Below are 121,896 nucleotides of genomic sequence, written 5' to 3'. Positions count from 1 at the left end.
TAAATCCACTATTTGAGCCAGACAATAGGTCTACAGACTCAAAGTTCCACTGATTTCATTTAACAAACTGGGCCATGCATCTGCTTTCTTCCATACACTGTATATAAGAGATGGAGGTGTTTCTGAACTCTTCATTTTTTAGCCTCCACCTTTACAGCTGGTGCCAACTTGTTATTTTGCACATAGAAGTGACCACATTTAAATTCAGTCCAATTTAATTAAAATTTATTTATATAGCACCAAATCACAGGAACAGTCATCTCAATCACAATCACACGAGTCCATGTGGCATCAACTTGCCTTTGGAGTCACCCTCATGTGGCCATTTGCGAGTCTTATTTTTCAGCCCTGAAAGTTTCTGCTTGTTTTAAGCATTTGATCAAACAAAACAGTGGTTAAAACAGTGAACAACATTTCTCCTCAGGGAATAATCCCACTGGCATCTGATGTCAAGCACTTGAAGTGCAACACCTTCAATCAAGCTTAACCAACAACACTCCAGACAGATGGTTAGGGCTGACTGCGAGAGGCCTCCCACCATGCCCGATAACAAGTTTCCCGGGCTATATAGGGCAACTGTGACTGTAAACACACCAGCCTCAAGTGGAGAGAACAGGTGGCCTGCCACACAGGACCGCTGGTCATGTTGAGAGTCCACAACAAAAGTTCAGTTATGTGGAAATGCCTGAGTGTCTTAATAGCGCGATACAGTGTGAATGGCTCAGATTTGATGATGGGGGATATAGCAGAGCTGTGATACTTCTGGGAAATCAAATCTGAACCAAAATGTTACTGCTGAGCAAAGGCGGCTCGAGGCATTAGCTTTAGTCTAGTGGGAGGAACATCCAAGCGAAAACAAAACCTAAAACCAGACCATCAGTGATGCGTTCCCTTGTCAAGAGGCCTCAAAATTGCCTCAAATGACACTCGATGTCTTTTTTTTATCAAGTTAATTTCCTCCTTTCTGCCTCACAATGATAGGACTGCTGGCCTAGTTTGGACCTCTGAAAAGAGTCTTTTCCACCCCAATCATTTCCTCCATGTATTAGTTTTCGGAAGCCGCATCCTCTGGAGGCGGGCAGATGATAATGTCACAGAGGAAGGAAAATGATGGTCTGCCTGCTGTTTGTACAAGACTTTGGCATTTGTTGTCACTGGGTTTGGCATCACTGGCAGGCACACTGCCATCGAACCCCCCCCACCCCAACTCGGTCAAGCCTTCATCCACCCTCCCCGCAATGACCCATATAGGTGCTTTGAATTGCTTGGCAGGCTTGAGAAGATTTATCTGGGCCCCCCTCCCAGAAAGACCACTGGGATTTAAGCATGTGGTGGTGGTTCGAGTGCATAAAAAACAGCTAAACATGTAAGCAGGTTGTCGATTTTTGATTCGTGTACGTTTGTGCGTCTGTGTCTGTGAATTGCTGCTGGAGTTTGTGACAGCTCTTTGGATGCAGTTGAAGGAGATATGCTGTTTAGTCTCCAGGTGTTCTTCTTCAGACACTCACTGAAGGAGTTTTGTGTTTTTTGATGTGTGAATCACTTTTGGGAAGGTACATTCTGTTCTCTTAATATCCTGGATGAGTAAATCGAAAGCTGTTTAATAGGATTAACTGCATGTAAGACCCCAAAAAGCTGATTTAAACAGGCCTCGTAAAGTTAGGCCATCATGAGAGTCTTCCATCAGGCAACGTAAAGAGAACAATAATTAAGTTAGAAGACCAAAGAAAGTTTCCTCCCCAACTGTGATGACTAATACTCTGCCTTCTCTCTTCCACCCTCCTTGCATAATCCCCCAGATTAATTAGCTGTGTGTTCGAGTCACTTCCTGTAGCGCGACCCTCAAATGGGCTCCCTTCTCTCAATCTGGCCTATCGACTTACAGGGCGCCAGAGCGTTTTCCCTTTGAAGACCGCTTGGGCTTCAGAGGCAACCAAACTCTCTGATCTGGCGGCTAAAGGAAAGGGCTCCTGCAGTGTGCCGTTACAGGCTGATAAAAACTTAGAAAGAAAAAAGAACAACATTTGGGTAACACACACACACTCAGAGGGGGGAAAAAATGACGAATAATTTGGTAGTGAAAACAAGAGGCAGCACGGAACAATGACAATCTGGCTCCTTTGGTAATTTCCTGTCGGCATTCATTCGTGTGATGTGGTCGTGACTGTTCTGCCGGGATCAATCAAACCTGCGAGCAGATGGCATCGCACTCCTCCAGCGGACTGGGGATTGTCTGTGAGGTTTTTTTTTCGTTGTTTTTTTTTCCTTCAGAGATGGTAATTGGCCCGCTATGTCACGGACCGGAGCATCCTAACAGCCGCTGCCATTGCCACCGTGCAGCAACAACACCTTTCGTTATGCTTAGCACGGCTCATAATGTCCTACCCATGCTGCAGGCTCCATTTCTTTTAAAACTCCAGCTTGTATTAAGCACGGCTGTAATTAATAAGGTGCGACTGCAATGAGCTTGGACGAGGGAAAAACACATTTCAGGATCAGCACTTTCATTTATCCAAGTTTGCCCCGCCCCCTGTATAAAATTTGGACAACTTTGGCTGCCTTACGACACGCACCCACGAGGCCTAGATAAGTCCAACATATCTCCTTCTGGATCGGAAACTCTGGGCTGCGTTTGCTAACAGGGCTTGCATTTAGGTGAAGAAAGCTTATGTAGATAAATGGAACCGTGTGTGGGAGCCTCAGCAAGCTGTATAAAAGAGAAACAAAGTAATTGCATGTGTACTGTATGAGTCTGTGTGTGTGTGCGTGTGTGTGTGGCTGAGACGCCGGGCACTTCAAAGCTTTGATGTTGGAGCTCCTAAATGAGGGCCACCAGAGGTCCAGACTAATGGGACATCATGGGGAGATTAGAGGCCAAGTGTAGCAGGCTGACAACACAGTATTATGTGTGTGTGTTTGTGTGTGGCAGAAATAGAGAGCAAGAACATAAGTTTGTGTGTGTTGCTCCTTGTGTGTACTGCTTTTGCAATTAAAAGTGAAAGTTTTGGCTCCAAGTCTGAGAGGGAGTTTGCAGGAAGTAATTGGACAGGAAGCATCCAGTTGTGGCCACGAGCTTTCCGGCGCTCGTGCCAAGAATTCGACAAAAAAATGTAAAAACGCGTCAGAGTTAAAGAAATCATCATCGGTTTATTCGTTATGGTATAAATCCTTTATTAAATAATCATAACAATAATTATAATAACAATCATAAAAAGAGCATTTCTGTACAAAGACCCCTTTAAAACAACAACAACAGCAGTCCTAGCAGTGCGAAGGGTTAGCGGTGTGTGTGTGTGTGTGTGTGTGTTTGTGTGTGTGTGTGTGGGGGGGGGGGGTCCTGTCCTTCTGTGTTTGTTTCGTTTGGTCCTCCCGGGTAGAAGGGGCGCTGTGACTGTCGCTGGCAGTCTCAACTTACTGTATCCGATACTGGCTCCAAAGGCAAGCTGGATCCCCGAGGCTCCAAGGCACTTTGAAAAGAGTCAGTGGGGGTCCAGAGATGTGGGCCTCAGAGGAGAGAGAGAAAGAGACAGCGAGCGTAGTAAGGGTGGATGGGATGTGATGCTGAGTGCGAGAGTGTGAGAAGCCATCGTTCCCTTTAATTTCTAGATTCTGCCATACTCTCGGTGTGCGCGCGCATGTCCAAAGTTTTTCAGAGAGGAAAGACGCGTATTTGTGTTCTGTATATACATCCGTATATACAAGGGAAGTGCGTGGATGTTTGTGTCCGTGGACGGGGAATTTTAAAGGCCTTTCACTCCCTTCTTCTCATGGCTTACAAGTCCAATCCAAGCATGTGCGACAAGACCTTTTTTTAAACTGTTTAAAAAAAACACGCTCGCCTTGCTGCAACAGTAAAAATTAACACACGCACAAAAAAATAAATCACAAAATAGGCCACAACTAGCCAGTAAGTTGAGGTGGGACGGGGGTTCTGGTGTTGTGTGTGTCGGTGGGGGAGGTGGGTGGCGGGAAAAAAGAGGGGATAGGTCCTTTAAATCATGGCTTTTGAGGTCCACGTGTAAAAGAGAGCCAGAGAGATCCTCCTCTCTGGTCTCGATTTCTCCTCAACGTTCCTTTTTTCAACATTTCCACCAACAGTTTGCTTTTAAGGCGTTGTTGTGTGTCCGGGCACACAGTCAGTCAGTCGATTGAGAAGAGCTGTGTCTGACTGCATTTGTTTTTGATCCCATTTACTTTTTTGTTTTGTTTTGTACTCGTGAAAGAGAGAACATCGCCCCTACGAGGGAGAGGCAGGGGATTTTTTTTTAGTGCTCTGTCAGTCATAGTTTCTTATAGCCTCTCTTTCTTTCTCTTTCTACAGTGCTTCAAACTCTTACCAGCAATCCATAGGTTGCACCAACCAAAGCTCCTTGACCTTTTACCATTAACCGCAATGTAAACGTGACCTTCTCTTTGACAGGAACCGGCAACAACAGTCTCCGACAACTAAATCTAACAAGAACGTCTCTGCCAGTAAAATAATGTGTTAAAAAGCCCCCCTCCCAACACACACAAACACACACACACGTACACACACACACACACACAAACACACACACACGCACACACACACACACACACACACACACACACACTTCCTTTGCTTCTTAAAACAAAACAAAACAAAACATATCTGCTGTCACAGACTGGGTAACAGGCCAGAACTAGAACATTAAAACAGAAAGTGATCGAGCAGTGAGACAAACTCGAGGGGCATCGGTGACTAAACAGACCACAGACTGTCAGGAACTAAGAGGATAACTGAGGCTGATAGGTAGCAGAGTTTACAACTGAACAAAGGAGCCAACGGTCCACACCAAGGAGCTAACTTCTAGGCCACTGTGTTCACACGTGATCCAAAAAACAAAAGAAAAAAAGACGCTTTCTAAGCACGTTCCTAACCTACCACCTTTCCAACACGATGTGTCTGCCTCTCTGTTTGTGTAGTTTACAGTATCCACTTTCAAAACTAGACCTCATACAAATCTATGATGCATCTATAAACGTTTCTCTGTTGGTGGACCAAGAATCTGTTCTTGATATGTGTAGATATTTACTTTTTAGGCCCAGAACGGAACAGTCCATCAGTCTTTTACTCAGTGGTTCATTTTCCATAAAACTACCAATACTGGACTGTGCAATGCTTTCCGAAACAGGAAAACGAGTTCTCGTTTGAGCTCGAAAGTGGCTTTCTCGTTGCCTGTGTGTCCTGGGATCTGCGCTGCTGAGGAATAAAGTGAACTGAAGCAAAATGAAGAAGATAGCAGGAGGTTTTCACAGCATGACTGTCATCCCTCTCTTTCTTTCCATCTTCCTTTTCCTTTTCGAATCGCCTTTTCTTTCTCACGCCTCGGTGCAGCAGCGCTGTTGGTTGAGTTTGACCTTGTGCTTGAGGCCGTCGTAGAGTTCGAAGTTGTAGTTCTCCAGGGTGGTGGAGGAGCGGGATGACAGGCCGCTGTAGGAGCAGGTGCAGTACAGCAGGAGGCCGGCGCACACCGCTCCAAGCAGGACGCCCAGAGAGCTCATGACGATGATTGTGACCAGTATGGGGTCAAGGGTGTACAGCCACGAGTTGTCCTTTTCTGAGACACGCGTGACTGGAGGCTCGGATGACGGTGACGGCGTGTTCCTCTCTGGGAACTGTAAACCTGTGACAAAACGGGAGGTTAGTATGACAGGCAAGGAGTGATTGTATAAACCTGTTATTGTTATTGAATTATTGTAGAGATTGCTACAGTTAATGATGATATACATGACATGGGGAGGTGGGTTGCAAAGTGGCTTGGAAAAATCAATTTTAACACGAGATTTTACAATTACAGGCAAACTGCTATTAATGAGATCAGGTGATCTGTCAGGAGTGCAGGTAAACTTGACTTCCTGACCCTACCTCATCTTATGTGATGTTTTTGACTTACTAAAGAGAAAAGATTGTATCAAACATCTCTAAAGTCATGAATTGTTGTGAGTAGAAGACAGAGAAAACCTCTAGAATTGGATGACCCCCTATGAGCAAGCACTTGGCAACAGTGGGAAGGAAAAACTCCCTTTTAACAGGAAGAAACCTCCAGCAGAACCAGGTATAGCCATCTGCCACAAGGGAGATACCTTACAGAAATGTTCTTTATAATTTATAAAAGTACTTTATAGAAATGACAAAAAGATGAAAATTAGAAGGTTCTGGTGTGAGCTCCATGTCTTACCTCCACCTAGCGGGCCACCGTAAATTCGTCCATCACCGCCGGGTCTCTTAACTATCAGACAGAAGCACAGGACACACTGACTTTAAACACCAATCCGATTTATGCATAATTCTAGCTATAATTACAACAAATAAATGAAAACATGGCTCGGCGTTTGCCTCCACAAGGTTTCCTTTAAATGCTCGCCAAGTGTCTAACTCGAGTTCAGTGTCTTTTTACACAATCACCAGAAATAACAGCAACCCTTTGCATACCGTTAACTGCTTCATATTTGCTGCTAGTTTTGATATTACACACTCATACTCATACACACACTTATAAATAGAAAAATATGACTTTATTAATAATAAAGATCATTCAGATACATTCCTGTCAAACACACAGTCATCACATGGTATATCGATGGTGTAAGACTGCTCATTCAGTGTGAATAACAATGCAAACATGTCATCAAACCATTAACAATTCCCGTCATTATCGCTGCTGAAATCATCATTACTGTTCGACCGGTGCATTAGATCATCAAAGAAAAGAAAAATAATGGAGACAAAATGTCAGCAGTTGCTCGTGCTTTGTGTGAAAGTAACAGATCTGCCAGGTGGTGTGAACTGAACATTGACGTGGATGTGAGTGTCTGAATTGTGGCAAGCCCTCCCTCCCAGCACTGTTCGAGCCCAATAGCCTGAGAGTACTTAAACTTTAGATGGGTTTTCTTTTAACTTTGTGCACATTTGTGTCCACGCGTGTGAGTGTGTGTTTGGGCTCTCTTGCTTTTGGCAAGCAGTCAGGAGTGGGAGTAGCTGCTTGGCAAGGCACACGTCTAGATCTGGTGGTCTCTGATGGCCACCGGCATTATTAATACTGTTTCCAGGGCAACTGGTAGTTGGCAGGGGATTGGGCGATCGAGGTGCGGTGGATGGGAGGGAAAAGTGCTTACCGCAGCCCTAATAAATGTTATCTGTCCATTAACTAATTATGACTATTAGAGGCTTGGAAGCATAATGGTGTTGAGATGGCTCGAGTAGGGTGTCCGGTCCCTCCTCCCCCCAAGTTGATTTAAAAGCACATGGGCACAGTGTGCCAAAAAAAAAAGTGGAGCTTCTAAATTGTGACAACAAATTGAGGTGCATTTCTGCTGAGCTGCGGGCTTGTAGGTGATGGATTTTTGCAGCAGTGACAAACCAGGGAAAGCACGCCCCGTTAAGCTACAGAGTGAAGACCTCAATTTCATTCAATCCAGGGTGTTAAATTGAGCTCGTGTCAAATCTCATCACCTCTGTACCAACTGATGAGAGAGAAATTGCCGCCAGTGTGTCGATCTCGGTGACAATTACACGATAAAAATGGGCTTTTAGATCCCATATGTGTTAAATATTAGCGAGGAGTGCATTAGCTGTGTCTTATTTTATGTCACCGGCCAATAATGGCATCTTATGGCACTAAAAAGGAAAAGAAGAAGGAAAAAAAAAGCCCAACCCTGAATGGCTGAAACTCTCTGCTCTGGTTTTTATAATATCTTGGATTCCTCTCAAGGATGAACACATACGGCAAAACCACTTCGCTTATGGCTTCCAGCTGGTCCGGTGGCATTGTGGGATTTGTAGGAGCGTAAATCAAGGACCGAAGCGGCGATGGCAGACAGATGTGCCTATTTACAACCCTAAAAACAACAAGCACATATTCACACTGGAAAACACGACAAGGCTCGGCTCAGGCACGGCTTTCATCTGGGCGGCTCAAAGACACGGAGAACAACTGGAGTGGGTGGTATGAAGCATGAATGGGAGTGGAACAACGTGCTTTATTACACAAGAGAATCAAGACGAAACACTGAAACACTGAAGACGGCCGCATCCATCACTGACTGATGCCTTTATCGAGAGAAAGATGAGACGTTCAATCAAACGGAGCTGGTTATCTCCGTTTGCGATGCAGGACTTTTTAAGTATGATGGATTTGCATTCCTTTGTTTTGTATTTTTGTGAGTTTTTTTTTTTGTAAATGTGCACATGCTTTGTTGAAAAGGACAATGGACCCCCCCCCCCCCTTCCACACATCCCGTTTCTGCTCTCTTACAAACACCCTCGCTATTGGCACAACTCATATTGCAACTATCCTGTGGTTGTGTTATTACAGAGATACCAAGAGCTTCATTTTCTGGGCCTTGCCAGATCATTTCCACAGCTAGCAGTTTTCTCCCCCCTCCCTCCCCCACGTCTCTGCCTCTCTCAGCACTGCAGGGTTCCTCGTGTCTCTGGGGTCTTGTTTTTGCCTCGTGGTTTGGCAGCTCTGGCTGGCTCCTTGCAGCAGAACCAGCTCAGAATCCCCTCCCCGTCCTCTTCCCCCTCACATGCCTGTGTGTATGTCCACGCTGGGGTCATTCCAGAAGGACCGTTGGGGTTATGAGGAGCCAGACGGTACTCAATGGTCCGAATCAAGCTGTTCAGACAAATAACTTACTCAGACTTCAGTCCTCTCATCAGGAGCAGCATAGTGTGAAATGTCAACAGCAAAACTCCTTAATGGAACAGGGAAGGAAAAACAGCAACCGAAGCTACATCCATTAGAGAGCGTGTGTGTGTGTGTGAGAGAGAGACCACAGTGTTTCCTTTGCCAAAAAAAAAAAAAAATATCACTCAGCAATTTAGGACAATGTCTTTGTCGTCATCATCACCGCTGGGGGCTGTAAACTAAAGCAAGTGAGGGTTCGTCGATCTTGCTGCGCCACGACTCTCACTGCCATCGACATCGCAGGTCGGCGTCGTCCTCTGACGAATACAGTGCAGCTTATAAGCGCTTCGCTTTTAGCAGAGGGTACGGTGTCGGTCCCGGCTGTCCAACCTCACCGTCAGGACCGGCTCCACCCCTGGGGTGGCCATACTGGAGGACCAGTTAGAGTACTGGAAGCACTGCGAAGAGCTGTGATAGGCCACAGACAGCTGGCTCTTCTTGGTGGCCAGGTGTTGTCGACAGCAACAGAGGGCTCTGACCAAGATGGCCGCTGCCAGGAGAAGGAGGGCGCCCCCGGCAGCCATAATGTAATACCAGTGGATGGGCAAGGGAGGCACAGGAACGCCTCCCCCTGGTGGAGAGATACAGAATAATTGGCCAGCGGGAAAAGAGAGGAGTGGCACTTGTTTTTCACTTTTTAACACTGAATTCGTCTGATTCTATCCCTAGTGGTCGTCACTGTTCGAGCAGCAGGCGTGCACCTCGTGTGAGCATGCACAAGCATGCCAGTTGCAAAAATAAAGAAAGAAAGAAATCTCCAAGGCCAGAAAAGAAAGAAAGAAATGCATCCATCTCTGTCACGTAGCTTGGGTTGCAGTTGGAGGACAAGTTTTCACACCAAGATCGTCAAGAGATTTGGTTTGAAATCGCTCCAATAGTTGGAACCAATCAAGTGCAATGCAAGCGATTTATTTCTTTTATTTATTTATTTATTTATTTTTTTAAACAAAGCTCCAGTGAGATTTCTTGGTGTGAAACGAAAGCCAAAATAATTAGTCATAAAAGCACTCACACACATTGACTTAAGGAGCTTCCTCTTCCTGTTTCACACTGGCACAGGAAGTCACAAACAGCTCCTTCATATCATCTCAGAACCATGCAAGGATCAGCGGGAACATCACACGGGAATCCAGCGTTCCAGAGCTCGCGCTCTCTCTCTCTCACTCTCTGAGCTCATATTGGACCGGGATTTGTTATTTAGCTGGCTCGAGTTGTCAGATTTTGTTTTGAGTACATAATTTATCCTGTTCTCTGTTCTTGGTTTTTCATTTTCCTTTTTTTTGTGTGTGTGATTTCAGTCATGCATCAGCATCCTGGCCAGTCCTCTCCTTCTCAAGCCAAAGAGCTGTCTCCTCGGAGACCATCTCCACAGATCCTCTACTCTTCTGCTGCTCCTGGATTGAGTTCCCCCTCCCCCACCCAATTCTCAAATTTTTGGTAAGAACCAGCTAACCGGCTTCCAAGAGGCCTCTACTCCTCTATCCAAGTCTACTAAAACAAACCCTCGAAGACAGAGTGGAAAAACTTAAAAAAAAGAAGAAGAAGCCCACATGTTCTTTCCAAAGCTGATGTGGAGAAGCTGTATGTAGGATGTCACACTGAACTAAGGGGAAAATGAAGCGGGGCTGAATACATCCTGATTTTTGGACCGTGTCACATAATTACAGAGGGAAATGGTGCGTGCTCCTGCTACTTCACACTGCACACACTCATTAGGCAGAGCTGACTTAGGGAGAGGAGACAGAGACACCCATGCTCGATGCTGCTCAGTCACTCTATCTGATTGCTTTCCACTGGGGATGCTGGTGTGTGTGTGTGATGATATTAATGTGTGTGTTTGTCAAGGGTTAGACACCGTGTGCTATATGTGTGCGCGTGTGAAGTCAGAGGAGTAGAAAAGCCGAAGAAATTCACACACATCACATTCGCACTGAAGCCTCCTAGCTCTTATCTTATTGGAAGACATTATGAGATGCCAAAACACTAACATCAATCTCATAGGGTCTCCTAGGACGCTCTAAATATTTTTCATGAGGCAGACAGTTATTTAAAACCCTTCAGGCTGTGCTAGAACAGAGAATATGTAGCCCTTTTCAAATATGACTCCTTATGGCGTGCCTGATTTGGCTTGCTTCGCACGTACAGTCTTTCCTTTTGAGACCAATCCTTTGTTTCTGCTAAAACTGACAAGGTAAAACAACGAGCTACTGAAGCGATCTATCCTGTAACTTCATTAAAATTTGATGAAAATTAATTTGGTGTTTGGTGAATATTTGCCATTAGTACTCATTTTGAGACGTCTACATGCTGCCGGTGACGTGGCGAATCAGCTTTAAAAAGTCTGGAATCACACAGCTGTGGCGGACTCTTCTTCTGTGCTGTCAGTGTAAAAGAGTGATTTAGACTAATTGGTTTTTCTTTTAGTGGTTCAGACCAAGCAAAAAAATAAACCCAGGCTAGTGCATACCAACGGGCAGGAAGCAAGACCACAGGAGAAGTGACTTCACACCAAAGTCAGACTCACCTGGATTTTCGGGAGGAAAAGCCGCGAAGGGTTCTGTGAGGATAGAGAGGCGGGCGGGAGACAGGAGCGGGGGGGGGGGGGAGAGTGAGACAGCTGTTAGATAACTTTAAATATAAGAGAAAAAGTCAGCCAAATGTCACACAAATGTCACAAGACTATCAAACTCCTCCTGAGGAAATTTTAAGTTAATTCCTCAGATAACGCACATGAATTATGGCATTTACAGTGATTCTTTGCTAGAACGCTGTTTCAAACAGAGTATATTGTGTTTGCCAGGAATTTGAGACAGGAGTGTATAGTGTATAGGCTATGTGTGTGTGTCTGCATTTGCAAAGTTCACGCATTTCAAGTAGTTTATCTGCAGCGTCCAGTAAAACTGGAGCGGGCTGTGAATGCACAGAGCAGAACCTTCACTTTGATTGCCTGGAATGCAAACACAGAGAAATGATGTGTGTGTGGTACATGGTGTGTGTGTGTGTGTGTGTGTGTGTGTGTGTGTGTGTGTGTGTGTGTGTGACTGGGGTGGGGGTGGGTGAGAAAGAGAGAATGGGAGTAAAGGAGCAGGGGGTCCGACTTGGGAACTGGCGCCTTTTGGCGGGAACGCCAATGTACTGTGAAAAACTCAACTGTGTTTGGTGATAAGCAGCATCCCAGCATGCTCTGGGAGTGGCAAAGGAGGAGAGGGAAGGGAGGAAGGAGGAAACACAGCAGCAGGGAAGCAGGAGGGGGGCTGGGCTATCATCTTTGCCTTCCAAGCTGCTGTGCTGCTTAGACTCTCTCAGGACTCGCATGACACACACGGAAATATAAAAATGACTCAACACAAACACACAGAAAAACACTGGCCATACACATGGACACACACACACACACTTTCCCTCTGTTACACTCTGCCACCCCACCCCCGTCCCCATGTTCCCACTGTGGTCCGGCTCCAAAGCACACTGGACGTCAGTCAGAAGTGATGGCGGCAGGTTTTTGGCTCTGAACCGCCGGCTTGGTCTCTGATCTGTTTAAGACCCTCTCCGAAGCCCCTGCTCAGGCTAGATTAGGGAGGCTACGCTGGAGCTCGGCTCGCGCGAGGCACCCAGAAACTTGCTTGGGAAACAGCCTGTCTAGTAATTCCCTTTGATGGCTCGGGAAAATCTCTGTTTACAAATACGACAGAGGAGGGAGCGCAGGAGAGATAGAGGGAGAAAGAGAAGAGAAATCTAATGAAACATAGATTAGCATCGCCGGGGCCCACGGGGCGTTTATGGCCTAGTTTTCCTATTCTTCGTTTCTTTTCTTTCTTTCTTTTTTCGTGGAGGAATAAACGCTGTCCCTCCCTCTTCTTCCTGCTTTCATCTCTGTGTTCGGTGGGCTCTTTGGAGGAGAGGTTGTCTCTGAAACTGGGATAGCGAGTGAAGGATTGGTGTGTGGTGGTGCTGGTGTTTCTCACTTCATGTGTGTCACTGCTCAAGGACCTTACGACTGAAAGTCGAGGAGGTAGTAGGGAGCGGTAGACTGATGGGAGGGTGAGATAATGTGTCATGAGTGTGTGTGTGTTTATCTTTAAAGATTTTTGGCAAGAAGAAGCAAAAAGAGAGAAAGAAAGCATGTGTGCGACTTACGTGTACACTCCGTCAGTGGGGTGCTCGAGCTGATGTGGATGTTATCTATCCAGATGTGCCCTCTGGTGCCGTGCACAAAGTAACCCTCCATCACAACCTACCACAGCCGAAAAAAAGGAAGGATGAAGAGGAAGAGGAGGAGGGAAAAGTTGAAGGAAAAAGAAGTGAGAGAGGAAGAGGAAGACGGATGACAGGATAGGGGGGTGGAGGCACATTGAAAATGGGGACAGCAGCAGGAGGAGGAGAAATAGGATAAAAACTTAATACGGTGCCTGCGATTTCAAAGTTGCACTCAACACTTGCAATCATCCTCCCCTGCTCTGCAACCATCTCCCACTTACTTTTTTATGAGAACATTAACTGCTTGTGATGTCTCTGACGAATGCACAGCAAACTTCCAAACAGTCCCACAGCCAGAGGGACACTACGACGTACTTTATTTCAAAGTGACACAGAGCTTAAAACTGATACTGTCATATGCTCTGCTACAAGTACAAGTGTGTACTTTAGCTCTAGAAGGGTCACATGGGCAGCTGAACTACAATAAGCAAGGGGAAGACACACAGTCATGGCCCTTTTATACATGGAGTGTTGTGCTACTGGCGTGTACACCTGTAGCTGAGAACAATACTGCAGCGGCTACCATGGCGAGCAGGAATAGAAGCAGCTGTGTGATAAAAAATAATACCAATGCATGATGTGGCCAACAGGCCGGGTATACTGGGAACTGAACCGTCCTCAAGACAGACTTAAAACTCTGGAATAGCTTTAGAGCTGTAACTAGAGTAGCAGATAAAAGTTGTGGATAAATGTTTGAACACTTAAGCTAAAAATCTTGGGTAAACAGCTGAAGCTGAAGTCTAAACATGGCTGTTACGCTGAATGAAATGGCTAAGAGCCTGCCTGAAAGTTTAAAATAAGTTCAAGTTAACAGATTTTGACATTTAGGCGGTGGTGAGTGCATATAAAGTAGCTTTGGGGGTATTTAAGATTGAAAATATTAACAGCCTACTCTAATAAAACTACAACAGAAATGTTTTCCCTTTCTGGGTAGCATATAATAAAAATGTCTAACTCAAGATTACAAAGCCTGATTCATATATAACTCAATAATACTGGTAAGAAGCTTGATTCTTTCATCTCCCGTTTGCCTTCTTTTTAAGTATTTATTTTATAAGCAAACAGAGTTTAACCACTACCTGGACGCTTTTAGGAGATCGAGGTAGTATGGTTCGACCCTCCTTCCAGACGGGGCCCTGATCATCTGTTAGCGTCCACAGGACTGTCTCTTCAAAGTGGGCATCCTGTACCAGGACCCTGAGGTGGCCCTGGGCCTCCCCCGATATCTGGTAAGAGAAGACTAGACACAGGGGCCCAGTGTCGGCGGTCAACACAGGGCTCAAGAGCCGAGCTCGCTGCTGCTCAGTCTTTAGGCTTGCGTCTATGTACAGATAGCTGTTGAGCTCTGAAAGGGAAAGAGAAATGAGAAAAGACAGAACATGAATTTCTCTAACCCGACCAAAATGCGATATAAAAGTTGCCACATGCACAATCCTGTTCTGTGAATAGACGTGTTGCATTTATCCCAAATCTGATACCGTCAGGAACAAAAATAAAAATTGTTGACTTTGGTGAATTTCACAGCAAAAATGTGAAACTGAGCCATTTCTGCATTCTCTCCACATTACCGAAAGTGAGCGGGGTTTTGTTTTAACCTTGAGTTCGCTGGTTACTGCAGTCAAATGAAAATGAAAAAAATAAATAAACAGAAGTCTGATTTAATGGATTTTCATTCAGGCCTCGAGGCAATAAAAAAATGAGAAAATGAATGGTTGTGTAGACTTTTGATATTCACTGTAAATGGATGCTGCTGCAGTTAGTCTGTGCGGCAAACACGGAGCGCGTACACGAAGGAATCGTGTGTGCGTACAGTGAGAGAATTATCGTCGTTAATCATGACTTAGACACATATATAGACACGCACACATGTACATAATGGCTTTTCACACGATTAGACATTTCCAACATGACCATTCAAAGAAAAAACGAGACACTAATCACCAGTTGCTAACAGGAATGGGATCACCACAGCACAATAGTCATACCAAACAATAAGGATGTGACAAATATAAACACAGAGAAGAATAGGTCCACTGAGAGCGTCGTTCATACACCGAGTGCTAGCAGAACTCCAGCCAAGACCCTTGAGGCGTTTTTTTCTTCATTCCCTTTCAGGTAAATGACTTAACCAACGGAAAAGTCCAACAGAAATGCATCCCCCTCCACTTGTTTACACCAGAGGATGTTTAGTTTGCAAATTGGAAAGCGACACGAATTCCATTGTGAGAGACCGCATGTATGAGTGACTGCCTGTGTGAACGAGAAGCACAGATTGCATTGTGCATGCCCGCGTACGTGTGAGAGAGCGACTCGGTGAGGTGTCTGCTGAGGAATTTCTTAAGTGGGCCCGGTGGGAAAGAGTCCAATATCAACAATCTGCAGATTAAATCACCTGCTTTATCAAGAACGACTGTGTGTGTTGGTGCCTGTGTGTGTTCCAGCAATTAAGCGCCTTTCTGTTTTACAGGTGAGAGAAAAACTACCACAAGAGTAAGAAAGCATACAGTTATTTCTGTCCGGTTTCAATCGCAGTAGCATCCACTGACACCGCACTCAGGTTTGCTGAGTGACTCGACTAAGTGAGTGAGCCCTTTTTTGCTCCGTGTGTCCAGCAGATCACACTGGAAGTATCTGGGGGGGATAAATCTTCCTCCTAGTTGACAGCTCCCCTCTGCCCGCCATACGCCCAGAGTCGCCTGTGTGTGACACTTCAGACAGCGTGTGACAGTGCGTCCCTTGGCCCTCTGCAGCTTTGAATGAATGTGTATGTGTCACTGTAGGAAATATATAAATATATATACACCTGGAGAGGATGTACAATCAGGTCTCCATGAGGCGTTTTATGACTTATTTCAATGTGCGCACCAAAGCTTCCTCCATCATCATCGCCTCGCATTGAAGCGGAGTCTGTTGCCCCCCCCCTCCATTGTTGTGCCTCTTGTTCAGCAGACGCCTCATAATCGAGGCTGCCACGCCGCACACAGCAAAAAGACAGCATTATTAATCTATTTCACAGTGGTCTGCTGTTGGCATGAGGAAAACAATGATTCAGTCTACAAAGCCCAGTTTATCACACTGGTACTAACATGATAAACTAGGAACTCTGATTTAGTATTAGAGTAGATGGTGGCTATTTCTAGGATTGTGTGTTATTACTGTACTGGTTTACTGGTGTCAGGTGCGAGGTCAAGAGGTGATGAGTTTGTGGTTTCTGGGAGAGGTGAGGAAATTCTGCAGAGGGTTACAACAGTGATTTGATAGGGGCGAAATAAAGATCCTGCAGGCTGGCTGGGATATCGTGACCTTTGACCCCTGTGGGAAAATCAAAGGCTCGCACGGCGTGTCAAAATGGCTGGAAATGATACTTCAGGCATGAAAGCCACCACGGCCTGTCTAATGAAAGAAGCCGCTTTGAAGCGCCCCCCCGTCATAGATTTTTTATGACCTGAAGAGGTCACGCTTCAAGAAAATTTCCTCCCTTTTGCCACGAGGTCTGCTGTCCTCCTGAACATGACCGAGGTGACATCACTAAAGCAGGTTGGGTGTGTGTGTGTAGGGGGAGGGAGACTGGACCGCTTGTTTAATTTTCTCCAGCTGCAGAAATGCTAAATCTTTCATGGAGACTTGCTGGAGACCAATGAATTTTAAAACAATCTTGGGATAACGATCCCTTACCCTGAAAAATTATAAATAGTGCAAAAAAAAAAGAAAAAAGAAACCCAGCAGGAAACCTCTTCTGTACCTTTTAACAACCTGCCAAACGCTGGACTTTTGATCTGTGGGTATGCGTAAGAGGAAAATGAATAATTATTTCTTCAAGGAATGCCTAAGTAAATGGAAGTCTACACAGCATCATGTGGGACGTGCCTGAGGTAATTGCGGGGCAGTAAAGGATGGCTGGGGATAACCGCTCGTCTTTGGAATCTCCTGCTCTGAACTTAATTGGAGCCGCTCGGTCTTAACCCCTTCCTGCCGAGACTTCACTCTGACACGCAGAGGTGAGCCGCTGCATGTCACATGCCAGGCTGTGTGCGCTTTCCGTGGAGGCTGTTTTCCCTCCGATTCCCTCAGTTCATTTTCATTCTCATTCACTTGGAAAGAGCGGCGTGGCTGGCACACGGCGTCGCTGACAAATTAGACTGGTTTCAATTTAAGGAATTATTTTAAAAAAGGGGGGACTCAATGAATGACTCCATTTAATTATCGAAAATGCAGTCTTGTCTAGACCCAAGGAAGTTGATGGAATAAACGGCATGCTTGTGCAATTTCTGCACCCAAACAGAAGTCTGCTTGCAGCTGCATACATAAAAGCTGATACCCCACAGTAAAAAAAAAAGGAAAAAAGAAAAGAAACTGGGGTTTCTGTAGTGAACCTGAGCTGCTAACTGCACTGTTCTGTAAATCCATCCGGACATAACTTCAGATCTATTAAACGCATGCTGTGCAGAGGAAAGACACTGAAGGAGTCGGACCAAATATTCACATTTCTGTTAAGGAGACTCACCGTTGCTGTGCAGGGACCAGAGCAGCGGGGCGTTGGGGTCGTGCGTCCACCCACACAGGCCGTGGTCGAACTCACACACGGTGTCTGATGGAGGAGAGGTGGCCGCTGTAGAGGTGGAGAGCAGCCAGGGAGAAAAAGGCAGCGTAAGAGCGAGAGCCAAAGGGCAGATAGGCGCGAGAAATCAAAGTCATTTCAGATACAGGAGCATTCGCAGCTGATCTACATAATGCCATGCAGCGCTTTCTCAGGCCTTTCATCTTTCTTATTACAGCTTCCTAATGATGCTATCAATCCAGCATTTCTTTGGCTCTTTCATGTTAAACACCTGTCTCACCTGTAGTCGTGACAGGGACCGTGGTGGTTTCGACGTCAGCTGGCAGCGTGGGTGTGGTGGTGTCTGCTGGGGTTGAGGTTTCTGCAGGAACAAACATAATGAAACTTGGGTCAAAGGTGGCCCCTTAAAGCCAACTTCAGACAATGTATTACTGTAAAGAGGGCAGCAAAATGAACTGCTGTTTGTTAAAGACATTATTTATGTGGTGATATGTCCTTTGGGAGCTGCACATTAGGGAGGGCCAGGAAATACAAACGGGAAAGAGGAAATGATAAACTCACAAAGGCAAAAAAACAACAAGACGGAAATGAAGTCTTTAATAATAGCTCTCCATTGTGCCTCTATAGATCATAGACTATACAAAAGATAAAGGTAGTCTCCGGGTGTAAAAAGTGAAAGCCATACAGGTCATGGATTCTTCTTGACACTCAGCAGGGAGTCAGAAAGGAGTGAGACATAGACGGCTATGGGAAAATGACCCCTCTTCTCACTTGATTTAATACAGCAGAGAGGAGTTTTTGCCCTCAGTCACTACTTTTATATCTTCTTCATTAGAACATCACGCTCATTTTGCAAATTATGGTCTTATTTAAGAGTAAAATACACAATAACGGAGAGGATCTTTCAGGGGGTAGCTATCAGAACCACCCCTTACATCATCACATATAATGATAGTAGCATATGTATGCATGATTCCTATCTCCTAGATGAGTGGAACAATCTTGATACAACTTTGCATCAACATTACCTAGGCCACTGAGAGTGCCGGCACCTATGTGGTTTATGTAAATATTTTATTCAAATCTCACAATTCAAAGTTCAATCGGGTACCGATCTTGCGACTGCAATCAATGTGCGCATGTTTGTTGACATTACGTGTGCCTATATTATTTTTATTTAGTTTGTGGATGTTCATTATGCTTTTTACTGTCAGCACAAATTTTAAAGTCTCGCCGGTGCAGCCGAGCGGCTGCTGATTAGCGATCGAGTTCTTGATATAAGCCGCTAGAAAAAGTCTAGAAAACGGCGCAGAAGAGCAGACAGCAAGAATGCGGGATAAGAAGACGTAGTTTGGGTCATCGCAGTAACTAAGAAAGTAAGTAACATTTCTTTTTTATTTTAGTGTGTTTCATAGCCAGTGTGACGAAAAAATTGTTCAAAGGCTTCAAAAATGGGCGATAGCAAAGTAAGCTAGCAACAGTTATTAGCACAAAGAACAGAAACAGTGAACTTGGCTCAGTAGCAGTGTTGGTCAAGTTACTTGAAAAAAGTAATCAGTTACTAATTACTGATTACTTCCCCCAAAAAGTAATCCCGTTACTTTACTGATTACTTATTTTCAAAAGTAATCAATTACTTAGTTACTTAGTTACTTAGTTACTTTTTAAAAACACGATTTACAACCTGAATAGGTGATAAAGCGATAGATCTTTCAGCCCAATTCTACTTTTTCTGCATAATTCATCATACAAAATGTAATCAAATGTAAAAGTCTCTTTTTAAAACTTGTTTTATTAGTTTTAATCTTTTAACTTTATGCATCAAGCAAAAATTAAATTATATGCAACATTCTCTGACTGGAAGAAATTTGTTTAACATTTAAACCTATTTTCTGCACATTCCAGCATATAAAATAAAATATTTTTTTGTGTTTACACTCACTCTTTCAAATAGATGCAAGTAAAACACAGCAGAAAATAAATAAAATCAAAGACTAGCGGTCCTGTTGCTCTATTTTCACCTGTAAAGCAGGACTGGGGTAGGCGGAGGAGGTTTACCCTGGTGCAGGTGTGCTGCAGCGGTCAGTGGAAGAATCCGCGAGTTTCTCTGTGAATTTCACATTACGTCGTAGCGCACTCGCTGCTTGCTTGGAAGTTTAGGGGTTTTTTCGCTGTAAAAAGTAGTTTTCTTCCCACGCACAACGGACACTAATGTTTTTGTCACTTTTTATGGAATCAAACTCAAAATAAGGTCAGTACTTCCACGCTTTAAACGCTGCATGCTACACTCTGTCCCGCACTCGATATATTATGATCTGCAGACAGCTGTTGTCACGAACGTCGCACTCGCTTACGTCACTGTCATGAGACGTTCTCGCAAAAAATCACGGTTTTAGTAACGCAGTAACGCAGCGTTCCTACGTGAAAGTAACGGTAATCTAATTACCGTTTTTGCAATAGTAATCCCTTACATTACTCGTTACTTGAAAAAAGTAATCAGATTACAGTAACGCGTTACAAGTAACGCGTTACTGCCCATCTCTGCTCAGTAGAAACATAAAATAACAAGTTTGTTTGATCCAAGCAAACAAAAAAGAGCCACTCAGAAGAAGCAGGAAAATTTGACTTTTTGTTTTATGAATGTTGATTTTTGTTACGCTAAAACAGCTAAGGTCTCCGTTAGCATGCACCTGTAACAGGACAATGCAGTTACGCTGCTGCTTGAGTTAATGACCTTATCATTATTTTATCATAACTCAGCACATAAAGAACGTGCCTACGAATCGTACGTGGCTGAATTTACGCACGTCGTACTGAAACCACCTCACTGTACTACTTCATGTCTCCAGTCAGAGGAAGGCACAGAAAACCCAAGAGAGCCCTTGTCATGTTGTGTCTGGGAGCTCAGGCGTCAGAATCTGTCTACCATACATACTGGCTCGGATATGCAGACGCACAAATGAACAGGCACACATGTCCACATGTTAATACACACACACAAAACAGGCTGGCGCTAAGGCTGATGGATGGCTCTGTCTAACAAACTCCCCTCGACCTCGGACGGGATGATCGCACTCTGGGACCACTCTCTCGCTGTCAAGAAGGGTCTAAAAGCGCACACACACACACACACAGACACACACACTCCATCACCCATTCTGCTGTCTGTGTGAACTGTTGTGCGTGTTTGTCTGTGTGCATTCGAGGGCCTTCTTCACTCCATAACTCATGCGCGCTTGGAAGGAGGGAGAACAAACACAAAGTGAAATGTATGATTTTCGGTCCTCCATTAACGTCAACTAAATCTCGCATATATCAAAAAGAAAGACAAACAACACACAGAGGCATAAATAATCCAGCAGTTTGCTCATTAAAAGATGTCACATGCACAAACACACACACACACACATGTTGAGCAGGCTGCAGCTGGAATGCGAAGTGGTAGGAAGAAAAAATAAAAGCGTAGTTATTAAGAGCAGATGGGTTGACCCGGGTGAGCTGTGGGAATTTACGTAGAAGTTTGGGTCAGCCAAAGATCCAGATGTATAATGAAAAAATAAAAAATGCAGGTGTTTTCCCACTTTTACATTTAGTCAGCCAACTTGTTTTTCTTTCTGTTTGTCTCTTTTCTTCAAATAGATTCAAACATATTGCAGACATTTGATGACGGTGACTCCTAAAAAAAGGCTAAGTGCACTCTCAAGCCCATTATATTTCATTTTCCTCTGCCTTTTTCTTACTTAGTCCATCTAAACAAGTCCAAGACTTGGATGCTTGATGATCGTGTGTGAGACGGGAGGTTGAACAGACACACACGAGTATCTAAAAAGGAAAAAAAGCGTGACATGGATTCGGCATGTCTAACGCCTGTTAGTGGCAGTACTAGAGGCCTCCTGCTGTTAAGGTTCCTCCTTCTGTGAGGCTACCATTATCATTTTAAGGCTGCGAAAAAAGCAACGAGGGCAACAAATGCACCGTGATACGCTATTGATCTGCTTAAAAGAACTTCCCGCGGAAACGAGTGCAACGGCGCCACAGCTGGAGAAATGGCAGAGATGAAAAGGCTGGCCACAGCTGGCGACTGCTTCTGACATTAACCCAGCGTTAATGTCACGTCCTTTATGCCAGCTATTAACTACCTAATTAGACTCTTATCGCTGCCGGTCCACTGGGAAGCAAAAGCATGGAAAGCAACGCTACCCTCGTACCTCTCCTCCACCAACCCGACTTTCAAATGGTCCACCACGTCTTGTTCAGCGTCTCCTCTTTATTCCTCCTCTTGTGTTCGCTCTTCTCGCCGTCTTTTGCTTTTTGTGTGTTTGCCTTTTTATTCCATTCTGACCTTTTGGGTTCTCTAGTTAAGTCTCAGGAGTGGGCGTTAAAATAAACCATCTACACATTACCTGAGCGCGCGCCGCAGCTAAACACACACACAAGCAGAGAGCGCGCAGTGGAGTCCATTAAGATTCTGCCCAGCTCCTGAGTACTCTATGCTTTCAAAGGTCAGGCCTTGTCACAGTGTAAATGTGCTGACCTTTCCAAGGTGTGACAGGAGTGTTTGGGGGGCGATGGGAATGGGACTGACTTGCGCGCTGTTTGCAGGGTGTGTATGTTTGTGCGAGGCGAGGGGGAGGTAATGTGTGTTAACGTATGTGACCTGCCTACCATGCCCCGAGCCCTGTCCTTGATGCGTGCGAGGACGGTGTCGCGAGAGCTGCAACTCGCGGGTTTGTTACACAGCAGAGAGGGAGCCTTGAAATGCAGGAACAGTCCCTCTGCAGCAGAGTGTTGTCTTACATAATGTGTCTGCTGCTGCAGGTGATGATGCAAGTCATCATCATGCGCGGGATGAGATACCAACACTTAGAACCGGGGGCCCTAGGCGGCTGGAAGGGGGTGGGGCAGTGCTGACATAGATAATCGAGATGCACGCTCTCATATGCGAACGCACATGCTCACAGACAAATTCTTCTGCGGGCTTGCTTTTCAGTGCACACGCAGTCGCCAAAAACACACACACACACACACACACACACACACACACACACACACACACACACGGTCGTGAGGGCCAACCCGCCCTGTAAAAAAAGACATTGCTCACTTCCAAAGAGTCTGACTCAGCAATATGTCAGAGAAGAGGAAAAAAATCTTCAATTATGTAGAAAGCTTTTCTGTAAATCTTTCCCTGGCAGTACTGAGTGCACACGCGCACACACACACACACACTCAAACACACACACAGTGATGGATGCATGCACGCAGATATACATACACCCCAAAAGAACACAATGGGATAGACAAGTAGCCATTATTTGATATTTTGCCGGGTGGGGTTAAGTGCTCAGATCAGGGTTCATCCTCACACACACAGACGCACACACCATCACTTCAAAGATTGCATTAATTTCCTGGAGAGTTGCCCTAATCGCTACTTGCGGGACTCTAATGCTAAATCAAGCCTTCACCTTAAAAATTTAATCATTTAAGTTAAGGGTTATTGCTTTTTTCTCCCCCAAACAGGAGGCAGGTTCCCTTATGACATGAATAATGCAACAGCACAAACAACAAAGAAGCCAAAATTCCAGAGGCTGGGATGCTGTGAAAACACTGGGATAATGGGCTTCCTCAAAAGGCGGAATGATATAGGACCGAACTGAGAAAAATGTTTCAGAGCGATCATCATTTGAAAGCTAGCTCTACTGTGTTTACTCGAATTATGGAGAGAGGACAGGCAGCTTGAGGTGTGTGTGCGTGAGCATGTGTGAGCTCTACTTTTCAGTGCTCCCAAGACTGAAATGAGCCTACCTGGATTTTTTTCCCCTCTAAAATTTCATCCCTGAGCTCATAAATTTTTCATTCTGGGAGTACGTACACTAAAAAAAAAAAATGCCACTGTAGAGGATCTGTGTGCAAGTCAATTGTGTGGCAACAGTGGGGGGGGAGGAGCAGGAAACTGAAGGAGTCAGGACCAACAGCAGCGAGCGTGGAAAAGAGGTGCGAGTGATGAGTAACAGAAGGGAGGAGACGAAAAGAGAGGAGGCATGGAAACAAAGAAAGAAAAAAAAGAACAAAAACATTTTTAGACCCACGCACTGGGCCTCGGGGTGGGAAACGAAACAACTGCAACCATGTGGAGGAATAAGGAGAGAGAGCTCTTATTGTGCTTTAGTGCGCTGGGGATGATTTGGGGATAAATTTCATCCTCTTACTTTAAATCACAATAAGGTGAAAAGTAAACCGAGAACATCGCTGAAGACTGGAGAGAACGACTCAAAAATCAGAGGGGACGGGGAAGTGAATGATTTACGGGATGTCAGCGGTAGTCCGTCATCCCTGCTGAGTTTTGGTGGTCTGTGAACAATGTGTGACCCTTAACAATAGTACTGTGTGTCACGTTTCCCCCGAACTCTCCACTCCATCTGCAGAAAGTCGACTCTGTCAAGCGGTAAACCCTAAAATACTTTTTCATTTTGTTCCCATTTTTTAAGTTGGTGTTTAGTGTTCATTGGTTTCTGTACTCTGCTTTCCACATGTCAATCATCAGGCAGCAGCTAATGTGAAACACATTGTTTCCTGTGCTCTGAAGGAGCTCCAGGGGAGGATAAAATGCCCAGGGACCAGGTGTTTAGAGCAGCAAGCCTTAAGCAGCAATCATAAACTGCATGGGACTTCCCTCTGTTCATTTTTTTAAACCGTACATAATGATGGATTGAAAATATTGGTGCTGCATCTTTGCACAACGAGGCACATGCAAACAGACCTGTGCACATTTACATTTATATTGTAGACTCTGTGGTTACTTTGTGTGTGTTAGCTCTCTGGACGTGCAGTAGAGGTGATAATGACAATTGCTCTTCAACTGTGCTCTTCATCAGGTCTTGTGGGAGCGCACAAACGCACATAAATCGCCCTAATGAAAGCGTAGCTTGACATGCTTGTGTAATAAAGTACGTGTGAATGCTAGGAGTCTAGGGAACATGCATGAACACTTTTCTCGTTTCCTGTGGCGCGTGGGGTAAACGTGTGTCAAAACATGCATATGTACTCATGTATAAGCGCTGTTGTAAATGTTGGGCTATACTGCCCGGTCGCAGAGGGAGTGGTAAACAGTGAAGGTCCATGTGTGCATGAGTGCTGGTGATAGTGCGTATGATCCGACAGCACTTTCACATCTGGATAACAGACCACGCTGGAGAGTGAACTGATAAATACTCTCTTACTCTCTCTCTCTGGGGATGCATTCATTTAAACCAAGCTCTGTCCACTCGCTGCTGCTCACGGTGCTTGTGGATACTTAAAGACAACCTAACACAAAGCCCGGTGTAATAATATCAGAAATAAATCAGAAATAATTACTTTTCAAGGGTGCTATCAGTTTCCCTTTCTCAGCTCACACAGGGTGTCTCTTTTCACCTCTGGCATTCTCTAATGACTCTCATGCATATCTAATGTGAGGCTCGCTTTTCTAGTGAGCCACCTTCCTCAAGGTCCATTCACTTCTGGTTAGAGTTCATTACAGCGCAGGGCAAATAATTCAGCCTGGAATACTGTAGGCAGCAAATTATCATATATGTATATAAAATGATCCTGTGTCAAACAGATCACCGCCGAGCGTCCTACCTGGAAGGTCACAGCCCAGAATCTCCACTCTCATCCCAATGCCTGCCGGAGACCACCGCTCTGGATAGAGCCGGACATACTGGGCCACCGTCTCCTCGAAATGCCGGAGCTCTGGGGTGTCATAGTGTGTGTTCCCCTCAAAGATCTGCACAAAAAACCCCCAACACTGCAATGGTTACTGAACTGGTAAAAAAAAAAACCCACACACGAGCACCCGCTCTTCATCTGCCCGCCTCCCCTGACCCACCTTTGGTAAGCTAGTCTTGCTGTCCATGATGAAATTCCAATCTTTCCCATTCAGGCTGTGTGCCACTTTGTACTTCCTGACAAATGCCCGGTTATCTGTGGCCGCTCCACTTCCTGCGTCTCCTCCCCTCGCTCCCTGGGTGATGACTCCGCGCACTGTCTTGGCTAAACCCAGGTCCACCTGTAGAGTTTAGACTTATAATTTAATTCAATTCAGTTCAGATTTATTCATATAGCACCAAATCACAACAACAGACACCTCAGTGCGTTTTATATCGTACGATAAAGACAGTTAAAGAGAGAAAACCCAGCAATTCCACTATGAGCAAGCACTTGGCAACAGTGGGAAGGAAAAACTCCCTTTTAACAGGAAGAAACTGGCAGCCATTTTTTGGGGGGGGGAAACTCATGCATAACAACAATGCTTATGTTTTTATGGCAGCTGTGTGTCTGCGTTTTAACTTAACTAGAAGGTAAAGGTGTATGCTAACATCATTGCTTTAAAGTAATGCACAATAAATGCAAAGTCTACCTGCAGCCACTCCTCTCCAGCCAGTGGCTGCGCAGGAGCAGGGAACCAGCCGGAGCGGCTGGCCACGAGACGGGTGCTTCCGGGATTCCACACCACGTCCCTGCTGGACGAGGTTGAAATCTGGGCATCGGGGAGCAGGCCGGACATCAGCCCCTGCAGGTCCGAACACGGAGCATCTGGAGGGGAAAGGCAGAGAGGGTTAGAGAGTTCTTTAGCCGTTTCCTTGGAAGAAGAGACCACCTAACGCTGTGCTGGTACACATTTTTCCACCGGGGAGCTGTTAGGCTTCGCCGCAGGATCACACTGCTGGCCACTGAGCATTAAGTGTTTAGACTGGAACAAACAGGAAAAGATGAGGTGAGAGACAAGAGAATGGAGGGAAGAGAAAAAAAAAGATGTGTAACACAGCACTACTGCTTCATGTTCAATATGCAATTAGGCTGCCATTAGTGAGATAAAAGCATATGTTAAGTCTGCTGCTGAATGGGCACACTTGTCTGCTTTGCATGCACGCTTCTCACATCTCACATCTAACAAAAAAAAATACCCTGAGTGCCATATAATGCTGTTCGGTGCATTGTTTCTTTATATTCTGTACAATAGCTTGTCTGCTCATTATGCGGCACACATTTTATGTACATTCGCCGACTGAGAGAAAGTTTTATCTACACGTCAAAGCGCTCGGAAATGAAACTCATTCAGATACGGATGGGCGAGTAGAAGTGAAAATAACTTGCTGAGGGAGTATGTGAGAGAGAGAAATGAGGATTAAGGGGATAAAAAAAAGGTATGACACAAGGAGCGGGGAGACAGAGAAGTAGAGAGTGGAAAGAAAGAGTGGTGAGGGGGGTGAAAATAAAAGCAGAGAAGGAGACTTGGAGCGGGAGATGACGGCTCGGGGAGGCTGGGAAAAGGAGAGAGAAACGCAGAGATGAGTCGCCTGCAGAGACAAACAGTGGGAGAGGGGGAAGGACGGAGGTAGGCGGAGTGAGAGACGAGCGGCGCTGGATGAGCGCGGAGGGCGTCGAGAGAGACGGAGGGGAAGAGATTGGGGGAGATGTTAGTTGTGCTGACGGTTTAAGAGAACACAGATCAAAGTTTCATGCTGTTATGTCACCGCAAATGCAGGAGACGTAAATAATGAATAAAAAGCGCAGGAGATGGAAAACATGTGACTGTGCGTACGTGTTCGCCGGTGGGAAGAGTCTGTGTACATTCCAAGAGGCGTGCATGCTTTTTTTTTAGGTCACGTGCTATATTTAGAAAGCGCCTGTGTGCTGAAGCACCTGTACTGTAAGAGCTAATAGTTATTCCAATAGCAGCTGTTGAGGCTGAGGCGAATCACAGTTTCTGATGTAAGAGCGAACGGGGAGCCATGAATGATTGATTGGTACTCGTTTCTCAATCTAGAGGAGCTCACAGAGCAAAGATGGCACATCAAAAAAAAAAAAGTCTCCAAAACCATGAGAGGAAAGATGGGATGTGGTGGTGGTGGGGGGGTGGCAGCGTTGAGGGAGTCGGAGACAGAAAAGCGAGCAGAGGGGAAGAAGAAGAAGTGGGAGAGCACTGAAAGAAGAAAATGACACTGGTGGTGCCTCTGGAAGAAAGAATAGAAGCAGAAGTTTCCTTTAATTAGCCCGAGGGTTGCCATGTTTAAAACACAGCAAGAGGGATTGTGGGTGCGAGTATAAATACACATTTATGTCTGAATGCATGTGTGTGCGCTTGCCAATGCCTGTGTGTGTTTGATCCGGCCCTTTAAGTTTTAGGAAGTTAAATGTCGTTAAAGCTGATGGTTTTTTTGTTTTTTTTTAGAACAAGTTAGATTTTAAAACAGTGCTTTGTGTTGAACCGAGAGGATAGAGCTGGTGCATGATAACTGATTTAAACCCACGAGTCAGGAAAGCGAACCCAAAGTTCTGTTCAAGCTATGAATGCAAAGCGGGATGATTCTGGCAACTTGACTGCTTTGTGACACGCACACACGCCCACGAACGCACCTGTAATCTGGCATCCGTAGAGCTCGAAACGGAGGGCGATGCCATTCTTCCAGGTCTGTGGTCGGATCCGAACGAACCGGGCCAAGACCGGCTGCGGGACGCGGTTGAGAACCACCTCGGCCGGATCTGTGTTAGCGTGGAAAATCTGGAAAGCAAAGGCAAGGTTGGTTACTATCAGGAGGAGATGTGCTGTAACTTAGCTGTGCTGTCTTATTTCTCTTTCTCAGTTAGACACACACACACTCTTGTTTGAACACCCACCCACAGTGCACAGTTTCGCTTGGCTTCACACACACACACACACACAGAGGCAGGCCGGACAAAGCAGAGACAACCCAAACACGGATCCAGTGTCACCAGCCCAGCTGTCGATGTGTTTTAGGGTCGAAGGTTCAGCACCGGGAGGCTGGGAAAGCCCATTGAAGGATGAGGTTTCCTCTCACACACACACACACACACACACCCTATCGACATCTATCGACTTCCACGCACCTCTGCGCTGGTGGTCATAGGAAGCTGTGGGAGAGTTGACCTGACATGACAGAACATGATTAGCCATCGAAGGCAGGAAGTCTGTCCAGGTGGGCAGGATGCGAGTGAAATTCACTTCCTGACGCTTCCACCCGACAGCATCAACATTCACTTCTCCCTGACCCGCTCATTTCCTCCCGTAAGGCGGGGTGGGGCAGCGAGGGGGGAGGGGTCAGAGGGCAAATGTAACCGCGGTGGTCAAGTTACTTCCTGTTGTGGGCAGAAAAGTGTGCAATCGCCTGTGATGCTCGAGGGAATCGGATGGGAACACTCAATTGTGACTTCCTCCTCTTTCCTTCCCCGCATCCTCTTCCCTCCACTCTCGAGCCCACATCTCTCTGAATCCCTTCATCTCAAAAACCTCCATTTTCTACATAAATCTCCTCGCGCAGACCGCACTGTTGATGTCTCCTCACACCTCCCGTATGCCTTTCTTCCTCTTGTCGGCGGCTACTCACTGAAACCGCACACCCAGACGCAGGAAACCACAGGAGCCCACACAAACACGGTCACATCCCACGCACCCAGATAAGCAGGGTGAGCGTCTTTTAACTGAGCGACTGTTAAGTGTCACTCACTCTCTGTTTGTGGTTGACCGTGCCAGCTGATAGGAACGCCGCATCACAGCTACTGCACACAATGGAGAGATGGGAAGACAACTGCTACAAGCGGCTGAATTAAAGATTAAAAGGCATCATGCCTAAAAAAAAAGGTCCCTACATGAGTTTTCTTTTACTCTAATTGAGATCAAACCTCAGCACTCTACCACAGCCTTAAAAATTTGATTTTTTGATATATATATTTTTTAAATTATAAAAGTCTGCTTTCTGTTTGACCCATTTACAAAATTCCCCTAACTCTAAAAAATGATATTCCAGAAATTCCATAACCGATGGGAATACGAGTGATATCATTTCAAAATCCTTCTCGGGGGGTTTTATTTGATTTTGGGCATGGCCTGATTAAATCAAGTGGAGCTCACACTGATAATACAAAGCGCTGTGAGTGTTTGAACAGATAAGCAGGCCTATCGCTGCTCTATCTGCTGCTGGATCGGGGATAGACAGCTGTTATGTTTACCTAAGAGGCAAAACAGTGGATGTGGTTATGGGGGTTATGTAAACACCAGTGCACGCTCACACAAAGGCGCGTCCACGATGGAGGGCAGGCCTTGCAATACAACCGCCCCATCATTCCCACTCCCAGATGCGGAGTATGTGAGACAAAGAGCAGCGGGTAAGGCAGTAAAACCGAAAATGACTGCGGGGGAAAGGAAGCGCGTCCTCAGAAGGATGGTTAATCAGAGAAAAAGCGAGGGTGTGCGGGAGAAGGGAGCGGCAGAAAGGTTGAATGGAGGGCAGAGGATATAAGGAATATGAAGGGAGTGGTGACGAGCAGGGAGGAAAAGAACAACGAGCAGATTGACTGTAACAGGAAATACTCCATCCAAGCATTTATCACATAATAAGCCAAAATGAGAAAATTCAGTGGAATTTCCTCATTTGGGAAGAAGCTGGCAATGCTTACTACATTAGAAGAAAAACAAAAACAAGCAAAAAAACACCAACGAGCACTATGTTTTGTGTAAAGTTCCAACTTTGGCACAAAGTTTAGTTTAATAAATGCCACGTAAATAAAACGCCAGTGCGTTTCGGTCAATAGAAGTGGGGAGACTGAGGAATGACTGTAAAATATCTGTGGGCTTCAGCTTCCCAGAAATGTTTCAAAATGCCCAACGTTGCTAAAAGGCCATCAGTCAATGCACTGCAACACTGCCAGCTGCTTTTCTTTCCTACTCATCTTTGGATAAAACCTGGGAATGTGGCCAACATTACTGACACAAAAAGAATAATTTTCTCAGTACGAATCATCTCCAGAGGCTCTTCTTTTTTCCTTTTAAAAAGCAAATTATTATGGATGTGAGTGGAGAGAGAGCAGACTTAGAAGAAAGACAGCACAGAAAGACAAGGGCAGTGAAGAGTTGCCGGTTTGGTCTTTAGCGTCCTTGGTTCTCACGATTTCCTCCACTCTATTGTCAGGATACCTGAGAGGTCTCCCACTCCTCACCCATTACTTCTAAGGTTAAAGGTCAACGGCCATGGGAAGCAGATGGTTGTTCATTGACTAACTCGTTGGTAACCTGGTTACTTTTTCACTAACTTGAAATAAAGGGAGTTGTAGCACAAGGAAGGGCGGTCAGTGGGGTTGGTGTCTGGCCACCTCTAATCTGCCTAACAACTGGAATTTTTGGGTTTTATTTTTTAATGTGTGTGTCTATATGGGCCCCTCCCCTCACGTGAGCGTGCTTTCGAGGTGGGCTGAATAATTGATGCTGTCATGTTGTGTCTCCAAGTGAGCCGAGAGTCATTAAAATATAACGAAGACCCCATTACGCGCTCGCATAGCAACATGTGACGGTCAGGCCTCTTTTTCGCGGACATCGGCAGAACCCAGGCACCACGGGTGTTTAACTATTGATGACTTTTGCAGAGAACCAGGTCACCGCGATGGGCGTGTTTGTATTATAGTAAACATCCTCCTGAAATTTCTAAGCAAACAGAGTACGGAAATGTAATATGCAATCTTAAAGCAGGCAAAGGTTCGCTGGGTCTCGTTAGAGCGCTTGTTTCTGGAAAGTGAGGTGCGGATGGATGTACACATCATAGCTTGATTCATTTACCATCCATTCTGTGCTTTTTTGGCACACATCTCCTTCCTCTGTCAGTGTTTTTCTGCAACATGATGGCACCAGGGGGAGATGTGGCAAGCTCTCTGCACAAGTCATTATTTGTTTTCCAGCCATTTTTTTTCTTTCTTCGCTCCCATGTTGTTCTCTTGATCCCAGTCTCTTTCTCTGTCCATTACACTTTTCATCCCCCCTGGCTCTCTTCCCCTGTTTCTCACTATGAAGATGTTGACAGTAGAAACTGGTTCCAGCTGGCCGCTCTCTACAACTAGCACTAAGAGAGGCTGAGGCGAGTGTGTGCGCGCGTGCAAAGGTTGCAGTCGTGACCCTAACACCACCTCCGGTCAAAGCCTCCTGCTTGGTGCCGATGTAACCGATTGTGTCTCGCTGTGTGTCGGCGCACGCACACGCTGTTTTTAATACGCATCAGCATGTAGAATAAGCGGAAAACAAAGCCTGTGTCTTTGTGCCTGAGCTAGTGCTGTGGGACACTACAAATGTGGGCATCGATCGCATACCAAGTGAATACAGGGCCAGTATTAGCGATACCACCTGATCGATCGATATGTCCACCTCTAGCCTGAGAGCTACATGTAGAATGGCAATAAAAAGCTATTCTATTCTATTCTACTCTACAGTGTGATGGAGGTGCAGGAAGAAATGCTGAAGGCTGACTTTTTCCCCCTCTCCTCCATGTTACTATGTGTGTGTCAGTGTTAGACTGACTTAGCACATACAGTGCCTTTCAGCAGCACAAAGCTTGCTTAGCACTGGGACGCCTGGGATTTTCTTCACAGACAGGTGACAGCGTGTGTTTTAAATGTTAATTAGTTTGGGCGCGGGAGCGTGCGCGTCTATTTAAAAAAAACAAAACAGAAAAAAAATGGTTGTGAAGCTCGCGTCTATGTGTAAGTGTGCGAAATATGCAATTCCTGAGTGTCTTCGCATCTCATCAAGTAATGAGGCGCATATGTGAGAAATGTGACTTAGAATTAACAAGTCACATGGGTGTTGAATTGAAAATGTGATGGCATGCAGAATATCTGGGAAAAAAAAATAATAAAAAATGACACAAAGGCCCACACCTGGTGGTGTGATTGAGGTGATTAATGTGCAGCGCTGGTGTGTTTTACATCTTTCTTCTTCACTCTAATTTCCCACATTGCTTTCCTTTTTCTTCTAAGGAGCATTCAGCCCTTCAGCCTTTGTTAACACATCGAAAAAGCTACACATCGTGTCAGAGAGCTGTCTTCCATTAACAAACACGGGGGGGTAAGAACCACCAAGCTGATGCACAGGCACACTCGTGCCTCAACCTTACACACACACACAATAATTACACGTCTACACGCTCCTGTCCAAAGCTGCACGAGCTTCGAGCTCACTGCTAAATGACAATTAGAAGAACCAAATCCCAGTCATTACAGGACCCCTGACGAGAACTGAGCTTCAACCACTTAAGGGCTCTTTGGGGGGCTTAGGACAGGCTAACCGGGAGTTTGTAAAACACCAGTGGTGGATTAGCAGTCACGGAAAGATTCAACCGCAGCCTTTGGAGACCAGAAGGGAACCTGTCTGACGAGGGTCGCGAAGAGTAAAGCGAATTCTTTGGCTTCACCATCACGAAGTCCGAGGTAAAAACCGTGGCTGCAAACTCTCCTAGACGGCTCTCTCTGTGGTCGGCAAATACACAAAGAGCAGGTTTTATGTAACGCAATCTGAGATGCCTCTTTATTATACATAAGAGGAGGGAGAGTGCGCAATAAATCCTTGTAGAGTTTGAATTTAGAGCCCTATCATGCATGCAGTAAATGCTGTAGCTGTCGTATTTCTTTATCATCAGAAGCAGATGGTATGCTTAATCAATTCTGCATTTTATGTAGATTAAGTAGTGTCCAATTAGTAAAAGCAGCAGGCATTATTCCCTGACTTTGCCTCCTCAGACTTTTTTTGTGGGGTTTTCACCATTTTCTTTAGCAAACGTACATTTTTCAGATTTTGTTCTATCTTTCACAGATCTTCCATCCTCCTACTGCCTTTACGGTTTTCTAAAAGCTAACAAAACGCTGTTTTCAAAGCAGCGTAGCGCCACCGATATCTCTCTCCCGAATGCAAAATGCATGCCGAAGCATCTGTCTGAATCCGTGTCTCAAAGTGTCCGAGCAGTTTTTGCTCAGACGGATTACCAGACTCAGATTACACGCCGCAGACAGACACACATCATATACGTATGCGCTCACACGCACGGATCTCCAGACAGGGAGATCAGCCAGAGGTTATTTAAAGGAAGGGAGGGGGTCCTCTCGATTGTGTGTGTGTGTGTTTTTCCGGGGGTTCTAATAAATTGCACAGATGTTGACTTTTGAGTCAAATCCACATTTTGTTTAATAATCTCTACATCAAATACCCCCCACTGGCCCCACCCAAACCAATCACTGGCACACACAGAAGGAGGAGGCAGGGGTGGGGAATCCCAGTCTGTGCGGATAGTGTGGATTAACCCCTCTTTACACACACACCCACTCTTGCCACTCTCTATTTTTTTGTTTGAAATCCACAGTGACCTTAAACCAGATGTGAGGGAGAAGGTTTAAATGCCCTGGAAACAGGCTGTCTGCAGGTCACGGCATGGCAACAACCTGCCATTGTGTGTATATAAGTAACAACGAGCAGGCAATCAAACGCAGATTTAACGAGGCTCTAATGGGAGCGATTTCGGAGAGTAATGCTGCGAATCTCTCAAGACGCAAATTTGCTCAGTCCACACCTGGCGGGCCTCCAGAGGGTTTCACAACCCCCAGGTGTGTGTGTTTATACGTGTGTGTGTGTGTGAGTTAGGCTGAGAAAGATGATAAATAGCAGTCCCAGATAAGGGCACACAGAGGACTCCATTGTTCTTGTTTGTCAGGTTCCCCTCCTCTCTCTATCTCTTCCTCCCTCCCGTTCCCTTTCTCTCCAACTCATGACTGAGGTCATGACTCGAGTTCATAAACAGTCTTAGAAGGGGAAAGACTCCTTCAGGAATTTAGCGTCCGCTGACGCCATTGATATGGCTCTCGAGCGAACACAACAACCTTAGTTGTTTGAGAACATCTCGGAGGTGTAAATACTGCGTTCAGCGTGGATGCTCGGCTTCACTTTAAAGCGAGCTTGCCCGTTGGACCATTTCAGGCCTCGTTTTTACTTATAAACACGTTTAATGCTCTACCTTGTGGTTCTTGCCGTGGCGGTACACCATCCAGTCCTCTCCATTGGTGCTGACCTCCAGCTTGAAGGTTGTGACGTAGTAGGACTTCTGCGTTTCCTTGGATATGGCACCCTGTGTGGCAATACCGGTCAAAACCTTGAGGAAATGAAGATCCACCTGGAAAAGGGGGGGAAAAATATATAAAACTTGTTTTATATGAACTGAAATGAAATGATTAGAGAATAGTGGCAGGACTGCAGGATTGATGTGATGATGCAGATAGCCGAGCAGCTGCAAGTCTATCGCTCACACAGCAGCAGCAGATTGTGGCCTTCTACTGAAGAAGCCTAGGTGGTATCTATGAGTGTGTGTGTGTGTGTCTGTACATTGTGATGTGTGTAAGGGGAGGAATGGCTGGAGGCAAAGATCAATGGCACAGTGTTCGGATGCATTCCTGAAGAGCACCTTCATCAATCACGGCCTTCTTGCCGCTCTCCTCCGCGCTCTGCCTATGCACGCGTTTGAGACAGGAAAGATTGAGAGTGTGGAAGCACTTCCTTATCATCGGTTCACAGTTCCTCCATTCCCTTTATGTGTGAGCACCTCTGTATGTCCCCCACTGTACGTGAGAGCCTTCTTCGCCGAGCCTTCTTCCGCAAGTATCACTGAGACAAATTTACTGTCACCAGCGGGTTAACGCGCTGCTGATTCAGATATCAGTGTCAACCCGCTCTAGACTTTGTGCCTTAAATCAAATATTCACCTTCAGATTTCTACCAGAGCAAAACAACTGCATTTAAAAGTTTCTTAAACACCCAGGCCCTCGAGACAGCTCAAATGCGCGGTTATTTATATTTGGTGGCACGGCTCTGTTCTGGGACCTCTCTGCCCCTTCCATGTACATTCATGGAAAGCCTAAGGCAAAGAAAGAAGCAGCAAGACTTCTTCCTGGGGTACGAAACAACTGCAGGTGGGCTAAAGCACCTTAAATAGTTGACATTTGCCGACTGAATGCATGAAAGGATACCAGCTGATCCGTCAGCTGCTGCGAGCTGCCGCTGACATCGACTGATCTCGACAGTGTAGGCCTGCTTGAACCAACTCCAAGGAAAGACGGTGTGTTATACGGGGGGAAACCTCGCGGAGTGATACCTGTATGTATTCCTTGTTGCTGTCCTCTGCTGGCGTCCAAGCGTTGTCATCGTTGTTGAGGCGAGCCTGGCGCGGCAGCCAGCGATTGTCGTAAAAGGACGTCGAGGCCGTGATTTGATCGTCGCTGATCTTCCCCGACTCCATGCCCAGTGCCATGCTGCAGTGAAATGCTGACGGGAGAAGAGGGAGCAACGTCAGCTATGTTTGCATTGAATATAACTGAATATAACGGTTTAGCAGACATGAAAGAGAAGGCATGAGGGGCACAGAGCTCGAAAAAACAAGAGGCGTGAAGTTAAACTCAGGCAGACACAAAGAGAAAGGACAATGAGAGAGGCAGAAAGCAGCCCAACAGGTGAGTGAAGCTAAATTGAGGTTGAGTTAATTTATATTCTAAAAGAAAATAGTATGAGCCCGCTTCTGAGAAATCATGCTCTCTTAGGAGAGCGCAAAATAGGCTGAGAGGGGCGAGGGAGCGCGCCGAGATTGAAATAGCATTAAAGCAGGCACGGCTGAAGAGATCGAGAGGGTAAGAGGAGAGGAGGAAAAAGAAAAGAGAAAAAAGATGGAAGAGAGAAAGACGAGTGTCAGCAGAGATGACAGAGACGAAAGCGGTGAAAGAGAGAAAATCGAGTTGGGAATAAAAGCAGGTAAGCAAACCTACACTCTGTACACACAAATGCACACACACGTGCGCTCTTAAAGTGATGGTGCACTCACAGTCGGAGACTTCTTTTTGTGTCATGTTGTAGCGGGCGGAGAAGCCGTCTTTGGCGACGGCCATGTCGGTGTGGAAGGAGAGGGACAGCAGGCCGGAGGACGATTGGATCTCTGGGGGTATCTTTGTCCCGCAGTACCGGCCAATCAGAGGAGCCACTGCACACACACGAAATTCATGTTTATACAGTCATAAAAACATTCATGCTGTTATTTTGAAAAACTCAACATTTACTGCTTTTTCTGTATGATGCTACATTCAAGAAAAGAAGAAAAAGCAGAAAAAGCACGCACATGTGATAATTCCTATAAGATTTTAAAAAAAAAAAAGGAAATCCAGCACTGCAAAGACAGGTTTCCAGTGGTCATGCTGCTTCGGTAAGTGTTGTCTAATGACTCACAGCATGCCTCTCCTCCATCTCCCCTTCCTCCATTCATTCCTCTCTCCCTTAACTCTCCTGTCCATCCCTCCATCTGCCATGTGTGTGTCTCAGCCAGAACCCAGCAGGAGAGGGAATGGAATCCCTTGCTTTAATGCAAGCTGCACTGGGATCAGCTGCAGACAAGCACTCACACACGCATAGACACACACATGCGCGCACGCACTCACAAACATTAAGGATTACAACGGTCTCCAGACACAAAAATTCTTCACCCTTCCGCCTCGTCTCCCGTCCCTCTTTCACGCCCGAGGAAACTCAGGCTCACTGGAACTGGGTTACACTTTAATTTGCTCCTAATTCTCAACTTTGAATGGTATAAATTGTTTTCAGCTATCAGAGCTCCTAAATTCAAGGCTATAATTGGAATTTTAAATCCACTTGGATCCCTTCTTAGCGACTGAAAATGGAATAATTAGAGCAAATCCTTGGTTCCCCCCCAACCCTGCTTCATATTTTCAAAAAGAAAAGGAAAAAAAGAGAGAAGAAAAGGAACTCGGCAAAGCGAGAGGTGAGAAATGAACCACTCACCACTACTAATGTGGCTTTCATCAGCTACAGAGCAACTAGCATTACCCTATGGCGGTCACTATCAAAGCCCCTTGATAACATCCTCAAATGTTTTTCTCCCCCAAACCTCCCCCCCCTTCCCACTTTCTGATCTCGGCTCTTTGCATACAAGCAGATACTCATCGTGGCCGTCACTCTCGCTCACCCTGGGGAGGAAGGAAGTGCTAGGTGATAAGGATGGAGGACAGGGAGGAAAGTAAGAGGGGGGGGGGGTTATTATGGAGAGTGAAGAGAACCATGGGAACAGACTGGTCCTCAGGGGTGTCCAGTCCCCCCCCCATGTAATGGGATGGACTGTACGGTAAGAGCGGCTTACATCAAAGAGAGGGATGCCTGCACAGGAAATTGAAGGCTGCTATGCAGATTTCAGTGCAGGAATGTGCATGTGGAAATGTGGCCATCCACGCACGTTAAAAGGTGAGGACAGCGTGTCTTTCCAGTGTGTCTACGCTCATGCTGAGATATTCTGACATCTGTTTGTGTGTGTCTGTGTGTGTCTGTGCGCTCACCTTGTGGCAAACCGTCCCACACGTCCAGCCAGTCGTACTTGCAGTCACCCTCTCCGACCAGCAGGGGGTCGTTCTCGAGGTCGAAGGTCAGGAAGGTGAGCGTGATGTCCATGTGGGGCGGGGCAATGATCATGTAGGAGCATTCCAGATTGTGAGGGTATTTATCTGGGAACCCCGGGGACTCGATCATGCCGGAAGGGCTGGTGAAATTGCGGAAGCAGAATTCCGAGCCTAAACAGACACACAAGGATAAGAAGATATTTAGAGTTGGGAGTGAAAAACAAAAAACCCCCAATAATGGTCGCATTACGAGCAGAAGCAATCGATCACGTGGCGGTATCTCATCTGACTTGCAGAAGGTGTTTCAGAAACTCATTTGTCACTGACAGCCCCGCTGGAATTTTACAGTAGCTGCGGTGGTGAAAGGACACGAACGACTCGTGGCTATAGATGGAGGAGGGAAAAAAGCCCAACACAGCGAGCAAATGCTCAACTGGGCATTTCTAATGTTGCATCATGCAACGCAAGTAGGTTAGAGCTCTTTTTTTGTGCACGATCCCCTTAAATTCATACCACCTCTGTGCTCTCAAACAATGACAGTGCACTCCAAAACCCAGCCTTTACTTGAGCCCTTAAAAAATTCTGCCTTTAAAGACTGACCCCTGCTTTAGAGCATAAATTTAAAATTTCACCCTTTTTTTGGGTCTCATTTGCACTCTGTGTGTGCGCATGTCTTTCACTTTCTCTCGCACACTCATGCATACCACAAAAGTTGTGTAATGGTTCTAAGTGGGCCCTTTGCGGCGGCTCCTCATTAGCTATGCAGATTTATGCGCCCTGGGCGGCTCACCTTGAGCGGCAGCAGCTGTGTGGCTCAGATCATCTACCCATCAGCCACTGCTCCGCGGCCCACTGGGGAGCCTGAGTCACGGCCGAGTGTTTATGGACCGGCACATCAATGAGGTGGGAGAGAGCTGACAATCCAGCACACACACACACACACACACACACACACACACACACGCACGCGCACGCACACGCACGCACGCGCGCGGGCGAAATAGACAGGTCTTCACACAAATGTCACACGCGCTGCCTCATTCATAAGCTGTGTTTATTCTCCGAGCCTGAGTTCGCTCACCCTTTAAACAGTTCTATCTTTACAATGCAGGCTCCGTTCAGTTGTACATCTTTATGCATTTCTATTTTCATGCTCACCGGACACACACGCATCCTCATGTGGCAACGCTGCTAAGATACGTGGGACAAATCGCAGCTCTTCCTCTCGGATTAAAGCGCACTTAAACTGGACATTGTGTGCTTTTTCTTTTTGCTACGTCTCTCCTGCTGAAATGACTCGTTGAAGGTAAACTCATTTAAAGACACGTTTCACTTCAGTTTCCTTTCCCAGACAAATGCGCCTGGCCAGTCACTACCAGCAAGGAAAAACAAGCCTAAGCTAGAAGCATTTTTCCCATCGTTGACTCCACTGGAAAGCAGACTGGGAGGTCAGGTTGAAGAGGCTCACGGGAGGAGGCATCTGGTGGATTTCAAACCTGGGAAAGCGGCGCCGCATCCAGGCAAGCACTGCACTGTCTCAGGGAGCTGCCAGGGCTATGTTTGATAACCAGATTCAGTCATAGAGGCGGCGTTTAGCAGCACAGACGCGTTAGTGGAACATTCCTTCGGCAGCATTCCTCGGAGGCACCGGTTCAGGCGGCCCTATGAAAAGCTGAGGGGTCGACTGTGCTGCTCTGACCCCACCTCCCCGTGTCTACACTTGGTAATGGCAGAGAACTGACCCTAATCAGCATAGAGACAGAGGGAGGAAAACCCAGGAGACGTATACCATATCTCTATTTGTATTCCCCATTTTGTGAGAGATTCTTTATATCCTGTTTTTCTCTCATTTCCTGCCAAAGCCTCACATAAAAAAAAGTGCTTACATACTGTATATAGCTGAATGCAATCATGCATATATCTTCCTATTGATTTACCTGGCACCAATACATTCATGTCACAGTTGACAGTTGAGATGTTGACAAAAAAAATGTATGAATCCTCCCCCCCACGCGTTAAAAGCAGGCATTCAACCCCTTGTGTTGACTCCCACACACACCGCAACATCAAAACACCCATGGATCAGTCGCCTGGCTGCCTATACGCACACACAAACACACACACAGAATAAGGGATGCTGAAATGTGAGGGTAATTTACAGCCAATATCTCCCCATCCCTTCAACCACTGACCTCAGCTCTGTGTGTTTAGTGTACAGTTATCATGTAGGAGTAAGCAGCATCAATCTGTATGTGTCTGTAATGCGATAATAACGACAGCAAATGAACTGCGCAGTACGCATGAGTCACATCTCCTGCGAATGCTCCTCTTTGCATGTACGTTTTTGCTCACACGTCCCGTTTCTTGCTGCCTGTTTTCCCTCAGTGTGTGCGTGCATGAAGGTGTGTGTGTGTGTGTCTGCATGTGTGAGACCCAGTAACACACTGGCCTTGTTTCTCACTGGGTCACAGTGCAAAGCAAGTCTGCGGAGTCCTGCTGGTGAAATCTTCAATCTGAGCGCAGCTTGACTCCATCGCCCATCCAAACACGCCGTGTCTGTTACTCGAGGAGCGGTCGCCCTCGCGCGACGTCACGTGCCGATGCTCCGCCGAGTGTGCGCGTATGCACCTTCTCTTTGCGTCACTGCTCATTAGCTCACAGTGTATGAACACGCCAAAAACAAGTCCCCCTCTTCTCCTCCTCCTCGCCCCTTTCTACCTCCCTCTGTCACCCCCTCGGCCCTCATGTCTTAAAAACACACACACATGCCTGCGCACACACACGTGCCTGGTTGGTGCTTGCATCGCACCATGAGCTGCCATTTGGCGAGAGCTGTCTTCTGGCAAGGAGCGGGAGGTCATAGTGTGAGTGAGTGAGAGTGTGTCTCAGTGTGATGCGGGGTGGGGTGGGAGTAAGAGGGCGAGTTGCTGGGTAGAAACCACTCGATTCTTGCAGATGAGCGCGTGATGTAGTAGCAGCAGCTCCACACGTTGTGTCAGGGCAACCCCTTTCCTCTCCTCCTCCACCCAGCGACGCGCCGGGCCTGTGTTCATTCACTCTTTCAACCCTCTGTCTCGCCTGGCGTCGACATACAACTCTAGCTGAGGGCTCACCTCTGCGTCTGCCGCACATCAAAACCTGCCTCACCCTCCTCTCTCTCACCTGCCTGTCTCCGCCTGACATACATCCCACTCCTTGTATACAGTCGCGAGCAGATCTCTCGTGTAACCTCCCCACGCTTGAGTTCGACTCACGGTTTCCATTGAAGAAAATCTCTCCCGAGGCATCCGGGGAAGGGCTGTGTACGTGCATGCCTGCGTAGATGTGTAGCGGAAGGGACACGCTACACAAGGGTGTGGGGGGAAGGGTGGAAAACCCACAACAACAAAAACAACAACAACAACAACACTGTGAACAACTGGAAGACCCAAGAAAAGGAGAAACAGCATTCTTGGCATGCTGTGGTTTGACACTTTTATATATCCGGAGAGACAATTCGAGAGGAATGTTTCTCCTTAGACTGATGCCTCTGTTATGTTGTTGTTAAATGAATTACCATTATCAATTGTTTTTCATCTTCAGCACACACACACATAGAAAAAAATGCAGATGCCAAAAAAAGCCCTCCTGCTGTTTGTGATCAAAGCCGTTCACGCGGTTGCTGATAATGTCTCGTTATTTCATTCCGGGTACGCGTTTTTCTTCATCGCTGATCAGTCTTAAGCGCTCTTGTTTTTTTGTGCTCGATTTATTTATTCATGACTTTAATTCACCTTTTGCCGGTTAATTACGTGAGCGTGATTTCGGCAGTGGGATGGGGCTGGTGGGTTTTTCAGGAATAAACACGTTGCAATCAGCCGTAACAGCCATCACTGACGCGTCCAATCAGCACGATAGCATCAGAGAGACACGCAAGGCCAGTGTGTTATGTCTGGCACTTGGGTGGGGGTCCCTGCCGTAGGCTGCGCCCTCTTCCCCCACCACCCGACCCCCCAGATGCCACAGAAGCGGTCAGCAGCGGTCATGGAGGAGACCCAATGCCCCAAGGTTCTCTATGCTCCCATCTTAACACTGGATTGGCTGCCACTGTTTTTCTGCCCCCACTGAGCTACTGGTGGGCTTTGGGGAAGGGTGAAATGGGGGCTTCCATCATAAGTCTTCCCCTTGTAGCCGTGGTAACAGCATCAGCAGCACGTGACTTTGTGTGGGGTGGTAGTCAGGGCTGTATAAAGGGTTAAGCACGCATGAGTAGGACCAAAGTAGGCCACAACAATAAGGGGGAAGGGAGGGGAGCTGTGCACATTCGCTGTACAGTAGGATTAAGGCGTTTCTGCACTGTATGTGTGCGTGCGTGCGTGTGCATGAGTGTAGTGGACTGAGGGATAGATGGAAGATCCTGGTTCTTCTTAGGAGGTGAACCGAAGGGTGAAGGGTTATTTGGGACGGATGTAGAGCCAAAGGTCGACTTGTGATCCTCAACGCTGCTCTAACTGTACTGTACCACGCCACTTACACACACATAAACCACACGCAAACACACACAGTGGCACAAACAGATTGCTTGTCCAATTCAAAAACCCCCTGGAGTAGCTACAGTCACTGCTTATGTAATAAGGTTGAATGAACAAAACAAAAACAAGCCACAGTATCATTAGTCCAATGCAGAGAAAGCAGGCCAGGATATCTCTCTCTCTCTCTCTCTCTCACACACACACACACACACACACACACACACACACACACACACACACACACACACAGTCGAAACCAGACCTGCACTGTCTGACTTCCAGACACAGTGTGGTGGGGTCAGCCTCAGCTGTCTGTTTAAGATGGGAAGGAAGCTGAAGACACGCACACAAACACACACGTCTCCCAGCTGTTTGCACAGATTTCTATCTGTCAGGACGCACCCTTTAAAAACACACACAGACCCATAAACACAACCTCCCAACCTCGACACTGCACACACAAACTGAGTTTCGTGCAGCTACATTAAAACAGACCGGACTAAAATTCATTTTCCCATCGCCTCCCAAAAATAAAAGCGTGCAAAAACGCACAGCGCCTCATTCCGTTAAGAAGGGTAAAAATAACGCTTGCACAATTGCCACTTCTCCTCTAGTAAGTAAACACATCTCAGCCTCGGATCTCTGTGTACCCGTCAGAAGTTGTAAGCTGTTTAGAGGGCCCGGGCCTGCCACGGTAAGACAAACAGCCATGATGAGAGAGCGTGCAGGCGCTGGGAACGCCGTAATTAACACATGGCCTCAATCACGCATCCTGAATTCATTTTCACTCTCTGACTCACTCCTTCTTTGTCAGTTTGTCTCCCTTAACCCCAATCATTTTCCCTCTCAGTTTGTCCCTCTCTCTCCACCTCTCTGTCTCACACACACACAAACATACGCGTCTCTCTTCCCGCCTCCACATACAAACATACATAGAGGCAGACAGAATCTCGCACAACAAGCTGAGTGGAACCACCCACACATGCAGCCAGCAGACACCTACATGTGCTCGCACAGTGACACCAGCTCTTACACCCCTGTATTTATACCAGGATCTTGTTAAAGGCACGGCATCCCCAGCCATCCACCAGCCTTCCATCCATCTATGTGTGAGACAGATGCAGTCTGTTATACCGCCAGGGTCTGAGCTCGGTGTCCTCGGTAACATCAAATGTGGGTCACACTCATTTGACACAAAGCCAGGGACATTTCTTCAAAGGTGGGAGGTGAATTAACGAATTCCCTCTGTTTTCGTGGTTTTAAATCAAAAAGCATTTCCAGACCTAAATCAGGAGTTACCTTTAACTGCTGCAGAGACAATACGCTGGCAACTCACTTGTACATAAATCTTGCTCCCCCGAGGCCACCTGACCAATTCACCTCGCCTCCTCCCACTACAACTCACACAAACACACAAGCGCCACTAAAACAAATATACTTCAACCTTGCCCGCAAAGCGCACTTCACCTCGTGCACTTTGACGACTTTTGAGAAAATTCCATTTTGCCACACGCTCGTCCCCATCAATCTCCTCGCCTCTGCCTCCGCTCATAAACCTCTGACCTTAAGTCAAACTCCCAAGTAGCCTCGGAGCTCTTTCCATTTTCCATCATCCCACAATAACCCTTCCCACACCTCAGTCTTCCTAACGGCCCCGGAGGAAGTGTATTCTTGCTTCATATAAGAACACATTCCTCACGTGCTTTGAGGCAACTTAAAAGTTGTTGTTTTTTCCTCGCTCTGTAAGTTTTGCATGCATGCCCGGTCCCCTCTACTGAAGTAAATTGCTGGGAAAGTGATGGGATGAGTGATTGCGGGCTTTGGGCCGCTCATATGAAGGCGAAGGAGGCGCATGATGACAAAAAACCATTAAGTTAACTGTTTTTGAGAAGGGGAGCCTTACGTTTGATGAAATATGTCCAACACATAAACTGTAAGAAAGTGATGCACACTGTTTTTTTTGTTGTTGCTTGTTTTGTTTTTCATCTAATATAAAATCTTGCTCGAATTGCCCAAAAAAGTCTGCAGAAAAACAAGAAAATGAAGAAAAAAAACGAGGAACTGTGCGGCGTTATTGACTAAATGTGGCACTAAACAGACCCAGCTTTAAGAACACAACCCGTTATTGCTTCCTTACCTGTTTTGAATATCTCGTAGCGCAAAGAGAAGCCGGCTCCCTGATGGGCGTAGTCGGAGACAAATCTGATTTGGAGGGATGGCCCAGATGAGATAATTGGCCCTGGGGCGATGTTGCTGCAATGCCGCCCCAAAACATCGGCCGTCTCTGAAGTTCCATCGCGGATCTCTATGAAGTCGTATCTGAAAAGAATAAGAGAAATGAATTAGATTCTTTCCTGTAATGTTAAAATGTTCTCTTAAAAGCATTCCTTAAAAAAACCCTAGCATTCAGCTTACTCAGAGTTTAATGCATCAGGAAGAAATTAAGAAAGGTAAAGAGATAAAAGGAGAAAAGTAGAGGGGAGATAAATGTAGATAGTTATGGGGTTAGGCTCAGCTAATAAAAACCAGACAGGTGTGGATCTATTTACCGTCAGAGTTCAGCCTCAGGACAGAATACACAGAGCGAAATAGTTAGGAACACAACACAACTTCAAGACACAAATAAACATCTCTGCCACACCTCATATGTGCTGCTTCCCCTCAGCTGTATTCAATAAATTTAGCTCTTATGACCCAGTTCTGCTTGAGACAACAAGCTCAGATCCCTCTGACATCAACTCAAGGTTAGCGCTCGCCATTTTACCAAATCTTGGATAACAGGAAAGAAAATGAAGAGAGGGCTGCGTTTGAGCAGAACATAATTGAACAAGTGGCTGCAATCTGAGGGTGAAGATTGGGGCAAATGGATGGATTTGTTAATAGAGGCGCAAAAATAGGCAGGAACTCATGAAATAGTAAAAAGGTGAAGGCTGGGGGGATGATGACATTAAGGTGAGGGAGCGGAGAGTAAAATCGGCCCAAAGAAATGCATAGGCACCTTGCTTATTAGCTTACACATGCTTGAGCTCTTGGCTCATTTTGACCTTTGACTAGCCAACTGACCCTGAACGATAAAAGCAAATTCTCAACTGGGAGACTACTATGCATGTGTGTGTGTGCGTGTGTGTGTGAAAAACACACACAAAGAGGCAGCCCATCCAGCTGATCCAAAATTAACCCCAAGTGTCACTTCTGTGACATTATTAGACATAAGCGGCGACACAGAGTCACAGAGTTCAGTCAGGATCACTCGACTCAAAAGAAGATTGTTATTTCCATCCGTCTGTCCTGGGAGCAACAAGACCCACCGCGATGATTATGTGGGGTACAGGATGAAAGAAGAAGCCGGCTTGGGGGTGGGTTGCAAAGTGGCTTGCAGATGCACCACAGCTGCAGGCTGATATTTAGTATTTGAGTTTCCCTTTAAAGAAAATACTACATGGATGGATTTTACAGCATAAAAGTTTTCCAAATTTCCACTTTTGCGCTTTTTTTCCACAAGGAGACAATATTAATGCAGATATGTAGTTTGTAAGAGATAACACACATAAAATATGGGTCTCAAGATTTTTCATTGATATTCATGTAGGCAAAAAAAAGTCTCTATGAATGGTAAACTAATTTGGTCTCCTTAGCTCCCTTAAAGACTAGCGAATACTACGCAGTGTATGAAAACACAGCCCTGCCTTGGACAGCCATCATTAAATTATATCATAGCTCTGCTGATATGATAAAGATGGAGCTAGTTCATGTTTTGGAGCTGAAAGTGAATCACCAGGTTTCAGGGTAGTAATTTTGGGTTGTGTCAATACTAGAAGGTGTGGAAATCTCCATGACTTTTGCTTGTTTCTAACTCAGTGCTGGATTACTGTTTTAAAGCAAGTTTCAATAAATTTCATCCAAACAGTATCTGAGAGGAATCTGCACTTTTCTATCTTTTATATTCTCTTAAGCATGAGCTTGTTTTGCTGCTGTATGAGTGCAAGATTACTGTTGTTATTGCACTGCAAGTTGTTGCAACTGTGAATAATTTCCTTGTAATTTTATAATCTATCATGATACTCAATCGTGTTTCTTTCTACAAGTGTCTTTACCACACACACACACACACACACACACACACACACACACACACACACACAACATTGAGGTTCCCAATGTAGCTGACTGCATTGCTGCAGGCGCCCTGCAGCTACACCCTTCAAACATACAGGCATGCAAAACGCACTTGCTTCAATTAGTTCGTGTAACAAAGCTGTCACAAAACAACAGGGCTGCTGTTGTCTCGCTAATTAGCGTGACGGGTTGTTTGATGTTAAAAAATCATCGCAGATGACTCCGGGTTTCGGCGCTGCGTTCAAACTCAGCATCTCGCCAATGTCCCGAACAGGTAAACGTTTTTCCCCCCGCGACTTCTCTACAATGAAAAGCGTTCAGAAGAGCTGAGACAAACCAATCAGCTCTAGGCTGTGTTTCTTTGTGGAATCTCAGCACTAAGACTGCTTTTGTGCTGCCTGCTTGGAATAAAACCTGGATTAAGTAGAGTCACTAAGCCTCTTTTTTGGCTATCGCATTCCTGCAGTGTATTGATTCCTATACAGAGCATTCAAGCTAAGACTGCTGATGGAGGGATAATCCCAACCATATTAATCTAGGTCAGAGTGGTACATGCACAGGTGAGGATCGAAGTGTGAAAATGCTGCAATGAGCCTGCAATATCGCCACATGAAAGCATCTGACCAACAAAAAGAACGTACAGGACGAGGCGAGTTAATTAAACCGAAAAAAAAAAGAGTACAAAGGACATGCACTTTGGGAAATAAAGGAATCTCAGGTTTGATTTTGCCTCGGGAAGATTTTCAGGTCATGGTTTCAGAGAACATTTTAAAGCCGAGATGAAGGTAAGAAGGTTTACATATGAGGCAAAGGAGGGTTTAACGAAAACAGTGCCAGAGTTGGATTAGGGGGGAACTGCAAGACACACAGTTTCTGAAGCCTGATCCGTTTACTCTGGTCGCAGCCAGTTGATGGGTTTGTGGACTTGCAGCTTTTTCATTCTGTTCATTTCAAGGCTAGTTGTTGGCTTCTGCAGAACTTCGCACACAGATATGTTACCTACGGGAAGGTCTTTAGCTAAAACTGTACTGACACACATGTTAGCTTGGTTGGATCGAGAAGGGATCACATTATTGCCACGAACAAACTGCTCTGGAGTTCATTCAGAACCCCACCAAGACCACCTCCTCCAAAGGGTCTCGGTTTTGGTGTGGACTCGAGGGGAATTACCGTGTCCAATTCTGCACAGGTGAACCAGAGTCTGATTTAAACCAACCAAACACGGCTGGTGTGAAAGCAGCCTTAGGCTAAATAGCATGATAGCATGATATTGCTACACCTCCTGAACCGGTTTCAAGAGTTTCATTCTCTCTGCCTCTCTCTTACCAATTTTTATAATTACTTTTTTAAAAATTCATGAATCTTAAACGCGTATCTTAAAGTTTCAAAGGTGCACTGCGACATGTTTCAGTCTTCCTGCACGCTCCTCCAGTCTAAGCTTGTGATGACGACTGGGGCTCAAGCCAATCTGCACAAAAGAAGGCCTGAAGAGCTCTCCTCCTAGTAAGTAAAGAAGCTGTTGTCCAATACTCTTATACGTGTCTTGGTTGTAATCCTGCATTACAGAGGCGATCGTAGAGGCTTTAGTGGCAGGCTCCAACTGTGAGTCTGCGAGAGCCGCGGCCATCCCTTAAGTACGCCTGCTTAGGGCTGTTACTGACACATGCTTTAGGGAAAACACACGCTCAAAACATGTGCCAACAAACACACAAAGACAGACGCGTACACAGACACACGCCGACATAGACAAGCACATGCGTGCGCGTACACACTCGATGCTGCATCACCAACGCCGAGGATAAAAGGCCCGCGAAAGAGCTGAGAGCCTAATTAGGTTTTAATTGATTTTGGAGTGGGTCTCTATCCTTCTCTCCCCTCTCCCTCTCTCCTGTCGTGGATTAGCGTCAGTGAGCGAGTGTTCCTCAGATGTGATTATTGACCTGTTCGCTCAGCCTCTCCCCAGGCTCTGATGAATACTTGCATGAGGACCTGACGTGTGAGAGCCCACTGTCTGTCTCTCCCAAGCACACACTTGATTGCATTCCAGGACACTGCGCAGACACACACATAAATCATTTGCACATGCGCACTCGCACATCTGCGCCCATGAAGGTACGCATTAGCGCCGCGTCCCGCTCTCACATACACACACATGGAAGCAGAAAGCCCCCATCCAGATCCAGATTCCTCTAGGAATTGTTTTGATTCAAACTCCGCCTTTCTGTCTGACACCATCCATCCCCAACTTTCCGTCCGTCTGGCGGTCTGTCTAGGTCTGCACGACCAGCCCTGTGTTTCGGGAACCATTATGGGGGGCAGCAGTTTCACCCTCCCTCATTTCCCCTATAGAACGTAGCTGGAACAGAGGGAGAAGGGTTAAGGAAACTAAAAACCCTTAAAGGCCAGTAATTCTGCACCAGCCCAGACACGTCTTCTCTTCCTCTGATCTCATATATCACGACACCCCTGCGCCAAAACAACTAATTGCCTTTCACACATTTTGCTGTTTGTTGGGGACCGGGGACATTTCCTGCAGGCAGCAGTGCCTCAGTACAACCAAACGCAGGCCCAAAGCGAGTATACATACACACCACAAAACAGTGTAAAACTCTACATTGACACACAGCACAAACTGTAAAAATAGGCTATAAAAAAACGCGAAACCACTAAAGACGAAACTGGTACGAGCAGTACTGGATTTCTTTTAAACGATGCCAAATTGGGTGCCGACGGTATTGTAAACAATGAAGCTGCTCTGGAAGATTACTATACATGATGACGGTTTATCTAAATTGCTCAGCGCATCCTTTTCTGAGGTTTACGTAGCAAAGATTTATTTATTGTCACATATTTGACAATAATCAGTGCCACTAAACAATGCGAGCTGTGCTTGTATGGCACCTTTTAGCCTTACTAGAGGAGAGTAGTAGAATGAGCACTATTTATGTGAAGGGGCAGATTTAACAACGTACCTCGCTAAGAGTCGATGGTCCGCCCTATTGGCTATCATCACCCATCATTTAGCAGGTGTTACTGTGAAATCTGGGAACTTCTCATAGCCAACATTAATCTTGTTGTGTATATTTAGGCAGATCTTCTAAGCAGTTTGCTCTTGTGGAGAGATATGAGGTTGCAAGGCTTTGTTAGGTCTTTTTGCAGAGCACTGTTTGCTTATATATTTATAGGTTTTTTATGCCTCTGTGGCCTTACTGACCCTGCTAGTGGTCACTATGCAATAATGTGCAGTCAGCCCGGTCATTCCCCTTTAGGGATCTGCTATATACATTTACAGTCCTTGCTGGTACCATCCTCTTGCATCTTTTGTGAAATCAGCACATGAGTTCTCATCTAACTACCCTTCTGTAAAAGAGCTAGCTTTTTGTATGTGTTTCATTTAGTTTATTCTCAGTGCCTACACAAAGCATTCTCTGGGAACTTCAGCATTATGTAAGAGATTAACACGTAATTTGCCACGGGTGCGTCACCGTCTCCTTGATTTATTTTGTTTATGCTGATAAAAGGGGAACAGCTGTTCTCGAGCATCAGGAAATCAAACTTGGCCGTACCCTCAGACACTCGGGGCCGTCGGCTGAAATGATTTTCCCCCTTCCTGTTGCCTGTGTTTCTCCACCCGTTTTTCCACTTCTCAGAGCTCAGAGAAACCTCAAGACCCCGATCCAGTAAACAATGAGCCGCTGTCTTTCGCTTTCTTTCGTCCGCCTCGCCGCGATTTACACAAGCAGAGGCAGAAATTAAGCAAAGGCGCACACACCCAGATATTCACATATCTGAACACACACTCGCTCCCACCCGCAAAGGGGACTCTAATAAGCCATAAGTGCCTCTGAAATATTAACTAGATGCTGGGAGCGAAATCCCAGCAGATCCGCGGGGGCCTGCCATCTTCAATCTAGCCCCCTCCAAAACACAAACAGCACTTCTCCTTCTCATCTCGTCATGCCTCGCCGCCCTCCCCCTTGCTGTCCATCACGAGTTCATGCTTACAGATGACTCGGGCCAAACCACTGACCACAGACTGTCTAGGCTCAGCCCCAGACCTTCTAGTGCAGCATCGATCGGAAGCATCAAACTATAAACGCTGTCTGCACTGAAGCCGTGACCCTGCTGACTCTCGCTGGACGCGCTTCACCTCTATCGAAGCATGTTGGCCACTGTGCTTTCCTCACGCCGCGGCGTAGTTCATCAACTCTGATTACATTTGTGACAGATGAATACAGAGACAACAGTGCTGCAGCTGCACCGGGCTATCCTAATCACATGCTGGGTTTTTACGGTTAATTGTACCAGTTAGCCATTATATCATCATTAAATCCCGGCAGCTGTGTTGACTGCTGGACGCTGATGACCATGATTGTGTCCTAACTGCAGGCCAAGTGCCAGATATTGACAGATATGATCCTGGAACAACTTCCTGCTATGGCAGTGACCTCTGGGAGCTCGTCTGTCCTTCCTTTCATCCTCAGCCATCATCCTTCCCTTTCCCTTTTTGCGCCTTCTTTACTTTCCTTCCCCTCTGGCTATTGCTGATCATTTATAGATTTTCCCATTACAAGCGGAATACAGACATTGATCCCACCCCTCCCCGAGCTCTAGCAAAGAGGTGATATCACGCATAGAAACACAGAGCTGGTCCGTGTGTTGGTGACACTTCTCGCTGTGGCCAGACATGTCACAAGCCCCGGGGGGTGGGGATGGTGGTGGGGGGTGTCTAGCTGTGTGTCTGAAGAGTTATAAAGTTATATAATAAAATCTTTCCACCTCAGGCAGACTGCATTCAATAACAAATAACCAAATAAAAGTGAGAAAATAAAACCCAGGAAAAAGTGCAAGAAATGGATCTTCTTGAATGAGTGTTTTTGTGTCTGTGTGTGTGTCTGTGTGTGTGCGTGCACCCACCCGTTTCAATGTTTAATTCAAGTGCATAAAAATAAAACACCTCCTTGGGCGGGAGCGAGAGGGAGAGAGGAAGAACAAAGGGAGAGATGGAGTGAAGGAAAAAATCGGAGGAGGGAGACGTCGAGAAAGAGAGCTGAAGAGCAACTCTCTCTCTCACTCCCCTTCCTCGACTCCTGGTATATCACTAGGTAGCATCCTGGGGCTTGGTGATGGCAGATTGCATTAGAGATATGGGCCTGATATTTCATCTAGCCTTTATTACATTTAGTTCGCATCAATCGGCTGGCAGCCTGGAGGTAAGAGCTATTTGGCACATGGCCGGACTCCCCCTGAAATGAAATCCTGAATTAAAGTGCCACCTCAGACATGGAGCGCCTGCATAAGGCTCACGATTTGATTGCTGCAGTCGAGCCGCTGTTTGGCTTCGTTACATCGCACGAGTACTGACTGTTTGAACCCGCCGAGGGAAAATCACCAGCTGGCAGGGGATATTAGCGTTCAGAAGCCTTGCCTGAGCTGACCGAGCACTTTTCTCAGTTTTATAAAGGCCTAAAGTGCCTTGGTATGGGGTGGGGGTGGTGAGGTGATGGCTGATGAGCACTTTTACACCGACAGGTTGCGTGCTTAAGAGCGCACGTGCATGTGTGCTTTATGAGCATATCCAAAAACATATGTTCAGCCTTTCATGTGACCATTTTTCCCCCGTTTCCTGCGTGCTTCCACGATCAGCAGTCCAGACACCACAGCCCTGCGCCTTTCAGGTAACACCGCTCCGGTTTTCTGCTCTGCCATCTCTGTAATCCTACCTGTCACGCAGATTTTCAGCCCCGGCCGAGATACCGAGCCCTTCCCTCCTCCTGGAAAGCCCTCTGGCTCCCCTTGCCCTAACCTCGCAGAGAGGACCGTGAAAACATGCAAAAATCTCCTCTCTGCTCACTCTCTCACACCGCCATGCCTAATCATACAGGCAAGAAAAGGAAGCAACCCGTAACAGCGCTACAGGGCCTGGATCAATCCGTGTAAAAAAGAAAAAAAAAGAAAAGCATAACACGGGATGGAGAGAGGAGGAATATCAAGCCCTATTTTGCTGTTTTCTGTGCCTTAAAGGGTTCTCTACAAAACACAGAAGGGCACACTGGTGTTAAAGGTGATGCATAAAAACATGTTGGCATTATTCCCTATTTCTTTCCAAACTGGGGGGGGGGGCGGTCACCAGAGGTGTGATGGATAGAGAGGGATGCTAACCGTACAAACTTGCAAAACGTGCTTGCACAGTTACTCACTCGTAAACGCCCACTCACACTCACACACTCATACATACAGGATGAAGGGAGACTGAGTGGGAGTGTGTGTTAGAGGGCACGCCGAGGCCTTGTCCCCTTCAGGCATGTGTTAAAAAATAAAAACGTTAAAAAAAACCCCATCCCAATAAGACTGTCTGTACCAAAGGGAAAAAAAAGAAGAAGTAGAAGAAGGGGGTATTTCAGTTTCTCTTCCTCCTCCCTCAGCCTCCTCCTGCCCTGCATGCCTTGGGCTGTGAGAAACTGCCTGACACACTGCTTATCAACAGCTGAGGCATCCCTCCCTCCCTCTTTCTCTCCCTCTCTCTATTTCTACCAGTCCAGCAGGAAGTGCGGGCACGCCACATTGCCGACACAGCGATGCTGGTGTCAAAGCGGTAGAGGCGCTTTAGCGCAAAAAGAAAAAGATAATTACGCAACAAAAAAACACGACGGAAACCTGGAGACACAAAGGCGGCGACATCAAAATAACATTTCAAGTTCAATGCCGTCGCGGCGCTACCGTGCGAAAAGAACCCGGCAAATATTACAAAACCTTTTCCAACCAAAGCGGCCATTCATGCGCTCATGAAAGCAAAGTTGTTGTTTTTTTTTTATTTTGGTTTGGTTTTTCTTCCCCTCCCTCGGCCAGACAGAGCACTTTGTAGACAAACAATGCACACAAAAAAAAAGCAAAAAAACCATTATTAATTCTTCAATTTACAGAGTGGAGAAGAGAGAGAAAGTGCACTGATAAACTGACCAAATGGACTCATCGTTTGACCAAAATTGGTTGTATATAAAACTGGATTAAACAGTAGAGACTGGGAGCTTTTTCCACCCTCCCACTAGCGTCTTCCTCTGAGGTCAAAGACAATAGAAGACCATATGATTTGGATTATTTATGTCTCTGAGAAAGGAAACTGACCAACTCGCTCATATCCAGATAAACAGCTGGGTCTCATTCCCTTCTATTACTTCTTAAAGCCTCCCCTGTTTATTCTCTCTCTTGGCCCACCCTCCAATCTCTGACTTCAAAATACATCATGATTCATTTTCTTACATCCTATCTTATCATTCTGTCTTTACTGCCCAAAAGCAGACGCCGACTTCCAAATGTTGCTTGGCATTTGATTATCAGATGGAGGGGGGATTAGAGCTTTATAGTCTGGGTAATGCTGGCTGATGCCTTCAAAAGTAAATTTCAAATTTTTACATCTGTCAAAAAATCTTCCCCACTAGTCTGCTGTTCTTCAGAAGGTTAAAAACCTCCCCTTGTATGGTTCTTAGCAGGATAAAACACAAATACATCCTGGCTGACAGCGCATTTTTTTTTTAGCTTAACCAGCGGAAATAACACAGGAACGTATTATTAAACTATCTGAATCATTCTTTCCATTTGGGTTTTTATTGTTTTATTGCGACCTGTTTTTCCTCGTCTGTATTCAAGAGTGTGTGAAAGAAGCAGAAACCTTGGGATGTGGAAATGAGCAGCGTTTCCTGTCCTTTAAAACACAGAGGGTTGATATTGCAGCTGATATACCCTTGAGCAAGGAATTTAACCCCCATAACTGCCCGGGAGAAGGTGACTAGCATCCAGGACAAAATAAGTTTAATGGTTATGTTCTTCTACGTGGAGCTTATGTGCTTTCCATTTTCTGAATAAATAATTATGTCAGAAAATATAAAAAGAAAACCAGAGTCTACCTAATGGTCTGCTATTCACAGGAAGCCTGCAATCTGCAATTAAAATTTCCTTTCCGATTGACCTGTTGTGGTCAAAATGTGGATTACGTTTCAACAGCCTGGAATTGGGCCAAACCACCCGGCACTGAATTATAACAGTATGTAAAAATCTGCACGCCTCAACTGGAAATTACTTATTTGAGATACGGATGCTTTCGCAGCATACGAATGAACGTGTCAACATGAATCATTATTCAGCCAGAATAATAGCACACCATCTTACTGGTGAAGCCAATTTTCCCCTGACAGAAAAGAGTGGGTTTTATGGACTGCACCATTATGACCCGAATCCAGCTCCTTCCCCCCCGCCTTCCCGTCTTACTTGCAGTCGAGCCTCTCGATCTCAAAGTGAGGGTTGAAGTTGAGGACGATGCGCTGCGAGGGCTCCGGCGCCGTGATGATCCAGTGGCAGTTCTGGTGTGGGGGGTACTCCAGAGGATAACCAGGGGAGGTGATATAACCGGCCTCGCTGGCATCTAGCAGACCTCCGCACTCCGGCGCTGTGTAAGAGACAGAAAGGCGAGTTTAGAAGGTGCTGGGAGGTACTGACTATAAAGCAGGAGAAGAGGAGCGGTTAAAAATGTTTTATCCATGTTTTTATTTTAAACATAACTTTGATGCATTTCTACATTTGCAGGGCAGACTCATTTAAAGCATTGGAAAATAATAAATAAATAAAAAAGCTTGAGGAAATGATGCGCTCCCCCAGTGCAGCATCTCAGTGGGCGCCCCTTCATTTACCTTGCTTCTCTATATGAAGATGTGATGAGCAACAAATGAACAGTAAAACAAAAGAAAGCAATTTAGGCTGTCAGTTAGGAGGAAATTGGAAAAACTTCTCCATTGTGGATTCTCAATGCAAGCAGCGCCACATGGGCAAGCTATTAAAACAATAAAAGATCATTACTGTTGCATTTGGTGAACGCGCGCACACACACAGAGAAACACACCGAGCCTTTTTCACCCTCTTCCACACCCAGGCTCTTATCTCCCTACTCCCCCATAGGGAGCGTTCTCCAAGTGTAATTGTTGCTCCTGCAAGCCAATCTGCAAACATTAGGACACATTCCCTGATCCTATCATGCTCTCCCAGGAACAATAGCTTGCCAGTAGCGTAGCTCTGCAGGCTTAGACAGGAAGTGACACGCAGACGGCCTGTCTAGCTGGGTTCTGGGGTTCACCCCTACTCTGTAATGAGAAGCTAACGCGCCAACAAAAGACCCCATTCTCTGATTTCGCCCCGTGAGCCACAGCGGCTCTCGCTCTCTCCGTTATCTCCCACAAACATGCTAAACACATAAACTCACATGCACATACAAAAGAAACATATATGAGTATTCTGCACACATGCACGCACAAAGCCCGGCAGCCTTGTGCATATTGGTTCTTTATTAATCTTACTCTGCAACAGATTTGAGATATTATCAATTTTAGAGAAAAAAAAAAACAGGGGCGCCATGACAACAGCAGGAGCTAGCTTAGCTCAGATGGTCCCAACCTTTTTCATTTGATGTACAACCGCAGCTCTAAGATTAATCCAAACTGCTTTCATCCACAATGGTTCTAATGTTTTATTTTATGATTATTGATCAATTTTACCTGTTAAATCTTTTAAAATTCTGTTTGGATAGCATAGTGCTAGCTAACAACTTTAGCTTTTCACCATACTTTTAGCTAACAACTTCTAAGTTTTTATCCGTTGTTTTAACTTCCTATTGTAACACTTTGTGCATAGATTTTACTTTTATTTAACTTCTTTTTTGCTTTTACTTCTAACCATACTCTTTCATATTTACTTATCTATTTTCTGTGTTGACTTTTACCAGTTAGCCATTATTTTAAGAAGTTATTGCTTGGGTCGGTTCAATTCTTGTTCTTTTTGGATTTTCTTATTAGTTGAGCTAATCTTTCCATGTGCCTGCTGGTTATGGAGGGAAGCACCAAAGACATAATCAAAGAGAGACGTTCAGATAGTGAAAAGAGACAAAGAATCCTAAATTGAAATCTTTGGAAGAACCGCAGAAGTATATCTTCCAAGGGATAGAAAAAAAATAGACTAGGATAGACTCTTTAAAAATGTATTTTAGGGCAAAGTCATCACTTGTTAAGCGTTTCTTTAAGATTTGACTGATTCTTTCCATTTAGTTTTTTTGTCCTGGTGAAAGTTAATTTAGATAATTCTTCTAGAAGGACTTTGGTTGGACCTGAAGTACACTCTGGGCTAACTGTATCCCTGTTTGGCAATCGCTTGTTTAGCTTATGTTTGCTGATCCTCCAGTGAGATCTTTAATAACCAACATGATTTTGAACACAACAACAGACAAATCCTGTTTCACTACAGTAGCGGACGTCCGTAGGAATACATATGAGGAAGGAAAGGAACTGAGACAGGAACATGAATCATATGGCATTAACAACGTGTCATCAAACGTTGGCCTTAACCACTCAGCTACTGGAATGAATCCATTATTGACATAAATGGGTTGATATTTTTGCCTGTTTCTTTCAAATTTCTGTGAAAGCACCAATAAAGGAAACAGAAGGAAAGAAGAAGAGGAAAAAAAACAGCACCAAAGGCTTGAAGTGTAATAGACCCTTCAAGTGTTGACATTTCCACCGCCTATTGTGCTTAAAAGGCACACTTAAGATTCTCTGACATTTGATAGAGCTGCGATGGCTTCCTTACTTTGTTACTGGAGAGGAGCAACGCCCACGCTCACATCAGGCACACGCACACACACAGAGCTGCCGGTGATTTCATGGGAGTGCATGACTCCAGCCGCCCACATGCGTACGCACAGATACAAGCTACTGCACAAATATACACATCACACACGCAATTTTAGCCATAAGTGCACGCATGAATACATGCTTTAACGCATGCCCACGCGTTTAGGTGCACGTATAAACACACGGAAACACAGAGAGCCACTGCACAATGTTCAAAGGACCACCCACACACACACACACACACATTCACTTCCAAAAACACACAGAGGGCCTGTCAATCACAGGAGGGAGGAAAAAAATCACTAACTGAAATTTTTCAAAAAGATAGCAGGGATAGGAAAGAATGACAAAGACAGACAGAAAGACCGAGACACACACACACATAGACACACACATGCACAGACATCTCTTTATCTGCCGCGGCTGTACAGACAGACAGTCATTGTTGGGAAGCCCATGGAGGGGACGGTGTGCAGGAGGCTATCAGCGCGCAGAGCCTCGGCAGATTAAGTCGTTTGGGGAGAATCCTGCAGCCTCAACACTTTTTTTCCCTGAGCTGCCCATTCAGTGGCCTCCAAAGGAGGATGAAGAGGAGGGATGCAGGAGAAATGACAGAACGAGTGGGAAGAGAAGGAGGGGTGAAAGGATTACAGTAGGAAAGGAAAATGGGAGATGTGACAGAGAGGATGAGGGTGAAGAAAGAGGATGAAGAAGAGCAGAGGGATGTGAGGAAGGGTGGAGGATTGATGGCGAGGCGATGGATAAAACACGGATTGAGAAAGAAGGGGAAAGATTGATCGGAGGGGGGGTGAAGGCGGCAGGCTGGGTTGATTCATGATGGGCGGTGGTGAGCACATAGGTGGGAAGAGCGAGGGAGAGGAGTGACAGGCGCGCGGGGAGAGGGAGGAGGCGACAAAAGGTGATGAGGAAGGGAAAAAAAATACAGGCAGCCGAGGAGGAGAGAGAAAAGGTGGAGCAAAGGAGCGCGTGCGTGCATGCAGCGCAAAAGAGCCTGACGAGCCTCATTAAGACATGCCTGCTATCCGGTGCTATCCTGCAGATGCTGACCCCCAGGGGGAAACCTCTGTCAGTCACCTCACACACACACACACACACAGAAAAAACCAAAATAGAAGAAGGAAAGTGACAGATGTGTGTGTATTCTCTCCTAATTTTTTGAATAGCTCACCATTATGAGGATGCATATATGGTACAAATGTGTGTGTGTGTTTCACTTTGAAGCAGAATGTTTGGGTGTGAACAGAACTTGTGGTGCTGGATGAGTAACAGAGGGGAAGCACTCAGGAGCTGCCAGCGAGCTCCATGAATTACACTGTCTCTTCTACTAGAGCAGCCCATCTGTCTGCACACAAACACTCACACACAAAGTGCTGCATATGTCCCTACCATGCATGGACCAAGGCCCTATTACAATGAACAATGCCACTTTTATGTGCGTGTGAGTCTTAAGAGTATGTTTGCAGAGCTGCGTTTTGAGTGGATGGAAGTGAAATCCAAAAGACATAAAGCACAGCGCCGACTGTATCAATGAAATGAATTAATGACTTTGGTGTGAGTGTGTGTTTGTGTGTGCGCACATTTCTTTTTTAGTCGCTCCTGAGATGTCTTCGCACCCAATGCGAGTGCCTTTATCTTCATTATCTGAGAAAATGTGCATATGTCTGCATGTCTTAGCTCAGGTTTCTGCAGCGTGTGTGAGTTCGGCTGCACGTCCCGCCGCTCTTATTTCTATTAGCTGCCTTATCGGGGAGGCACGGCGTCACGCTCTGGGATAAGCCGCGAGTGCGAGGAGAGGCGCTGATAAATCCCTCCATCATTCCTAGTGTCTCTCGTCCCGTCCCTTGCGCCTGCTCCCTCCCCGCTTCCCCACCTTAATTAAAAAGTGCTATCACCCAGAGTGAGGGAATACGAGGGGAGTGAGTGGGCAGCACTCATCCATTCAGACATTCAGAGAAGAGCATGGGGTTGTCTCTCTGGCTGCTTTTAATCTCACCCATTCGACACTAGGCTGGGCCAAAGGAGGGAGGGAGATGAAGAGGTGGGGACCCGCTTTAAGACCAGTGTGCGCCTCAGCAGCAGGGAGCGTGGCCCACCCAGTCATAGATGGTGGAGTTTAGTCAATATGCTGGTTTCAAATGTTTCTTGTTGACATATTATAGTTTCACAAGTCAGTAAATGAATATATAAATATATATATGTGGTGTGGAAATAAAACTAAACGCTAATAAACAAATGTGTATTCAAAATAAAAGCGTTAAGAGAGAGAGACTCATGCTTTCTCTCGCCGGGTACTCCAACTTCCCCCTTCAGTCAAAAGACACATGTTAGGCTAATTGGTGAGTCCAAACTGGCCATGGATGTGATGCAGGTAAAGTGTACAGATGTATGCATGCAAGGAAACAGCAAGATTGTTAATAGACCAGAAATATAAAAATAATGAGACAAAAACTGTTGCACTTCTATCATCCAGCTGGTTCTTTATTTCTTATTCCACGTTCATATTAGTTTAATTAACCAATAACTTTATTTCAGAAAGACATTTGAGACTCATTTCACTTTTTTATGTTCTATTCTTGTCGTCGTTTCCTTTCAGATTGAGGAGTCTGTAGAAATAAACCTGAGGATTACAGTTTAATGCCTTTATTCATTCCCTGCATTCTGATTGGACGCCCATAACATTTTCTTGTTCCTGTCAGTGGGTCTGTGTCTGTGCTTGTGAACATAAAACAAGCATAGAAATTTCTCCCCTCACTGACACAACGCAGTGTCTAATTTACATCTAAAATCAAATAGTAGCTAAACGAGGGCGTTCCGCTGAAAGCTGAGCCTGATTTCAGTGGTCACTAGCATGCACTGATGCTTAGGTGGATTTGAGCTTGTGAAACTCGACCAAAAGCAAATAACAGTCGGCTCCAAGAAACGCAACAGTCGCTGACAATGGCTTTTTTGTTAAACACTGTTAACTGTGTTTAAAGGGGGATTATTTCTTTTAAGAACTAACAAAAGCCACATCAAAAGCAGATAATATCCCCAAATCCTCTTTGCCTCCCTTTTCTTTCTCCTTCTCTACTCCTCCCTCCCTAATGGGATAAGTGCCCCACGCTAATCAGCTAAATGCACAGCGCTGGCCATCCTGATCAATGGATCAATGGATCAATGGAGTAAACAGATGGTCACTGGTGCCTTCAGCAGGAGGTGGTGGTGGTGGGGGGGGGGGGGGGGGGGTAATGGTGTGGGCCTAATCCTAAATGCTACCTGGCTACTGTATCATGTCTCCTTCTCCCCCCACCGGTGCACCCCCTCGGCTCTGCGCGCCAGTGTCAAACCTGCACCACCGAAGCACTTTTCACAAAAGATTTTCCCCGTCTAAGGTGGAACAAGCCGAGCCTGCATCAGCAAGGGGAAGCTGTGAAGAATTGAGCTTTGCTGCAGGAGTCTTGGTGATTTGTTAGCCCCCTCTACCCCCCACCTTGCAGAGTGTTACCTTGCAGTGGAACTGACTGCTTAAAAAAAAGGAAGAAGAAAAAAACAGAAGTAACCTCTTTTTCTGTGAATTGCACTTCTTACAAAAAAAGCAGTTTCTTCTCTTTAAATTCACACGCCTGAACTGCTTCCTTTTTTTAAAAACCTGCGGTTTGAATTGCAGTAGATTCTAAAACACCCTGCCTCTTGACAAAGCTGACCCCCTATGGCTCCCTACCTAAAAACCCAGTCCCCGAGCGCCCGTTAAGATCCCCCCCATGTGCAGCTAATGCGACAGACTGAAAAGACCCAGCTCTGTTTTATTTATGGGGGTCTTGTATTTAATTTCACCCTGAGTGTGGTGAGCTGTTCGAGGGCTTTGTGTGAGCCTGTGACTCTCATACCTGACTGGTATTGAACGGGCTGCTCGGTTTGTCTTTGGCTATGAATGCTAAGAGAGGTGACCTTGTTTTTTTTCGCAGATGATACCTCTGAGGCAGGCCAGATTAAAATACAGAGAAATGCAAAGGATCCTAGACGAGAGGAGAAGAAAAGAGGCAAAGGGGTGAAGGGGGAGAAAAGAAAAAAACATGATGTAAGATGATAAAATTTACTAAGTTCTTTTCAGCCTGGAGCTGATATTATTAAATAATAGAAATCCAACTCCTAAAGAAGTCAATACCATAAATGGAGAGGATGCACAGCCGCCCGCTCAATAAACATGCAAATGAGCTGCTTAATGGCTTGAATATTAATGCATGTGGTAAGGAGTAATTAATGCACATGTCAGCGAGTCAAACTATTGTGATTACAGGACAAGTGGAATGCAAGTCTCTCTTCTTCGTGCAGAAATATTGCAGCAAAGAGCCTGAGGAAGACACACACACAAAAAATGGTGCTTTCTAATGAGGATGAAGGTGCCACCGGCAAAAAAAAACAAAAAGCAGAAGTCCACAGCGTGACCTGTCCAAGTGCTGAGCATCTTTAGTGGATCATTTACCCTGGCACCTCGTAGGATTTTTACACTTAAAAGAGTTTCCTGGCTGGGATGCCTCAGGCGTGCATCTGCTCGTTCCATAACATTACATTTTAGGGGAAACCTTTTGCTGCTGCAAATGTATCAAGTTGCCGAAGCACAGATGGACTCTGTCATCACAAAACAGCAACTCTTTAGAAAATGAAACACTTTAACGTGACTCTGTGTGCTTAACGTTCACAAGAGGATCTCTGCTATAGTATTTTCACCCCTGTGGCTGGGGCTTTATCCCACTTTACGTGACGCTGTCCCTTCATGAACCCTCGATGCGATCTAACTCTTGACCCCTGCACACTTTGATGTCGCCCTTTTCCTCCACTGCCGTTTGATGCGGAATCCACTCAGCTGATCTGGTTTCCGAGCGTTCCTCCCCTTTGTTGCCTTCGTGCTATCGCTCGGTCACTCTTCTGTGCTTTCTTAAACTCTGGAGTCACCGTCTTTCTCCAACTCCCCCTGTCTCTCTGTTTATGCTGCTCTCGCTTTCTCCCTGTTCTGTCTCTGTTCTGTTATCTGTCAGTCTCTCTTTCCTCTGGCATCTGTGTGTAATGTGGCTCTTGAGGGGAGTACAGAGGCAGGGACATGTGGTGCAGTGTCTTGGCAGGGAGAGAGAGAGAGAATAGGGGGGGATCCAGCTTCTTGCCTGCCTGATGACTGCCAAGAGGCCCACATCTGTCTCTGATCAATGGGTACATGCGCAGCCAGTGAAAAACACACTCGCACACACACATTCAGAGGGATGGCTGAGATAGCTGTCCTATTTAAAAGAAGTAGCTTTTAAAAAAGATGATAGGTCCACATGAAGTGAAGAGAGAGCTCGGCTTTGTTTTGAGGCACGCCAGCGGGTGGTGTTGTAAAGGCTGAGCAGTCATGATGAGCTCATGAACAGCTCCCCAGCCCGCCTATTCCCAGTAGACTACTTATGCAGATCGCATAAAATGTACATCTTACTACAGCGCATGATGATTAATAAGTAAAAAGCCAAGACTGAGAATCACAGACACGCGAAAGAAAGACATAAAGCAATTTTGTTTTTGTTTTTTTTAGCAAAATGCCACCTGATCAACACAGCGGCGAAGAAAAACGCACATAAATATGAAAAAGTGTGCCACCGTAAATGCGTCAACAATCTGAGACAGGAACGAGTGAGCCGAGCGTGAGGCCATGTGTCATCCCACCAGTGGCGTCACTTCTCTGTATGGTAAGACAAGCCTTGCTCACCACCACCAACAACCACCGGCAGCAGCTTCAAATTTGTCACAATTTCTGTCCGCGTAAAGAAACGGCACGCGTGAATTTGTAATCCACTCATTTATTTGCCGGCGATCGAACGCATCGCGATCACCCTGATTTTTATGCCACATGGTGAAACCTGAAAATGATCCCCCCCCCTCTTTTTTGAAGAAAACCAAAGGACTCATGTGGTTAAGCTATACCACAGTGCCGTTTCTGTTTGAACAGTAAACTACTTAAGTGCCTTAAAGCAAGGCTCTAAATCCATACCAACTGGCTCCTATTATGCTGCTCCTTATCTTCCTAGTTGCTGTTTTCTTTTTTCTTTTAGACGGCTAAGGGCGCACAGAGGTGGCGGTGTGCCTCCACGCCGCCTGGAGCTCTCAGCCTTGGCTTCACCCTGCCCAGACAACCCGGAGGAGCACGAGGAGATACTGAAGGAGAGACTCGTGGCGGCTGATGAAGATAGTGATCCTATTAGTCAACACAACTGAAGCTTGTACGCTTTTACGCACGGGCTCTGTGAGACGCAGGCTCTTCACCCAGCTTTAGCCGTTTTCATCACGATGTGCGCAAAAGCATTTTAATCAGGCGTGCGGTTAGTTTATATCCAGAGATGATTAATCAAAGGAAAACAACTGATGAGAACGGGTTGGATAAACATCGTGTTTAAATTTAACATTCACGCTTCACGTCAAACTATTCTAAGCGTAACAATTTCCACTTCCCGTTTTTCTAAATATTTAATGTACGCATCCATGTCTTTCAGTTTTTAATGTTTAGTATGATTTTGATGAAACAAGTGCATAAGAGCTAAACATTAAAAAAACAAAACAAATACAGAGTCTTTCCTCCGCAGACTGCTGTATTTGCCATATTTAGCAGGAATAAAACATCAACAGCTTTATCATGGGAGCGTTTGTGTGTTGAAATAATTTAAAACATAGGACACGGAGACCTGGAAATGAATTTAAACGGATAAAAGCAATTACAATGACCAAGAGAAGATGATACTGAAATGTGATGCTTGTAGTAAAAATACGGTCCCGTGATTTAGAGCAACGTTTAGTGTCAATTAGGCTGTTTTGGCTGACTCAGATCACGAGCGCATCAAAATCAAGAAGTAACCAAAAAACTCACCGTTTTGTCCTCTGACTCTTAACGACACATGGCACACTGCCATTAAAAATCCAACCAACGAGAACACAAAATCCATGTTGAATCACACACAAAACGAAAAAACAAAACAAAAAAACTTGTAGATAGTTTTAAGTATCTAATGTTTCCACCTTGCAGGATTGGAATGCTGCCGTTCCTCCAAAAGAAAAAAAAAAGAAAAATCCACAGCCGTTCGGGACCAGCAGTGAAAACTAAACCGCTGTAGTAAAAAGCCCACGGTGTCTATTAAACCATTGGTGGACAAAAGTGTGCGCCAACTACTTGTCATTGAGAAAAATCTGAATATTTTGTAAGCGCTGTCCTTTTAACTCTGTCCATTTAGCGGAGCGATGCCACCAAACCGCATCCAAAAAAAAGAAGAAAAAACCCACAGTGAATCAACAAACTCCTTGATCAGTGCTGCGTGCGCTCCGCAGCTGGGAGGCTTCAGGCGATATCTGCGCTTCGCAGAGTCCGGACAGGACAGCAGGGTCCGGGGTGCGCCAACTTCTGACCGATGAGGGGGACTCTCCCTGTCCCGGTATCTCCCTACAACTCTGCGTCCTCCCGCTCGCGGATTTTACGCACACGGGGGTTTGGCTGGTTCTCCGATAGGAGCTTTATAAGAAACCCGAAGAAAAAAAAAGTCCAACGGTAACAGCTCTCAAAGCCACGTAAACCCCAGTCCGAAGCTGCTTCTCAGCGAGGCACAAAAGTAATGAAATAAATGAAAAGCAGCGCGCTCTCGATCCTCAGAAACAACGAACATGCCGTGCCTCCTCCTGCAGCACCTCTCCTCTCTGCTGTGTCCGCTCCTCTCTCTGGTAACGGCTCCGTGAAGCCTGCGCTCTGCCCCGACAGCAGCGTGGGTCCAGCCTGTGAGGTGTGTGCACAGTGTGTGTGTGAGTGATCGCGCTTTTGAGCTGAGCAGCTATCGCGTTCCAGTCACGGCGCCTCGGCTCCGCCCCTCCCGTCGGTCGCCGGTTATAGGAGGTGGGGGGGGTGCACGCTCTCCCTCTCTCCCTCTCTCTCTCACTCACACATACATAAACAGATGCATCCTATTTCAAAAGGTAGCACAGATATTAACTCTTCCACAGATGAGACCGAGATAAAAAAAAAAAAAAAAAACATTCTCATGGTAACCCAGGGGAGCACAGCTTCTCCTGGGGCTGTTAAAAAAAACCCCCAGTGCAGATGAAGATTAAAAATATATCACAGAGAGAGTGAGAAAGAAGGGAGTGTCTGATTAGTGAGGCGGGTGGCTGCACAGCCGACTTTTGCCACAAAACAAACACACGCACAAGAACGACCGATCCTATATGTCAAAGCCCTCGACTCAGTGGAGGGAGAACCCACCTCAGCCCTGCCCAATTTCAGCCCTGCAATCAACAGGGCTAAATACAGAGCGGGAGGCCGTGTAATGACACAGTACCGAGCCCAAAATAATCTGCTGAGAAAGGCCTCTCCAGCGTCCAGCCCATGTGCCCTGCCTATGGCTTGTATTACCGTGTAATGTAATGGACTGGTTGAGGCCTGGCTGTGTAATGAGGTACAGTATGTAGCCTTGCTGGCATCTTTCTTTGGAAATGTGCATTCCTAAAGGTCACAGCAAACTCTCTGAGGCAATGTAAGATACTGTACTGCTGCTCTGTAGGAGCTTTTACCTCTGAGTGTGTGCACTTTTATAACGTTAAGGAGAAGAAAGAAAGCTTCTACAAGCATCGTCTTCTTTCTTTATTCTCCACACAACCTCAAAGTTGTGAGCTGTAAACAATGTCAAGAGACGACCCCCCGCCCCCCAATGCCCTTGACAGAAGGTTGTATGACAAGTCTGTGTGTCACTGTCTGTCTGTCACCTCAGTCAACTGTCAATCCCCCGCCGCTACACACCCCCAGGTTTAGAAGACGCCATCGACTTGCGGCTTTCTTACTGCCTGTCAGTCATTTTAAAACCCACCTCTGGCCCTGAGGATACGACGGCTGTCAGATGTCACTGTGATTGGCTAATCTGAGCCTCCAGTTGGGTGGGGGGTCTGTGCCCACATTAACTTTTGTTACTGCAAATTTTGGTATCGATGCCAAGAAAATACCAGTATTACAGATACCGATACCTTCATTTTTCATCGTGCATGCCTGACACATATTCTTTCATTTCCCCCAAATTTAAAAAAAATTACATAACACAATTCAGTGGGCTATATACAGAACTTAGAGGATAGAGAAAAAAAAGTATCAATCCAGCCGTGCTAATATCGATCTGATACCAATACCAGTAATAGAATCGATGCCATCGATAAATGGATTGATCCGCCCACCTCTACTGCTGAACGCTTTCAGTGTATCGTGGACTTGATTATATGCGTGTTGTGTGCGTTATCTGAGGCCAAAGCATTGACTAAAGTCTTTAAAGAGCAGAAGTGATCTTTGCTTAACCTCCGCTATCACCCTTTCAGAGAGATAACAAGGAAGAGAGAGAAGACAGGCACTTCCAAACCTTCAAGCAACACTGGGTCACTTTCTGCTCCGCCCCCCCCCCCCTCCCGTCCCCAGGGGTCATTTGATACTCCCCCTCCAACATTTGTCAACATCTCTCCTCCCACCATCGCCCTTCAGCCCCCCCCAAATATCAGGTCAGCACATGGCTAATGGAAGCTGAACTGTGGGAGAAGTACAGTGGGAATGTTATGGATGCAACGTGTTTGGATTTAACCCACAAGGGAATACATGAGATACAGTGAAGTCTCAGATTCTTGGTTGCTTATGCATTGGTACTCCTGGCAACAAGCTAATGCTGCACAGCACTTGCAAGCTCACCTGTCAATCAAACTACGGTCTCGATGACTTGTGAGTTCCTGTGTAGGTGAAACATTAAGTCATGGCTAAATCGTCTGTTTATATAGAAAAGGAGATGCAGTGGAGCAGAGCGAAGAAGACATTTATAAGAAGACACCGTTCAGGAAATGCTGAAAATGACTAAAACGATACTCGCTGGAAGCACGCTGCACGCTATGCCCCTCTGTTTAAAAAAAGCCACAGGTCACGTGTCTCAGTGAAAGAGGCCTTGCAACAAAACACTTAACCTGCTGCTGCAATACGGGAACCCCGTTTTTCTACAGAAGCCCCCCTCAGGTCTCACCATCTGTATTCCCTCTCTCGTCTCTCTGCCCCAAAATGCAGTCGACAAATGGCTGCCATGCAGTCTGAGCCTTCACCTCAGCACACCTGCGATGTGTTCACTCATGGGCGGTAGAAGGGAACACAACAGGGCCTTTCTCTCTCACATAATGTGTGTATGTGGGAGTGAGAGAGAGAGAGAGATACCAACCGCTGCCTCTCTTATCACAACCCGCCCCGGAGACTGACGGCATGACTGATAACTCTCCCTCATTTTTTTCTACCCCCCCCCCAAAATACACTCACACACACACATCTCCATCACACACAAACGCACACCTCTCTACCTCTCCTCTCTCTCTCTTGCAACACCTCTCCTACACTCTCTCGCTCCCATCAGTGTTTTTTACCGTAGTCAGCTGGCTGTGGATTCAAGGAGGAAGCTTTGTGAAAGTCGGGCATTCTTTGAGAGGCTGAGTGATCCCGGTCGAGGCCTTCAGCTTTCTTCTCTTCATCACTGACAGACAGCTTTAGATCTGACGGTGGGAGATAAGCCAGAGATAGCCTCGACTTGACCCTATCAGCATCTTTAGTGTGTGTGTTTGCGCGCGTGTGTGGGCGGGGTTACAGGCACATCAAGAGCGGAGAGTCGACAGGGACTTTCGCGATCTCTTTTTGGTCTTCATGGGGATGACGCTTCAGCTCACAGTATCAGAGATGTCCAGCATTTCTTTGGGGGACCGCAAAGAGGCTAAAATGATAAGAGCACTCACAGGCACACATGTAAACAAAGCCACACACAGGATACTGGAGTAAACCAATGGCTGCTGCATCTTCAAAGGGGACGCGACCCAATAACAGCTCCATATTTTTATTCTCAGACTCGTCAGGATCATTTTATCCCACGCTTGTCTTGGTGCAGCTCCTCGACTCATCTGCCGTCTCGGCCCTTTAAGCCAGCTTTCTTCTGTTTTGCTGCCACTCGCAAACAGAAGGTTTCACCAGCACATGGGCGGGGCAAATGACATCACGTAGATGCAGAGCAGAAAAAAAACTGTCTGAAACAGAGTGTTTGGAGCAGTAAGAAGTCGGAGATTATTTGCACACGTGCTGGCCTATTTATTGGAAACTTTGTCTAATATGAGCATCTACCATTACAGCACTGCATGGGTGACAGAAAACAGGGAGAGAAACAGAATCGGTTCTCTTTGATCATCTACATATTCTGGATTTTTATCTTCATGCTATTCTTTGCTGCTACAGTGACCCAATTTCCCCCGGGATCATTAAAAATGTCGCTGATTTTTATCTAAAAAGTTCATCTGTGCACACACACACAGACATCCTAATCTAACCCATGAAACACATTCCCGACCTGATTTCTCCACGGAGCTGGGTGTCCCCATGTTTCACCAGGAGGCACTAGACTCACTGTCGGGCCACCCAAGGTACGGGCATGCCCCAGCTGAGGTAATAACACACATGCTTCGAGCTACTGTACCGCAGATCTTGCCTCTGCTCTGCTTGCTGACTGGTTGAATTTTTTTACGGAAACATCTGGTGTCTGTCTGCTGTCTTACCACTCCTCCTCCCTCGCGCTCTCTCTCTCTGTGTATGTGAGCTTCTGTGCTACCTTCAATACCAGAAACAGCTCAATCATCAAAACACTTTCAGCTGCAGTCACAAACAGCTTCTGCAGACAGACAGACAGAGAGAGGGAACGGCTAAATACATTTATACTGGAATGTGACGTTTTCAGTTTAAGGAAACAACCCCAGAGGCACCAGCTTTAACGATCTTCGGTGGGGTGGTGTTTCTGTCCGGCGTTGATTTAAGCTGTAATAAACTTAATCTGGCATTTTGTGATTGCTGAGCTCAGTCTGTCACCCATTCAGGAAGGAGAAATAATAATAATAAAACACTGACTGCAGTCTGGGCGGATATCCAGCCAAACCTTGTCTCTGTACAGGATGATTCATTTGCAGTACACATCTGAGCCTAATGGGGGCAGGCAACTGCATGAAGCCAGGAGGGTGAGAAATCCAAGCTCCAGGCAATCTTTAGGAACACGCTGTAAATATAAACAAACTCGACGTTAGATTATGCATACATTAAAATGATTAAGATATTAAGATCACCACACAGAAAACCTGCACATATGACAGCAATCTAGACAGATCTCATTTGCTTAATTATGGCATATCCAAAAAGCATCTCCGAGCGCAGTCTGTTTAAATAAAGCAGAATTTATTAATCACTCACTAAATAAATCAGTGGCTGATCAGCAGTTGCCAAATGCCCTATTTTGATGAATGGTAATGTATCAACCTGCTTAATAAGTTGCAGGGTGTCTTTTTTCTTTGATTCAGATATGAGCTTCGCTTCCTTCGTGTGCAAGATGGCTCCACCGCTCAGAAGCTACTGCCTCATAGCTGCTGTCAGCTTGGTTCAAAAAACTGTTGTTTGCTCGCTTTAATTGCAAGATGCCTGCTCTATTCCCTGGTCACCTCTTGTTTATGAAACAGCATCATTATCCTTTGTATGTTGCAGAGAAAGAAAAAAAATCAGACACAGAGAGGGAGAGAGAAATGCATCTCCTACTCCTTTGCTTTTCCACCAGGATCTATTTTACTTCTGCTCCGTCCCTTTCATCTCTTTCCACTGGCCTGCTGTGTGTCTTTATAGTCACATCAAAGTGACCTTCGCCACCCCGTTCCCTCCAAAAAGCCCCCCACCCCTCTTTTTAGTCTGGAGACCAGGAAAAAAAAGAGAGACACATAAAGAGGGGGGGTTACTACACATATTTTCCAGGCTGCAAGACAATAGCTGACATGTGGGGTGGTTGTCTTTTATTTTTCAAATTACTCTATCACTCTATCTAGCTTCACTTCTGCAAGCCTGCACAAAGTGTGCAGAGTTTTCTGTCTTAGACAGTACTCTGTGACCTTTCACACACCTAACATAACTCAAAGTGGCGTTTTTCTACACTGGCCTCTATAAAACAATATAAACAGAAAAATAAGTACTAAGAATATATATTTATTCCATAACAAACTGGAATCCAGCTACTTAAAAATGCTACTGCAGGTGTTGTGGCTAATCTTTCCGGGCGTGTTCTCAGCTAGCTGATATTAAAAATCGGGGAAAAACACAGGGACTCCCGTGTGCATGTAAATTGGCATGTTTAAGTGTTTGTCTTTCCTGCGTACAGCTCGAGTCTGTATGAGACTGCGTATGACGGCTTCCCAGCCCCTCGCAAGGTGGGCTCCAACGCTGCTTCATCACAGCAGGAATGAGCGCTGCATTAGTACACAATAATAAAAAAGACAAGAGGCCATTCTCCATGCCTTGTTTACTCTGTGGGGCCTTTATCACTTGGCCTCTGAGAGAAAGAACAGCACTCGACAAACTGGGGAGAGAAAACACTGGAGGACAAGTGCATCCTAATGAGAGAGAGAGTGAGGTTTTTTTTTCATAGGAGGGAGATAAAAGTGTTGCACGGCAAAGAACTGCAGTTTTATGTACCACCACAACGCACAACAGAACGAGAAGGATTGTGTCATTATGTATGCATGCTTTAACTGTGACTGAAGACACACTATGTTATTACATCATCCACGGGCAATCGATTATATGGCGTGCATTAATACCGTGGATAAAGTCAACGCGCTGCTTTCCCTGCATGGCTCGTTTTCCTCAAAGGATTAAAATTGGCATTAATCCATATTTTCCTCAGTGTTAACACATTTAATGCAGGGTTAGAGCACAAACCAAATAAGCATTAGCCTGCAGGGGTACTTTCTAATTTTCCTCATGCTTATTGTAGCATTCAGCTGGAAGTGCAGACTTTATGTAAAAGTTGGATGTATAGAAATCATTAGAACAACTGCTGGCTTCTGGTTTCAGCATTTTGGGTCATCGTGCTGTTTTGTTGTTTTGGTTTTTTGGAGCCGGAAGTGAGCGTGTTTAATTGAGAGGTTACGGAGCTAATTTAGTAGCAAAAGTGCAGCACACAGATGTTCATATTTGCTAATTGGTGCTATTTAAAAATGAATAAAGCATTAGAATTTCACTCGACAAAACTAAGAGAGAAACTTTTTGGATGCTCTGTAGCCCACAATAGTCCACATTAAAGGTGAGATAATTGCATTAAAATACTCTAAAAGTTATGAGAGTTGTGAGATTCAGTTCACTAACTGGAATAGTGGAGATGATGCCTGATGGTTTGAAGTTTCTAGTCTGGAATTCCAATACCAAAGCCCCCTCAAGTTGGACTTCCAATTTAGAAAGTCGGAGCAGCTCTACCAACCCCAACTTATCAATCCTAGATGGTGGTGGTGTAAACATTATTTAAACCTGTAATCTGTGCTGTATTTGTAACTGGCTAAATAAGTCATATGCAGGGCATTTACCGGGCTCTGTCCAGGAACATGCTGCTAGATGTAAATAGATTGCAAAATAACATGCAGCTCTCCACTGCTGACACTGCCTGTGTCAGGATGCCCTCATTTTAAACCTTAGCAAAATTAAAATCAGTGAGTTTTAGTTAAATATGTACATTGTACATTTTTTATAGAGGAGGAAGCTGTTTTTGTATTTTTTGTACCGGGCTATAAACAGGTTTATTTTCTGCTCTAAGGTTGGGTTTTTTAATATGGGAGTCTATGGCACCTGACTCGCTTTTGGAGCCTGCCTCAAGTGGCCATTAGAAGAACTGCAGCTTTTGGCACTTCTGTTTTTTAATCCCCAAACGTTACTGAGTGGTCAGAGTCAAACTGATTATTACTGAAGATGTATATTAGGAGAACAGTGTATGTAGGGATAAAATAAAATGCAGCGTTTGATGTCCATCCACTTTGAAGAAACTCATCAAACAATTTAAGAGTGTGGTTCAGTTATTTACCACATTTTAGAAAACAATGAAGTACTATGGCATAAAGGAAATATCATGTTTGGCTACATATACAGCATTAGTATGATTTGTATTGCTTTTATTCTCAGAGTAGAGCTGCCTCTCCTCCACATCGAAAGGAACCATTGAAAGTGGTTCGGCTGACTAGGGTGCCTCCTGGACGCCTCCCGGGAAAGGTGTTTTGGGCATGTCCTACCGGGAGGAAGCTCCAGGGCAGACCCAGGAACACTGAAGGGGTTATATCTCTCGGCTGGCTTGAGAATGTCCCCTCGGAGGGCTGGAAGAGGTGGCCGGAGAGAGGGAAGTCTGGGTTTGTCTGCTTAGTGTACTGCCAGCATCACCCGAACCTGGATAAATGGCAAAAAAAAGAATGAATGAATGAATGAATTCTCTTCATGACAATGACCCTTATTTTTTAATCAGTTGTTGAAATAATGCCATCTTTTTATGCCCATAACAAGCTGTTTATTCATCAATCAACCTCATTTTATTCATGACTTTCTCCTTTACTTTGTCGATAAAAACAAAGGTTATAAAGAACGTAAATACAAAAGAAAATCTGAAAGATAAAGGATTTTGTTCATTTCTGCAGAAAAAAAACCCCGTCATGCAAGCATCTCAGCTGAATGGAGAAAGACAAAGAGTGAGAGGAAAATAGTTGGGGAGACAGATGGGAAGAGGAAGTTAGCGATGTAAAGAGCCACAAAGGAGGAGGATTTACCATGCATCTGCTGTGGGAGAAACAGCATGAAGACAGAAGGAAAGAGGGGGACATGAAAGAAGAAAGGTTCTGTTAACAAACATAGGAGGAGGCAGAGGAGGGCACTCAGGCTGAGATGGCTGACAGTTAAAAAAAAAGGCAAAGATCATCGAGAAAGGCGTCTCCCTTAATGTGGTTTAACCCTGATGTATTCACATTACCATGGTAATCTTATCAATATCGTGCGTGCGTGTGTTTGTGTGAGTGTGTGTGTTGGAGACAGCTAAGCACTTGGCCCCCATTAGCAAAACCTAATTGACTTACAGCCTTCTGACCACAAAGGTAACATCTGTGTTAGTCATGTAAGTGAATGTCCTGCCTCACCCCACACACAGACACACACTCACACGAACCCTTAAATGACATTTGCTTCATTGTGCATCCTTTGGAAACCAACTGACCTTGATATTCACCAGCGAATGCAATATGGACTCTCGCTTTGTCTCCTTGAGATTAGATGCTGTGGGAAATAGTGGCTAAAGAGGGAAGACATGCCATGTGAAAACTGGCATTTTTGTTCCTTTAAAGTGGCTTTAATGTAAGTCGGAAGCATCAACCAACATTGGTTGACGGTGCCACAGACAACACACATTTGGCATCCTTCTCAATTTATACTCATGTAAATAATCAACCCTCAGACAATCTTTTTATAGCTTTACTGTTTCACTAAATGTCTATAATGTGCCTCCGTATGTGCACATCCAACCCTTAAAATGTCTTTGCGCATCCGGTCATTTTGGAAACTCTCGGATCTTCACTGCTGTGTAGTAAAATTTGCTACAAATGTCTTTCTTTTTGTAAAATTTCTTTTGGTTGGCTGTCCATCATGAAAAGATGGAAACATGCAGTTTATGGCCCGAGTTATAGTACTGTGCACAGTCCCGAGCCATCCCACATTTCTTTATAGTTTGTTGCCAAGCAGACAGATTTTTTTGTACATTTTTAAAGTGTTCTGAAAGTTTTTCTTTGGACCTTTTCTGCTTTTTCACTCATTTTCAGTCCAGTCCTTGTACCTGACCATTTCCATGTCTTTGTGTTTAGTAAGCCACCTTTAAAACAAGGTGGAGGCCGTGTCATGGTTTGGGGCTCCATTTCAGCCAGGCGTGTTGGTGATCTTGTCAAAAGTATTAAGGGGGATCATTCTGATCTGTTATTAATGCAACCACAGAAAATCAGGAAGTTCAAGCACTTTGGGAAAATTACCACACTGGTCGAGCCAATGCAGAAGCCTGAGAAACCAGAGCTTTATTTAATGGATCACAATGGATTATAAACTGTTGTCTTAATAGATATAATGTTATTTCAGTCCACACAGATTTGTTAAAATGCTTTTATTTATTCTACACCACATATAATGCTAGTGAATCCTGATATTAAACAGGACCGATGTTTCAAATAATGAGGTTAGCATATGTTGAACTGATCGCTGTGAACCAAAAGCTTCAGACTGCTCTAAAAACACTCGGGTTTGGACTTGTATGATGTCAACGAGAGGAGATAGCCTTGATGTGGTAACTTTCGCACAGCTGTGGCTGTGGACACAGAAGCTCCACCCACTTGCTAGTCAAACCTTCGATTTGTGAGAGGCAATCAGAAAGAAAGTTGGCTTAAGAATCAGTTTGGCCTTACATGGATAGGAGAAAAGACAGAGGAGAAAGTGGGGGGCAGAATAAAAACCCAGTATTAGAAAAGTAATAATTTACTTCAAATGGAAGTATTGCAATGTAAAAAAAATGGAAACATGCAGTTAGAAAACAGCAGACTACGGCCCTTTAAAGTTATTTTGCCGGTATGTTATTCTTGATTTTGCAAAGTAGCTTTCAGATGTTTGCACTGATCATGTAAATAAAAAGTGATGGATGACGATGATTGATGAACAACAAGTAATACAAGCCACATATTAGGTTCAAGACTGACAAATTTCTGTCTTGCCTTTTTCAGCTCAATCACTGTAACATAGCAGAAAATAGTCTGCTTCAGGCGTGTTCTCACTACTAGAAATCCTTGGTTTAGGCCTAGTGTGCCTGAATAGAGCCATGCAGGCAGAACACATGATACCCATTCACTTGCTGTGGATTCACCAGACAAGTACCTTTTCTCACAGACGTGCCAACAGACACTACACAGACTTTGTACTTTGAGTCCAATTTAAGCCAGAACCTTCTTGCTGTGAGGCAACGTTGCTATTCTCTGCACCAACTGTGTGCTCAGTACACAAGAGAGACACAGAATAAAACTTGTCAAAATGCATCATTTTCATTTAACTTACATAAAAAGTGCACCCTTAAAAATGCAACTGGACCATTTGCTGCTTAGGGCGATACAGTATATGTACATTTGTAGGCCTTGAAAAGGTAGACATAATTACCTGGAGGCCCCAGGGCGTACCTATGTGTAGAGTGTACCTGTAGGGACAGAAATGTAATTTTACAGTCTACTTCTGGAAGTCCACCTCTCACACGTTAACTGGTCGTCAGGTGTAAAGTTTGTGGAGTGGTTCCTTAATTTCAGAGCATGGAGGCAGCAGACAGACAGAAAGGAAGCGAGACAGGCGAGGCACCCGCGAGGCATTGACACGCAAAGATGGAGAAGGAAGGAACAGTGTGACAGGTGAACAAGACAAGCCCGTGGATCCATCATTATTTAGCCATGGATATAGAATATCAAATGGAGGACAGGAGACGCCTCCATATCGGGCTGTTATTATTGAAAATGACTAATATATTCTGAAGAGAGAAACCCAGAGAGTGAAAAAAGGAGATGGATGAGATTTGGAATCCGATGGAGACTGACACTCAATCTTTCTGAATAGCAATCCAATAACGTCTCCTGAGTTTCCTTATGGCTAATCAATTGCGCCGCAGCGCAGAAACAAATCACCATATCGCTGAGTCAATAACCGTCAGTCATGGAAATACCTCGCTTCAACTGTCAGTGTTTATCAAGCTTGGCTGAGCTTCAAGTCACACTGCAAGGACCGAGGGAAGGGTGACACCGGTATGTTTGGTATGCGCTCGTGTAGCTCCCCACGGTGGTCCCGGGAGGTTGTAATTTAGATAGCCAATAAGAAGGAGATATCAAGGTGTTATCAAGTGTGCCCTGACCTCAGGTGAAGCCAACCTCGACCAAAGCGAAGATAGATGATGATTTGTGTCTGACAAGGCAAAACACAACAAACAAGTTTATCGGGTGGAATACGAGTAAGTCGTCTCCATCCTTCATGACAAACAAGATACAGATCAGTGACAGATTAAAGGAAAAAACTGAACCCTTGACCCCTGCAGCGAGGGGAGTCGGTAGGTCTGCTGTGCTGTTTGCGATCATGTTCCCAGACCTCGGAGGGACAGGAGAGTCTCCTCCACAATCAAAGCACAAAAAAACTGAATATCTTTTTGAATGTCTCTCGGTGAGACACGTAGAATCGATGTCAAAGGGCAATTTAGCTGTTCCGACAACATGTGGTGATGCAATACCTTAAATACACTTCAGGCTGGTTTTTCCTTTCACTTGTCGATTTTAATCAATCTGTTTGTCCTTCAGTGTTAGACATCTTCTAAAGAAATTAACTCAGTTTATCTTTAATATTATCGATATCCATTCTCCCTTATTCCTTTAACTGGTCTGGGAGCACTGGATGCAAATAATGTTTAATCAATGTCCCTCACTTTACTACACATCACAAAACACACATGCAAACACAGATCTCTCCAAGGGCTTCTGGCTAACATTGGCGTTGGAACTGGGGAAGCCTGTTTTTACTGGTTCAGCAGCCTGATCCTCATTCTCAAGCTGCTGAACCAGTAAAAACAGGATATTTCATAATCTGGGTCTTTGGTCAGCTCAGGTTGAACAAATCAGAAAAGCCGATCCGGATGTGCCTAACTTACCCTAACGCTAAGTAGACGTGCAGGTCTGGAGTATGAGAGAATTCGAACAATACAAGAAACTCCCCAAAAATCCCAGTTTGATGATGAGCTGCTGGATAACTTGACCTACTCAAAGAAAAAGAAGAGTGGCAAATCAGAACAAACTTAGTCTAAGTGCTTGCTTATGTCAGTACTTATTCAGCTTTCCTTCACCGAGTTTGACAGTGTGGACAACTATCTTAGATTAAGGAACATTAACTACAGCATTTTGTGCTATAGAGGATGTTTGTAATGACTGATCTAAAGAGACTAAAAAATCAACCTTATCAGCTGCCTGCTAGGCATCTAAACTGAGAGTATACTCACTAGTACTCACTTAGTAGCAGAAATTTAGTGGTCGGTACCAAGAAGAGTTGAATTACTCAAATGGTTTTAAGTAACTGATCTAGTGATGTTTTTGAAATGTTAACATTATGTTTTGTTGACAGGATTTGAAATGTTAGGATGGTTGCTGAGTAGTCTGTTAACATCAGTGCAAGCTATAATATTAGTTACATTATGTTAGCGTCAGTATTTGTGTAACATTAGTTGTTTCAAGCACTTCAGCCTGTGGAGCATAGTTGCACAACAGCAATGCTAGCCGTAGCGGCTTCATGGCATAGAGGTTAATACATTTATCAAACAAGTGAATGATCCCTCGTTTGAGTCTTGGGGGAGACACAGTTCCCCCTGGGGTGTTGTCAGGAAGGGTATCTGGTATAAAAAAAATCTGCCAAATCAAACCAGTGGAGCTATGTGCTGCAGGAACCCCTTGTGAATAACGGCACAGCAAAAGTAGCTCTCAATGCAAAGTACTTCCATGCCCAACTCTTACTGCCTTTCTTATCAGTGAGTCAGGCTATCGCAGCAACTGCACCACGTATAGTTTTTCCAATGCTAGTGGAATGCTTACTGAGATGTACTGGTTATGTCCCAGTAGGCATATGCTGCCCAAGTCAGCGCCAGAAGAACAGCAGCCTCTGCACTTATGCTGCCTATGATACCTAGCTACTAAAAAATAATTTTTATATCGAAAGCTATCATAAGTAACAGATCTGGTGACTGTGCTGTACCTGAGCATAACTGACCAGTAAAGTGAAGTTTAAGTGACTAGTCTGCAAGTGAGACCCAGGAGCAAAAGACAAAGTAACCATGTCTAGTGTGAGTACACCCCAAAGCTGATTTTAGAGGAATGCTAACATTGCACCACAACGAGTGTAAGCTACCAAAAGTGAACAAGAAATCTGGGTTAGCTAGCCCATTGCCACTGTATCCCATGCTACGGTGTTATCAACAGCTAAGTGGTAAAAGGTACAGTTGCTGTGCCTGTATTTAAATTGCATTGCTGCTAATTAGCAAACAGTTGGCTGACTGAGTCACAACAGCAGGAGTGAACTTAACGCAAACAAGCTAGCCGACACAAAGGTCTTCTTACCTTCACAGCATGTAAGTCTACTGGATCTGAGTTATTCTGGTCACAGCAAATGTGATACAATCGAAGACCAACAACTATCTGAATACAATGCTGCAAAATTAAAATCCGCTTGTAGTATAATTTCTATACAATGCACTAACCTCCAAGCTACAGGTCTGGGCCAAGGTGAGTTCAGATTTGACTGACAAGTAGTTATTAACAGGAAACTTTACAATTAATCAACTGCTCGGTTAAATAGAGCCGTGTCTCCAGCCCACCTACACTGTTCATTACCTCTTAAGGTAATAAATGATGCAGGTGGGTGCTTTTAAGGTCTGTTGGGTTAGATGTGTTAAGTAAATGTGTTTCTACGACAAACAGTATTTGATCATATCAGTAAGGCTTTCTTTTTGTTTTTTTGCCTTGGACTTTCTCCACATTTAAACTCCATCTCCACTGAGCACTCCTTCCTTAAAGGTTGCGCTCAGAATTTTGATCTGACCACAGACCAATATGCAAACTCATTTTGCCTTCCAGGAAAAACTGAGTTTGCTTTTACAAGTGGAAAATGATAGGACATAAAAATTTACAGTTGGCATAGACAGAAGACATCTTTCCGCCAACTTCCTAATTCACCACCCACGTTAGGACTGATGCCAATTCACCACAACTATGTGGAGTGCACCTCAACAAAATATTACAAATTATCCTCATGTCTCTTAAAAATGTGACACTGACAGACTGGCTAGAGGAGTGGAAGATATCTAGCCAAACCTGGCTTGGTGCCTCGTGCTGAATGAAAGGACCTCGTGTGCTCACTACGGGCTACATCGTTATGGTTTTATATTAATTACAGTGAAGTGAAACTGTCGAGGGTTTACCACCATGATGATGAATGAAACATGTGACTGCTGCCACTGCCAAATCAGACTCGAGTCATGTCGGTTCTGACCTAGATAAGGCAACGTTTGGTGATGCGTAGTTTAAATTTCTGTCTGAAGCAACGGATACAGGCTGGTGCTTTTCAGGGGGGGAAGTATTCATGTTCGTGTCTGCCTCTGCTGTGCTCACTGAGATGTATATTGGAAATGTCCCAATGTCTCTCAGGGACCTCGCAATTGAAATAAATATCAAGAGTCAGTGAAAGTGTCGGTGCTTATTAAAGTGTATATTAAAAGCTGAAGTCCTCATTTTAATTCCTGATTTAGTGTGTTTAACTTGTTTCATCTGAAAGAAAGAGTCAGACTTGTATTTCTAACGCGGGGTTTTGTTAAGTAATAAGAAAAGATTTATATGTAAAGCCTCTTTGTTATAAGATTAGGAGACTTCTCTTTTGTCTTAATATTGTGTCTCCAAGGCCTTTAATTATATGGACCATAATTAAGAGCGCTCAACTTTCTCATTTTTCATTCCTTCTTGAAATGGCGGATAAATCCCATCTAAATGAAGGTTAATAGACAGATGTGTTTTTAATTGTTGTAATTATCAGGAATATTTCCATTGTAATGTCATTATCAGCCCATTATGAAATATCAAATAGAGCCATTATCAGATGCACTCATTTTTATCTTCAAGGTCTAATGGCGTTTTAGTGTCTTGGCTTAACATTTAAACGTTTTCTTCTACTCTATATGTTGCACAGTTCTCAACAAGAAAACCAGCAGAAAATGTTGCTGACCTTGGAAGATAAATAAGACTGATATGTCATGAGCTTTTTAATCATTAAAAAGAGTATTTAACATACTCAATTAAACCCATTTTTAAAAATATGACCTGCTTAATGTAGAAGGGCATCAGCAGGGCTGTAGAAGTGAACAGGATGGAGGTTTTGCTGTGTTCCTCCTATGAGTTTTTGTGTTGATGGTAGCATTTTGTTTCACTGTGTACTGTTCACATTGTAACAATAATAAAAGAAAGTAGACCACTTGGGTTATGCAACAGGACAATGATCTGTAACACACCTCAGAATGCCACAAAAACAAACCAAAATGAAGGTTTTGGAGTGGCCTAGTCAAAATCTGACAGAGGTGCTTTGGCGTGACCTTAAAAAGGCCATTCGTGCTGGAAAACCATCCAGTGTGGCTGAATTAAAAAATATTTTCCAAAAAGTGGGCCAAAATTCCTCCACAGTGATGTGAAAGACTCATTGTCAGTGATCATAAACACTTGATTGCAGTTCTTGCTGCCAACGGTGGCACAACCAGTTATTAGTTTTAGGGGGCAATTACTTTTTTCACATCACTGTGTACGTCTATTAGTTCTTGCAACCTTTTATTTTCTTGGCTAGCTTTTACTAAATAACCCTGCTGGTTGACCAGAATCACTGTCCTTGATTTTTTAAAAACCTTTCGGTGTAAATAACTTGGACAGTGAGAAAAATCCAAACACGAGTGGTGCCTTTTAAAAGGGTTACAAATGTCATCGCAGTAGAGCTCAGTGTCTCTAAGCTGAATGTGAAGAGGGAGACACTTAAGTAGGACATCTATAGAGCAAAACTGACATAATGGGAATCTACCCCAAGGTCAAAAGTCTAGTGAAACAATAGTATTTATTCTTGATGAATGATCTAATAATTAGTCATTTAAGGAGCTTCCTCAGGCAGCTTCCACTGATTAACTGACCTAATATCCAGTATGTGGATTGTAAAAAAGTTGAGATTTCTGCTGGAAACTCACAAACTGTCAAGGTTGAATGCTTAATGTGAATTTATTTCTATTACCGCTATTTACTGTCGCTGCATATTGAAAAGGTGTAATTTCACAGCTTCTCCCCTTAGTCATCACAGTTCTTATTTTCTGAACGACACACTCTGATAAAAGCTTTTCCCGATTCTCTTTTGATAGGAAACACCTCTTAGTCAGCTCCATAGCCGCTTTTGACTACCATGCAGCTACATTTGAGTCAGTGCATTAAAACTATTCAAAGCTGTGTTCAAGCCGAACACTTTTTTCTTACATGAAGAGATGCAAATCGGAAATAACTTTCTGAACACCTCCTGTCTGAATGCTGTGATGCTCCGGCATCACAGACAGTTGCCCATTAGCATCCTCATTAGTAAAAAGCTGCTAAATATACACTTTAACTCCAGCGAGAGGAGTCTGAAATGTGTCAGTGTTCACTTTGCATACTTTTGAGATTAATTCTGTATCAGAGCAGTGAATTGGAATCGTCTCTGATGGTTTGGCCGGGTTTCGCTGGCTCCGATGTGTGCGCACCATCTGTAAGCGAACAGTGTGCGGGGCTTTATGGTGTCGAGCCCAGTCGAGAGTCAGATGTGGTTTAGTGGCTGCTAACCCACCAGCCATCTTTAAAGAAGATAATCTTGCTGGAGTGAAGATTTGATTCACATCCACAGGAAGGATCACCAAATTTACAGAACATTTTTACTGCTTTAAATACAATCAGAGGAGTCAATACGAGAAAAAATGGACTGGAAACGTTTGTCTGACAGTGTACTTGTGTCTGTGAGAGGCAGTATGAGGGGGTGACTATGTCAAACAACTGAACATTATCTTCCTTATACTTTCTCCTCCTTTGTCTTTCGCCTCTGACTCTTTCAAAGACAAAACAACAATGGTACCATGAAGTGTCTGAGGGGGTCTTTGATGTGAATGGACCTTAAATTGGTCTTTCAACAGCCACAGCCAGCAGTGGGGGGAGGGAGAAGTGAGGATTTTAGTAGCTGTAATTAAGCACAACCTTGTTTCAATCCATTCTCCAACTCCATGTGTGCGATTTATGGTCCTACTTTGGTGTGCGCTTGTGTCACCTTTGCCTACGCAAATCATGCACGTGGATCCAGTGAGGACGTGCTAATGTGCCATACTACGAAAACTCAACGGTGCATAGCCCAACGGCGATGATGTTATCTGTAGGTAGGAGTGCTGAATGGCTGAGAAGTTGGCTTGAATAGGGAAGAGAGAAATAGTGGAGTTTGTTATGAAGATAAAAAAAAAAGTATGCATGAGAACCGGAGAGTGGGGTGGACAGATTTCATAGTTTTTAATGGTCTGTTTCACTTCACTGTAAGGACGTTCATTGTATAATAGGACTTCTGTCCTCTCTGTGGCAGGGCAAAAATGCTTCCCACATTACAGGTTGTTCCACCTATTTTAACCCAGTAGCACCTACAGCAAAACACTGCACAGCCATATATTTTAATTGGAAATGTGCTATGGCTTAGTGTCTTATAACACCAGCTCTTAAGAGCAGTATCTATCATTAATAAGTACAGCAAGATAGTCAAGATAGTTAAATTTATGTAATTTTATGAGAGGAGTGTTCATCTGACACTTTTTGATTGCTACATGGTAAATACCCCAACTACACACCCTTAACTCTTGTTTTCCCATTAAATTTAATTTCCCTGGTGCCGACTTGTGGCTTGTATTTGGCAGATGATGTTAAAATCACCCCAAGCAAAGAGCTCTCAATAAAAACCAAATAAGCTGTCAATCATGTGACTGCACAAAAAACAGTGATATGTATGTAGGATAGCGTATCACCGTATCTGGAGCACATAGAGTGGGATCTGATGAGTCATTTAGACCAAGAGGTTCTGACATTCAAGAGATCTTAACCAATCCTACTTTATTTCTCCATCGTGTGTTCCTTGGATGTGATAGGACTTTGGCCAAAACTAATACTGGGACATGAGGATTTAAATTGGGATCAGTCAAGAAAGAAAAAGTGTCTTTTACTTGCCAATATTTGGGCTTGAACTGAACTCTCCCGAGAGGAGCACCCACCTTTTTTCTGATTAAAAAAAATCAGAATTGAATATATATATTATCCTCTTGCACTGTGGTGATGATTAGTATCACTGTGAGTACGAGCGGGGGCCTGGAAGAAGAGAAACAGAGTGGTGTGATAGGAAATAAAGAAAAAGACAGAGCGACTGAGGGAGGAAGGAAAGGGGGGGGGGAAGAGAAGAAACAATCATATTCCAAGGAGGGCAGAAGGAAGGAGAGGGAAACTGTCATATCTTCGCTGTAATAGGGGAAAGAGAGCTTTTGCTGATTGGAGTTGCCATGGCGATGGTTGGCACCTAGCGTACGTGTGCGTTTGTGTGCGAGGGGCTTGCGCACACGAATGTGTGAGCGGTGTGTGTGTGGAGACTGAGGTTTGAATGGGGGGATCTTGTTGTGGGATTATCAGTGTTGTCAAAGGCAAATGAGGAAGGGGACCAGAGAGGAGCAACAAAGCTTACTAGCCTGCTCTGTGGATGGCAAACACACTGTAAACACCTAAACCGGGAGAGAGAGGGGGAAAAGTGTGACAGGGAAGGGTATGCGTCTGTGAGGAAACAGAAACAGAATGAAAGACGTTGATCTTTTTGACTGCTGCATGGGTGTTGTTTGTTGTCAACTTAGACGAGGCTGTCAGAATGACTGAATTTGAATGGGATGATCCAAAGAGGCAAAGAAACATATTATTACATTAAGAAGACTGACATTAGTCCAATTAGAGAGAACGTAATACGATGTAAATTTTAGGATTTGACAGACTTAAATTTACAGTATACTTACATACAGGGCTTGTATTTGTGATTGAATTGTTCCCTGACAGCAGTCCACATACACACAACCCTTCCCTTCGGGTAATGACTGCAGCTGGACTCATTATTTCTAATCCCACGCTCCTATGGTGGTTACCATCTAAAGGTCATGACAATAGCTTTCAAGTCTTTTCGGTAGGGGTGACAAACCTGTTTGTCCAAACGTCACATCCAGCACTTTCCATGCATTGCTCATTATTAAAAATGTCCACAGTATCGCAGGAAGTCACACCCCACTCGAGGTCAATGTTCTTTCAATTTGAGCAAGTCGAGCTTCAGAAAAGCGAAGATGGTTTGGGAGCAGGCTGGTTGGCATGCTGCTAAAAAACCCACACAGCAACAGCATGATAGATGTGTTGAGCCTAATGGCCGCAGTACAGCTTGGACTATACAACTACATCTAAACGGATTCATCTTTGACTCTGAGTGTTTTTGGACTAAAAGATGTGCTTCTGCTTCCCACACTTCATGCAGATCCCCTGTCAGTCAGCAGCACTATTTCTTTCTTAGTGACAAACTGTTTTGTGTATTTTTTTTTTCTTCGTAGGTGTTTTTCACTTTTCTCAGCCTTGTCAGCTTCGGTGAATATAACTAATAATGCTAACGAGCTAGTTTTCTATGTAATCTAAAATGCATCTCTTGTGCCAAAGGACCTCCCAAGAAAATAGCCACGAGTCAGACACAAGGTATTATGGCGGATAAAGACTGAGCCACTAATCTGTGATAGACAGGTGCATAATGAACATTTATTTATAGGCAAGCCGAAGCAAGTTTATTTATAAAGGACATAGCATACACAAAGGCAATCTGAAATGCTTTTATAATAAATACAAGACTCAAATTAAGAAATACAGCATGAGGCATTAAAACCAAAGAAACTAATTTAAAATAAATGAGAAATGATTTCTATTTTGTGAAAATGTATTCTACCTCCACATACAGGCAATCCAGAGTTCCTGCATGTTTAGTTTTGTATGTTACTAAATGTGGTATACATTTGTGGAAAAAACAACAGTGGAAATCTTAGTTTGACCGGCTTTAAAGACAACGCTTTTTGATTTTTCCCAAGCTTTAAACATTAAAGTGAGTTCACGCTAGGTTAAAGTGGCTATAAATGTTCAAAAATCAATGACTCGACCAACTTGGTTTTAAGAAAGCTTTTGGAAGTGTGATGACAGTTGGGTCTCAACCTCAATTTTCATGCTTACATAGCATAGTTTTGTTTATTTCATCAACGTGCCCTTTTTTCAATGTAAAATTTCTTTTGGTAAAATTTGACATGTTAGGGTCACTTTACAAATTAAGTGGTGTCAAGTTAAAAAGAGCGAGTTGTATTAATTTGTTTATAATTAGTGTGCAACATTTAAGGAGAATAAGGAAATAATAAATAAACTTAATATAATAGACCAAAGATATAAAAGTTCTACTTACTTTCTCTTTAAATTTGATTTATACAATCTCAGCTAATTTTATCCTAGTCATGAGTACTTATTGGTATGTATTTACAACAAGTGTTAGCAGCCAGTCCTTCTGGTTTTGGTCCTATTTGTATTCCCCATACACTGCACAGTTACAGGAACACTGGTTTTGTAAAAAATTTCAGCAACAATGACTTGGAGTTGCTCATCAGGACATGAGCACACCTTAACAGTCACAACACTGTAAAACTAGGAATTTGAAAACAAACATTAACACCGCCATACAGACGTGCCAAACTTCAAATCAAATTACAAGTCAGATTAGAAGAGGACCCAGAATAGAGCCTTGTGGAACTCCACTGTTCGTACTTGTTTGTTTGGATGTTTGCTGATTTAGATCCGAGTTACACAGTCCAACTGTTTTGGATTTTTGGTGCCAACAGTAGCAGATAGTTCAAAGAGGACTTGGAAATTTGGCTTAAAACAGTTTCTAGACTAACATTGTTCAAAACCTAGCTAAGCCAAGTATCCGAAGTTTAACAGTTTGGGGTTTTTTTCTTTGTTTTTTGTTCCTAATAACTTACAATTAAAATGTTTAACATCAGGCTTAGCTTGTAATCATACAACACTATGGGTAAATACTGTCATATTAAGTTGGCTGTCAGTCTTTTTGTGCCAGTGTAACCAAGACAAACCCATGCAGAGTTATTGTGCTTAGTAACTGATTGTGATTGCAAGGTTTTTAATATGCAAACTATGGAGAAATAAATGACAACAACCAATCTGTCATCACTTTGCATAGTTTGGGTTTACACTCAGAATTCCTGCTGAGTAAATACAACAATCTGCCTGAGCCTGTTGTCATTTCACTTCGACTTCAAATCCTCAGCCGCTGTGGAAAAGTGCTCGCCTTCATAAATCATTTACTTGTTATTCTGCAACCTAGATTTTGAATAGACAAATGCATTGCAGTCTACAGTCTTCTTCCCCACATTATATCCGTTTTCTCTGCTCTCGGTGACTGTGATAGAAAGTCCCAGAGCAGGTTTCCGTCTTAATAAATGTCAAACTCTCTGAGTTTTGTGAAGAGACTTGCTTCAGCGTGGCCACAATAGGCTTTTTATGACAGCTTCAGTGCCATGATAATTAGGCAGAGGCTAGAGAGGCATGGCTAAAACTGGGATGCCATTTGCAGTGTTTGTGTGCATGAGTGAATGTTGTGGTGGAGAGGAGGGGGGAGTAACTGAGCTGAACCACAGTACACAATGGACTGGCAGCTGCTGTAAACGATAGCAAGGTCACTACTGCTGCAGCTTGATCGCAACTGAGAGTTCGAGAGTGTGTGTGTGATGCATGCGAGTCAAGGAGAGAGCTGGCAAGTGTGTGAGCGAGTGCAGCTACATTTTCATCCATTAGGTAAACTTTGTTTTTTTAAAGAGAACTTTTCTAACTTCCCTAATGTAATGCAAATTAAGTATTACGTAAAAAAAAAAATCTTGGGTGAGTTATGTTGACGGCGGTAATGCATTGTTGCATTTAGCTGCCTAATAAGGTGGCGGCTCAGTTTGAAAATGGGAAACTACTGTGAGCAACACTGAAGAAACGACAAAAAGAACCGTCTACGCAAGAGAAAAAAGTTGTTCGAATGCCTTCCCTTTTTCATGTTGCCATGTTTTTCATGTTGTCTGGAGACTTGTTACGAAAGTATCTGGGATCACAGCCAAAACAGCTCATGTTGCTTATCTGTAACTCGTCCATTTAAAGCTTAAACTCCTCACTTACAAAATGAAAAACAGACTAGCGCAGGAATTTGGAGATCAATTTCTTCCTTTCAATGCAGCGTTTCTAGTGCAGACACTTCATGATGTGCAAATAAATACTTGGAAATCTGGCTGGTGTGCGAGTGGGGTGTGAAACAGAGAAAATGAAGAGACGTGTGCATAAACAGAGGAACACACTGTACCTGTGAGCTCACATACTGGCAGATAGTGCAGCTGTTGTTATTCAGGTGTTTTTTTTCCTGGAATGATGGAGACTCTGACCCCCGCAAGTCAACTCCTAACACATTTTTTTTCCTGCAGTGAAAAGAAATACATGCAAAGTGAGACTCCTGTACATTTTCAATGTAGATTAGCTGCCCGTTTAAAGGTCCAGTATAGCCACCAGGTGTTTTCATTTCTTCTGTTTGATTATAGCTCTCCTCAGGTTGAGCTGGGCGAAGCTATCTGAAGAACTAACAAACTGTAACGATATGAAAATTCAAGGTGTAGGTTACTCAGCCCTAAGAAAACTAACAGTGTGAGACTGAAATTTAATGCAGTCAGTCATGTTCTTAATACTGAGAATAAGTGTACTCGTGTAAAATGGGCCAAAAGACCTTAGTGAGCCAACCATAGGTGCCTATTTCTATAAAGTGTGCAGTTGTGGTTTCAGGTGACACAAAAACAATATGGAAAGCATAATTTTGTATTATAATTAAAGGAAAATGATGTTCTTGCAGGCATAATGCTACACTGAGGCTCACTGCTTAAAGCTTCACTAATTGAGGAAGCAGTAGAGCAACATTACAATTAAACTGAGATCACATTTACGTCCAGCAGATAAATGGAAGTCCAGTAGTCAATATGCAAAACTTTGTCCTGCCTCACTCAGATTTCTATGGTGAGATTAAAAAGTTCTTTCTATGTTGAAAAAGCAGTTTGTCCAATGAATACTGACGGATGTCTCACTCCACCAAAGATGGATAAGGTGTGTAACGATCTGACAATGCTGTGTGATACAGGGAGCAATTCTTTTAGCTCTATTTTGGTTTTCACAAACACCCGTGAGGTTGATCTGGCCGTGGCTCTTAAAAGATCTACAATCATGCGATTGTTGCGGTCTCCAACTGTTGAGTGGTTGGAGACCACAACACAACTAAAATGATTGTGACCATGTGCAATGGACTGGTGGTCTCATTGCTTTTGAAATGGTTACTTTGAAGATGGGGACCTTATCCACAACCATTTGCAGTCATCTTCAGTTTTTAGTGTGCCAAGACAGCAATAAGATGGCAATAAGACAGAATCAGTCTCTGAATTGGGTTAAATTGGCAATTACATGCAATCTGTTTGTGATTTTGGCGATTAACTGTGATAATTTGGTGAATGTTAAACAAAAATTCAAAAATGTCCCCACAAATAGGGGCGTAGTTGCTACAGAATGACAGTTTAACTTCACCTTGCGATTAAAAGTGGATGTCCACCACAATTATTTGCAACTGGTCTCGAAATGCAAAAAAACCCCAAAACAAACATAGTTGGCAACCAATTTTTACTTTTAGCTCACTATCTGTGTAGCTATGTGATGTTGTCGCTTAGTGCTGACCAGGTACTGTAGGGGGAAGATGCTTACTGAAAACATCCACCTGCTATATAGGCTTCAAAACCAAAACAACAAAAAAAACCGAGGTAAATAGTTGATTTGTCAATGATAATAATAATAATAACAACAACTACAACCATTAAAATTATTATTACATTTGTTGCAGCTCTAAAACTTTCAAAATTGTACGAATTTGGTTCCATTTAAAGTAAACAAGGCCAATAAAGAATATTTTAGGACATTTAGGGCTTTACATTATGGTTGATAATTTGCTTCTATATGGGCATCCAGCGTCTTTGGGTTCTCAGTAAGACCTACACCTCACTTCTACTGTCTGGTTTTAAAAAAGCAAGACTGTGATGGCCAAAATACACAAAACAGTCCTAAAACACCCAATGGGTGATGACCATCTTTTATTTACAGTCTACAGTGGAAGCAGAAGTCATTGGCAGAGGATTTCTTTTTTTTTGTAGTTTAAAGCGGTGACGAAACAGAAAAATATATATAATATAATATACACACACAAATATCCATCCATCCATTCGCTTCCGCTTATCCTTTTCAGGGTCGCGGGGGGCGCTGGAGCCTATCCCAGCTGTCATGGGGCACACCCTGGACAGGTCGCCAGTCTGTCGCAGGGCTAACACACAGGGACAGACAACCATTCACACTCACATTCACACCTAGTGGCAATTTGGATTATCCAATTAACCTATCCCCACAAGCTGCATGTCTTTGGACGGTGGGAGGAAGCCGGAGTACCCGGAGGGAACCCACGCAAACACGGGGAGAACATGCAAACTCCACACAGAAAGACCCGGGCCTGATGGTGGAATTGAACTCAGGACCTTCTTGCTGTGCGGCAACAGTGCTAACCACCGTACCACCGTGCTGCCCACACACAAATATAATGGTTATAAATAATAACTCATTGATTTGTTTACATATTTTGTTATATTTTAACACACATGTAGGACATTTAAAAAGTATACCAATTCACTTTACAATATATTTACACAGAACGGTAAGGTGGGATAATTTATTACCTTTTTCCACACTCTTTTGTCACAATTTGCCTCCTCTGTCTCTTTCTAGTAATGAATTTACACATCTTGGATATGATAAGGTGTTATTTTCAGCGATATACCCACAAGTGTTTTCTTCTGCAGCCCACCTCATGAATAACAAATAGCACTCTTTAATTTTTTACCATCGCCTTTGTAATGATCATAAAAAGAAGTCTGGATTTAATGAACTCTGCAGCGAAAGTAACAAATATAAGAGAGCAAACACTAGCAAACAACTCTAAAGCAACATGAAGAATAAAATTCCAGCATGTAAACAGTGAAGCGCAGTATTAAAAATGTCATATTAGCTGTATTTATTAAAATCTTCCTGATATGCCTCACTGTGCTCTAGATTTCCTTCTGGTGTGATAAGCTTTTTTTTTTGTAATGAATTGGCTTCCATCCAGCAGCACAATATTACTCCAACAATAGCAGCCATTGCACTCCACTAAATATCTGATGGGCTCTGCCGATTCCTCAGCTGATGTGAAGCGCTAAATACGGGGATGCCATTAGTGTGGGCCACGCAGTCCCCGGCCATTATCTTCGCAACGCCATCTTGACATAAACATTTTGGAGGCAATTAAAGATTATATGAGCGTGTGTGCATGTGTGTGTATCTGTCAAAGAGCAATTACAGTGACAATGTCCTCAATGTTTTTCCGGACGGCTCATTTTCATATCAGAGGAGAACGCAATGTCTCGCAATTTGATTAATGTGTTTTCAGGAGGATGCGTGCAACGCACAGGGAGGTAGTTTGCAAAAACCCCAAAACACGCTTGAAGTCACACACGGCAACAAACACACACACACACACACACACACACACATGCATGGAGATGAGATGGATTCGAGGCAGTAAATGGCTCTTAATTGATGCACTACATCCTTTGTTTCATTATTTACAGGCCTGCCTCATTATTCTAACATTCCCAACTCTAACTACTCCACAGAATGGCTTCCATGACATAAACAAATAAAAACAGGGGCCCAGAATAGCAAATGGACCTGAATTATTATTATGGGACGATGGTGTGTTTGTGTGTTGGGCGGTGGGTTTACATTATCTTCACCAGCTCGATCATAAGTAAAGACAGTTAGCTCCAATGTTTGCTAGTAATTGAAAAAGCTTCCCCGTGTGCGTGTATGCGTGATCCTCTTTGAGCCGTTCATGCCAGAGGTCTAAGATGATGTCCACGCAAAATTTTTAGTACATGTGGAAATGGCGCAGAGCCACAGTTTGAGTGTCATAGAAAAACACAAATTTCTCTTTAAGTCAAAAAATGTTTATACACAATATTAAATATGCTCATTTCCACCTCCACCTTACCTGTAACTCTGGATTTCTATTGAAAATGAAACTTGTGAGAGATAAGTCTATTCTCACTATAAATTCAGTTTTATAAACAGCAAATCTTTTTTTTCTTCTTTTTTTCCAGCACATGCTCCGTTTACACATCTGGTCCCTGCATTATGCGATCAGCCGTGCTGGCATTTAAGACGAGAGATCACAGAGAGCGGGATGAAGAAGGCGTTCATCTTTATTATTGCTTAGCATCTGAATATGAGTGAGCAGGCTTGCTGTATGTCATTGTTTTCCAGAAGCTCCATTTTCATGTGCACTAAAGTGCCATTTTTAGATTTACAGCCTTGGAAAAGTGTCCAAAAAAATAAAAACTCAGCTCGGGTGCAAATCCAGATGTCACTCAGGGAGCTTATTATGAGCTAGTTTTAAAAAATCTTTGGTTCTAACATTTAAAGCATGGCTTCTTTTAAATGAAAGGTGTTAATATGTCTCATAATGTCAGTGATGACCTGTAATCTGCTTTACTTTCTCGCCAGCGGTCGTCTTATACGAGGAGGTATAGATTTTTTCCAAAATGACGTCAGTTGGGAAAACTGTAAAAACAGAATTGCAGTCAAAGTTTTAAAGCTGTGCCATTTCTGACTGTGTAGTCATGTGTGATCACATCTGGGTGCGAGACTGATCACATTATTGTGACTGTGTCTGTCTGTGTGTTGTGACCTTAATTGAAGTAGGGTGCTGTGCCAGACTGGCCATTACAGGGCTGAATCTTGATCTAATCCACAGAGTTAGGGCCTTAAATAGATAATGTCCCCTTACTGGGGTCCGGTCACTGGGGAGGCTCAACATATGGTCCATGAGAGTGTGTGTTTGTGTGTGTGAGAGAGAGAGAAAGAGAGGTTGAGCGATTTTGTGCATGCGTATGTGCGTGTGTGTGTGTGTGTGTGTGTGTGCATATGCAGGAATAGACAGCTGAAATCAAGCCAGAGGCAGAAAGGCATGCCTGTAGTGTGAGCAGAAAACTTTCCAGAGAAACACAGACCCCCAGCTGGTCTCTGCAGAGCAGTACAGCCTTAACGCTACGACTCTTCACTAAGGTAAACCCACGCTGTAGATCCAGGAGGAGGGAAGTCCGTGCAGGTCCTGAGGACTGGATGAAAACAGAGATAAAGATGGAGCTAGAGAGAGGTAGAGAGAGTGACTGACAAGCAAACAGACGCCGTGGCAGACAGATGAAAACAAAACAAGTGTGAGAAATGCCAGGAGAGGAAAAAAAATCAAATGTAGGAAAAAAAGAGTACCTGCAGGGAAAAACAGAGCAGAAAAAACCCTAACCACGCTCCAAATTGCTGAGCCGGGGCATTAGAGAAGCTTGTCAATCATGACCCCCTCGACACCCGCAGAGCCGGTGAGCCGAGGTTTAACTGATACACACACCGATGAGTCAATTACAGGCTGGGGAGGAAGAATGTCACGGCCGCCCGGACACTAAACCAAAGGCTTAACCTCCTCACACGGCATCAATATGCTTCAGCTGAGGGTGAAAGGGGGACTAGGAGAAGGAAGGTCGGGATGCTTCTGGAGAGCACCTGCATGATCACAGTGGACACACACTATTAAAGAAACGTCATATATTCGTCTTTGTTTATCTTTTGGTAACTCAATAATACAGCCTGGGACTATAACTGGCTGCAACTTAAATTTCACTGAGTCTGAACCTTTTTTAGTGACACTGAACATCCAGTATGAATGCTGTGCTTTACAAGCAGTGAGGATTCTTAACAGTTGATGTGATGTGGTCGCCTTAAGAACACCATGATGGTAAAAACAAGGAAACAAGCCCATGTTTGAAGTAACATTACTCTCAGTCTGTCTGGTAGAGCAGCGGTCCCCAACCTCTGGGCCACGGTACTGGTCCATGAGTCGTGTGGTACCGGGTTGTGAGAGGCTCAATTTTATGGTTTTCAGGGTTTTTATCGGCTTTTATCATTATTTTTTTATCGTTTTTATCATTAACCCAGTTTCCCTGGGTCTTTTCCCGTGTGTTATGAATAAATCTTCTTTTTTTTTTAGTACTTATTTAAATTTTTGTATTTATCCGTGACACCTTAAAGGCCGGTCTGTGAAAATATTATCTGACATAAAGCGATCCGTGGCGCAACAAAGGTAGTGGACCGCTGTGGTAGAGCCTCGGCATTTCAGAAGACTTAAGTCAAATATGCAACAGTTCAAGGTAGTAACATCCATCCATCCATCCATCCATCCATCCATCCATCCATCCATCCTTTTCTGCTTTTCCAGTTCAGGATCGTGGGGCTGGAGCCTATCCCAGCTGTCATAGGGTGTGGGATGGGGGTACACCCTGGACAGGTTGCCAGTCTATCACAGGGTTATCACAGACAAACAGACAACCATTCACACCTATGGGCAGTTTAGAATCACCAGTGAACCTAACATGCATGTGTTTTGGACTGTGGGTAGAAGCCAGGGTAGCTGGAGTGAACCCACTCAGGCACAGGGTGAACATAAAAGTCCACATAGAAAAGCCCCAGCCAGGCAGTGGATTCAACACTGGGACCCTCTTCATACATTACACTCTGTGTTTAAAACTAGTAAGAGCTGTGGCAGGTCTGTGTGTTATTCAGGTGCATTTAGAGTCCCACACAGGTCCAGAATCGCCAGCTCTTATGTAAATGAACTCCTTCTGCAAAGTCTACCCAAGTTTGTTAAATACATGGATATTCAAATAACAGAGTAGTAGAGTTACGCTTGTTTGTTAAACCATGTTTAAGAAAAAAAACATCAATTTACAACACATAATTTTTTTTACTCTGTTACAAATGGGCCTACAGAAACATGAAACACACAAAAACACACAAGAAAACAAGGCTGCTGCTCACTTCGCTCTTTGTTTGAGAGGAGGAATAGGATGTGACTTGCCCCTCATGGACACCCACAGGCCTTCACCCCTGCGGGGCATCTCTACTATTCATGTAGCGTGTGTGTGTGTGTGTGTGTGTCCTTCATGAGTCAAGTCAGCCCCAGGCTTTCATGTGGCCAGACCATCACCTCTGGAGTCTGTGTGACTTCTAACACGGAAACATTCATGCCACAATGGCAACTTTATTCCTCTATAAAGCATTTGTGTACGTGCATGAATGTGTGCGTGTGTGTGCTAGCTGGGAATTAAGCAAAACACACAGGGAATCCCCGACCCGGCTCGCCCTCCCTCTCCCGTCCTTCTCCCTCTGAAGTGGGGTGGGCTGAGATAAGGCATGTTACAAAAACACACTCACTCAGGGGGTGGTCAGAGAGGGCAGGTCACATATTTACAGGGGAAAACCATGATGTGAAAGGGTACAAGGAGACAGGCTGTGTATATGTGTGCGCCTGTCTGTGTCTGTGTGTGTGTGAGTAGTTTATTTAGGGCTGGATGGTCATCATTTTTATCTCCATTTGTTGGAGAAAGATTGTATATCACTTGAGGCGATGGTGCAATGTGAGTGCGCGGCGGTGCCAGGGAATGCGTATTTAAATCGGGGAAGAGGTCACATGGCTGCAAAGTGCAATGAGGTAATACGGATTCTGCCCCCTGTAGGGCAAAGTACAGAAAGCACGGGGATTAGCCTGCATAAAGAAAATAGAAAAATAAAAGATATCATAATCAACTTTATCTCCAGAGGAGATTTTATCTGAGAAACGAGTGAAAGTGATTGGCAGAAGTGTGTGTGTGTGTGTGTGTGTGTGTTACTCTCATTTCCTCCCTATCACAGAGCTTATCTCTGGACTGCAAAGAATTGAAGGAGAGAAGTGACAGAATGGAAAGAGGAGACGGAGGAGAGAAACAGAGAGATGGAGGGATGGAAAGTCGAACCGCGGAGTGAGAAGGGCAGGCAGTTGGTAACTTGTGTTTTTTTGGGAGTGCACAGTCTAGTTGTGGCACTTGGGCTGTTATGTCTAGAAAGGAGGCATAATGAAGGGGGGTAAGGCGCATTCAAACGAGCCAGGAAAACTCCCCATTAAGCCTTTTCTCTCTCGATCGCATGACACAACTCTGCAAAAAGGAAGCTCTAAACTGTCTCAGCAAACTGCAAAACACTTGCAGTAAATAGACAATTATACAAAAAAAAAATATGTGTCATGTTTTGCTCATCCATGGGAAATTCTTTCCTGAAATAAACATAGTCTTGCATCAAAAAACTTCTCCCAGTGTTTTGCTCCTTATCTCCTTCAGGCAGCAGCTCTGTGGTGAACAACCGCCTCAAGAAAATGAGCTAGAGGTGGAATCCAGATGTAAAAACTGGTCGAAATGCACACACACGCACACACACGCACACACGCACACATATGCATGCACATGCTGGAACAAGAGAAGGAAGCAAGTTTGTCTTCACTGCAAAAAGCTTCTCAATTAACCACTAATTGCCTCGCCTTAATGAGCAGGACATTTCTTAGTGCTAATGAAGCCGGTGGCAGGCGCAGAGAGCGAGAGTGTGTGTGTGTGTCACTCTCTGCAGTGCAAGGTGTGTGTGTGTGTGTGTTTTTGAAAGATAGAAAGTGGAGAGACAGAGCAGAGATCTAATGGAGTCAGGTCGGCAGCTCATTTTCAGCGAGCTGTTTGGCATTCTCTGGAAGGAATGCGTGGATGGATTACACTGCTGGCTGCTACAGTGACTTTCCAATGAGGCTCCACTTTGTCTTCACCCTTATCTAATCCACGCTGGAATGACCATCTCTGCGAAATGAGGATGAGGCCGGAAATCAAATGACCTGCCTGCTTCTTAGAGCTGCGTGAGCTGACACGTGATGTGAAAGATTAAACTTGGTAAAAATGAAGTGATTCAAACGGAAACAGGGTGATGTGACTTAGATGGTCAACATAAAGAGCCAATGCGATGCAGAATAGAACAGGAATAAACATTTGGTTAGCATGAAACATACAAAAGGCTCAAGTGCATCATCGTTTTTGCACGCCGTGGCGATGGAGAATAGAAAAGAAGCACAACCCCCTGCATCAAAGCCAGTTTGCCAGTCATAGCAGGGAAAGGTTTGCCTGTTGTTTACATGTTCTGTATAGTCTGGATGAGTTTATGAATACTTAGGGTAACGTCAACACGGCTTGATTTTGGAGATGGCAGCACACGAGTGACACAGAGACGTAAACCAGCGAGGCTGCAGTTCATGGCTGGAGTCTTAACCCTCAGTTCAGCTGGAAACAAGTCAACAAGTCCTTTAATATGATCCGTGTAAGCATTTTTCACACTGTTCAGTTATGAGATTTTGAGCTATTTTGCTGATATAAAGTGTCTTTGTTCAGATCAGGACATACAGTTTCCTGCGCTGTGTCTATTAGTATTTGTATTTGTATATATAAATACACAGTAGAAAAAAAAACACAACTTGGCAGCACAAAATTAATGTTCTAGCATAAATAATCAGCTTGGTAAGTTGATTTTTAATAAATGGTCTGGTGCTCATATAGTGTATTTCTACTCTGAGCATCCAAATCACTGTCTTGCTGCAAGCCTCATTCACCCACACATCCAAACAAGCGTCTTCCCCCCAGTGTTTAAATGCTTCTAACCTAACACTCACACTCCAGTGGAGTCTAATAAAAATCTATGGTGTTTCACAAAATATAGCTTCAGAAGCTGCTTTCTCAGAATTATTCACACTCCAAGGCAGCAATCTCCGCTTTGGTAGCAATTACATCCACCAGACTTTCCCCATTTTTCCATTTAAGGTTTTTAACAAAGGAGTTAGCTCATATATCAATCATTTACAAGACTTTTAATTCCTAAAAACATGTTGAAAGATGACTATTTGTGGTTTCTGGCATGAAGAATGGTTAAAAATGTGATTCCGGTGAACTTGGTATTCTTGTTGTGGCACAACCATCTCTTGGATTCACAGAGAATGATCTGAAAAAAATGGTCCATTGAGCAGCAGTTCAGAGAATGGGCTGACTGCTTTGAGCTGGCAGGAAGGTGATAGTAACTCAAATAACTATTTGTTACAAACAAGGTGTGCAGAAGAGCATCTCTGTTATCATGCAACAAATCAAACCTTGAAGCAGAAGAGCTACAGCAGCAGAAGACCGCACCAGGCGTCACTCCTATCAGCTAGGAACAGGAAACTGAGGCTACAAGTCACACAGTCTCATCAAAACTGGACAACAGAATAGATGCTTCAGTTTTTTTGACTGATGAATTTCGATTTTCGGTGTGACGTTCGAGTGGTAGGTCCAGAATTTGGTGTAACCGACATGAAATCATGGATTCATCCTGCCTTGTATTCACAGTTCAGGCTGCTGGTTGTGTAATGGTGCGGAGGATATTTAATCGGCATACTTTTGGCCCCTTAGTACTAACTGAACATCATTTAAACACCAAAGCCTGTTAGCCTGGAGTTATCAGTACAAATAAACACCTTTGGGATGTGGTGGAACAGATTCACATCATGGGTGTGCAGTCAACAAATCTGCAGCAGCTGTGAGATGCTATCATGTCAATATGGACCAACACCTCCAAGGAATGTTTTCAGCACCTTGTTGAATCTGTGCCATGAAGACTTAAGGCAGTTCTGAAGGCAAAAGTAGGTCCAAACAAGTGTAACTAATAAAGTGGCCAGTGAGTGTATTTCTGTCCTGGAAAATGCAAATTTGCTCACATTTTGTTAGAAAATCCTTATTTGTGCATTTAAGATGTAAAGAAATAGTCTAAAAAAATAAATAAATAACCGCCCCTATGTAAATAATCAGCTAGGGAAGTCTGATGCTAATATCGGTTAGCTAAAACTTTTAGTCTATTCACTTGTAGTGTTTCCAAAAGAACAAAAAACAAAAAGAGCCACATTGTAAATGTTTTATGAGCAGACTGAGTTTCGAATTCCTGCAAGTAGCATTTGTAAGTTTCACTTCCACTTGCTGTTCCTTGTTTTCTCCTTAAGCTAATTTAGCTAACTACTATGGAAGCCCGTTTCCGCAACTAAAAAACAAACAAAAAAAACAAGTATCCAAGTTATTTTCTTGAAATTTCGACGTATTAACTCGAAATTTTGAGTTAGCTCTGCCAATCAGTAATCTACGTGAATGAGGTCACTTTCTTGTTACCCGGAAGCATATAGCGCAGAGTAACGCGCACTCAAAACTGGATCGCAACAAAATGGCACTTTCGCGAGTACGTTTACTGATATTAACGCCATGTGATTCAGCTAAAAACACAAGGATTTCATCATTTTTTAAGCCACGCTGAAAATACTCAGCAATCTGTGCATTCATGACTGGATGTAATAGCGGTAGCTTAGCTGTAGCATTTGTACCTGAGGGCTTCAGGTAACAAGGAAATGACATCATTCACGTAGATTACTGATTGGCAGTGCTTTTCTCAAAATTTCAAGATAATAAGTCGAAATTTCAAGTTAATAAGTCGTATTTTGAGAAAATAAGATGAAATTTTGAGAAAATAACTCGAAATTTCGAGTTATGGATCCTTTTTTTTTTTTTTAGCCCTGCAAGGTAGTTTATGGCTTCCATAAACTACCTTGCAATGGTAACCTCATATTTAATGCCCCAACATGAGACATCTTTTCATGCAAACAGCAAAACCAGTTTCAGGTAAGAGCAGTACAGGAAATGTTGATTGTTGGTAAAATTATAAATGGATACAGTGCTTTTCTGTTCAGGCTGAGCACTCAAGGCACTTTTAAATACAAGACTCATTCACCCAATCATACAAGACCTTTTTTTCCTATACCGTAACATACTGTCTAATATTCATAGACGCACTCACTCACCAATGGATGCATGGAGGCAACCCAGGGTTCAGTATCTTGCCCAAGGATACGTCAACATGCAGACCTGAGAAGTTTGGTTGATGACCCGCTCATCCTCCAGAGCCACAGCTGCCACCTTTTGGTGTATCAGGAGAAAAGAATCCTAAGATACCACAAAACTGTCAAAATGTTGCCTTTCTCCAACTCTCACTACAAACTTGGATTTATTCTCTGTGTTTGAGCAGCATATGAGAATTTTTTGGCAGGACTGCTCATGGTATGGGGTGAGCTCTCATTCCTACAGCACAACAAAAATAGAAAAACATGTCAGCGCAGGAGGTTAATGCTATTCAGTGCCAAAAACTGCCTTGAGTAGTGCGCCTGGGATGTTATGTTTGGCACCCGTACGCGCATCAGTAAAGAAAATAAGGTTAATTGAAAAATAATGTTGCCTCATAATTTAATATATGTTTTCAAACTCCTACAGAAACCAAGCAGTCTGTAAATTCCTCTCGGCCTTGGCAGCGCTTCATCTTAGCCGAGCGGCTGGACTAACAGGGACCCATAACATATTACTCCTTTCCCTGCAGTTCATGGCAACCCAACACTCCTGACACAAGCTCACCCCCGGCACCCCTGGCTGCCAAGCAAAACACCTGGCATCTGTATGAGAAGGGCGCCAATTTCACAGTGACTGCCAGGCGGTCAGCTGAGCCTCTGCCACACACATATTGGTAACATGTGTGTGAGGGCAAAACGATACGGATGCTCTGTGTGTCCGTAACGACAGTTTGTGTGTATGCCTGAGCCCAGAGCAGGTGTGTGTGTGTGTGTGTGTGTGTGTGAGACAGCAGTGGAAGCATACAATGTGTCAGAAGAGGAGGTTAATATATGAAGAGTGTGCACATGATGGACAGCTTAGTCTGGGACCTCTATAAAACCAGTTTGGCAACCTCACTCAGTACTTCTGGAAACATTTATAACTTTATATTCAAGAGCAAAAACCGCACTGGTGTATGATAACTCGCATGCATGTCGAGTGCTGGACAAAGTGAATATATATAATCTAATACTGTTCCCAGTGTCTCAGTGACATTGATGCATTTCCCAGTTGCGTGCTTTCTCTCCCCGGCTGAAGTTTTGTGTGTGTCAGAGGCCAGGGCTGGTGATGAAAGCCTGATGGATGGGGTCCAGGGGTCACGGACTTCAGCTGTTGTTGGCCACATCACAACCCGGCGAACCACACTGCTAGCCCCAAGTTAACACCAGAGTCCACAAGGCTCTTTGGTGTTTTTCATCACCGGAGCGATAGGAAAGTGGAGAAGGCTGGGAGAGATGAATGAAGAGAAAGTTCTGGAGGGTTTGGCGTTAAGGAGTCCAGCAGCTCCGAGGCTACGTAGCCAAGAAGCAAATAAACAATGCAGAGCTTTTTCCTGAGAGTAAAACTTTTCTGCTGCATTCAGGCTGGAGCAATAAACTGTACATAAAAGATGAATAAAGCTGTGTCTGTGGAATCGCCTCGTGGCATTGCCATCTTGTTTTTTTTTGTTGTTTAAACAGAAAGTATCCTTTTTGAACTGAGGCGATGGAGCCGTGCTAACACTAGCTGACTCGCTAAGCAAGGTGCAACGATAGCCTACAAAGTGAGTGTCACTCACGAAAACTGGACCACAGGTATCTTGGAAGGAAACTGGGAGATTCATTTTAGTGGAGGTGAAGCCCACTGGTGAGTGAGAATTAATTCCAACTTTAATCTCAAAGAAAACTTAACTGGGTGATTTATTAAAACAAACAAATAAGTAAATAATAACCTGAGTGCAGATGTTATGAAGGGGAAATTAGCTCCAGAGGCCAAATGTCTAACTGGTTGTAAACATGTTAGTTTTTGCTATTAAGTCGGCCGTTTTAACATTAGAGTCTGCTGGGAATGACTTGATTTTGATCACAGCCTCAAGTGGCCATTTGAGGAATTGCACCTTGGCTTCACCTCTCAGCCGTACAGGTTGCTGCTTTGTGCAAGCTCACAGCAAACAGACGTTGAAACCATTCAGTTTCAAGTATAGGAAATATATTTACATATCCCAGAAGCTCCCAAAAAGCAGAGGAAGAAATGCTGCATGTAGCTTACTGACAAAAGCTTTGTATTTATGTTTTCTCCTGCAAGGTTCGTCTACCTGAAGTGGTACCAGCGTTGGTGCAGAATACAATAAAAGACCTGAGTGTTTCTGATAAAGCATTTCACACTGTGTGAGGTTTCAGGTGCTCAGTGAACCTGCCCCAAAAGCGAAAAAGAGGGGAGAAAAAAATCCTGCTCCTCTTAATAATGGGATGTACAAACCTTTCATTGTTGCTACTACGATGTCATCAGCACTGGAAAAAAAGGGGGGCTGCTGTGCCAGGAGCGGCGGCCCCGTTTCCATGGCGACAGCTTTGGAGTAAAAGATGGTGGTTGGTGGCTCGGCTGTGGTGTGTGGGCGAACAGAGAGGCAGCCAGGAGAGCCAACACTGCTTTCAGGGTAAATATGGTCCAAATTAACGGTGTTGCAGAATCGACTTTGCAAAAGAAGAAGACGAAGGAGAAAAACACAGAAAGACACATTAAGAAAAAATGGATGTCTTAAACACAGCGCAAGGTGAAACCGAGCAAGAATATTGCACGGGATATGAAATTATTTCCAATATCAGCCCAAGTGTGGAAATTCAATTTCACAGTTCATGAACAATATCAAACAAACACGCTGGCTGAAAGAGCACACTCCAACTCGAGTGATACTGCATCAAAAGGCTACACAGCTGACATAAAAGCGAATGAAGTAGGTGAAGGGCAGGCTAACGGTTAACGGTAATCCATAACTCCACCAATCTCCATATTCAGGCCATTTAAACTGCACATTAGCCACCAGCTATTCCCATGGTCTGCCTCAGAGCTGGGGGGAGGTGGAGTGGGGATGTGGGCCTCCTTTCTAATGAACTGTATAATTAAATGAGAGGATCCGCTCGCACCGCTCCGACTACACTCCGTTCGGAGACCGTGATGCCTTAACGAGGGCTGAATTGAAATGAATGGCAGCAGGTGAAGGACAGAAGGACAGCGGGGTAATATGGCGGAATGTGCCTTTAATGAAGAGGATGAAAGGGGCCAGCGAGAGCAGGCCGAGGTCAGCTCGGGCATTTACCTTCGTTCTTGTGTTGCGAGGGTGTATGCTCCTCTATACTAGTCCTCCAGTATCTCTTGTACTCACATCCCCTCCATCTCAGCCCCTCCCGCCGACTTTGTCTTTTTTTGGGAGCTGTGTTGGAGACAGATAACTGCTTCAGCTCTCCACTTTGCCCTCCCCGGAGCACGCCTTTTGATTGACACATGCTAACAAGCAAAGGTGTACAACAGGGGCACCAGCAGAATAGGTAATGCTAAGAGAACATAACCAGGGAATTCTCACACTACCCCACGGTTCATGACAATCGACTGGGGAACAGCGTGTGCGTTTGCATTTTTTCATTTTTTATTTTAGTTCCACAAAAATGTGGGCTTACGAGGTGTCAAATTAATTCACGCAAAACACCCCCACCCCCTTCTCACATAACAGAGAAAAAGACGGGAGAGAATTTTTATTTTTTAAAGTCGGGAAAGAATCGCCAACAAAAGGAGGGGTGGGTGCAGAGAATAGATAAGTAGCTCTTAAGGAAGGATACGGCCTTTCTCGAAATCAGAGGTCGTGCAGCGGGGAGAGGAAAACGCCTTTTTTACATGGCGTGAGGTGATATGAGGCGCGAAAATACGTCTGTCAGCGAATCAACGGCCATGACCGCGGCCCGTCAGAGGGAGGGTGTGTCACGTGACTGCACTAAAAGCACTCCTTGTGGATGACCATGAACAAAGGCCGAGGCACTCTCGAAGGCTGTGGACGGAAGAGTAATTTCACTAAGATGGGTGTTAGAGCCAAGTGCTCCTGACAGCGATTCCAAAGCTTTTGTTTAATGGACTTAAAATGCAATTAATTCACGGATAATCAGTTGCTGTTGTTTATTATCTTTGGCAGCAGCGAGCTGACCACAAGCACTCGGAGGAGCCTGTTTACAGCGTACTTATTCTTTAAAGCACAGCGAAGCCAGCTTAAGTGCCGCGAGTTGTGTTACCATCAGTGTGAATGAGAGGAGACACAGGAAATCTTGGCACGGCGCTCACTGTTGCCATCTCCGCTTTATAACAAACGTACTTGGAAACACCAGGAAGTTGATTCAGTTCATATGGACGCAGGCGTTGGAGACGGGCACTTCTTCAGTCTTGGCTGACCGCTAATCGATGGTCATGAGTATCATTCATGGAGAGCTGGTCAATGGCTGCAATCACAGCACTGTAAGACAGTGAAAGATGTACCCTCAGCCCCCCTCCTCAGTTCAGTTGGTCCGTCTTGACTTCCTGCTCAATCCAGCATTCCTTCATACCTAGGATGGCTTGAGCATCCATCGAGACACTACTAGTGTGCCGAACTAGTTTTTTGGCCAGGTCACACCTACGTAGCCATGAGCAGTGACCGCTTAATAAAATAATCTCCTTCTTAGTATGTTTGAGGGCCCTCTCTCTATTTGGCTCCTAAATTTTATAATCTACCAAAAACAAATGAGGCATTTTCATTCGCTGACGCTCCACCATCGACAAATTTAGACACCGGAATGTCTCATCAGACCACCCAAGGGAGGTTTTTACAATGTTTCATGCTTGTAATACCATGGCACGGTGCCATTACCATACTATCATCATGGAATTATAACTGCATGCCTTTCATAACAGTAAAGACGTGCTTTATAAGTACACACACACATGCGAGTGCTAATTAAGTAAACCAGTGGTTTCCAACCTTTTTCATCTGACATACCCACAGCTCTGTCACATGCACTTCATCAATGCCTCTTACATTCGGTGTGGTCTTTTAAGCTTATTTAAAACCAGATCTGAACTAGTTTCAGCTCCCCATTTAGACTATTATGGCTCTTATGGTTAGCAATACCTCAACCACCTATCAGTAACTGTGATTTACTGTTTTAACCATTTAACATGCAGCTCCTGTTAATAGTTATTTATGAGGTCTGTGTTCTTTATTTATTGTGTTTAGCTTAGAATTTATTTTTCCATATTTAGCCGATCGTTTCTGTTAATGCATACTTTTAGCTCACAACTTCATGCTCACTGTTGCCGTTTAGAACTATTTAAGCTGTTAATTCTAACAATTTCACTACAATGAACAAATAAAAGTGTTAGGTAGGCATATAGTGCTGTGCAAAAATCTCGAGCCATCCTTCGTTTCTTTATATTTTGCTTTCAAGGAGCCAGACCTTCTTATAATTTTGTGGTGTGGTGTGGTGAGTGGTCTTGAGCAATACCTCTTCAGGCTTTCTGAAGGTCTTTCAGAGTTTTACTTTGGATATTGGCTACTTTTTCACTCATTTTATCTCCAGTCCTTGTACCTGACCTCTTTAACAGGAATGTGTTTTTGTTGGTTGAGTCTCTCACACTGAACCAAAGAGTCATTCAACCATAAAAAAAGGCAAAAAAGTCAACGGACAAACCAGCGTTGTGTCTACAAGTAACAGACAACTTGGCAAAGAACCAGTTTTAATTTGTATCTTTAGGCACTTTGTTACGAGCAGCCTGTCACAAAAACATTTGTTCTCATTTCTTTTGTTGAATATATGAAATGCCAACGATAATGAAGTTTGACAGACATAAAATATTACTTTTGCATCAACAAGTGATTCCTAAAAAGCTATCAGCCAAAAAATTTGACATATCTTGGCATGGTGTGCAGTGTGTCCTTGAGAAAACTGTACAAGTCGAGGACAAAAGAAGTGGCAAGCCTGAAAAACAGCATTTACAGCACAGGAACAGTATCTGAAAGAAATAGGAAAAAATCCAGCAAAGACCTGACACAGGACCTGAGAGATGCACCTGACACTTTAGTTAATCACTGAAGGAAGGAAACTGCAAAACAAAAAGGCTGATGTATTCCAAATTACACAAATACTGGACTGAAAATCAGCGGCAACAGGTCTGTTGGCGTGATAAATCCAAATGTGACATTTTCACGTTCAAATCATTGTCAACAGACACGAAGGAGGTTAGGAGCGCGGTACAACAGTGTCTAGAGCCATCTGTAGAACATGGTGGAGGGTCCGCCATGATTTTGGGCAGTATTTCAGCCAGTGGCTCAAGACTTTTGCACGGGTAAACTGTTAAAAATGTTAAAACAGCTAACAGAAAAAGTGGGACTCTTTTGTTTTAGCCCAAAGTGTGGCTAGCAGTTGAAACTGTTGTAGCTATACCTTGAGCTAAATATATATAGCATATGAGCAGGTTTAGCTAACATGTTTATCTATACTGCTAGCTACTGATTTTAGCTGTTAGCCATACTCCTACAGATATTAACATTAGGTTTCCAGATACTGAAAAAAATACATAAAGTTAAGAAATATGTGAATCAGTTGTGTAGTTTTGCATGTCTGCTGTTTAATTGTGGCTTTAAATGGTTATAACCTTCTGGTTTAATCACACAGAGGTCCGCTCAGTTCTTTAATTTAATTGTATTTTTTTAAGAGGAGTTGAGCTTATCTTACCATGTATGCCTTCAGCTACTGCAGAAGTGTCTCCTTTATGGGGACTATGAGTATAAAACATAAGAGACTTCTGGAGCACTTGATTTCTTCCTCTGACTCACTTAAAACTTTTCTATAACAGCTTGTGTAATCAAACAAGCTATTACAGATGCACTAGTTTTCCCTGCCTGTGCTTGATTAGTTCAACATAGACCTATTAGGAAGAAACTGTGGACAATTTCTGACAGTTTTGTCATCACAGGATGCTCAGCAGACAGCTGGCGGTTCCCTTGCTTGTTTATCCAGCTTTCATCTATTCTAGTTTGTGACAAGCACGGCATTTCTTACTATATATGATATGTGTCAAAATAAGCATTTGTTTATACTAGTACTTAGTCAGACAGGCTGCATCTCCTCTGAAGTCTTACATGTTTCCTGTCTTTGGGAAATAGTTAATTTGTTTAAAACTGGTTTAAAGAGAAGGATTGATCAGCTTTTATCTGCCTGTGCTCGTCTGTTTGGAAGGTCTATTCCAGATCAGACAGGAGAGGGTCAGGGGAATGCAGAGAGGCCCGGTCCTTATGGGCCTCGATGCTAATTAAACCTAAACTGATAGAAAAAGCCTTCTCCACACTAATTATTCCCCATTTCAAGTCTAATTTCACCAATCAGTGCCATCTTTATTTCTGAGAGCAAATTGGGCAGTAATCATTTTCCAGTGGAGATTTCCCTGCCTCTAATTGTTGAAGATGATTTAGTCATTATCGGAATGCTGGCTACTCTTATCAGTCATCTCACAGGGCAAATTTATCTAGAGATTGTGCTCAGAGACATTAAGCTGGATATTATAATGAATTTTTAAAGTGATGACTCATGGTGTTGTCTTAGTCTGAGTGTTTCATATACGTGTACTCTAGCTAACAGGTGAAATGAAGCAGAAATGGGATGAAATGAAACGGTGTGGCACAGCCTGAGAATATTTATCAAGATATTTAATGGAAAATAGTTGTACAAAACAACAACAAAAAAGTTGTGCACTTATTTGACAGCAAGTTTAAATCAAACCACCATTGACACAATTCGTTTTCAGTGCAGTGACTCTTAGCGGTGATATGTTAAAGGATAAAATGTATCATTAATGTCTTCCACGAGTTACAAGGAGTCACACAGCTTACCATAAGAGCCTGCAGCCTGCAGCAGATCAAGATTTATACATTTTATTAGAAGCGCTACAAAAATATCACTTATCTTATTTGCAAATTCAGTTAGACAGTTAATGAGCACGGAGTAAGCCACGTCCAGATAAGGAAAGGTAAAAATACAAAAAAAACAGATGAAGCAGTGTGTTAGCAGGATGTAAAGGAAGTCCAAACGACTAAACATCAAGGACAAGAAGGGGGTGTTACTTCCTTTTCCTGTTTGTCCACTTTAGCTTCCCGTCTCTCTGTGCTGGAGCAGTCTGACGGGTGATCCCTCTTTAATTTCCTTCAGCTTGATCAGCATGTGCAAAATGCGAGTCAGCTCTGCTTTCATAGCTTTCAATACACTAGATTGTATATGTTTGGCACGGAGTTTACTCGATATAATTTATTTAACTTCATTTAATTTCGACATCATAAAATCTTGTGTCCTCTTCTTATACACCACGACACACCAGCAAATATATACACGCAGCTGGAAACATAAACACATAACACACAAATCTCCCTTTCTCAAAAAAATAAGCCTTATTTGTTTTTTTGCATTTCAGCTTGATTACATGAATCAACATGGCAAAAATTCCACTGATGCACACTGGCGGCCCAGGTGACAGCTGATATGTTTCACAAACACGCTCTCTTTATGTTACTTGTATTTGTACGGTTTTAAACCGCGCCTATCATGGGATTCTTCCGTCTTGGGTCAGGCTGTCTTTCGTCGCCGTAGCGATAGCGGTCGGGGCTGTTGTAACGCTCCCTGGCGGCAGGGTTTCTCTCTGGGCTGGTGTAGCGGCCGGGGCTGGCTTGTCGATATCCGTCTCTTCTCCCTACGGTGTCGTAGTACTGGCGCCCTCTTTGACCCGCGGAGGGTGACGGAGGGACGTCCTGTCTTAAGGCAGCACGGTGCTGCTGTCCTGCCTGGGAAGACGGGTAGTAGCGGGGATTGTTGAGCGGCTGCTGGGTGCTTGACTGAGGGATTGGCAAACGGCCCGAGTTACTGGCACCTGGAGCGTCCTGATAGTGGTTGGGGCCGGAATCTCTTGGCACAGGTCTGGAGTGGGTGGGGTAATCATATGGATCCCTCCTGAAAGGAAAAAGATGGTTGGTGTTAGAATTCTGTTAGAGTCCTGGCTGCAGGATTATTAGACGCAAACAGTCAGGACAGACACATGCATTTACACACAAATACAGATGTATGGTTAACAGTATAGAGATGTCAACATTTAAGACTAGTTTAAACTGGTTTGGAGATGTGGACGTGCCAGAGATTTGGGCCTCCTTTGTGGTAAGCCGCCTTCTGTTATTCAGTTTATGTGGCGAGGCTGCGGCCTTGGCAGGATCGAGTTGTGGGGGGGAGGCCGTGGATGGAGAGATGCCAAGAGATAACAGCAAATGCCTCGGTAAGCATATATGAGGTTGTGTGTGTGTGTGTTTTTAGCTCGTGTGTGCAGGAATGTGTGTATGTGTGTCCCTCGGGTCTGCAATAACGAGGCAGCCAGCTGGAAGTCTCCGGTTCCCTCCCCACTAGCTGTGGGTGATTAGGGGCTAAACCCCAGGGTAAGGCGACCCGCGGGGCTCGGGGAGACGGAAGGAGAGAGAAAGTGAGACTGGAGAGGGAACTAGAGAGAAAGTGCGAGAGAGGGGGGAGAAAAAAAAGAGAGACACAGGAGAAAAGAAAAGGGAGGGCTGATCACCTTTCATTCAGGCCCAAATGTTTTCCGTCTTATGTGCTGTTTCCAGTGCTGAGTGACACACAAGTCAAGCTACAGCGAGTAAGCAAATCTAAAAGTCAGGTCTTCAGCAGCCTAGCTGTAAGGGAAACTCTCTATTTATAAAAGTGGTGAGGTGCAAGAGGACTGTCAACATCTTAAATTGTACGTTTTGGCATTCAAATTATATAAAAGTCATTTTGGCAAACATCTCTGCTTTCCGGACAATTTAATATACTACATGAGCTAATTTAAACTACACATTTTTACCATATGTTCATATGCTGCAAAAATCCTTTGGAACTTCCAGGATTTTTCACATTGATTACTTAAAAAATGTGGCTCATCTAAGTCACAATTTCTAGACCAAAACATGCCTTTACTAAAAATCAGTACTCAGGATTACATAAGGACCTTTGTGCTAAAGACTTCTCAAAAGTTACTTGGAGTCACGTGTTCCCATTAAGGAGGTGGCTATTGACAAAGCTGCACTCTCACTAAATACTGGGCAATGTCTTGAGCCCAACTACTTTCACAAGACCTTAAAAGAAGCATTAAAAACGCTGCATCAGCTTATGGAAAGACCTAGGTGTCCATCAGTCCATGTGGGAGACGTTATCATACAAAGATCTGGAGCATGTTCTGTGGATGGATTAGACAAAAGCTGCAAAGTTTTCAGAATCAAAAAGGCACTGACAACACCAACACGTCACTGCTAGTGTGGAGCATGGTGGAGGTAGCTTCATGGTTTGGGCCTACTTTTATTGTGGGCCTGTACACTATTGAGGGAACAATGGATCACCATTACGCCAAGGGATTTTACTCAAAAAGAAAAAAAGAAAAGACTTCAACAGAAGTTGTGTAAAGCCACAAGATGCATGACCCAAGAGATAGAAGAAAGTTCTACCAGAGTTCTGACCTTTACCTGGATTAGATGAAGTGGCATGACTTTACGAAGGCTTTTTAATCAATACATCCCAAAAATATTGATAAACTGATAACCCAGAATTCCCCCTCATTGTTGTGCAAGACTGATTGGAAACTGACTGAAGCTGTTGCTGATAATGGAGAGTCTACTAGTTATCAAATCCAGAGTTCACTTCCTTTTTTACGTGTGCTTTTCCATCCAAGACAGTGAGTAATTAGTGAGTTCAACAAAGACGTGACAAGAGAGACGTGGCAGTACATAGATCGGTAGTGTGTGTTGCCAAAGAAAATTAATAATGTGATTCAGACTGAGATACAGTAGGCTGTATTTGATACTTTCGTTGTGTGGACATCACAAACAAAGTAGTAGTTGTTATTCTTTGTCTTAATTTGCACAGAGTGTTCTTGGAGCAGGCATGCAAAATTGATGCCCTCATAGTTTAGTGTCTACGCCAAGTGGATCAAGGACACATCTAAATCCTGCAGGACACCGTTCCTTGAGGCCTGGAGTTCCCCCACCCTTGATCTACACGGACAAAACCATGGGGTCACAACATAACTGGCAGGCACATATGTCTTCATGGAGCCTGTAGTTCAGCCTCTATGACAAAATATATACATGACAAACTTATGACACTTGGACCTAGGTGGGCACAACATGGTGCACTCTAGTTTGAAAACTATAACACTGGCACAATTCCTTCCTTGATTATGGAAAACATGTTTCTTGAACAGACAACACTCCAACTTGCTACTTTAAGAACTGCTCTGACCGCCACATGAGCAGCACAGGGCTGGCTATTGTTCAAATTGCTCTGGTGGTATATCAATCAGCAACAAAGAACAGCCAAACAGATTTAGATATTTACTTCCCACCCTTCAAAACTGGCTCCTGCTGTAGTTATTATACAGAAGCCTTGAGCTTAGCCTTTCCCTTGTTCTGTAATCATATCCCTCCGTCTCCTCTGTCCACTCCCATGAGTCGAGCTCAGCACCTGTTGACTGGCCAATTAGAAGGACTCACTCACCACAGATTGGGTAGCGCACAGCTTGGTTGTGAGTGAGTGTGCGTCTGTACTTGTGCCTTTGCAGACTTCCCATGAGGATATTCATGGACTGCGGTGACGTGAATTTCTCTAAGTGTGTGTCCGTATATCAGTACGGCGTGGGCTGCAAGGCTTGACCACCCAAACAGAGCAGTGGGACAGGATACACAGGTGGTCCCAACAATGAACAGCACTGCTTTGTCAGTCAGTAGAGCCAAGATGGAGTTGCACATGCACAAAGACTTGCACTGCCAAGGCTTGAGATAAAGAGCAAAATGGGTTGAAAAGAGACAGAGGAAAGAGAAGATTCAGAGAAGTAGAAAAAGCAACAATATGAAATGAAGACATGGGGGAGAGAGAAGCAGAAATAAAATGTGGGTAAAAACAACGTAGTCCTGCTTGGAAAGCTCTGCAAGGCAGGAATGGAAAGGGATAGACAGAGAGGAAGCGAGCCGAAGGTCAACCTCCTCATTAATCCAGATTAAATGGCGAAGGCCACCAGGGGAGGCGATGAGAAGGAATGAAAGAGGGATGGAGCGATACGTGGACAGAGGGGGGAGAACACCTGGGTCCTCAATCCGGCTCAGGGCCACCCAAACAGACAGGAACCACCGCTGGCTTCCCCTTTCTTCTTTCATCACTCCTTATTTTTTCCTCCCTCTGCAATCTTCAATTTCCACATCTTTCAGACGTGCATATTCATCTTTCTCTTCTTCTCCTTTAGGCTTTACTTGTCTCTCCATCGCCTATATAACCTCTGCTTAGTAGCAATTCAGGAAACGTAATCACCTCGGTCCTCTTTAAGATAAGGCCAAAGCAGTATTAGAACAAACAAATATCAGAGTAACCCTTTAGTGCTACACTAAAATTGGATTTGCTGACATCCATTTATTTTCAGTGCTAATATTTATAGCTGTATAAAATTTTAAAAGCTAAATAGTTAAATTATCTCATTCTGCCATGTCCATTTTCTAAGAGTTAAAGTAGGAGGGATAAAGTTCTCTTGGATGCTGGGATGGCCTGGTACCCCTGCTTGGTAGCTGTATACACTACAGAGCTACCTTTTTATGAATCTACATAGAAGTGAACAGGACTAGTATTAGCAGTTCCAGAGAAGCTAGCACCAACCAACTAATTGATAAGTGCTTTGGCAAATTGTACTGCTCATTCTGACAGACACAATGTTTTCCAATGACTGACTGAACCCCTAATAATGACAAAGTTGCTGGTTTCAGGCAATTAGACCTGAAATTAGGCAACACCAGTAAAGGACACTGGTTAAACCCTTTACTTCCAAGACTGTGAAAGCACTGCATGTAAGCAAACATGGATGTGTTAGTAATGACGTGACTGTCTACCACCATTTGACAGCATGTATCCGTGTGTGTTTCCGGTCAAGCAGCTGGGGGATTAGGGCTTCCATGGGCCTCGGTGACCCTTAGGGAATTTCTCATCCCTGGGTCGCACAGCTGGCTCCAGCCTGGTTGGGAGACGGACGGGAGTGGACGTCTTCAACTCCATATGAGTTTTTGTGGGTGGTCGGTAACCTGAAATGTCCTCAACCAACTTTGGATTTATGCAACATTTGACTTTCACATAAATTATAGTTGAATTTAGTGGAGCTAAATAAAATATCGTGAACGAGAGAGCGCGAGCCAGAGAAGAGTGCATGGTCGTGTTTGTACATTCCAAGCGTCAGAATGAGATCCCTGTTTACTTGATAACTTACGTAACGCACTTCACGGGCCTGTTTGTGTGCAACGTAGCAAATGAATACGGGGAAACGGAAAAAGAAATGTGAGGCCTAAAGACAGAGAATAGAGGCCGACAATGTGGAGTTTTAGACACAACTTGCATTAACTCAGATGTAAAAAGATTTTCTTGTGTACTGATTAACCCGTCTCACGCTAACGGCATAATAACTGTGCTGCAGCTCACTCAGGACAAATGGGAAATTTCCTCCATAGCTCTTACTTTTGACTTATTTCAAAGCAAAAAAAAACAAAACAAAACTCAAACATGCCAAACATGGCAGATTCCTGCCGGATTAAAATGTTGTTTGCTGTCGGTAATGACAATTAGAGGGGCTCTGCCAGCACTGCTAATCTGGTTTGAAAGGAGCTTATGACAACGACAGACAAGCAGACAGTAGGTGTGTTTCCATTCAGCTGTCAGGAAAGTTTCACACACACTTTAGAAATGTCAAAATAAAAAAATAAAATTAAAACATCACATGCAAATGAGAGGGTTCCACGTGCGACGCTGGAACAAATAAACAGGTCTGAATGAATGTCAAAAAGCAGAACGGGAGACTTTCAAGAGTGATTCAGTACATGCCAGGCTGCTGTTATTACCACTGAATGTGGTAGCTGTGATATTATTAATACAGCTGCCATTAGCCTCAGTAACTTACAGATGACATTTAACAGTGTGCCAAGTCACGTTTGATCTATTTGTACAATTTGCCATTATTATATCCTTATTTATTACTTATAATACTCCCTACTCTAAAAACGACCACAAGTGGAGAAGAAACAGACACTTTTAATGAGGCAAATAACTTAAAAGTCAATTTTTATTTTTATTTTTAGCTTTCCCAGACTTTTTGGCCATTGGTTGCTCATAATTTGCCTCAAGTGACCTCAACTGCTCATATGATGGGACAGAGCAATGTCTTACAGAGCCTTCACACCTCGGCTCATGCGATGACTCGCATGATTTAATAGTGGGTCAACAAGCCTCAGGGCCCCTTCGAAGAAAATGACCCCCACATGGGGTTAAATACTTGGTACTATCCATCAGTTGTTTCTGAACTGAAGAAGCCTCTTGGATGAGAGGCCAAACGTCTTCCCGAACCAAAAAGAAGTCCAGCTGCCATCATTTCAAATAATTAAGCTTAACACATCTTGGACAGTTGAGAGCCTACATGGACATGTTTCTAGAGGTTGCTGGCTGCTATCAGGCAAAACTGGCCAAAAAGAGAGTACTGCACCAAAATCCTCCTTGTGAGTGCTTTGGTCACTAGTAGATGTACATGTGTGTAGTTTGCATGGAAGACACAGACTTGACTACAAACACTAGCCGAATGGTAGTAAAAAGCAGATAAGTTGGTGTGTTTCATGTAAACTATCGGTGACCCCAGAGATCCAAACAATCACGAGAAGGTTTTCACCAACCAGTCAGGGAATGCACATTTTTCATTAGCGACTGGTGGTTATTGGGGTGTCACTGAACAATTTCTAGGTCTATCTGACTAAGGCTTTAGCAGCTGATTCAGAGTGACTGACATTAACTTTTAGGAACACACATATTTTCCTCTCACTTAAACTAGGGGCTGGCAATCTTCAACACCAAAAGAGTGTCAAAAGAGGCATTTTAGCCCCTCCTACCAAAGAAAATGGGGAGATAAAGAGCTGCACATGTGTGGGGCGTGGATGTCACATTAGTTTTTTTTTTTTTTTTTAAAGCTTGCACGAGCAACAGCTGAGGGACTAAAGGGCCGCGGGCTGTCGACCTCTGACTTAACCCTCCACTGTCCCATGTCTAAAATAGCAAAAAACGTAACATCAAATGGTTAGCAGTCAAGTGACTTCAAAACCTCAGTTGTCTTGGTCTGTGCATGATCCACTAAGGAGCTTCACCACTGGTTGTATGGTGTGCCACCTCTCGTCTCCACCCTCATTTATGTCTAGTTAGCCTTGAAAAGCTAAATTAGCAAGCTGCTAATGTTAGTCGAGACACTTGCAAACATCCTGACGTTACTCATAATTGTATCTCAGCTGTATACAAGCTTCACACTGTCACAATGCTTTCACCTTGCAGCACTTTAGCAGTCTAAAACTGACATTTGTATGTTTCTATCGCTATACATCAGTGACATACTGCGTGCTGTACACACACGTATACTGAGTGTCAGGATACCACAGTTTCCCCACTCTTCCCGCTGATAGTGCCTCCTGTTTTACTGACCGCATTTGCTTCCTCTCAGACATGTTTAGTTAGGCAGCCTAAAAAATGGTTCTGGGTTCTTCACCCTGTTGCACATGCATTCCAAGAAACACGACACAGCAGCTTTTATTCATTTTTCAGATTTCTGCTAACAGGCAGAACTGAAAAGGAGGCAAATTCATGCAATACAAAGTGAAAAAAAAGCAAGAGCAATGAATTGTTTCCCCCTTCCTGTATGGACAGAACTCTTGTCTCTATTTGAACAAGAGTGGAAACCATTTAGAAATCCAGCAAAACACTGTATCTAATTTTAATGTTACTTTCTTCAAATGTGATGCATTCACAATTTGAGAAAATGGAGACAGTGTAAAGTGAGGCGGAAAAAGGTTGGCTGCGTTGAAAAAAAAAGACAGGCTATGTTTAGCAGGAGACAGGCAGAGAGACAGATGAGACACCCGTCTGTCCCTCTGAGGTCTATATAGCGCAACAGTGCAAGGTGTGATGTGAACCATGGGGCCCACGGGAGTGGAAAGCTGTAATGACACGCCGTCTAATACATCTGACTCACACTTTGAGAACATCATCACCATATACCACACTCTCAACCACCCTCTGAGAGCCTGAGAGTGTGTGTGTGTGTGTGAGTGTGTGAGAGAGAGAGAGAGAGAGAGAAAATGATAGAATGGATATTACATCCATAGCTATGCATGTGAATTTGTGCTGGGAGTGCATATGATTACATATTCTGCAGTGAAAGAAAAACAGGAGTATCCATGAGGGACTGTGAGAGAGTGTTGCCATTTAGACATCGCTTCTGCCGTATGATGGCGAAGAATGTGTGTATGGGGGTAGGCGTGTGAGGGGGGTTATCCTGCACCTGCCCCTAGGAAGCGGAAGGAGGAAATTATTAACACCCCCAACTGCCAGTGCCTTATTAGACCCCCCATACTTTCACCATCCTGCTCTCCCTCATTTGTCTTAAGTGTTGTACACTAAACAGCTGGAAAACAGCCATGTGTGTATATCGGACACGCGCGCACTCCGACTCCAAAAGGCGAAAAGTATGATTAAAGTTGGAGAAACAGCACTCTTGTGTAGAATAACATTAGCATTAATCACAAATAACCTTTAAAACATGTAGATAATAAAGGTAAATTTAAGGACTCAATGTAAATTTGTATAATGTAAAGGACAAAAAGGTGTGAACTCCAAGGACAGTAGTTAGAAATACAATTTTTTGCATAATTTACACAAATGCGTACTTTTCTCAGAAATCATAAAATACCATAAAAGGAGCCCTCTGTTATTTAAAGCTGTAAATTATTATGGGACAGCCCACAATTTTACCCCCCCTCCCTCAGATTTGGTCTTCGATTTAACCACAAATCTATGAGTAATAAAAAAGAAGGAAAAGGAACTGCACCTCTTCTGTTTCAGGGTTACGTGGTAAGATATTCACAGAATCTCAGAAACTCCTTTTCTCAACACGAGAATGCCAAGGACGCCGCTTTCAACTCACAGCAAGCCACAAGCCAGTTTTCATCAATACAAGCTGGACAAATAACTGTGTGTGCGGCTGGCTGTTTTTGTCATAAATTTTTAACTTTAATCCTTAAAATTCTGATTTTTTTTTCTAAACATTTGTACATTTTTACCAAATCACCCCAGTGCACTGTCCTATATAGAACTGTACAGGTGACTTGCCTGAGGAATGAGTCATCATAGACTATAAGTGATTATTTTGCACTGACCCTTCTCACTGAGGGGACGTGAACCAAAAACACGGCAGTAAAAGCCACTGTAACCCCTCACTCCCCTGAAAACACGGCTGTTAGTGTCTTCATGCAAAGAAATGCCTGCAAACTCTCAGACACAATCTCACAAAAAAGTCAGCTGACTGACATTTGCACATTGAATCTATTAATGTTCGGATAGCGAAGATGAGGGGAGCATGCAGATACATATGCTCGCACATCTGCCAGTTTTTGCGCTCACCTGTTAGTCAAATGATGACAAACAGGCATGAGTTGCATGCAAAATACATTAATTGCTCTGTTAAAAAAAAAACCCCAGCTGCTGCATCTCACTGCCAAACACACCCACGCACAGTCATTCATATGAATGTCTGCGCACACTTTTTCTGGGTAAAAATGTTTATTGTGTCATAATTTGCAGAGGTAGCAGCAGAATTAGAAGAAAAAAAGACCCCAAACAGACTGAAATGGCTTTAAATCAGGCAGTGACATCTGTGCCTGTGTTCTCAGGTTTCTTTATGATAAGTTGAGACCTTAGCCAAACTATTTCCTCTGGTCCGAACAGACCGCTCATCAATTATTGTAAAGATTGTTTATTTAAAGGATGTAATACAGTATATTTAGCAGATTGACATATTCATTAGTGTATGATGCATTTGCCAGATTCTCCAAATTCATCCTCGTCCACATGCACGTGCGCAGAGTGGGAGCGCTAATGGCACTGTGCTGAGCTGAGTGTTCGACACAGAGCAGGCCCACAGCACAGGAAACCATTAGCCACTCTGGTCCTGGCTGCTGAGGCAGCTCTGCTAATCAAACCAGCCTATGTCAACAACAGCGCTCGAAATTGGCTCTCACCTGCACGCACGTGCCTCATTTAAATGGACCCGTGTTTACACTCGCTGCTACTATATAGTGAGGATGGGTGGCCGGGGGGAGTAGGAGTGTGTACAGTATCGGTGACAGGTAACGGTGGGTCCAGGTGCAGAACGGGACCTTGGGGTTAGCAATGAGAAGGTGAGGAGAGACGAGATGCAGCAGGCCAAACAGACTGTATGTAAACTAAGAATAGGCGCTCTGGCAAAAGTCGCAGCGACATTCGGTGCCCCCGTTCATCGTGACGGTGATGTCATGTTTCTGGGCTCTATCATTTATTCGTCTGAAATCCAAAGCATTTAGCTGCTGCTGCTCCAGAGCGTCTGCACGAAGAAAAAAAACCCCCAAAATAGTCAATTTCCCATGGCAGCAAAAGTAGAAGCTATTACTGAGGCAGTCAAAGGTTGGATTTACTTCTTGGACAGTACTGCAGGGTAACAGAGACGTGCAGGGGAAAAGCAGTAAAGCAACACTTGATGGCAGAAGCACGTGGGATTTCTTTTTAACTAAACACAGAAACTTTCAGATCCTCTGCAGCACATTTCTCTATTAGCCCAGTCAGAGCAAACTAAGTTCACTCTGCGTCCACCGGATTGCATTCCCTTTTATTCTGAGTAAAGAGGAGAGCATTTGAATTCACGGTGACTCCCGCCTGTCCGTCTGTATTTGCGGACTAAATGTCACGCAGACTCGTACATGACAGTCTTTGTATTTCTCACCGAGCTTACAGGCACCGCTGTGGCATCAAAGTGTATATATCTTTTGTTTTATTTATAATGCCATGATTTCATTTCTCCCCCTTGTGCGCAGGGCCTGAGAGAGGGATGGGAAAGACAGAAGAGAAACAAAGAGAAGTAAGAGACGTATAAACAGAAGTGACGGAAGAATGCAGACAAAAGGATTGATGGAATCAGGGGGGAAAAAGCTGAAAAAGTGGAGTTATTGTAAACAGGTAGAGCTGCCGGTGCCTCGGCTGTGCGTGCGATAGAGCTGGTTAAAGCCCCTTCATTTCCTGCTGCTGATTCCATTACAGCTTTCTGTGTCTGAGCGCAAACGCTGTTAGCGGGACAAACATTTCTGCCTCTGCACACCAATGGCCCCACTCCGTCTTAAAGGCCCCCTAAAAAAGGGAAGGGTCAGTGCACCTCTTGGGAAATCAGTCGAATAAACCCGCACAGTGCTTCACACACACACACACACACACTGCTTTCGATACTCTTGGGCTGCTTATTTATTAGTATTATTTAACAATAAAGCCAGGGAGGGGTGGGCCGCACAAACTTCTAAACCAATCGTCTCGCTTACTGAGCCATTACCAGCTGTTATGGGGCAAATGCAGAAAAAAAGCAGAGCGGAAATAAGAACTCTCTAGAACCCGAGGAATGAAATGACCTACGGAGACAATATACTTTAAATGAGTTAGAGAAGTTTAAAGTGAGTCATTCGACAGCTGGACGGCAGCGGGTGGGGACACAGGTGATCGCTCGTGAAGCTGGCAGATGCTGAATTGAGGTTTAATAAAGAAGGGACAGCAACAAATATCATTTCTCCACTGACCTTGAAAAGGCCGTATAAATTCATCAGGAGCTCAAAAACTTCAGGCGCTAACAATATTACTGCACTAAAATGATAATACACTTGCACTACGACTGTGTGAGACGCGGGACTCGAAGGTTTTATTTCCAGCTGGAGAAATAACAGTGTGGCAGAAATAAGTGATTAAATGTGACAATTGTTTAATACAGTACTTTTAGCTCAGCACTTGAGCCAGCCCTCATTTGTTTATAGCTTGCAGGGGAAATGGGAAACAAATGCAGCAATTTATTGAAATGAGTGCAAAGATACAGTTTTATGTCTGTCAGACTATCTTTGGCCTTTTTTTAGAGACTGGACAAAAAAATCTGTGTTTTTGTGACATGCTGCCCTCCTTGTTAAATGATGAATTAGCTGTGATTAACCACATTTTTGAAAAGCTGAGCTCAAATCTACCAGTCACATCCAGGCCTGAATACTGCCAGACCTGTTAAATCATGAAATCACTTAAATAGAGCCTGTCTGACAAAGTAAAGTAGACCAAAAAGATCTCAAAAAGCAACATATCGTGCCACAGATACTGTTGAGAAACAAAGTCACTGAAATTCATCAGTCTGGAAAAGGTTGTAAAGCGATTTCTAAGGCTTTGGGACTCCAGTGAACCACGGTGAGAGCCTTTATACATGAATGAAGAAAACTTTGAACAGTGGTGAGCCTTCCTAGGAGTGACCGGCCGACCAGAATTACTCCAAGAGTGCATCGAGGACTCATCCAGGAGGTCACAAAACATCCCAGAATGACATTAAAGGAACTGCAGGCTTCACATGTCTCAGTTAAGGTCAAAGTTCATGATTCAACAATAAGAAAGAGAGTGGGCAAAAATGGCGTCCATGAGAGAGCTAAAGGAGAAAACCACTGCTGACCAAAAAGACAACAAAGGCTCGTCTCAGTTTTGCCAGAAAATATCTTGGTGATTCCCAAGACTTTTAGTAAAATACTCTGTGGAGTAACGAGACAAAAGTTGGACTTTTTGGAAGGTTTGCGTCCTGTTACATTTCATAAAAGGAACATCACACCAACAGTCAAACATGGTGGTGGTAGTTTGATGGCCTGCAGCTGCTTTGGGATGACTCACTGTAATTGATGCAACCATGAGTGCTGCTCTCTACCAGAAAATCCTGAAAGTGGATGTCTGGCCGTGAGTTCATGTCCTGCAGTTCAAGGGTTATGAAGCAGGACAATGACCCAAAACACACCAGCAAGTCCACCTCGGAATAACTCAAAAAAATAAAAGATACAGGTTTTTGGAGTTATAGTCTAGACTTAAATGTGATTAAGATGCTGTGGCATGACCTTCAACAGGCCGTTAATGCTGAAAACCCTCCAATGGGTGAATTAAAACACTTCTGTAAAGATGAATGGGCCAGCATTCCTCTACAGTGATGTGAAAGACTCATTGCCAGCTATCACAAATGCTTGACTACAGATGTCGCTACCAAGGGTGGCCCAACAAGTCATTAGTTTTAGGGGGAAATTACTTTTTCACACAAGGCAACCTGTAGGTTTGAATTACTTATTTTCCCTTAATAAATTAAATCATAATTTAAAAAAAAACAGCATTTTGTAGTTACTTGGGTTATCTTTGTCTAATATAAAAACATTTTTTGATGACCTGAAGCATGCAAGTGAGAAAAACTTGCAAAAGTCAGACATCAGGAAGGAGGAAAATAATTTTTACAGGACTTGTGTTTCAACAAACAATTAAAAAAAACTAAAGTCTTGCACAAGACATTTGCTCAGTACTTTGTTAAAAAAACAAAAAACAAAACAAAAACTGGGATGCTTGGTGTGTCCAGCCTTATTGCGGCTCATCAGGGCCTGGGCATACATAACCGGAGTGAAAAGTGCTGAAACATGGTGGAGAAAGCCAAGAGGCTGTAAAGCCAGGAAGAGTGCACGTGCACTTTTCATGAGGGTCAGTTGAGAGTCCTTAAGGGACACTTTCCCACATAGCAGTGGATACTCAGCATGCTAAGGACAATCAAGAAGTTGGCCCCTGGTTTTTAAGGAGGAGCAGAGAGTGCTTGTTAAGAGCATACAGGATTCAGTCCCTTGTCAAATATTCAAGCACGAGGACCTCCTTAGAACGACTAAGTGCAAACACAGGTGCAGAGAGATGAACTTGCTCGGAGTCTTCATGAGTCCAACATGTCGGACATCGGTGAATGTTGTCTGAATTTGGTCATTTAATTTCGTCTTCCTCCTACACTTATAAGAAGTGTAGAAGAAAGCTGGTGTGAATGTCTACATTCTTATGTCCAACTGTTGCTAGTTTCTGCTCAGCTCTACCACATGTTACAGGTTGTTCACCCTGACCATTTTGCAGCATATGTTACCCTCACCTGTTTGATCATTTAAGAGACAATGAGGCGCCCTTTATTGGTTTTCCTTTGGAAGGGAAGGGAGGCACACACACCTCCACAAATACACTGTTGGGATTACTGTGGCCAGATGGACAGTTTTTACATACTGCCCAACCTCTGTGTCCTTCTCAGTGGATAATTTTCATTGTTCACATGTGAGAGAAGCTTCACTGTGGTTTCTGACTGAAGCCCTGTGCTCTCTTGACTCTCTGGCCATCGGCTGCACATTAATCAGCCAATTATCAGCCCTGGAGATAAACGTTGCTACGCCAACCTGGCAACCTAATCCAATCACCTTGGGGAAACGGGTCACGAAGGCACTCTGATTGGATAACCTGGGGCTGGGTCGTCGCGCCTGTGACCCGCTGCTTTGAATTGGTAATGATGTTAATATTCTCCATATGGTCGCGTGTGTGTTGGGCATTCGTGTGTGTGTGCCTCCCAAAGCACGGGGGACGATCTGGAGGTCGAGCTGCACCCCAGCGTTAATGGCCGGTGGAGAGGGCAGTAAGAGCCAAAAGCAGCACTATCCTCCCCCTGGGGCAAACCTCTCGATGCTGCCACTTCTAGCCCTCTTTCCAAATCCTCTTTACCAGACTTCAGCTTCTCTTCTTGGCTGCCATGCAGTAGCCCTTAGCACTATGTCCCATATTTTCCAACACAATAACCACAAAGTGCCAACAAACATTCAAGAGTTGGAAAAAATCATTAAGAAGCATCTTCTAAACTTAAGTGCTTTCATTTGGAAAACTGTAATATGTTAACGCATACCGACGACTGAAAGCGAAATATTTGAATTTCTACCTGAAGCCCTTAATGCCTCCTCATCACCGATCCTAACTCCTACCTCTCCTTTCCATATCCACCCATCTGTGAGATGCTTTTATACATCTCCTGTACTATCTGTGCACACACACCCACACACTCACCTCTTTCCCTCCCACCCCTCCAGCTGCAGCCCCAGCCGGCTCCACACAAAGGCAGGCCAAATGTATGCTAATGAGAGCCAGGCCAATGGTGGAGCCGCACTCATTTTGAGAGGAAATGGCTTTCAATAATGGCGGCCCCCGGGGGGATTTTGCACAAAGTTCAGCTTCACTTTGAAAAATGCATTCAATTCACTGCTGTGTCTGCTCTCCCTTTTTCTCCTGTTTTTCCCCCTCATGATGAAAAAAAAAGAAGAAGAAGAAGAGGGAGGAGGAGGAGGAAAGAAAAAATAAAGCACATTCCGGAATATATTTGTGCCCCCCCCCTCCTCTCGCCTTGGTATTTATGCTAGAGAGAGTCAGAAGAGTCTTGGGGACCGAG

The 121,896-nt window shown here is 44.2% G+C and overlaps 1 protein-coding gene across 3 annotated transcripts; it reads right to left on the bottom strand.

The window, feature by feature from the left end:
* Positions 1-3,150: 3,150 nt before the first annotated feature.
* On the bottom strand, positions 3,151-64,918 carry nrp2a (neuropilin 2a). 3 transcript variants are annotated; one of them, XM_025902938.1, is made up of 19 exons: positions 55,260-55,424; positions 55,094-55,097; positions 54,675-54,852; positions 44,431-44,612; positions 37,723-37,953; positions 36,207-36,362; positions 35,487-35,656; positions 34,356-34,511; positions 27,931-28,075; positions 25,931-26,106; positions 25,400-25,579; positions 25,153-25,297; positions 17,810-17,890; positions 17,476-17,580; positions 14,051-14,316; positions 12,852-12,948; positions 11,239-11,271; positions 6,204-6,254; positions 3,151-5,648 (listed from the first exon to the last, which is right to left on the bottom strand). In XM_025902938.1, exons 1-19 carry the CDS (start codon positions 55,407-55,409, stop codon positions 5,344-5,346), a joined length of 2,811 nt encoding a protein of 936 aa, XP_025758723.1. In that variant the 5' UTR covers positions 55,410-55,424; the 3' UTR covers positions 3,151-5,343. The 3 variants fall into 3 exon arrangements, with proteins under 3 accessions (XP_025758723.1, XP_005450120.1, XP_025758724.1); XM_005450063.4 differs by lacking the exons at positions 55,094-55,097; positions 55,260-55,424 and adding an exon at positions 63,972-64,918; XM_025902939.1 differs by lacking the exons at positions 3,151-5,648; positions 6,204-6,254 and adding an exon at positions 6,871-9,285.
* Between the last annotated feature and the right edge of the window lie 56,978 nt (positions 64,919-121,896).

Source organism: Oreochromis niloticus, linkage group LG23, assembly GCF_001858045.2.
Source record: "Oreochromis niloticus isolate F11D_XX linkage group LG23, O_niloticus_UMD_NMBU, whole genome shotgun sequence".
NCBI classification, from domain to species: Eukaryota; Metazoa; Chordata; class Actinopteri; order Cichliformes; family Cichlidae; genus Oreochromis; species Oreochromis niloticus.
This window is presented reverse-complemented; position numbering and strand designations above follow the sequence as displayed.

Bases quoted from the DNA above. Each gene is read 5' to 3' on its own strand.
- nrp2a (XM_025902938.1), bottom strand. From the start codon at position 55,409: ATGTTTGCAGATTGGCTTGCAGGAGCAACAATTACACTTGGAGAACGC. The intron at 35,657-36,206 runs GTGAGTGCACCA...TTCTCCCGTCAG, and splicing joins ACAAAAAGAAGTCTCCGACT to CATTTCACTGCAGCATGGCA. The intron at 17,581-17,809 runs GTGAGACAGGTG...CCACCTCTACAG, and splicing joins GGTCCCTGTCACGACTACAG to CGGCCACCTCTCCTCCATCA.